A 144179-nucleotide genomic window follows, 5' to 3' on the forward strand; every position below is an offset into this window, starting at 1 on the left:
CCTTACCACTGTTACACCTGGCTATCAGCGGAGCCTTGTCTGGCAGCGAAACAGTTCATTCAGACTGCCTTTAAAAAAAACAGAGCTGATACGGCTGACTTGCTTAAACAAATGTGGCAATTGAGATGTACAAAATATGGCATAAGGGGACGACGAGCGGATAAGAGGCAATCCATCATTTCTATTAAGACATTAATGAGCGAGCTAGGATGGACATCAATGTAACTATTTGTTCTGCACTTTTGAAATATACAGCGACAGAATTCAGAACATGGGCCGTTCTTACATTATTCTCCCTGTACACCAAGTCAGAACCGTAGGATAAATAAATAAAGGGGTCATATAAGCAGACAACGAAAGCTCTTAGACTATTCGATGAGGACATTGCACCACCAAGTCAGAACAATAGGCTAAACTTTGAGGGGAAAACTTACCAAATGATAAGTGTAAGCACATGGGCTACTAACAGTTTACTGCACACCATATACTTAGTTTTACTTTCTTAGCTACAGTATACATATCTCCCTGGCATATAAAATAATTTATACAGCAGCATACAATACATTTTTGGACTCACCTTGTTGTGCTGTGCTCACTTGAACAGGAAGGTGGCGCGGTGGTCCTTCGTGGGCAAATTTTGTCATCAAACTTTGTCTTCAAAGTCTGGCATTCTCTGGATTTATGGTGCTTTTAAGACAACTGGGGGAAAAACTAGGTCGATTCATCTTCTAGGTCGATTCATCGGAACTCTAGAAAGAGGTTTCGACTTGGAATTCCGAGTTGGATGACCGTTCAAAACATATTTTCCCAGTCAGAGCTCGTTTTTTTCATAGTTCCCAGTTGTCTTGAACTCACTGAGATTGAGATTTCCCAGTTCCGCCTTTCCAGTTTTTTTGAAAGCGGCAGAAGTCATGCTGAATTGACAGAATGGCCAATGTTGAATGCTAGAAAGCTAGAAAAAGAGATCCTTAAACACAGACTTGGACCACAAATCCACTCAATTGAATAGTAAGCTAGTGATTGCTTTGTGATGCTTGCAGTTAGCCACTGATTCCTTCCAAACTACTCATTATTGAATTTGCGATTTACAACTTGTCGTGTGATGTTTATGTCCAATGGCTGATGAGCACCGATACGTTTTTTCTATAATTTCTCTTCATAATTTCTCTTCGCATGACAAGGATTGAAAAGGATTTGCCAGTAGATTGTTGACTTGATTCATGATTATGACTGCTAGCTTGCTAGCTAAAATTTTGAAAGTGTGTCCAATCAAAGCTACTGTAGATATAACGGGGCCTTATTGGATGGCCTTATTGGATGGGCACTTTTAATATAACTCTTTGACAGCAACCAAGGGGCTTCAATTTTCGAGCTCTCCCCGTAGATTTTGCGGTGACGTAGTGTCCCCATGAGTGACAGAACACTGAGCAAATCATGGCGCAACTAGAGAACATTACCAACCCCTACGTTACGTATTTTCTGCTGGCTGCCCCAGCACCACAAAAAGCACTGAGCTAGGCTGAAACATCTGCATTTTGGAGCTACCTCACTCTAGAAAGCAAAAAAGAGACCATGTTTGTAAGCGGCTTTATTAACTCAATATATATATATACAGTATATATATTTTTTTTTACATTGTTTGCAAACTGATATGTGACACGTATTAATGCAAAAATAACATGCAACACAGTCAGAAAAATATATAATTCTTATTAAAAAAAAAAGCTAAACAGTTGGGGCTCAAAACATGTGGGGCTCTACATTACCTGCCCTGAATGACGGGTCGCCACTGATTATAAACATACCCATAACATGATGCAGCCACCACTATGCTTGAAAATATGGAGAGTGGTACTCAGTAACGTGTTGTGTTGGATTTGCCCCTAACATAACACTTTATATTCAGGACAAAAAGTAGAATTATTATTTATTTTCCAAATTTCTTTTGGCAGTATTACTTTACTGACTTGTTTGCAAGCAGGATGCTTGTTTTGGAAAAAAAAAAATTCTGTAAAGGCTTTTTTACACCTGTCACGCCCTGACCATAGTTTGCTTTGTATGTTTTATGTTTTGTTTGGTCAGGGTGTGATCTGAGTGGGCATTCTATGTTGTATGTCTGGTTTGTCTATTTCTATGTGTTTGGCCTGATATGGTTCTCAATCAGAGACAGGTATTTTGCGTTGTCTCTGATTGGGAACCATATTTAGGTAGCCTGTTTTGTATTGTGGGTTGTGGGTGATTGTCTATGTGTAGTGTTTAGTGTCAGCACTATTTGTTATTTAGCTTCACGGTCGTCGTTTATTGTTTTTGTATTAGTTTCGTTAAGTGTTCTCTGTCTATTAAAATCAAGATGAACACTAGCTACGGTGCGCTTTGGTCCGCTTCTTACGACGATCGTGACAACACCTGAACTTCTCTACGCTTGCCATAACAAAGGGGTTGAATACTTATTGGCATTTCAGCTTTTCATTTTTGTATTAATTTGTGCAAATTTCGAAAAACATAATTCCATTTTGACATTAAGAGGTATTGTGTGTAGGCCAGTGAAGATCAGCAATTAGAAGAGTAATAGTTTACACACACATGAAGGTGCCCATAAGCAATCATTTCTGATGAAAAGCACAAATGTGAAAAAAATGTGGATATAGCATTTTGGAAATAAAGTCTTCATATGGGGGCGACTCCATAACCACATGAAATACAGGTAACTGACAAAATAAAGGAAACACCAACGTAAAGTGTCATAATCGGGCGTTAGACCACCACGAGCCAGAACAGCTTCAATGCACCTTGGCAAGTGCTTGAAACTCTATTGGAGGGATGCAACACCATTCTTCCAAAAATAAACATAATCATTAGGGGTTTTGTTGATGGTGGTGGAAAAGCTGTCTCAAGCGCTACTCCAAAATCTCCCGTAAGTGTTCAATTGGGTTGAGATCTCGTGACAGATGGCCATGGAATATGGTCTATGCCATTTTCATGCTGATCAAACCATTCAGTAACCACTCGTGCCCTGTGGATGGGGGCATTGTCATCCTATGGGGCATAGCCATGTTAGCCAAAGTAAGGCCTGCCCAGAATTTTTATACATGACTCTAAGCATGATGGAATGTTAGTTGCTTACTTAACTCAGGAACCACGCCTATCTCTCATTTACTCAAATGTTTCCATTATTTTGGCAGTTACCTGTAATTATGCACATCATATATTGAGTGTTATAATATCAATGTTAAAACAATGTTACACAAATACATTTCGGACAATGGTAAGCATCAAAAAAGCAGTACATGCCTATGCCCACACAAAGGCACTATGAAGTCTGTAACATGGCATGGGACATATGGATTTAGAGGTAGAATACAGTACTACTCAATAAGTGTTTCCCCTAGACAAAGTGATCCGTTATGAAAAATAATTAGTTTTCTTCTAGTTGCAGAGGAACTGAACATTCCTGATATTGCAAAAAGTCTATCAGAGGCATGCCTCCCACTGTTGACCTATTGCCCTATGCAGGCAGGGACAGCCAGCCAATACCAGACATCACATGTTGCAGAAGAAATAAGGTGGCCAATCATATTGGACAAAACAAGGGCTTTCTACTCAGTCGTCCAGGGGCATGATCTAACTCTTCCTGATTATTAATGCTAGCAGTGTGTGACTTATTACTTTATATTGGTGATTACACAAGGCATGTCTAAATAATGCCTTGCTTATCTGACTAGAAAGTCTGTGTCTTCTCTCGCTCTGTGGCTCTATGTCTGCCAGCATTGTCTGCAATTTAGCATGGATGTGTATTTGAGGAACTTTTGACGCAAATATGAACTAAAGTATTCTCAAGACTCAAGAGAAGACAATAGACATCCCAATCCTAAACATGCTGCCTGAAAACAAACGTATCTCATACAGTGGTAGTGCTGTACTGTACTTTAATTTCATGTGAAGAATGCAGTCAAGCAGAAATTAAGCCATGCTGAGTGGATGCTTTGTCTGTCTATCTGGGGCTCAGTAGTTCCATTAATTTCTTCAAGACAGTAAACAATTACTCATCTTAATCCTCAATCCAGACAGTGTAAACTATATGGGTAGAAACTGGAATCTCTCGCTAGTATCTACAATACATCAGTGGTAGATATTGTGTCAACTTTCCCTAGGCCTCAATTACTTAACGATCCACAGTTTTACTCTATGTACAATAGTCAGTACCTGTTTCAAAGAAACAATAAACCACATAGTAACTGTAAATGATTTCACACACAGTCCTAACATAATCTGTGTAGAAAAGCAACAGAGAAATGAGTTAAACTCACCATCCCATAACTCATCAGTGGTTCAGCATTTTCTTACACACTAATATCTGAGCCACGCCTCTCTAAAGGCTGTGTCAGTGTTTGTGTCTGATTTATGTCAGCAGCGTCTCCCTCGCTGACCTATGATCCCATTAATGGCTGGACACCTACACAGACAGACAGACAGACAGACAGACAGACAGACAGACAGACAGACAGACAGACAGACAGACAGACAGACAGACAGACAGACAGACAGACAGACAGACAGACAGACAGACAGACAGACAGACAGACAGACAGACACTGCAGAATAGTGACAAACTAAGCCAATGTCTTGTTCTCCCAAGACAATGAGCAATGATGCTATGTTTCTAGTATGACATCAGCAGCTATTTAAGTAAACAAACGTTGTATGTCGCAAATATAATAGATATACTTTAATGGGTGGAAGGAGAATTGGTAGCAGCAGTTTGCCAGAAATAGTGATAAATTCTAGTCCTTGACAGAAGAGGAAAGATGTGGTCATAGCTTTGTCACATGTCCAGGTTGTGGATTAAATCTAATCAAGGCCATAACTAACCACGGTCTTTGAGTTCAGCTCCAAAATTTGGGGAGGCTGAATGTGGGGAAGACTGCCACCTTTTGGTTGTTTAGAGATACTGCCCAACTCTTTCTCAGTTCAGAATAACAACAACTACTACTGAGAAGCACCACGATCATATCAACTGCTTTCAAGACACATCATTGACTTTTTAAGTGAGAACCGGTCATAGAACCGGTCATAGTAGGGGTGCTGCAGCACCCCCTGATAAGTTAAAAAAAACATATATATTAATTTAAACAAATACAAATTAAATACAAATGATTTGCCAAGTCAGTGAAATAGGCCTTTATTACTCCTGTACTAGCGTAGAAAAGCTCTCATCAGCAGCCCCCCCCCCCCCCCCCCAGCCCCAGCCCCCCTGCCACACCATCGACAGCACCCCAACCCAAAACATCTTCGGTATGTGGATTTGTAAGGCTCATAACTATATCTGCTCACAGCTTGTCTGGTATGTGTTATATTTTCTGTGTACAGCAGTGCTACTCACCTTTCCAGTCAGGAGAGAGAGGTCTTCTGCTCCAATGATGTGGAGATCTTCTGTTGACTGGTGATTCTACAAGAAATGGAAAGAAAAACAAACAATCATTTTAATTCATTTGGATTTGGTCAAGTGTGGTGTAAGAGCTTACAGTAATACAACATTAATTACAATAATATTATGGATATTATAAAAAATGTACACCCATTCACCACAAGAGGGAACTCTGCTAGATAGATAATAAAGGGCCACACCACACACACACACGCACGAGTAACCGATGTGAAATGGCTAGCTAGTTAGCGGGGTGCGCGCTAATAGCGTTTCAATCGGTGATGTCACTCACTCTGAGACCTTGAAGTAGTTGTTCCCCTTGCTCTGCAAGGGCCGCGGCTTTTGCGGAGCGATGGGTAACGATGCTTCAAGGGTGGTTGTTGTCGATGTGTGCAGAGGGTCACTGGTTTGAGCCCAGGTAGGGGAGAGGAGAGGGTCGGAAGGTATACTGTTACACACACACACACACACCAAACTGCAGTGCAAACCTCTGCTTAATGGTCCACATGTACCAAACACTATTCTTTCATGATCCCTTTTAAAAATTTCACCATATAAATCCACCTTTCATTTTATCCGTCTTTGTGATTACTCTAATGAGCCAAATTCTAAGATTCCAAGACCCCTCTCCCCTCATGAAACCGTACGGGATCCTTTTTGTTCATTTTGTTTAGCAGCAGGAGATCCGTTGTGGAATAGCTCTGTCGCTCCACATTAGTGGCGTCTGCTGGGAGTTGTTTAGGAGGGTTGGACAAGGTGTCTGGGCCACCCTCCTGCGCCGTGCAGCGCGGAGTGGGCCCATCCACATCCACGGCAGCTGTAATTATTAAACAGTGGTGTAACAACGGCTGGAGAGCCAGATGTCAGAGAGAAACATTTGATTTCTATCAGACAGTTTAGTGTGTCACCTCTAAAGAATGGAGTAATTTAACACTAATCTAATATGGTGTTGCAGCCAGTGTTTCTGAAAATTATTTAAATGATTCAAAGCTTGTAGTCTGTATGAGTTCACTTTTTCTACTTCACAAACATAACACAAAAACAAAACGCCCACTATACAAAACTTTATCTTCAAAATTCTATCAAATGTCTCAGATTTTTATTTAACTTATAATAACATACAGTGCCTTCAGAAATTATTCACACCCCTTGACTTTTTCCACATTGTTGTGTTACAGTCTGAATTGAAAATGTATTAAATTGAGATTTTGTGTCACTGACCTACACACAGTACCCTATAATGTCAAAGTGGAATTATGTTTTTAGACATTTTTACAAATTAATAAAAAATGAAAAGCTGAAATGTCTTGAGTCAATAAGTATTCAACCCCTTTGTTCTGGCAAGCCTAAATAAGTTCAGAAGTAAACATTTGCTTAACAAGTCACATAATTAGGGCCAAGCGTCATCCGGGTTAGGGTTTGGTCGGGGTAGGCCGTCATTGTAAATAAGAATTTATTCTTAACTGACTTGCCTAGTTAAATAAAAGTAAAATAATAAGTTGCATGGACTCACTCTGTGTGTGTCACGGCCGTTTAAAGGAGTGGACCAAGGCGCAGCGTTTTGAGCGTACATACTTGTTTATTTAACGATGTCGCCAACAAAACAATAAACAACCAACCGACACGTGAAGCCAACGTAGTGCTCACAGGCAACTAAACATGGACAACTACCCACAAACCCAACATGGAAAATGGCAACCTAAATAGGCTCCCCAATCAGAGACAACGATAAACAGCTGTCTGATCGGGAACCCATTCAGGCCACCATAAACCTGCATACCCCTAGACAATACCAAATCCCCATAGATAACCAAAAACCTAGACAAGACAAAACCCCTCGACAATACAAAAACTACCTCCTGTCCGGAGCTGCCAGAATCGCCTTCCTATTCGGAGCTGCCAGAGTCGCCCTCCTGTCCGGGACCCTCGCCGCGGGCCCCGGACAGGAGGGCGACTCTGGCAGCTCCGGACAGGAGGGCGACTCTGGCAGCTCCGGACAGGAGGGCGACTCTGGCAGCTCCGGACAGGAGGGCGACTCTGGCAGCTCCGGACAGGAGGGCGACTCTGGCAGCTCCGGACAGGAGGGCGACTCTGGCAGCTCCGGACAGGAGGGAGACTCTGGCAGCTCCGGACAGGAGGGAGACTCTGGCAGCTCCGGACAGGAGGGAGACTCTGGCAGCTCCGGACAGGAGGCAGGCACAGGACTCACCGGGCTGGGGAGACACACAGGAGACCTGGCTCTGGGAGCAGGCACAGGACTCACCAGGCTGGGGAGACATCCAGGAGGCCTCTTCCTTGGCCGAGGCACCGGATACACTGGGCTGTGGGGGAGCACTGGAGATCTGGTGCGTAGCCTTGGCACCACTCTCCCAGGCTGAATGCCCACTGTAGCCCGGCAAGTGCGGGGAGCTGGAACAGGCCGCACTGGGCTGTGCTTGCGAACCGGGGACACCGTGCGTAGAGCTGGCGCAGGATAACCCGAGCCGAGGAGACGCACTGGAGGCCAGATGCGCTGAGCCGGCACCATCCCTCCTGGCTCGATGCCCACTCTAGCCCGGCCGATGCGAGGAGCTGCGATGTAGCGCACCGGGCTATGAGTGCGCACTGGGGACACTGTGCGCTTCACCACATAACACGGTGCCTGCCCGGTCACTCTCTCCCCACGGCAAACACGAGGAGTTGGCTCAGGTCTATGACCTGACTCCGCCAATCTCCCCGTGTGCCCCTTCCCAAAAAATTCTGGGGCTGCCTCTCGTGCACGCCTCCTCGAGCCAACTCCTCGTAGCATCGCCGCTCCGCCTTCCTCTTTAGGACGGCGATACTCTCCCGTCTGTGCCCAGGGTCCCTTGCCGTCCAGGATTTCCTCCCATGTCCAACTCTCCAACAAATGCTGCTCCCTCTTACCACGCTGCTTGGTCCTCTTTTGGTGGGTAGTTCTGTCATGGCCGTTTAAAGGAGTGGACCAAGGTGCAGCGTTTTGAGCGTACATACTTGTTTATTTAACAATGTCGCCAACAAAACAATAAACAACCAACCGACACGTGACGCCAACGTAGTGCTCACAGGCAACTAAACATGGACAACTACCCACTAAACCAACATGGAAAATGGCAACCTAAATAGGCTCCCCAATCAGAGACAACGATAAACAGCTGTCTGATTGGGAACCCATTCAGGCCACCATAAACCGGCATACCCCTAGACAATACAAAATCCCCATAGATAACCAAAAAACCCTAGACAAGACAAAAAACCTAGACAATACAAAAACTAAACAAACCACCCTTGTCACACCCTGACTTAACCAAATAATAAAGAAAGCAAATATAACTAAAGTCAGGGCATGACAGTGTGCAATAATAGTGTTTAACATGATTTCTGAATGACTACCTCATCTCTGTACCCCAAACATACAATTGTCTCTAAGGTTCCTCAGTTGAGCAGTACATTTCAAACACAGATTCAACCACAAAGATGAGGCACCTGGTAGATTAAAATAACAATAACAACAAAAAACAGACATTGAATATCCCTTTGACCAGTGTGGAGCTATTAATTACACTTTGGATGGTGTATCAATACACCCAGTCACTACAAAGATACAGGCGTCCTTCCTAACTCAGTTGCTGGAGAGGAAGGAAACCACTCAGGGATTTCACCATAAGGTCAATGGTGACTTTAAATGGCTGTGATAGCAGAAAACTGGGGATGGATCAGCAACATTGTAGTTACTCCACAATACTAACCTAAATGACAGAGTGAAAAGAAGGAAGCCTGTATAGAAAATAAAAATTCCAAAACATGTATCCTGTTTGCAATAAGGCACTAAAGTAAAACTGCAAAAAATGTGGCAAATAAATTAACTTTATGTCCTGAATACAAAGGTTCTATGTTTGGGGCAAATCCAACACATCACTGAGTACCACTCTTCTTATTTTCAAGCAGGGTGGTGGCTGCATCATGTTATGGGTATGCTTGTCATCGGCAAGGACTAGGGAGTTTTTTTAGGATAAAAATAAATGGAATAGAGCTAAGCACAGGCAAAATCCAAGAGGAAAACCTGGTTCAGTCTGCTTTCCAACGGACACTTGGAAACAAATTCACCTTTCAGGACAAAAACCTAAAACACAAGGCCAAATATACACTGGAGTTGCTTACCAAGATGACATTGAATGTTCCTGAGTGGGTTAGTTACAGTTTGACTTAAATCAGCTTGTAAATATATGGCAAGACTTGAAAATGGCTGTCCAGCAATGATCAGTAACCAACTTTTTATTTTATTTTGCACTTTTTACCCCTTTTTCATGATACCCAATTGGTAGTTACAGTCTTGTCTCATCGCTGCAACTCCCGCACAGACTTGGGAGAGGCGAAGATCGAGAGCCATGCGTCCTTGAAACATGACCCTGCCAAGCCGTGCTGCTTCTTGACACACAGCTCGTTTAACCTGAAAGCCAGCCGCACCACTGTGTCGGAGGAAACACTGTCCAACTGGCGACTATGTCAGCGTGCATGCGCCCGGCCCACCACAGGAGTCGCTAGAGTGCGATGAGACAAGGACATCCCGGCCGGCCAAATCCTCCCCTAACCCAGACGAAGCTGGGCCAATTGTGCACCACCTCATGGGTCTCTCGATCGTGGCCAGCTGCGACACAGCCTGGGATCAAACGCGGATCTGTAGTGATACCTCTAGCATTGTGATGCAGTGCCTTAGACCACTGCACCACTCGGGAGGCCCGATCAGCAACCAACTTGACAGAGCTTTAAGAATTTTCAAAAGAATAAATGTGCAAATATTGTACAATCCAGGTGTGCAAAGCTCTTAGAGACTTACCCAGAAAGACTCACAGCTGTAATCACTGCCAAAGGTGATTCTAACATGTATTGACTCAGGGGTCATTTGCAAACATTTCTAAAAACATGTTTGTACTTTGTCATTATGGGTATTGTGTGTAGATGGGTGAGAAAAATATAACTTCTGAATTCAGGCTGTAACACAACAAAATGTGGAATAAGTCAAGGGGTATGAATACTTTCTGAAGGCACTGCATCTAAAGGGATGTAACTAGACAGCTCAGTCCTCCAGTTTGTTATAGAGGGTGAGTATGATGCTTTCCAATTCATAGCTACACATTTTTCTTGCAGAAATAAAGCCTAGATTACAAAACTTTCTCTGATATTGATCACCAATATTTACACATCCCAACAGACATAATCGTGGAGATGGATGAATCCAAACTCCTAGACACAATGAAATGATAGCGCATAGGCTACATTATCCCAAAGTGGTGTCAGTTTGTCACAGGACAACAGCATATGTAATAGGCTCCTTGTTACTTTTGCATCTCCAACAGAGATGCTACATTTCTGGGTGTGTTACATGTATTCTGGCAGGAGTGTAGTAAGACCTATGAATTATCTTAAATTGTAGTAGTTTATGTCTTAGGTTGTAGGAGCAGGTATGAGCATTTTCACATATCTGTGACCAATGGTTCTCCTCAATTTCTTCCTTTAGATCGGTTTCCCATTATTTCCTTATAGGTTCTGAAACATTAGATAGAGTTTCAATCAACCATTGATATAACTTGGCTGTCACGACTTCCGCCGAAGTTGGTCCCTCTCCTTGTTCGGGCGGTGTTCGGTGGTCGACGTCACCGACCTTCTAGCCATCACTGATCCATTTTTCATTTTTCATTGGTTTTGTCTTGTCTTCCATCAAACCTGGTTTCAATCCCATCAATTACATGTTGTGTATTTAACCCTCTGTTTCCCCTCATGTCCTTGTCGGTGATTGTTTATTGTAAGTGTATGTGTACGTCTGTACTGGTGTGCGTCGGGTTATGTTACCCATTGATTTGTATTATTATGTTTTCTGGTGGGTTTTTGTAAATAAACTGCGCCGTTGGAAACCCAGTTATTTCTCTCCTGCGTCTGACTTCTCTGCCGCCAGTTCACACCCTTACATTGGCAATCAACTTCTTTAGCGTAGCAGCATCTTTCATTATTTTCTCTATGCTAGATGCATTAGGTTAATCCAGATTCTGCTGAAGCGATTTAATTGAATAAGATGAGTTGAAAAAACGTAAAGAAATCGGCCTTGGATAATCCAAATATTTCTTGTAATTGATTGAATGACAGTAGAGATCCATTATAGTACACATGTTTAAAATTCATGTTGCTACTTTGGAACCAGGACTTTAAACATTGGAGGTGAAGTGGGGTTATTCCAAATAGGGGTGCATGATGATCCATCTCATGAATTGATTAACATTTTCCCAAATACAAATGGAATTGAGAATCATTGGATTGTCTGTTTTTTTCTTCAACGCCTTGGACCCGAAGTAGTGAATATAGTGTATTTTGGATCTTAAGGTATTACTTTTGTGGCTTTGATACTTCTCCATGAGTTCATGAGTTCACTTCTTATATCTGGAAGGAATGAGTTGTGACATTCATTGCAGGCCATTGTCATTGAATGACCTAAATGAAATGATAGGGTTGTTGTGAGCCATGACAATTTTGGGAGTGTCAGCAAGCTGTCAAGTACGGTGCTGTGAAATGGACTTCAGACTATGATCATGTCACAAACAGTATACCATAATATGAACATCAAGTGATGGGCAATGCTCTCCTTTTGTTTTCAGCATTTTAATTTTGCCTGAGTTGAGAGGGATCAAGGTTTGGACACTGATCAAGTGTGTTTGGTCAAATCGTTTTGATGCCCTCTCTGCTCTTAGAGAAAGAGTCCTGTTTCCTCTCAGCCCTGGGGCCGGTGAGCAGTCCGGCTCTGGCATTTCACCATCACTCAGCAGTCAAGCCTAGTGTCTATCTATTCTACAGCCCTCTCTGCCTACTGTCCCTTTCTCCCACCATCACACACTATATTTAGGCAATTATGAATATGCAGCAGTTGTGAAAGTAATTCTGCCAGACATGCCACTGTCCAGCCAAATAATGTCTTCATTGGTAGTATAGAGGGTTTTACCCAACAACAACGTGGCCACTCCAGCTCCACTGTCTGTTTCATTCAAGGGTACGAGACAACAAGAGGAAGTGATTGAGTTCCTGGTTGACCTACTTACAGGAGATAACACCCTCCACATGCTAGTAAGCACACACACACGCACACACATGTAGACATACATGCATGCGGGCGCACGTGCACACCCACAAGTCTTAAATGTCCCCTCTATTTATTGGAAAGGGTCTCACAAGATTTGACTTGTGAGATGTTGCAGCCTTCCATCTGCCAGTCCTTATCCAATCAACCATTTGTGGAGAGGAGAAATCCCTCACTATCTTCATAATGTCCACACCATAGTACTGGTATCCATAGCAGCACGGACATCAACATAGCCATGGTTTACTGTTCTATTTTTCAAATTGCCCACATTGGCCAATTCAGATAAACTGTGAAATATCACTGCTTTGGATGACAATGGTCATCTTCCGTCTGTGTGACTCTCTGATGTCCATCGCCTGGCTACAGCTCAAATGACCTTTACCAGGGAAGCTCTCTGAAGAGCACATCCTGTCTGACGCTTTGTACTGTGGGCGGCCCAGTTTATTTCTACGGAAAGAGCTGTGGAAATGTCAGATAACATGTGGCAAAGGGGGACCGGACCATTGGTTGTCTAAACGGTGTGAGGATCTGATTGACACAAAAGCTCTTGGAAGACACTGAAATTGAACGTCCTTCATGTGTAGCGTAACAAAACACTCCAGGGCTTCAACATTTCCATAACCAAAGGGTTATGCTCACATGCATATAAACTGTTAGAGCCAAAACCCTTCACAATGCCCTCGTTGTCAGATGTGACTCCTAAGGTCATATAACAAAGCATGCTGTAGGCCTACACATCAAATAGTAATGAAAATTCCTGAACGATGATTAGATACATGTTTGACTATAAATAAGCGATAGAATGTTAAAAATAGAATATAAATATTTTTCTGATATCCGTAAAGCGGTCTCCTGGCATGTTATTTCATAACTTTGACAGGACCAAGTGAACCAGAATACTATCTGAAACATATATGTAAATGTGTGACAAATGATTCAAAAACACAGCAGTATTTTATTAAAGAACAAATTGCATGCATTATATATGTATATGAACCTCTCCTTTCAGCTATCAAAACAAAAAAGCTATATTATATGGAGTGTGTTATCATATTGCATTTATTGGCAAACAAGCATATTTCTAAATCTGGATCCGGAGCGAATGGGTTGTAGAGCTCAGGGTCCCTGTAGAGTATCAAGTAGTTGAGATTCACTTGTAGTTAATAGGGGAGTTACAGTTTTATTGTGAGTTATTCAAAAATGAATAAATTATGAATACTTCTACTTTGGCACAACAAATCAATTAATTAGAGGGGACATGGCAAGTGAGCTTTTTTGAACTTGTTAGAGTACATTGTTTGGGAAGCTGAATTTACAATCGGTGCATTAAAATCTATATCACATATAAAAAACTATAACATTTTGCAAAACTGGCAAACATCAGTATATTCTTCTTGTTTTCTCGCTCAAATATTCAATAATAAAATGCCATTGTTTTGTCTTGATGTATTATATAGTAGTATAATAAGTTTAATGTTGAAACTGTAGAAATTATGGTTCAACAAAGAAAGTCAAGTACAATGTGGCAATGTTCACAGAATCACATCATGAGAGAGCTAATTGACAAGAAAATGGGAACCATGAAATACAATAGCACACTATAAAAAGTAAATAACAAAATACTAAAGAATAACTATAGTCCACACAACATAAGGACAAGTATATCAAATGTCCAAATATCTTTGTTTGTCTGAAGGAATTTTCACATCTCTAGTTTTGCTCTGGACATTACAGACCTTTTAGCACAACGTTCAAAATGCTCATGAATTCTGAGGACTGATAGAAGTCAATTGAAGAAGTGAAAAGCAAGGACACAGGTGACATTCTTGATACAGTGAAAGAAAGAATGCTGTCATATACTGTAACATTTTGTAAAACAAATTCAAATGGCAAAAAAAAGAGAAACAGAAATCAACTCTGGGTTTAAAGAACAATATAGTTCCATTGCAGGAGAGTGCCTTGGAACAGTGGCTGAACAATGAACACTGAATCACAGGAAAACAATATATCTTCTTAGCTATATCACGGGGTAAAAAGTCATCTCATGCCCTGCGCATCATGGCTACTGTAAGTTCAGTCCTGGTGTTACCTGCATCAGCGGAGCTAGGAGTAACTGAATCATATTAACGTAACGACTTCCATGTTTAACTATATTCTGATTCCATGTAGTCAAAAACAAACTGTTACTACACAGATCATTGACAGAGATTTTCTCCAGAAAGGGTTTCATCTACAATGGCTTTTCAATTAGGCAGCATTGTTCAGTTGGTTATCAATTGAATTTTTCCCCAGTTAGGATTGCTGCACCAGAATTGGGACAGTTGGCAAAAGGTAAAGTGATAAATCTAATATATAAGTATATGAGTGAATGTAGCTAGATGGGTTACGACCTCTAGAAAGTACACATAAAAAAAACAATAGATCAACAAATATAAGAGTTTTGGTTAACAGTAACATTTGGCGACTAAAAAACCAAATGAATTTGAAGTGAGACAGCGAACGAGGAAATGACATTAGACGAGGACAAAATGACTTGATGTTTCCGCCACTTTGCTCATTATGTCTGCTCTTATTGACCCCATAGGCTCCAAAACAATCAGACACAGGAAGTGATTCCAAATGACTTTTAGATTGAGACGATGTGTTCTTTTGTTTAGTTATTCTCACTGGAATGAATGATGTGATTCAAACTCGTCTGGGTTGTTGATGACAGGTGTTTATTTCCTTTTTTTCCCTCTTTTACACATGACATAACTGTAACTTCACACGTTTACCTCTGATGAGACACTGATACTCAATGAGGTGGTTGTTAAAAAGGAAGGCTTTCCTCAGGCCCTCAGACAATCAACAGCACATACTCTGTAGCTTTTTCCCAATATCCACACTAGCATACTTAGAATGAAGCATGTATTGGGCATGCATTCTAAGTGGTGCGTAGCCTGGCCGACGCGACCCACGTGACTACACAGCGAGCTGTGACGTCGAGAGCCTGGTGTTAGCAAGACTAAGTGGTACGCTAGTATGGATATCAGAACAGAGCCCTATGAGTGCTTGTGGGCCCACAGATCTCCTGCGTTCTTATCAAAGGGGTCATGGGGCAGAAGTTTATAAATCAGGAAGACACACATCTACAATGTATATTCAATTGTCTACTCAATTTCCATTAAATTCTTTAGATTTGCCAATGAGCATGTTTTCCTTTTCTAATGCCTTCCACCCAGATTGAAGACCTGCTAGTCAGGGTGAAGGGTCCTCATAGTTCACTAGGCTGACCTGCTTTCCCTAAAAGTCCTCTACGGAGAAACTAATACAAAAACATTTAGTAAATCAAGTTCTAAGTCTTCTTGGTTATTTCCCTGTGGGAGAGGGTAAAGCGAACACAGTTCATCAAGCACACACTGTAAACAGGGGAGCAACATTAAAAGCCTAAATGGCGTACCATCGAATAGGCGACCCACTGGGCACAGATGTTAATTCAACGTCTGTTCCACATTGGTTCAACGTAATTTCCTTGAAATGACGTGGAAACAACGTTGATTCAACCAGTATGGGCCCAGTGAGGAGGGACCGCAAAACAAAGCATGACGAAGTGCTTCTTTCTTACAATGACAAAGTTCATGTTTAAGAAAACAAATAATGTTCTTTCATATTTGTTAACTTTTTAGTCGCTGAGAGGTAGAATTAAACATTTGAATTGAAGTATACAGGTTTGGTTGTCGAAATGTATCTTATCACTTAATATCATCAATATGAGTAAACCCATCACAGGTAATTAAGCAACCCAGCCCTCTGAATATCCTGTGAAATCTGTACAAACATTTGTATTAAGAATTTTTGTATCATTTTGATTTTTTTTTGAAATTCCTATTACTGTATGTATGCATCTCAAATGTCCCGTAGTACTGTAGCTGAGGAAAGGTTGCTATAGTTATGGTTTTCACAGCACCCCTGAAATCTACAGGACACTGTGTAGTATGCCTCTATGTTTAGTACTGTGATTGGCTCTGCCAGTTCATCGTTGGGTTGTGGTGATGGTGTGTGTGGAGGGTAAAATAATCAGTTGGAGGTATCCGAGTGAACACTTCCGGGTCCTTCTATGGGCGAGGTCACTGACGAGGGGGTCGGAGCATCCTGCCACCCACCGTTTGTCTGTGGAGCAAAAAAAAAGAATCACATTTCTAGAGATAAAATTGTGAGACAATTTGTTGTATGCCTCAGGACACATTTCCTCATAGATACAGGAATAATTTCACATACTGTATATTATTTTAGCTGTATCTCTAGCTAACATGAAACTCTTGAACTGACAAACACCCTTTTGCACTTTGCGGGATTATGCATCTTCCAAATATATTATAGTACAATTACTCTATCAAGACACAACAATATAAGACTCCATCTCCCATCTGTCTCAAAATGGCCTCATGTACAGACAATAAAGAGACATGTTATTGAAAACATATAGACAGCTCTTGCACACAACCTCCGAGAGGGTTGATGGGAGAATCAATTATATCAAATTATCACATCCGCAACTGGGATGAAAATATAATGGGTTTGTAAAATAGGAGGCAATTTCAATTCCCAGAAGATAGGTAGGCTAAAGAGCATTTGGGACATTAATGGCAATTTCCATGCCATCGGTGAAAGCTGTTGGAGATGGGCTTTGGCACCCTCTTATTTTCAAAACCTGTTATTTCACATAGAGCCAGTCTTTCATCACATTTGAACCGAGAGGAGAGAAAAGAAAACGTTTAAAATATTCAGCTTTGGTGACACCCTCCGCCTATTTCACAGCCGTAATTACTGTTCAATGATAGAAGAGGAGAGGTCTGCCATGTGAACGCTGCTTCCTGCCTCAGCTCAGTCATTAGAAACGTCAGAATGAGTGGAAATTGTTTAGCTGCACAATGAAAAAGATCCATCCAGGATCGAAAGCTTCTACAGAAAAAATAATAACATGATTTCTACAATTTAAAAGAAGAAGTGTTTTAGAATGACATAATCTTTTTAGTGTTTGGATTTGGCATAGGCCTATTTATTAGGCCTATTTATTCACTGCAAGTTGATGTTTGAATACTTTAAAAAAATTGCATTCAGATTCGGCTCAGATTTTGATGTGTGTTTAAGACTGATGAGCTGCAAATGTGAATGTCCGTACTGTTTGGCCAAAGGCTGCCTCACAGAAACCACCTTCTATGCATCCATTGACTAACATACCGCAACTGACCGTGATCTTATCATCGGCCATTTTCATCAGCCCTCATTTAGCTTAGTTCCAACAGAGTTTACTGAGGAAGCTAATAGAGGGGTTAAATGGAGAACGTCTTCCTTCCACCACTACATCATTTTTTGGCATCTTGTCTAGGACATTATAGGGACCGCTGCTGTCGGTGTCATTGTGGTTGTTGGACGAATGATGCGACCAATGCGCTCAGACTCCTGGCCCAGACCCCCTCTCAGCCTGCTGTGACTGTCTTATTGATTCCCCTCTCTACAACACAGCCTGTCACTGTAGATCTTAACACTACACCCCCCCCCCCCCCCCCAGTGTTCCCAGCCCTGACAAAATACCCCTATCAGAACGTGCTGTTCTTAACATCGGCTTGCCGAGTTATTTTAGGGTGGTAAATAAATTGGACTGGAGCTTGTACTCCAGGGCAACTTTTTATTTATTTGTTTGGCCCCAAATGAGGTCTGTGCTTCTTTTCATTTGGTGCCATATGAGCTGAGTGTTGGACAGGCAGGGGGACACCTGTGGCCTTGCTCCTGTCGGCTGCAGGTGCCTCGTTAACACTAATGTCACCAGACAGACAAGCTCTAAGCGTGTCCGTACGTCCAGCCGACCGGCTTCTCGCTCTGTCTGACTCCTGCCTTGTTGCCTGGCGCCCGGGGCATGACCGGCACAGGGGCCGTTGCCTGGACAACAGCCCAGCCACCAACAGGCTACTGCTAACAAAGTGGCATCCCACACCCGTTGGCATTGAAATAATTGGGCAAAGGGACAAACTGAAACCTAATAAAGGTATTGCATCGGAAACAAAAGAAGAATAGCTACAGAAGTATAGTATAGAAATAGTTAGCTTCTTTTTCTTTCAAAGAGACCAAAGTAAGAATAGAAAGGCAATATTGTCATGAAATGACAAGACGGTTGTTGTTGTTTTTTGGTGGTGGTGTTCTTACGTTGATGCCCTGTGGACTGTACATCTGGCCGGCGGCGAGACTGTCACTGTATCCTCCTGTCTGGCTGATAACATGGCGAAGAGTATCCACCTGGAACACACACACACAGAGAGAAAGAGAAATGTGTGGGTCAGACAGACAAAAGCTATACATGACAAAGACCTTCATGCATAAGGTCAGATAGCAAAAGGGTATCCTGCACTGGGAAAGGTTACAGCGACGGTTTAGAATGATCAGGTTCAACACAAAATATTTCACAAATATTTCACAAATGACCACAAATACCATCACGAGGGAACTTATATGAATATCTGGTTAAAATTCAAAGAGGAACAAAACTGCAACAAATTAACTATTTCCAATTGCTTCTACGACTCAAAACTCATCTTCACTCCTCAGCGGCTGGGAAGACATTTTGAAGTGCGCAGCCAAATTACCTTTTGACAAGGACATTGTTTTTCAATGAAGTATCAACCCAGGAGACCTCTTATTCACCTTAGGGGGTTAATCCTATGCATATTTATGAAACACCTGAGCATTTGGAGAGTTGATTTAAAAAGAAAGGAGGGACGGATGGAGGGATAGGGCTGGGGGGCTAGAGGGGGTTGAATCAAATGAGAATATCACCACGGGTGGTAATCCTCCCACCCAACCTATGGTGAGTGAGACTCCCTCCCAATCCCAACACTCAGAAACTCTGTGTTGGTCATAGTTGTCCAACAGGGCAAGGTCAGAGGACTGTTGTGCACCAGTGGCTACGACAACCGTTGTCAGGAGTGTTGACGAGTCTTGTATTGTTTCCAAAACTGTCTGCAGTCGTCTATTCATTCATGAGCCTGACAATGGCCGCCATATTAGTGTGATGGCTAAAGGCCACATATAACCTCTGTCTCACGGACTAGGTCAAGTGACTCTGCTCTGGGCTTTTGATGATTTCAATGGAACATTTATAGGCCGGACAGTGCCTGAACCACTGAGCAGGGAAATTCAGTCTTATAATATAAGCCCTTATATGGCTGTCCGCCGTGGTTGGTTGACTTTGCCTTCAACGGGCCACAAATAGGCCACTGTATGACTGCTAGCTGGGTTTCTATCTACATGACAACTAGTGTACCAATAATTCATGGATTACGTACTAGTTTCTGCGAGGATCCTACCTGGGACTGAACGTTGGCCCCTACCCCAGCCCCCTGGTATGAGTCCCCATTCAGAGCCTGCACACTCATGAACAAGTCTCCGGAGTTTGACATGTTAAAAGAGCCAGCAGAACCTGGAAGGACAGACAGTGAAAGAGAGAACGAGAGAGAAGTGGGGAAGGACGGTAGAAAGAGAAGAGAGGAAAGAGGAGTTAACACGATCATGCAACCGAAAAAGTGCAGTCAGGTGGGTTAGTGGGAGAGGGTTGAAAGCCAAATGTGGTGTAGTGAACAGGGAACGACATCAGTGACCAATCACCATCTACACTGACTTTATGTACCTCTGGAAATGTATTGGCAAGGGATGTTATAAGCATAATATACTGTACTAATAAAACTATACCAACTATTACTTCTGTGGTAATTATGATGATAATCATATTATCAAGAATATTGAGGTTAGGGGTTAAAACCGGGGTGAAACTAATGTAGAATATATGGATTGTCTTGCAGTTTAAGTTCCTTGCTACCGGACCGGTTGGCTCATTAAGGAAGTGCTAATCGATCGGCAGGAAGAACTGAAAAAATCCTCTTTGTCCTTTAATGGAGCCAAACTCCCCAGATGTTAAAGGAGAACGCAGCCTAACTTGATTTCAAGGCAGAAAAACACAAGACTAGACCATAACCCAACACAGCTGAAGAGTCAACATGATGACAAAGGACTAGGGTAGGACACCCGTCATCAGCTTAATGACACACAAGGTCAACCGGACAAGTCACAGGATAGTTATTTCTCTAACCAAGACTCCAAGAGTTCAATATGTCTACTGTGTTCACCCGACAAACCCCAGAGAGAGAGAGGGACCGGGCCACAGGTTATTGGGTTAGTTTAGGAAGGAGTGGGGGGGGGCAGACATTATTTTGTTATTCAAAAGGAACAGAGCTGAGACTGGATTCTTGAGTTGGGGCCCAGGGTTGGGTAAAGCCAGGTTTTCTAATCAGTGCTCTACACCTCTCTGCTCAACTGTGTCATATTTCTGAAATGAATTGTCCATACTACTGTAGTGTGGATACCTTTCAATGTAGCTTATATAATGATTCAGCACTCTATATGATCTAGCATTGTTCAGTTGGGTTTACTATGCAGCCAAACTAACATTAACAGTACTGACTTGGTACCATACTGGTCAGATCCATTATGGCTGGTATTGATACTGACCTGCAGAGTTGGGGGTGGACGGGGAGTTGGCCTGGCTGCCATGGGCTGATACATTGGTTGCACTGACAGCTGTCTTCGCGGCGTACATGTTGGCTTCCTCTTGGAACTTGCCAATGTTTTTCTTGTATCGGATTCTCTTGTTTCCGAACCAGTTCGATACCTGTAACATAAAGTACATATTATAATTATGTTTTACATGACAACAAATTAAACTAAAGTTTAATTCAACAATTGTTTGAGTAAGGTAATATGTAGAAAACACATCTTTCAAGAAACCAGATTGTCAAGAAACCAGATTCCCATTGAGTGACACGAGCTCTGGTCAAAAGCAGTGCATTACGTAGGGAATAGGGTGCCATTGTCACGTTCCTGACCTGTTTTTCCTTTTTCTTGTGTTTATTTAGTTGGTCAGGGCGTGAGTTGGGGTGGGTTGTCGAGGTGTTATTTTCTATGTTGGGTTGTTTGTGTTCGGCCGGGTATGATTCTCAATCAGAGACAGCTGTCAATCGTTGTCCCTGATTGAGAATCATACTTAGGCAGCCTGTGATTCACGTGGTTTTTGTGGGTGTTTGTATCTCGTGTTAGTGTTAGTACCACACGGGACTGTTTGTGGTTTTGTCACGTTTGTTGTTTTGTATGTTAAGTGTTCAGGCTACGTGAATTAAAAGATGACCACTTTCCACTCTGCATATTGGTCTGATCCTTCTCGCCTCTCCTCCTCGTCCGAGGAGGAGGATTACGACAGCCGTAACAGCCATTTTGGATGCAGTCTCTTCTAGCTGACTTCCTGTGACATAGCAGTGTGAATGCAATTGTCGAACAAATGGCCATGCTAGCTAGATAGCTCATAGGTTTATGTGGGTCAAGAAAGACTATGTGGCGGCATACTGTACCTGTGACACTGTGATGGAGCACTTCTTGCCCAGTTCTTCCTTGGCCTCCTCACTGGGGTAGGGGTTGGACAGGTGGGAGTAGAAATACTCATTTAGGATCTCTGTTGCCTGCTTGTTGAAGTTCCTTCTCTTTCGTCTGCAGAGAGAGAGAGAAACGTATTAAATATCACAATTACAGGTCATTTCCTTCATTACAATATATTAGAGAGAGACAGCTGGACTACGTTATCTCCATCACTGCACTCTACAAAAATCTGTTGTCTTTGGTGTAGAGCGACCCAGGATACACTCTGTTTAAACATTTTTAAAAATCAGCAGACACACGCAGAGAGAGACACACACAGACACGTCACACACACACACACACACACACAGTCCCACACAGACCTGGCGTCGAGGAAGCGTGAGCGTAGGATCATGACGGCCTCGCAGGTGCTCTGTTTGAGCTGCATCTGGATGGAGCTGAACTTGCGGTGGATAATGCCCACCATACGCTCAATCTCTTTGGGTGAGATGGGCCGTGTGCGACTCTGCTCCCTCAGCAGGTTCATCACATGGGTGGTAAACTCGTTACATGCCTAAAGACAGACACACTCATATGAGGCAGATAGCAATCACACGCACTTGGACACAGTAGAGAAGTAAGACACTGCTAGCATTGTTAGTATTACCAGTATCATAAGTGGTAGTAGTAATACTCTCGATGTACAGTAATGTAGCAGTAATGTACTGCAGTGCTGTGGCAGAAACAATAGCAGTGGATGAGGTAGACAAGCAGTGAGAATTTCTTTGTATATTGAGGAGACCTTTCTTCAATCGTGAGGAAAAAAGTAACAAGTGAAGACGTCTAAAATGACAGGAGGCTTTCATTCCTGTTCACGTTCAGCAGGTTTGAACTGTCTTCCTGTCTCTCTCTCGCTCCACTTCCCTCTCTGTCTTTTCACTCAGTGTCTCTCTCATTCTCTTTCTCTGTCAGAATCAGTCACTGGGAAGTGTCTGCTGCGTTTGGGGACAGGGGAGTCTGTTGATTGTCAGCACCAGGGTCGTGTCAGTTGAAACGAGACTCAGTTCATAGCAAACAGCCGTTCCGCCCGTACACTCAGTTGCAGTAGTACACATAGCGGTGACATGAGTATTCTCAGGTGCAAATGTAACACTGTGACAGGAAGTGATGACGGGCCTGCTTTGAGATGATGACAGGCGGTAATATATTTGACATCAATGGGAAGGACGGGATGCTCTCTTGGCATAGGACTTGTGTGTGACTGATAAAATGATTGCCAGCTGGAAAGGGATTTCTGAAAGCGTGGTTGTGTGCACTGACTTGTGTGCAGTCTGAGTGTAGTGAGATTGCAGTGGGGTTGGCTATTGGAAGGGAGAGAGGACATTTACAAGGGTCCTCAATATGTAGTGAGATGGCAGAAATCAGAGTAGGGGGCGCTTAGGCAGAAAGGGGTTACCTATAGGAAGTGCGAGGGGTTGTGAGGGTCTTCTTAGAGCAGAGAGGGCTTATGGGAAGGGAAAGAGCGTTTACGAGGGGTGTGGTCTGTCCTCACCTGTTCATACTTCTCCAGCTCTGTGTGGTAAATCCCGCGGATCTGAGTCAGCTTGGCCCGATAGTCTGAGTGTTCTGTTGAGTTGTCCTGGCCCACCCCTCCTCCCACTGCTGCCGCCGCTGTTGCTGCTGCCGCAGACCCGCCCCCTTTCTCTGGTCCGGACACGCCCTCCGCCAGCAGCATGTTGTCCAATCGCATGAGCTGGGCATCTGGAGCCTCCTCCTCCTGGGTGCCACGGATACTGAGCACTGTAGAGACAATAGTTAGTAAGAAACTTCTCTAGTGATGCAAAAACGAACACAACACTGATGCAATGCAAAGTCTGATGATCAGCACTGAAAAGAAAAGAGGACCAGTTAATATGAATGAACAGTGTTTGGGTGAGAAGTGGAGTGAGTGTACCAGTCACCAACGGTGAGACTGCAGTCTACTACTGTCTTCAACCTGTTCTGTGTGAAATATGACCATATCTTTAATAGCCCATGACTGTGCCATAAAAAACCTGGATGTTAGTGAGCCTGGCAGCACCCAAGATAATAAAACTATCATCTCATCGATTTTGAATATCATTTCATGTAAATAATTAACACAGACTTTCATGAGAGTACTTTTTTTTTTTTTGCACTCCAGGAGAGCAGATTACAATATTTACTCAGTGGCTAAAACAATAACATTGTGTCATAAAAAGATTATAATCTTCCCGGTCAGGCAAACTAATAATATCATCATTCATAACCTAACGGGTTAAAATGGTGTAATAAATGAAACGTCTAATATCAATATGGATAATCTCAGTGATAAGCGACAAAAACAATGTATCAACACCGGAATTAGTCTTATTTATGCATCAAAGTCACATCATGATCATTGTTTTTTAACTTAAAGATGCCCTATGCAGAAATCGTTTCGCCATTTTCTGGTGGCTAAAATTCTAAATTAGTTTGCCTAATTTCAGTTTAGTGTAGAGAATCATTGTACCATCTAAACCGCCGCAAAATATATTTTCCATAAACCAAATTATTGTATTTTCAGCTGTTTGAAGCTGGTGTACAAAACCAAAAGTAAAAAATGCTAAAAATACATTTAAGAACAGGAAGCATAGAAATAGGGCACATAGAACAGATCTACAGCTTCTTAGACTTGCTATCAATTAGAATGACAGATCTATATCTCACATTTCTATGTGAATTTGGCCGAGTTGCCCAAAAAGTTACATATTGCGGCTTTAATAAATAAATACTAAGCTAGATTTTGAGTAACGCTAGAAAACAAGCAGCAAAATTCAAGGACTCCCTATGGCTGAAGAAACGGTGCTAACAAGGTAGTTGTCAGACATATTTAGGCTACTGGCCCTTCAGGCTACTGGCCCACTGCTGTCCGTGTTCACACAGTTTGGGGTGTCCAGTCACTGTGATGGGTGTAGTGGCCATAGTTTGAACCTGCGCCTCACCCCTCACACCCCCACAGGCACTTAGCTTTCTGCTCCCTCCCCCCTCCAGCCAGTACCACAGAGTGCAGAAGGATGTTTCATGGCACATACCCCCCCATGCACACAGATACACATTTATCTACCCACCCCCACGCACACAAAAATGTTCACTTGTGACTGTTTACTTTATGTGACTGTGGTTCACTATGGTACTGGACCAGGGCTGTTTCACTATGGGACTGGACTAACAGGGCTGTGTTTCACTATGGTACTGGACCAGGGCTGTGTTTCACTATGGTACTGGACCAGGGCTGTTTCACTATGGTACTGGACCAGGGCTGTTTCACTATGGTACTGGACCAGGGCTGTGCTTCACTATGGTACTGGACCAACAGGGCTGTTTCACTATGGTACTGGACCAACAGGGCTGTTTCACTATGGTACTGGACCAGGGCTGTGCTTCACTATGGTACTGGACCAACAGGGCTGTTTCACTATGGTACTGGAACAACAGGGCTGTTTCACTATGGTACTGGAACAACAGGGCTGTGCTTCACTATGGTACTGGACCAACAGGGCTGTTTCACTATGGTACTGGACCAACAGGGCTGTGTTTCACTATGGTACTGGACCAGGGCTGTGTTTCACTATGGTACTGGACCAGGGCTGTTTCACTATGGTACTGGACTAACAGGGCTGTGTTTCACTATGGTACTGGACCAGGGCTGTGTTTCACTATGGTACTGGACCAGGGCTGTTTCACTATGGTACTGGACCAACAGGGCTGTGTTTCACTATGGTACTGGACATGGGCTGTGTTTCACTATGGTACTGGACCAACAGGGCTGTTTCACTATGGTACTGGACCAACAGGGCTGTTTCACTATGGTACTGGACCAGGGCTGTGCTTCACTATGGTACTGGACCAGGGCTGTTTCACTATGTTACTGGACCAACAGGGCTGTGTTTCACTATGGTACTGGACCAGGGCTGTGTTTCACTATGGTACTGGACCAGGGCTGTTTCACTATGGTACTGGACCAGGGCTGTTTCACTATGGTACTGGACCAGGGCTGTTTCACTATGGTACTGGACCAACAGGGCTGTGTTTCACTATGGTACTGGACCAACAGGGCTGTTTCACTATGGTACTGGACCAACAGGGCTGTTTCACTATGGTACTGGACCAACAGGGCTGTTTCACTATGGTACTGGACCAACAGGGCTGTGCTTCACTATGGTACTGGACCAACAGGGCTGTGCTTCACTATGGTACTGGACCAACAGGGCTGTTTCACTATGGTACTGGACCAACAGGGCTGTTTCACTATGGTACTGGACCAACAGGGCTGTTTCACTATGGTACTGGACCAACAGGGCTGTGCTTCACTATGGTACTGGACCAACAGGGCTGTTTCACTATGGTACTGGACCAACAGGGCTGTTTCACTATGGTACTGGACCAACAGGGCTGTTTCACTATGGTACTGGACCAGGGCTGTGTTTCACTATGGTACTGGACCAGGGCTGTTTCACTATGGTACTGGACCAGGGCTGTTTCACTATGGTACTGGACCAGGGCTGTGCTTCACTATGGTACTGGACCAACAGGGCTGTTTCACTATGGTACTGGACCAACAGGGCTGTTTCACTATGGTACTGGACCAGGGCTGTGCTTCACTATGGTACTGGACCAGGGCTGTTTCACTATGGTACTGGACCAACAGGGCTGTGTTTCACTATGGTACTGGACCAGGGCTGTGTTTCACTATGGTACTGGACCAGGGCTGTTTCACTATGGTACTGGACCAGGGCTGTTTCACTATGGTACTGGACCAGGGCTGTTTTACTATGGTACTGGACCAACAGGGCTGTGTTTCACTATGGTACTGGACCAACAGGGCTGTTTCACTATGGTACTGGACCAACAGGGCTGTTTCACTATGGTACTGGACCAACAGGGCTGTTTCACTATGGTACTGGAACAACAGGGCTGTTTCACTATGGTACTGGAACAACAGGGCTGTGCTTCACTATGGTACTGGACCAACAGGGCTGTTTCACTATGGTACTGGACCAACAGGGCTGTGTTTCACTATGGTACTGGACCAGGGCTGTGTTTCACTATGGTACTGGACCAGGGCTGTTTCACTATGGTACTGGACTAACAGGGCTGTGTTTCACTATGGTACTGGACCAGGGCTGTGTTTCACTATGGTACTGGACCAGGGCTGTTTCACTATGGTACTGGACCAACAGGGCTGTGTTTCACTATGGTACTGGACATGGGCTGTGTTTCACTATGGTACTGGACATGGGCTGTGTTTCACTATGGTACTGGACCAACAGGGCTGTTTCACTATGGTACTGGACCAACAGGGCTGTTTCACTATGGTACTGGACCAGGGCTGTGCTTCACTATGTTACTGGACCAACAGGGCTGTGTTTCACTATGGTACTGGACCAGGGCTGTGTTTCACTATGGTACTGGACCAGGGCTGTTTCACTATGGTACTGGACCAGGGCTGTTTCACTATGGTACTGGACCAGGGCTGTTTCACTATGGTACTGGACCAACAGGGCTGTGTTTCACTATGGTACTGGACCAACAGGGCTGTTTCACTATGGTACTGGACCAACAGGGCTGTTTCACTATGGTACTGGACCAACAGGGCTGTTTCACTATGGTACTGGAACAACAGGGCTGTTTCACTATGGTACTGGACCAGGGCTGTTTCACTATGGTACTGGACCAGGGCTGTTTCACTATGGTACTGGACCAGGGCTGTGCTTCACTATGGTACTGGACCAACAGGGCTGTTTCACTATGGTACTGGACCAACAGGGCTGTTTCACTATGGTACTGGACCAGGGCTGTGCTTCACTATGGTACTGGACCAGGGCTGTTTCACTATGGTACTGGACCAACAGGGCTGTGTTTCACTATGGTACTGGACCAGGGCTGTGTTTCACTATGGTACTGGACCAGGGCTGTTTCACTATGGTACTGGACCAGGGCTGTTTCACTATGGTACTGGACCAGGGCTGTTTCACTATGGTACTGGACCAACAGGGCTGTGTTTCACTATGGTACTGGAGCAACAGGGCTGTTTCACTATGGTACTGGACCAACAGGGCTGTTTCACTATGGTACTGGACCAACAGGGCTGTTTCACTATGGTACTGGAACAACAGGGCTGTTTCACTATGGTACTGGAACAACAGGGCTGTGCTTCACTATGGTACTGGACCAACAGGGCTGTTTCACTATGGTACTGGACCAACAGGGCTGTGTTTCACTATGGTACTGGACCAGGGCTGTTTCACTATGGTACTGGACTAACAGGGCTGTGTTTCACTATGGTACTGGACCAGGGCTGTGTTTCACTATGGTACTGGACCAGGGCTGTTTCACTATGGTACTGGACCAACAGGGCTGTGTTTCACTATGGTACTGGACATGGGCTGTGTTTCACTATGGTACTGGACATGGGCTGTGTTTCACTATGGTACTGGACCAACAGGGCTGTTTCACTATGGTACTGGACCAGGGCTGTGCTTCACTATGTTACTGGACCAACAGGGCTGTGTTTCACTATGGTACTGGACCAGGGCTGTGTTTCACTATGGTACTGGACCAGGGCTGTTTCACTATGGTACTGGACCAGGGCTGTTTCACTATGGTACTGGACCAGGGCTGTTTCACTATGGTACTGGACCAACAGGGCTGTGTTTCACTATGGTACTGGACCAACAGGGCTGTTTCACTATGGTACTGGACCAACAGGGCTGTTTCACTATGGTACTGGACCAACAGGGCTGTTTCACTATGGTACTGGACCAACAGGGCTGTGCTTCACTATGGTACTGGACCAACAGGGCTGTGCTTCACTATGGTACTGGACCAACAGGGCTGTTTCACTATGGTACTGGACCAACAGGGCTGTTTCACTATGGTACTGGACCAACAGGGCTGTGCTTCACTATGGTACTGGACCAACAGGGCTGTTTCACTATGGTACTGGACCAACAGGGCTGTTTCACTATGGTACTGGACCAACAGGGCTGTTTCACTATGGTACTGGACCAGGGCTGTGTTTCACTATGGTACTGGACCAGGGCTGTTTCACTATGGTACTGGACCAGGGCTGTTTCACTATGGTACTGGACCAGGGCTGTTTCACTATGGTACTGGACCAGGGCTGTGCTTCACTATGGTACTGGACCAACAGGGCTGTTTCACTATGGTACTGGACCAACAGGGCTGTTTCACTATGGTACTGGACCAGGGCTGTGCTTCACTATGGTACTGGACCAGGGCTGTTTCACTATGGTACTGGACCAACAGGGCTGTGTTTCACTATGGTACTGGACCAGGGCTGTGTTTCACTATGGTACTGGACCAGGGCTGTTTCACTATGGTACTGGACTAACAGGGCTGTGTTTCACTATGGTACTGGACCAGGGCTGTGTTTCACTATGGTACTGGACCAGGGCTGTTTCACTATGGTACTGGACCAACAGGGCTGTGTTTCACTATGGTACTGGACATGGGCTGTGTTTCACTATGGTACTGGACCAACAGGGCTGTTTCACTATGGTACTGGACCAGGGCTGTTTCACTATGGTACTGGACCAGGGCTGTTTCACTATGGTACTGGACCAGGGCTGTTTCACTATGGTACTGGACCAACAGGGCTGTGTTTCACTATGGTACTGGACCAACAGTGCTGTTTCACTATGGTACTGGACCAACAGGGCTGTTTCACTATGGTACTGGACCAACAGGGCTGTTTCACTATGGTACTGGAACAACAGGGCTGTTTCACTATGGTACTGGAACAACAGGGCTGTGCTTCACTATGGTACTGGACCAACAGGGCTGTTTCACTATGGTACTGGACCAACAGGGCTGTTTCACTATGGTACTGGACCAACAGGGCTGTTTCACTATGGTACTGGACCAACAGGGCTGTTTCACTATGGTACTGGACCAACAGGGCTGTGTTTCACTATGGTACTGGACCAGGGCTGTGTGTTGTGGACCACCCTGCTCTCCCTCTGTCTGCCACTAGAAGGCTCCCTAAGTAAAGGAGCAGAGCTTTCTGTCTCCTCACAGAGGTGGTGAAAACAACCAGGTGTAGCCTGTTCATTTCATCCACCATCTTTACCAACAAAGACAGGCAGCATACACTACACTATCAGGACAGAGTATACGTCTGCATCAATTCATCTGTATACTAACCAACTATAAGGGCTAAATCATTCCCTGTAAACATGCAGTATTTACAATTGCTAAGAGTGACAATTTGACAGAATCTCGGTAAATGACAGTGGCATGCTGAGAGAGAGATGTGCTGGAGTAGACTGTCTGTCTGGCACAGGTTACAGTATGCTGCTATGCTCTGGTCTGTGGCTTTGTTCATGGGATGAGCTGCCTTCCTGCTGACCTCTCCAGTGAGAGAGACGTCAAGATGGATTCCTAGGCCGTCACGGAGAACCGGTCTCTCCCATGAACCCTCTCCCCTCCTCCTCCCCCTCCCCCTCCCCCTCCCTCACCCCAATCAGCTCCACCATCCGAGCATGCAGACTCAGGAGGCAAATGTCAATGGCTATCAGACGACTGGAAAGGTCAGGGGTTCAGAAAGGAGAATGAGTTTGCATGTGTGTGTGTGTGTGTGTGTGTGTGTGTGTGTGTGTGTGTGTGTGTGTGTGTGTGTGTGTGTGTGTGTGTGTGTGTGTGTGTGTGTGTGTGTGTGTGTGTGTGTGTGTGTGTGTGTGTGTGTTGCGAGCGTTGACTTCTGTCAATATTTCTCCTGCCTGCATTCCTTCAAAACTTAAAAAGCCCTAAAGCTACACATCATTTCCACCTCAGTCAGTCAACTCCTAACTCATCTCTCATTCCTCAGCCATAGAACCCTCCCAACAGACCAACTCTCAGACACTGTCTCTCCAGTCACAGTCACTATCTCTCCGTGTCCCCTCTGAATTTAAAAGACTGAGACGAGAGATAGAGAACAACAATATCACCTTGCTATTCCTCACAGACCAGTAGGACAACTTGACTAGAATACTGTGGGGTTCTTCTGACAACAACATGTTGTCTACTTCCAACTGGAGAGGAAACCTAATGGACCAAACTGATTTTTTCATTCCCCGTATCTTCCAGTACAAGACTAAAAGCATGAAATGGATCAAATAAACACAATTAATAAAAATAATCATACAATTCACTGTGCTGTGACATAATAACTCTAACCATAGCAATCAGCTTTATTTATTCCTGTTCAGTAAGGACAATGAAATCGATTAAAGGCCTTAATGCCAGTCCAGCATCAGTGAACTCTGCCACCCTAAAACTTTACATTATCATAATTATCTGGCAATAGGAGGCAGATTCATAATGCTACACCATAAATAAAATTTGAAAATGGTGCCGGAGAAGAAGGCTGACGTTTTACGTGTTCTCCAACCGATTGTGTTTTTGTTAGTCTATTTGCGTTGTTTGTAACTTATTTTCTACATAGTGTTGCTGCGACCGTCGCTTATGACCGAAAATAACTTCTGGACATCAGGACTGTGATTACTCACCACGGACTGGCAGAATCGTTTTTTTCCTTTAACGAGTCCGACGAGCCCGACGCGAATGATAGACTGCTTTCTCGGGAACAGGCCCAGATCCCCGTCATTTGTATGAAGAGGAGGCGGGGAAAAAGGGGCCAGAGGGAGGGCTGCCTTCTGAGAATTCGTAGGCGATCGAATTAACCGCCACTTCCTTCCATTTTGCTAGCAAACATGAATCTTTGGAGAATAAAAAAGATGACCTACGTGGAAGTAAACTACCAATGGGACATTCCAAACTGTACTATTGTATGCTTCACGGAGTCATGACGACGACACTATCAACATACAGCTTGCTGGTTATACACTATACCGGCAGGAAATAACAGCGGCGTCTGGTAAGACAAGGAGCGGCGGACTATGTATTTTTGTAAATAACAGCTGGTGCACGATATCTAACGAAGTCTCGAGCTATTGCTCGCCTGAGGTAGAGTATCTCATGATAAGCTATAGACCACACTATCTATCTAGAGAGTTTTTTCAAAGCTGTTCGTAACCAACACAGACTGAGGCTGGCACTAAGACAGCATTGAATGAGATGTATTCCGCCATAAGCAAACAAGAAAATGCTTACCCAGAGGCGGCGCTTCTAGTAGCCGGGGACTTTAATGCAGGGAAACTTAAATCCGTTTTAACAAATTTCTATCAGCATGTTAAATGTGCAACCAGAGGGAAAAAAACTCTGGACCACCTTTACTCCACACACAGAGACACATACAAGGCTCTCCCTCGCCCTCCATTTGGCAAGATGACCATAATTATATCCTCCTGATTCCTGCTTACAAGCTAAAATTAAAACAGGAAGCACCAGTGACTAGATCAATAAAAAAGTTGTCAGATGAAGCAGATGCTAAGCTACAGGACTGTTTTGCTAGCACAGACGGGAATATGTTCCGCGATTCCTCCAATGGCATTGAGGAGTACACCACATCAGTCATTGGCTTCATCAATAAGTGCATCGATGACATCGTCCCCATAGTGACCGTACGTGCATACCCCAACCAGAAGCCATGGATAACAGGCAACATCCGCACTGAGCTAAAGGCTAGAGCTGTCGCGTTCAAGGAGCGGGACTCTAACCCGAGAGTTTATAAGAAATTAGAGGTCGACCGATCATGATTTTTCAACGCGGATACCGATACCAATTATTGGAGGACAAAAAAAAGCCAATACCAATTAATCACCCGATTTTTATATATATATTTGTAATAATGACATTTACAACAATACTGAATGAACAATTAACACTTTTATTTTAACTTAATATAATACATAAATCAAGTCCATTTAGTCTCAAATAAATAATGAAACATGCTCAATTTGGTTTAAATAATGCAAAAACACAGTGTTGGAGAAGAAAGTAAAAGTGCAATATGTGCCATGTAAAAAAGCTAACGTTTAAGTTCCTTACTCAGAACATGAGAACATATGAAAGCTGGTGGTTCAATATTCCCAGTTCTTCAATTTTCCCAGTTAAGAAGTTTTAGGTTGTAGTTATTAAAGGAATTATGACGCGTCGACTATTTCTAACTATACCATTTGTATTTCATATACCTTTGACTATTGTATGTTCTTATAGGCACTTTAGTATTGCCAGCCTAATCTCAGCAGTTGATAGGCTTGAAGTCATAAACAGAGCTGCTAGCAAACACAGTAAAGTTTGAATTAATGCTTACGAGCCTGCTGCCGCCTACCACCGCTCAGTCAGACTGCTCTATCAAATCATAGACTTAATTATAATATAATAAACACAGAAATACAAGCCGTTGGTCATTAATATGGTCAAATCCAGAAACTATAATTTCGAAAACAAAACGTATATTCTTTCAGTGAAATACGGTATCGTTCCGTATTTTATCGAACGGGCAGCAACCCTAAGTCTAAATATTGCTGTTACATTGCAGAACCTTCAAAGTTATGTCATAATTATGTAAAATTCTGGCAAATTAGTTCGCAACGAGCCAGGCGGCCCAAACTGTTGCATATACCCTGACTCTGCGTGCAATGAACGCAAGAGAAGTGACACAATTTCCCTAGTTAATATTGCCTACTAACATTCATTTATTTTAACTAAATACGCAGATTTAAAAAAATATATACTTCTGTGTATTGATTTTAAGAAAAGCATTGATGTTAATGGTTAGGTACATTCGTGCAACGATTGTGCTTTTTTCGCAAATGCGCTTTTGTTAAATCATCCCCTGTTTGGCGAAGTAGGCCGTGATTCAATGACAAATTAACAGGCATCTTATTGATTATATGCAAAGCAGGACAAGCTAGTTAACCTAGTAATATCATCAACCATGTGTAGTTAACTAGTGATTATGTGAAGATTGATTGTTTCTTATAAGATAAGTTTAATGCTAGCTAGCAACTTACCTTGGCTCCTTGCTGCACTCGCGTAACAGGTGGTCAGCCTGCCACGCAGTTTCCTTGTGGAATGCAATGTAATAGGCCGTAATCGGCGTCCAAAAATACAGATTACCGATTGTTATGAAAACTTGAAATCAGCCCTAATTAATCGGCCATGCCGATTAAATCGGTCGACCTCTATAAGAAATCCCGTTATGCCCTCCAATGAACCATCAAACAGGCAAAGCATCAATACAGGACTAAGATCAAATCGTACTACACCGGCTCTGACGCTCGTCGGATGTGGCAGGGCTTGCAAACCATTACAGATTACAAAGGGAAGCACAGCCGAGAGCTGCCCAGTGACACGAGCCTACCAGACGAGCGAAACTACTTCTATGCATGCTTCAAGGCAAATAACACTGAAACATGCATGAGAGCACCAGCTGTTCTGTAGCCGACCAGGACGTGTACTGCGAGCATGCGTTGACCAACTGGCAAGTGTCTTCACTGACATGTTCAACCTCTCCCTGTCCGATTCTGTAATACAAACATGTTTCAAGCAGACCATCATAGTGCCTGTGCCCAAGAACACTAAGGTAACCTGCCTAAATGACTACCGACCCGTAGCACTCACATCTGTAGCCATGAAGTGCTTTGAAAGGCTGGTCATGGCTCACATCAACACCATTATCCCAGAAACCCTAGCCCCACTCCAATTTGCATAATGCGCCAACAGATCCAGAGATGATGCAATCTCTATTGCACTCCACACTGCCCTTTCCCATCTGGACAAACTAAACATCTATGTGAGAATGCTATTCATTGACTACAGCTCAGTGTTCAACACCATAGTGCCCTCAAAGCTCATCAATAAGATAAGGTCCCTGGGACTAAACACCTCCCTCTGAAACTGGATCCTGACTTCCTGATGGGCCGCCCCCCAGGTGGTAAGGGTAGGTAACAACACATCTGCCACGCTGATCCTCAACACAGGAGCCCCTCTGGGGTGCGTGTTCAGTCCCCTCCTGAACTCCCTGTTCACTCATGACTGCACAGCCAGGTACGATTCCAACACCATCATTAAGTTTGCTGATGACACAACAGTAGTAGGCCTGATCACCAACAACGACAAGAGAGCCTATAGGGAGGAGGTCAGAGACCTAGCCGTGTGGTGCCAGGACAACAACCTCTCCCTCAACGTGATCAAGACAATGGAGATGATTGTGGACTACAGGAAAAAGAGGACCAAGCACACCCCCATTCTCATCGATGGGGCTGCAGTGGAGCAGGTTGAGAGCTTCAAGTTCCTTGGTGTCCACATCACCAACAAACTAGAATGGTCCAAACACACCAAGACAGTCATAAAGAGGGCACGACAAAACCTATTCCCCTTCAGGAGACTGAAAAGATTTGGCATGGGTCCTAAAGATCCTCAAAAGGTTCTACAGCTGCACCATCGAGAGCATCCTGACTGGTTGCATCACTGCCTGGTATGGCAACTGCTCGGCCACCAACCGCAAGGCACTACAGAGGGTAGTGTGTACGGCCCAGTACATCACTGGGGCCAAGCTTCCTGCCATCCAGGACCTCTATACCAGGCGGTGTCAGAGGAAGATCCTAAAAATTGTCAAAAACTCCAGCCACCCTAGACATAGACTGTTCTCTCTGCTACCGCACGGCAAGCGTTACCGGAGCGCCAAGTCTAGGTCCAAGAGGCATCTAAACAGCTTCTAATCCCAAGCCATAAGACTCCTGAACATCTAATCAAATGGCTACCCAGACTATTTGCATTGCCCCCCCCCCCCCCCCGCCACTCCCCCCCGGACAACTAACTGGTGCCCCCGGACATTGACTCTGTACCGGTACTCCGTGTATATAGTCTCGCTATTGTTATTATACTGCTGCTCTTTAATTACTTGTTACTTGTATTTCTTATTCTTATCCATATTTTTTTTAAACTGCACTGTTGGTTCGGGGCTTGTAAGCAAGCATTTCACTGTAAGGTCCACACCTGTTGTATTCAGCGCATGTAACTAATACAATTTGATTTGATTTGAAATAAATGGCTGTTCTCTTCCACAACATCAAATGAAAAGCTTGGTATTGTTAGAATGGTGTTGTTTCCCATTGGTCCAACTCATTGATAGGTCTCTCAGGCCAGTATTCTCAGACCATCGGTGCTTGGAGGAACATGGTTCGTTTGTGGTCTTATCTCAGACTAACAGTGTGTTTCTATAAAAAGACTGCCATCATTTTATCTTGACTGTTACAGACAGGCTTTAATTGAACAGTGAGATGACTCAGAATCTCCCTCCCTCTGTACTCATGTTTAATTCAACCTGTTTAATATATCTCTCTCTCTCTCTCTGAATTAAGACTATTGTTTTGTTTTCGTTCAAATGACAGCTCATAGTCCTAACTCTTCTGTCTTATTGGGGTGTAAGATGTTTGCATAGCACAAGTCTGAACACAAACACAAACCTACCACGCAGCCACCCATACAAACACACAGAAAATACAAATCCTTAAAACAGCCATCTCTGCATATTGGCAGACTACCTCTCTCTCAGCCCCCAGCCCTGGCTCCCAGTGAGCGCTTTTAAATGAAAGCATGTTTAATTAATGATGTTGAAGTATTCTGTCACAATTAGGAAGATGTACGGCCAAACAAGGCAGCAGTGATTTCCCTGACAGCCATGATGAAAGTTTACCCTCCTCGCCTCTGACTGGCAGCTAGCAGCCAACGCTGGGCCGGTTCCACGTCGATACAGTAACGCAATACACTCCTCTGCAGTTCTGTGTGTACGTGTGTGTGTGCGTATGTCTGTATGTGTGTGTGTATGTGTGTCTTTGTGTGAGTGTGGGTGTGTGCACATATCCGTGTGTATGTGCTTCCTCTGCCTTGGTCTGGACGAAGTCACAGTGCCAGGCATATAAGCAGGGTTTGTATTGATTCTGTGGGCACACGTCATCCAGGGTTTCAGCGATTCATAAATCAGCTGTGTTCCTGACACAGGAGCGCGGCGCCTGTCTGTGTGGGCCTGTCTCTCTCTCTCTGTGCGTGTGTGTGACTGTGTGTCTGTATTTGGGCCACAGTCAGCGGGAGTGGTTGCGACAGCAACATGATAATGGAACATCACTACCATTCATCCCTGCCACACAGCATTCTGGGACAGAAAAAAACAACAATCTGAAATCCTGAAGAAGCAGTTTGATGATTTACAATGGACATGATGAGTATCACAAACAACTAAAACAAATTATCAACAATATCCCTAGACCTTAAAGGGAAAATCACCTCTGTTTCACTGTATATGCCCATTGATATGGAATCATTGCTCAAGGCATTAAACTCATCCACTGCTCTGCATGTGTTGGTATCATGGTATGAGGAATCTGTCAGCATAGAAACAATAAATTATATTCATTTCAGAGCGGTTCATCTGATAGAAGCACAAGCTACTGATGCTAAGCAGCGTAATATTTACTACATGTATGGGTATCTACTGGCATGGGTAGCACAGTGTCTATTACAGTCAGTCTACAAGCATGTTATGTTCCTTATTTTAAATCATCAAGCAGTTTTGTCCTTAGAAATGTTTACTCCCCACTGTGTTCACGGGAAAGTCTCCTTGGCCCAAAATGTCCACTCCATCACCAGATAATGGGGACTAGAACAACTCCAGTACACAAGGGCAAAGCCATAAAGAACCTCTAAAACACTTGCTTTATGCTTTATCAGCCATCTCCAGAGTCATGTTTGAAAGCGGGCAGAACCCAGAGTGTTATAGCTGACAGAGGCCGGGCAGACGACAAGGACAATAAAAAAATTAGGAAACAAGAAAGAGAGAGAGAGGAGGAAGAAGGAAGGTTGGGAAAAGAAGTAGGGAGGGATGGATTTATGGATGGAGGGAGAGAGGAAAGGCGAAAGAAAAAAAAATGGAATATGAAAGCGAGGAGGTGTCAATTAAAAAAATGAACCCCAGTGCATTTGGGAAGTGACAGCTGGTGGGAGACGAGCCGACAGGCGTCACATTAGGCGGATTTGGTGGCCGCTCCCTCCCCTTCCTCCCCTCCTCTCCCCCTCCTCCGCACTGGCGACTGATCGACCGACCGATGGTTCCTCATGCAGTTAGATGCAGTGAAAGAGGCCAGGTGAGGCATGGCAGTGCAGAGCAAGGGAAGCAGGGCAAGACAAGGTCCACACAAGGCACCAACTTGGTGGGTGTTTTTCAGCGAAACTTTCCCCTAAATTTACTCCTAATAACGGTAATGATGGTGCCGGTCATCTGAGGCTTAAGCAGGCCAGGCTGAGTCTTGAGGGGCCGGTCCCGATAGCGAGGCAGCAGCAGCCAAACGCCTCCCTCCCGCCAGAGGAGGAAAGACCATTCAGAACCCCCCCCCCCCCCCCCCCCCACAGTTAAAGGCCCCTCCATTAAAATAATGTATTATTCAAAATAGGCAATACATTAGCCCCCAAGCAATCGTCTGTCAAGCAGTCTGTCCTTTCTTAAGGTGTCTTAAAATATATTGTCTTGATCTAATCAAACCCATTCTCGGGCTCATGCAGTTTTAATCGCCCTGGAGCGTCAATGGAAATCATGATGGCTGAATATCCTCTTCTTGATAAGTTGCGAGTGTTGTTGAGCAGGGAGCTGTATAGTCAGCTAACTATGAGAGAGTTAAAGGCCTCTATATGAAGTATTATAAAGTGCATTCGGAAGTATTCAGACCCCTTCCCTTTTTCCACATTTTGTTATGTTACAGCCTTATTGTAAAATGGATTTAAAAAAAATAAAAACATCAATCTACACACAATACTACATCATGACAAATTGAAAACAGGTTTTTAGACATTGTTGCAAATTTATAAAATATAAAAACAGAAATACCTTATTTATATAAGTATTCAGACCCTTTGATATTAGACTCGACATTGAGCTCAGGTGCATCCTGTTTCCATTGATCATGCTTGAGATGTTTCTACAACTTGATTGGAGTCCACCTGTGGTAAATTCAATTGATTGGACATGATTTGTAAAGGCACACACCTGTCTATATAAAGGTCTCACAGTTGATAGTGCATGTCAAAGCAAAAACCAAGCCATGAGGTCGAAGGAATTGTCCTTACAGCTCCGAGAGAGGATTGTGTCGAGGCACAGATCTGGGGAAGTGTACCAAAAAAAAATTGCAGCACTGAAGGTCCCCAAGAACACAGTGGCCTCCATCATTGTTAAATATAAGAAGTTTGGAACCACCAAGAATTTTCCTAGAGCTGGTCACCTGGCCAAACTGAGCAATGGGGGAAGAGGGCCTTGGTCAGGGCCCTCTTGACCAAGAACCCAATGGTCACTCTGACAGAGCTCCAGAGTTCCACTGTGGAAAAGAGAGAACCTTCCAGAAGGACCGTAATTCTCGGGACCTCAGACTGGGAGCGAAGGTTCACCTTCTAACAGGACAACAACCCTAAGCACACAGCAAAAACAATGCAGGAGTGGCTTCGGGACAAGTCTCTGAATGTCCTTGAGTGGTTCAGCCAGAGCCCGGACTTGAACCCGATCAAACATCTCTGGAAAGACCTGAAAATAGCTGTGCAGTGACGCTCCCCATCCAACCTGGCAGAGCTTGAGAGGATCTGCAGAGGAAAATGGGAGAAACTCCCCAAATACAGGTGTGCCAAGCTTGTAGTGTCATACCCAAGAAGACTCGAGGCTGTAAATGCTGCCAAAGGTGCTTCAACTCAGTACTGAGTAAAGGGTCTGAATACTAATGTAAATGTGATATTTCCGTTTTTTTTGTTGTAAATTTGCTAACATTTCTAAAAATCTGTTTTTGCTTTGTCATTATGGGTTATTGTGTGTAGATTGATGAGGGAAATAAACAATTTAATCCATTTAGAATAAGGCAGTAACGTAACAAAATGTGGAAAAAGTCAAGGGGTCTGAATACTTTCTGAATGCACTGTATACCCTAGGCAGGCTCACTTTTGGTGGGACCATCTTCTGATCACATACAGCACAACAAGTAATACAGTGTCTGGTAGATTTAATTCAGTTTTACCGGTCAGGAAACATATGGTTTCATTCCCAGAACCAATGGGAAACCAAAAATGTATGTTACCACATTTTCCAAGGAACCAAATGTGCTAGCTGGGCTATTAGTAAAAACAAGTTAATAATGCTTAGTTTACTCATGGTCTCTCATCTCAGAGAGATGAAAACAGCTGTGCTCTTGAGTGTAGTGAGTAATGAAGCTGGTGAATTACTACAGGGACTGTTTACCTGTTATTTTTCTATCTTTTTGTGTTGACCTGTGTTGAAATGTTATATATTTGACCTGTTCTGTAACATGGTGTAGGGATGATTCATTTGGGGAAGACCATACATATTTAAATCACATTTAATTATCAACATCCCTCCCAACACTAGATCTCATCAATCAAATAACACTGACCCGAGGAGTCAATATTCTTTTAATGTTGTTAATTGTGTGTGTGTCTGTTCGTCTGTGTGTCACTGATGTACCAAAGGGACCGGGTCATTGTGACTTAATCTCCATTCCTGAGGGTGGAATCAGTTGGGGGTACGTTCATTACCTTTCATTAAAAATGCTGCCTGCCTCCGGCGTTTACCATCTACCCATCCAGGCTCTAACTAATTATAACCAACACACTGACTGACACCCTACTGACTGTCAGCATGGAAATGGGAAAATGTTTTGGGGTTCCCTCATTAGATAAAAAAAGATCGGTGGGTGTTCATAACTAGTAATGTAGTGGCAGGAGTGTTATCCTGGTGAGGTCACGAAAACCTGAAGGCCTTAAAAAAATATGCCCTGAATCGTTTCCCTAACTTTCGGCAAGGACTTGTTAGCCTGAAAGTCATGCAGCAAATGGCAGCAGCCACCAGAGACAGACGCAGTGCTCCAGGAGTTGGTGAAGCGATGGATAGTAGTTAGAACCGCATGGAGCTCAGAGGTGACTGTCCACGAGTAGCTGGAGTCCTGCCCTTTATTGTGCCCCTACTGTGTCTCTACACGGGGCCTCTCCGCAACACACTGATCAGGCATCCAACGAGAGGCCAACAACATGCTCCTTCTGGGGTCCCTGTGGTGTGTGTTCGTGTGTATGGCACGTTTCATAAGACTCCGCTCTTTGACTGGTGATGAGTTTATGCGAGGTAATTAACAGTAATTAATCCTTAATTACAGTAATTAGCCGAGTCGCAGTAAATTAAGTCACATCTGGAGGCAGGCAGGGAACTAGGCTGTACAAGCCAGTGCGGGCAGGTTTATTTTTGGCAAAGGGGAGACGCTGACTCCATCTGACAGCATTTGGTTAGGCCTACCTGGGACGTTCCACAGCTCCCTCTGTAGTTTAGGGGGTGTTTACACCCCTGTGTGGGAGATCCTGGGACAAGACAAGGATGAGTAGAGGGTTCGTTGGTGAGAAACAGATTCATTACAGAACAATATCAGCTGATCTCCGGGGGGAAAGTCTCCCTGCAGCTAGCAGGCAGAGGACATCCACCATATGGCCACTCGTAAACAACCACACTATTGTCACTGTTCACACTCTGCCTTGCCATAGGAACACGTGAGACATGAATGTTACGTAAGGGGATGCGAGAACACAGATTTCCCACTAACCGTTGTTTCATTTTATTTTACAATGCAGCTGGTTGGAAAACAAGTATTTAGCAGATCCGCAGAAAGCAAAGAACAAGAGGAAAGGAAGCTTCACTGAATGTCTGAAGTTGTGATACCATGACTGTAGGTTCTCTGACTCCTGTTTAGATTCAGACTCCCTAAACCTGAACACTACAGAGTATAGAGTGATAGAGTGTGATGACCATTAATATTGTAAATCTTGAGCACTATAGCTGCTCTGGGTGGAAAAATTGCCTCATTGCATTTATCAGGGAGTCTCCAATCCCATCAAGGCTGAAGTCAGTCGGGAGAAAAAGAAACGCAGCAGATTTCTGCCGAGTGTGCGATTTGTTTGGAGGCTGTCACTAGCTGCCTGAGACTCCCAGGAGGGTTACTGTTGTTGCGACTGAGTCCTGCTGTAAAAAACACTGCCTGTGCAGTAAAACAATGTGAGCCATCACACTGGATTACAGGAGGCTATGCTCCACACACTGAGACCAGCATTTAAACCAGGAGAAAAGAGGAAACCATATCATAATGTACAATAATCTCCTTCCTTCAGAGTGTTGTCTGTCTATCTTACACCTTAAAACTACTTTCAGTCCGCTTACATTACATAAAGGAGAAATTTGACACAACCCAACGCGCACTACCCCCTGACCCTTCATTTATTTTTCTGCATTAGTCTACCACCATTGCATTCCATAGAGAGAATTAGCAATCTACCCAATCACAGTAATTAGCTGCATGGATCATCCTCCACAGAGGGAGAGAGACAGGGATTGGGTGAGAGGGGGCTCCTAAAGACTGGAGAGATCAGTGCTGTTGAAGCTGGAGATGGGGCGGTGGATACTGGATATGCCTGCAGGCCCCACACAGTGAGTGTCTCAGTCTATAGCAGACAGTGGCATGGGGCACAGGCCCCTCACACACCCCACACCCTTCCCAAAACTACCACCAACGCAGCGGACCCAGCTAGTCATTAATCGTAGCCACAGGCCTTTGGGGGGGTTGAATTGATGCAAGAATAGTGGGTCACAGGGAGCCCCTGCTGTCAATCATTAGTGTGTGTGTGTGGGGGGGGGGGGGGGGGCAGGGTCATAGGATTAGCCTCCAGCCATGGTGAGGGTATAGCCTAACGGGGGCAAAAAGTGATCATGCAAAACAGAGATATATAATGCAGTGCTAGACATAATTTGTATGAGAGACAGATCAAGTCAACCGTAATTTTTGCACCAAAAGCAAATCGCAAGTCATCCCTTTTGAGAAAAATTGTCCAAATATTTGTCTTTAACTGTCAGGGAAGGTTCAAGTCTCACATCGACAGTACTGCTAGCCCCGGAGAAATCAACAAACTGCAGTAACACCATACAGAGAAGGGCCTGTTATTTCTGCACATTACACAACTAGGGAGGACCTGGCCCTGTAAAAACTCTGTTATCACGCAATACTATACACAGGCCAAGTCTGTTTGTGTTGTCTTACCAACTCGCTGTGACAATGACCATAGGAGTTGGCAAGATCTTGGGAACAGGCTGGGTGGAGACTACAGAAAGAGTACCGACTCCGGCCCTGCTTGCTATGTATTAGAATCTGAGTGAAGATGTATTTAAGACAGTGGGATATAAGCAAGGTTGGGTAGGTTACTTTCTAAATGTAATCTGTTACAGTTACTAGTTACCTGTCTAAAATTGTAATCAGTAATGTAACTTTTGGATTACCCAAACTCAGTAACGTAATCTGATTACATTGTTACTTTGAGATTACTTTCCCCTTAAGCAGCATTAGAAGAGAAAAATGTATGTTCCCAATTGAACATCTATTGCAGGATAAATCAATGTTAAAGTTTACATAGCTGGCAATATATGGATGGTACGCTTTCTACTACATATAATAATACGATTAAATGATATCTTTACATTAAAAACCACATTCTTTCAGAATTCCAGTCATTACAATAAATGTTATACCCCTTGATCTTCAGGAATAGGAAATATGGAAGTATAGATTAGCCAAATTGTTTTACCTGAGCATAACTCCAAAACGAAGGACTTATTAGCCAGACCTACTCTGTTGTTTATGATTTTGTTGTCATAGAGGACTGATTGGGCTCATTGATTCAAGTTGAAAAATAAATGCTGCGCTCATGGAACGGCATGCTTTGAGCACTACTGAAAAGTGCTATTTACATGTGAAAAATGAATTCCATATGCTGCATTTACTATAGGCCTATTGTTTACCTTTTAGTTGGTGACACTTTGATATCTTGATAATATGCAACTGTTTAAAGGGCAAATCCACAAATGAAACAATAACAACACGGTCACCCCACCTCTGTTTTGGTAAAAATCTGAGGTATGGGCCTGGAGAAATGTAACCACTCTCAGGTTAATAGACAGAACTATGGATGCCAGGACTGACCCTCCATGTGTAACGATGTTCGCTGAGAGTCGGGAAGCAAGTTCAGGGAGTGAACACATTTAATAAAGGAACGGAATCCAAAACAAGAAACAGGAACAATGCACAGCCATGAAGCTGAAACAGAAATACTAGCGCCTGGGCAAAGAACCAAAGGGACTGACATATATAGGGAAGGTAATCAAGGAGGTGATGGAGTCCAGGTGAGTGTCATGAGGTGCGTGATGATGGTGACAGGTGTGCGGGATAATGAGCAGCCTGATGACCTAGAGGCTGGAGAGGGAGTACACGTGACACCATGATATCAAAATTAAAATGTCTACAGTGTTGGTTGAACAATCCATCACTAAACCACCAGTCGTACTGTCGTACTGAAAGTACAGTATCTTAAAATACTATTGTACAGAACTATTGTTAGTGCTTTTCTGCCTTGTACAAACTATCATAACAACAGATCAATTTCAATTCTGCCAGTGAAGAAAACACAATCTCAAATGAAGTTCCTCAAAACACATGGAAATTACTTGAAAACACATATACACACACAAAACCTTGGCAACAGCAGAATTAAAAGCATGGTCCATTAAATCAAACTAAAACAAGTACTATGACAATATGGAAAAGGAACAAAATCAGGAACATGTCAGTCAGAGAAATAGTAAGTGAAGAAAAACAGAAACATTACAAAAGACATAGTATACACTAATGGGAAAAAAACGATGTGCAAGGTAAGCTCCCAGTCAATAGCAGAAAGCAATAATGAGAGTTGTAACTGTAAACTGAACAGACGGACAGGAGAGCAGAAATACAACTGCAAGGCCACAATGACTGCCAAGTTCAGTTTAGAAAAGGAAGGGGAAAGGGTAAAACACAACACTACACCTTTAAATGTTTTTTATCATGAAACGACACTTGGCCGCAAGTGGATCTTCCAACAAGACTATAACCCCAAGCGCACATCAAATCCACAAAGAAATGGTTCATTGACCACAAAATCCACATTTTGCAATGGTCATCTCAGTCTCCAGACTTAAACCCCATTGAAAACCTGTGGTTTGAATTGAAGAGGGCAGTCCATAATCACAGACGAAGGATATCAAGGATCTGGAAAGATTCTGTATGGAGGAATGGTCTAAGATCCCTTCCAATGTGTTCTCCAATCTAATAAAACATTTTTGAAAAAAGCTCCATTATCCTCACAAGGTAAGGTGTTGAAAGGTAAACAAAACCTCTTTCTCTGAGCAATTATTAGTATAAACTAATATAATTTTCTAAATGTTTGAGCATACAATATAGCTCAGCATTTTAATAATTTATTTTATAGCCTTTTTTGTGTGTGTTTTTATCAAGGGTGCCAATCATTTTGGACCTGACTGTACATCAGTGGAGGCTGCTGACGGGAGGACGGCTTATAATAATGGTCGGAATGGAGTGAATGGAATGGTAGCATCTTTTTTGGAGGGGTTTTCATGTGTTTGATATCATTCCATTCACTTCATTCCAGCCAACACACTCCATTTCAGCTATTATTATGAGCCGTCCTCCCCTCAGCAGCCTCCACTGCTGTACATAAATATATGGAACATCGGTTCATCTTTACAGACGGGGTGTAGAGGGTGAAGTAGCTGTGTCTATTTGGGTCAAGCCCATCTCCTCTTTGTGACAGAGTCGCCAATGTTCTTTTCTGTGAGAATTTGGGGTGCCTATGTGTGGTGCTAATGGAGAGGGATGAGGGGAGTTGGGGGGGGGGGGGGGGGGGGGGGTGCTCCTGCCAGATTAGGGCTTGGTCTGTGCCAAGGTTATAAACGGGCTGTTATCAGCCTTCCAAACAGAATAACCCTCCCTGTATCAGCACCCAAACATATGGGTCCACACAAAGACCCAGTCGCCCTGACAGACACCCCCATTTAATTACACACAGAGCAAGGCCAGTACCCCTCTCTCTATCTCACCCCCCCCCCCCCCCCCCCCCCCACACACACACACACAACGAGAGAGAAACCTGAGAGAAAGGTGGACATTTTTTAGGTAGGATATTCTCTAATGCCCAAAATAAGTATTATACCACAACATCATGTGTTCAGCACTCCAATTCATGAAGGAGTTTATTAGATCTGAACAGCAGACAGCCACATCAACCAACTTCACAGTCTGTTTCAGTCAGGTCTCAACTTCCTGGGACTGGGACACTCATCCCTTTCCCTCACTTTTTATATACTGCCTACCATATTTTAAAGTCTTGTTCAATAAAGTAGAAAATGTCACAGAGGTGCAATAACCGCAATCACATAAAATCGTGACGGCTTGGACAAGCTATGCAAAAATGACAGTGTCCCCTTCCACTGGTGCAATAAAGTTTTATTTGGATAAATCGGCCATAAAAAAGGGTTTTGAAGGTTGTCAATGGGGAATAATTGGTCTGGTTTATTGGTGTGATCATATTTCTCACAAGCTTTTTTCCCTGTCCGCAGCATGACTAAGTCTTGAATAAGACGTGGAGGATCTGTAAAACAGCTTAAGTCCTGTTGTCTTTAACCCTTTAACCTCTATAACTGAGTGGATAGAAAATAAATATTTAAAAAACCAGAGATGCTATGATATGACAATCAACTGCTTTAGTACTGTAGTTTCCCAAACTCCCATAATCTTAGATATAGAGGACAATGTCAAAATGTCTATCCACCTCATTTTCTAACGTTGCTATGGGCACAAGCAAACAACGGAAGTGATGAAGTCAAGTTGTTTGCAAGTGATTTCAGTTTTTCTAATGGTTGTCAATTCCTTTGGGTCTTCTTTTGCACTGTGCTCATCTCTCTGTCTGTCCTGCGCAACTATTTGCAAGGCATCAGCACAAACAATGTTATCATAACCAGCCAAAAGTGATCACACCAATGCACTTTCTCTCCTCAACTTTCCCTGACAGTTAGAGTGGCCTATGCTGTAGGCCTGTTTTACATTCAGCAATTAGCAAGAGCAAGCCTACTTTTCCCCCTGAATAGGCTATTAGGCCTAGTATAAAGAATTAGCTAAATAAATGTCCTATAGCTTTGCCTTGGATATCACAAGAAGAGGAAGGGCCTATTGTGGGGAGGCTTGTGTAGGCTATAGCCTATTGCGCACGGGAACAGCTGGAAGAGCTGATGTGAAGCCAAAGTCAGAAGGACTTTGCTATAAGCTAGATATTAGGCCATTAATTCGTTAAATATTATGCAACCATTTGGATCAGTTTGGGTCTAGAGTTGAAGTTGGAAGTTTACATACACTCATTGAAAGTCGTTTTCAACCACTCCACAAATGTCTTGTTAACAAACTATAGTTTTAGCAAGTCGGCTTTGTGAATAACACAAGTAATTTTTCCAACAATTGTTTACAGACAGATTATTTCACTTATAATTCATTGTATCACAATTCCAGTGGGTCAGAAGTTTACATACACTAAGTTGACTGTGCCTTTAAACAGCTTGGAAAATTCCAGAAAATGATGTCATGGCTTTAGAAGCTTCTGATAGGCTAATTGACATAATTTGAGTCAGTTGGAGGTGTACCTGTGGATGTATTTCAATGCCTACCTTCAAACTCAGTGCCTCTTTGCTTGACATCATGGGAAAATCTAAAGAAATCAGCCAAGACCTCAGAAAAAAAATTGTAGACCTCCACAAGTCTGGATCATCCTTGGTAGCAATTTCCAAACGCCTGAAAGTACCACGTTCATCTGTACAAACAATAGTACGCAAGTATAAACCACATTGGACCACGCAGCCGTCTTACCGCTCAGGAAGGAGACGTGTTCTCTCTCCTAGAGATGAACGTACTTTGGTGTGAAAAGTGCTAATCAATCCCAGAACAAAAGCAAAGGACCTTGTGAAGATGCTGGAGGAAACAGGTACAAAAGTATCTATATCCACAGTAAAACGAGTCCTATATTGACATAACCTGAAAGGCCGCTCAGCAAGGAAGAAGCCACTGCTCCAAAACCGCCATAAAAAGCAAGACTACATTTTGCAACTGCACATGGGGACAAAGATCGTACATTTTGGAGAAATGTCCTCTGGTCTGATGAAACAAAAATAGAATTGTTTGGCCATAATGACCATCGTTATGTTTGGAGGAAAAAGGGGGAGGCTTGCAAGCCGAAGAACACCATCCCAACCGTGAAGCACGGGGGTGGCAGCATCATGTTATGGGGGTGCTTTGCTGCAGGAGGGACTGGTGCACTTCACAAAATAGATGGCTTCATGAGGAAGGAAAATTATGTGGATATTTTGAAGCAGCATCTCAAGACATCAGTCAGGAAGATAAAGCTTGGTCGCAAATGGGTCTTCCAAATGGACAATGACCCCAAGCATACTTCCAAAGTTGTGGCAAAATGGCTTAAGGACAACAAAGTCAAGGTATTGGAGTGGCCATCACAAAGCCCTGACCTCAATTCTATAGAAAATTTGTGGGCAGAATTGAAAAGGGGTGTGCGAGCAAGGAGGCCTACAAACATGACTCAGTTACACCAGCTCTGTCAGGAGGAATGGACCAGAAACCAGAAACGTTTGACCCAAGTTAAACAATTTAAAGGCAATGCTACCAAATACTGTGTATGTAAACTTCTGACCCACTGGGAATGTGATGAAAGTAATAAAAGCTGAAATAAATAATTATCTCTGCTATTATTCTGACATTCCACATTTTTAAAATAATGTGGTGATCTTAACTGACCTAAGACAAGGAATTTTTACTTTAAAAAAAAAACGAAATGTCAGAAATTGTGAAAAACTGAGTTTAAATGTATTTGGCTAAGGTGTATGAAAACTTCCGATTTCAACTGTATTCTTGACAGTTTATAAGGTCCAGAAAGGTACATTAGCAGGCCAATCATATGGTGTATTTTGTCAGGATGTAGCCTATCAGTGTTAAAGATAGGCTTACTATAGGAAAGTACGGTCTTCTCATTTCCCCGCTTGTTCTTAATGCTGTAGTAGGGATGCGCATTTGACCATTTTGGACTGTCCGAGTACTCGCTTGATTATTATTTTTTTAGTACATGAGCACTTCAATAAAAATTTACATTTAAAACACTTACAACGCCCACACTGAAAAAAAAACATGTGCACATTTATTTATATGCCAACAGAATGCAACAATGCCTAATTTATCATAACCATTACAGATAACAAATCCTAATTGCTAAATTGTCCCATATACACTGAGTGTACAAGGCATTAGTAACACCTTCCTAATATTGAGTTGCACCCCTCTTTGGGCTCACAACAGCCTCAACTCGTTGGGGAATGGACTCTACAAGGTGTCGAAAGCATTCCACAGGGATGCTGTCCCATGTTGACTCCAATGCTTCCCACAGTTGTGTCAAGTTGGCTGGATGTCCTTAGGCTGGTGGACCATTCTTGATACACACAGAAAACTGTTGAGAATGAAAAACCCAGCAGCGGTGCAGTTTTTGACACACTCAAATCGGTGCACATCAAAGGCACTAAAATATTCTGTCCTGCCCATTCAACCTCTGAATGGCACACACATAATCCATATCTCAATTGTCTCAAGGGTTAAAAATCCTTCTTTAACCTGTCTCCTCCCCTTTATCTACACTGATTGAAGTGGATCTAACAGGTTACATCAATAAGGGATCATAGCATTCACCTGGATTCACCTGGTCAGTCAATTTTTTTTGTACGTCATGAAGAGCAGGTGTTCCTAATGTTTTGTACATTCAGTTAATAAAAAAGGAAGTGACATTTAAGATGAATTTATTGAAACCATAATATCAACTGGTTACATTATATTGTGGAACACAATCTTCAGCAGTGGCGCTTGCTTGTAGAAGCCTATGGCTGTGCAATGGCATAGCCTCATTTTTTAATTTAGCAGATAAGACACTCTTTTTCCAGAGCCTTTATCACAGTCAAGATACACCTATTTTATAGTAAAAAAAACAACATTATGTTATATAACAGAATAAAACAGAACAGAATATTTGTCCAAAATAAAAAAGTTGCCAGTGCGAAGTGACGAGCATCTTGTGCCTGGAACAGTTATTCTACAAGAGGGATCATTTGAAATGGGCCTCAATTTGGCGAGTTGAAAAACATTTTTTCAGTGTTACAAACAAAATCGGTCTTCTTTTCAATATACAGACATTCGATTTACACTGAACAGAAATATAAATGCAACATGTAAAGTGTTGGTCCCATGTTTCATGAGCTGAAATAAAAGATCCCAGAAATGTTCCATACGCAGAAAAACCTTATTTCTCTCAAATGTTGGGCACAAATTTGAAAATAATCCATCCACCTGACAGGTGTGGCATATCAAGAAACTGATTAAACAGCATGATTATTACACAGGTGCACATTGTGCTGGGGACAATAACAGGCCACTCTAAAATGTGCAGTTTTGTCACACAACACAAATTTCACTTGCCCATTCAGGCAGCCACAAAGCACATTCCACCAAATAGTTTTACAGTATTTGAAAAAAATGTGATCTCTGGTTCAAGATTGGGCTTTGACGTCCGTTCGAGTACTCGATTACTAATGCCCATTCCGATGCTGTAGCCTATTTTACATTCAGCGAGCAAGAGCAAGAGTGCATCTCTCCTCCAATAGGCTATTAATAATGAAAATAAGTCTACAAGCTTTTGTAGTCTGCCTTTTCCTGGGACTCAACTCAAATTCAACAGTATCACGTTGCACCATGTGTATTGCCAGTAATACGTCTATAGGGAACAGAGAATTATCCTCACTAATACCTGGTTAACATTTTTTGGGGAGGAGCCAAATTAACTGTTGAATCCTACAAAAGAGAATGCGGCTGAGTGCATCAAAATAAAAGGGATGCAGATGGAGACAATAGGTATTTGTGTCTGCCTGTCTATGTGGGAGTCCTACACGCTTAGAAAAATAGGTGCTATCTAACACCTAAAAGGGTTCTTCGGCTGTCCCCATTGGAGAACCCTTTCAAGAACCCTTTTGTGTACCATGAAGAACACTTTACACAGAGGGTTCTACATGGAACCCAAAATAGTTCTACTTGGAACCAAAAAGGGTTATCCTATAGGGACAGCCGAATAACCTTATTGGAACCCTTTTTTTCTAAGAGTGTACTGAAACAAAGTATGTGGGCTATCCATCCTTATGAGGGAGCATACTACGATGAGCCACTCATCAGATCACTATCGCCTCCTTGGAGCGGCACTCTGCCAATTTGCTTCTGCTACGGTGGGCTAGCACCACAGAAACACACTGACATCGTTTGTCTCCCCCTCTCCCTGTTTCACCACACAAACACTGTGTCTCCCACTCCCTGTCCCTCCACACAAACACTGTGTGTCTATCTCCCTGTCTCCCCACCCTGATGGGGGCCTATGGTGAGGTGAGGGGGGTAAATGGCGTCAAGGCACAGCACAGGGATGGTGACGGTGGCTAATGATCTCCCCTCTGTTCCAGTGGGCTGAGAGAAACCATTACCTCTCGCCACATTACCCTGCCATCCCTCACATCCCCCTCTCCCTGTCTCTCTCTCTCCCTGTCTCTCTCTCTCCCTCTCTCTTTGTTATTTCTCTTCTCTACCTTGTCTCTCTTTCCTCTCTCTTTTCTCTACATCGTCTCTCTCTCTCTCTCTAACTCTCCCTCTCTTTATTTCTCTTCTCTACCTCATCTCTCTATCCTCTCTCTTTTCTCTACATCGTCTCTCTCGCCATCTCTCTTCCTTTCTCCATCTCTCTCTCGCTTTGCTTTCTCAGGAGCACCTTGCTGCTGCAGTCACGGCTGCCTGGCGGTGCCATTGCTCACCTCCTTGCCTCCCCCCTCCTCCTCATCCCCTCCACCTGCTCCTCCTCCCTCTGAACCCCCAGCTATATACATCACATTTAACACTTTGACAGTAACAGTCTATAATGTTTCTATTCTACAAAATCACTCTGCCAACTCTGGGATACCAGAGCAGAGACTGAGCAAAATAAATACCCCTCTCAGCCGTTGGCAGTAAATTCTAAGGGAAAAGGAACAAAAAGATACACTTATAGCCTCTTACAGTGGCTCTGTCTGTCTCTGTCCTGGCCTTTAGCGCAAATGCAGGGTAATTCCAATCAATATATTTATCAACCTTCACTGACAACAACAACAGCATCCATCGTGAGGCTTGTGACAGGACACTTTTAAGTGTTACAATGTGTCACAGACTGGAGGGCACTTACAGGTGAAGAAAGAAACATTTCACCACATTCAATTATTCAAAACTAACATGAAAACTAACATGAATAAAATAAAAATTAATTGTGTAAATAAATGATGTGCCTTGATGCATGACCTCTGCACATGTCTTAACATGTCCGTAGCACCAGAGATGGAAAGGGACATATTAACATTAAATATGTAGCATTAAAGTATGAAATGACCATAAATGCAATGAACGGCTAGGACAGGAGACAGAAACAGCTGAAAACAGCTTGTAAAGAAAGGGAGTGATGAAGAATGATCTACACCATGACATTCCACAAGTTAGAAAAGGAACACGATGTTGTACGACATTTTGTTTTTTCCCTCCATGATTTGTGTTCTGAGGCAAAATAGATTTTGGTGAAATACAATCTTTCCATTTGTTTTACGTTCCCGGAGTATTACCTTAAATGTATCGTCAGCAGTATTGGCTTTGAGGGGGCATTCATTTCAATTCGCCGATTTAAACACTTCAGTTTGTTGCCATCCTTCATCGCAGCCCGCCACGAAGTCAACAGACACAATGAGCCTATTTTTCAATCTAATAGCAGAGCTTACTTGCCATTAACAGAAAAAAATTGCATGTGCCTTTGAATGAGCCACTCCAAATTTGACTTGTGTTTCAAAATTTATTTGAATAATTAATAACACCTTAAAACAGACATGAAACCGAGAAACGAGCTCGGGATGGGAGCAGGAAATATATTTGCCCCGGGGCCAGTTGATTTCTCATCCTAGCCGAGCAGCGCAGGGCAGAGCAGGCCCCAGACCAGCCAGGCTCAGTAGGTAAGGAGAGCCAGAGTGTGAATCTAATGAAACCAAGTAAAAGATAATGTCACAATTCATCACGTCAAAACCAGAGTACTGAACTTCCTCTGAGTGACCCTGGAAGTGACAGAAATCCAGAATACTGGGGATATCAGACTTTTCAAAGTAGCAGGCAGTTTTTCAACTAGGCCTACACTGGATTCGGACCTGACTTGCATGGTAATTGGTTGACGAGTAAATCCCGAGCGAACCCCAGCTTTAAACGTTGGCAATTTCAAAAGGCGAAAAGGGGTTGCGCATTCACATAAATGTTACATTTCATCATATTGCATCAGCCAGAATGACACCAGTAGTTTTATATCCATTCTAATACTTGATCATCCTTTTATCATATTAGTTTTGGGTGGATACAGTATTCACCAACACTGAAGGTTAGTCATTAGTCCCCCTGTTTATTTTCTGCCTCATTTTACCGCATATGACTTTTGGCAAAGCTAACTCCTTCCGTGACTTGTCCTTGTCCCATTCCTTTGCAGGGAGGGAGGTTGTCTTTATTATTTAAGTCGCTACGGCCGTTACATTAATAATTGAGTGTGTGAGAGGAGACCCTGAGCAGCCGCGAGCGGGCAGTAGGCTCCGCCAGGCTCCCGCTGCATTGGGCTTCCTGGTGAGGAGTGTATTAAAAATGTGTGTGTTTATGTCCCCAGGGCGTCTGTCCTGGCTGCATAAAATTGAATTGGTTATATCTAATATATCATCCCCTAAGGGGGAGTAGAGAGAGGGAGATGGAGGGGAGGAGGTGGTGGGGGGTTGAGATGGTTGCATCCTGCCATCAGGGGAATGAAAGCCTCGTCCGCCTGGGCTTGAGGATCCAGAGAGAGAGCGAGACAGAGAAACAGAGAGAGAGAAAGACGCATGGGGCCTTGACATTAATGTCCCCGAATCAAATCGATGGATGTCCGAATTCTCAATGTGTATGGCCTTAAGGCTCAGAGAAGAAAACAAGCTCCAGAACCAGATTAAAGCCACTCGTTACAGCTCGCTCTCTTTGTTCAGTACCGGTATCTCTGACTGGGTGAACTATTCTAAAGCATCACTGTATAAAATGAGGATTCCAGGATTTTTCATGGAACCGATTACCACCAACACCACCAGACAAAAATACAACCAGAAGCTTATGACAGCATTCATTTAAATCACTAAGAAGATGAATGTTTGGAACAATGTATGTGGATGTAGTAGATCATTCTAAACTCATGATCCCCCCTTTCATAGACTGAGCCACTGTTGAAAGGCGCTCATACCGCTCTCCTCCTCTGTTGTCTATCCTCTGTGCTCCCACCATCCCCCACTCCTCCACCTACCTATGGCTCCAGCTAGCTCCCCAGCCTCAATTTATTCTGCGCCGCACCTTTAAGGGCCTGAGTCTCCAGACTCCAGACAGATGAGCTTTTTAACACTACCATTAAGGTCAGGGCCTAAATTATTGATCCCCTGCCTCCATCAGCATAGCGGTCACGTAGCCAGTATCACAATCTAACCCCCCCGGCCTCCCTCACCCCCGCCCGCACACCGCACCGCTGCCCGCCCACCGCATCGCTGCCCGCACACCACACATCCACCCGCTCACACAATTAGAGAAGGATTCTCATTAAAGATGAGAGAGAGAGAGAGAGAGAGAGGGATGAGCGAGAGTCCATCTCACAGACAGTGCGGGAGGGTTGACAGGGGCACTTTATACTCTCTCCCTTCCACCCCCTCCACCCCTCCCTTTCTCCTCCAGACCTAAAATAACTCCCCCATCCCTAGGCAGGGCCAAAAAGGACAGGTCTTATCCACGCCTAAATACACCTGATAAGGAGGCTGTAATTTTGTTTTTATAAAATAATAATGCATGGAGAATAAAAGAGGAGAGGCTGAGCCACGCAGGAGGAAGGAGGAGAGGAGAGGGGGAAGCAGCATAAATAAAGATGTGGTGAGGTGGAGGGTGGGTGGGGGCAGTTCCACCAGCAGCTCTCATAATGAATCCAGAGGTCCTGGATCAATAATGTCAGCACGCTGCTGACTACACATCAGAAATGCCAAAGGATCTCTCTTTCCCTTGTGTTTCTGCTCCTGCTTTGATTCTAGCCAGCACTAACATAGGCCTTATTACTCCATGTCTCTTCTACAACTCCTATTTGAAACAATAAACCCTCAGTTGGCTAATTTCTTCATCTAGCTATCTAGCTATCTATGTCGTAAAAGCTCTCGTAATGCAATCCTAAAAAGATATGAACATTGGTTATGAATATTAATAAGAGTTTTGCACAGTTTCATGACAAATGAGTTTGTGTTCATGACAAGACTGATTTTATTCACAACAAAGAAAAGACAAAAGATCCCCACGCTTGGCCAGGTACACTAGGGCTGTAGGTTTATGTAAATGAGTCTACTGGAAAGGTATCAAGCAGCCGCAGCACTGGCATTGACTTGGTCTGTGAAAACGTGCCCTCTCTCCCCAATTGCTCATACAGAATCATGGCCTAATGGCAAGCCATTAACATAATTGCCAACACAACTAGTGTTCCGTGTCTGAGAGTTATTCCCTTTACTCTAGAAAAAAGGAACAGAGGAGATGAAATGAAATGAAGCCAATCAGGGACACCCCCCAACAACACACACTACACACTAGACCCCCCCCCCCCCCCCCCTCAAAGCTAGCATGCTGTTATGTGGAGACCCCCTGGGAAGGCCTTGGAGGCTCAAGGAGTGTGTGTGTGTGTGTGTGTGTGTGTGTGTGTGTGTGTGTGTGTGTGTGTGTGTGTGTGTGTGTGTGTGTGTGTGTGTGTGTGTGTGTGTGTGTGTGTGTGTGTGTGTGTGTGTGTGTGTGTGTGTGTGCGAGAGAGGGAGGGAGGGAGAGAGCGAGCAAAAGAGAGAGATGCTTCCTTCATGTTTTGGTATAGCTTGGTTCAGCAGTCAGACACTGGGCGAGACGTGCGCTTCACACCTAACATAACCTGCCAGGCGAAATGAAATTCCCATTCTATTTAATGAATCCCTAATTAAAATATATTACGCCACAGATTCCAGAAATCTCTGTTAATATGCAAATGCAGTTAATTCAAAAGGATATTTACATATCATTAATTAAGGCGGCGGATTCTCTTAGTCTAATGAGCTGTGGCCTGAGCCTGCCAAGGAAAACTAAACACAGTGCTCAGGAAGAGTGCATAAGCGTCGGATCACACACCTCTGTTGAGTCAGGAATGTCAGCCATCAAACCATTATTGAACTAAATAACAACAACAGGTAGCCCATATATAATACTGTGATCAGCGTTGGTTAGGCTAGTCGAGTATGCTAGCTTTCTAGTTTCAGGAGATAATACTGATACCATGACAATACTGTACAGTCGCGGCCAAAGGTTTTGAAAATGACACAAATATACATTTTCACAAAGTTTGCTGCCTCAGTTTGTATGATGGCAATTTGCATATACTCCAGAATGTTATGAAGAGTGATCAGATGAATTGCAATTAATTGCAAAGTCCCTCTTTGCCATGCAAATGAACTGAAGCCCCAAAAAACATTTCCACTGCATCTCAGCCCTGCCACAAAATGACCAGCTGACATCATGTCAGTGATTCTCTCGTTAATCAACCATTTATCGGATTATCAAGAACTTCAAGGAGAGCGGTTCAATTGTTGTGAAGAAGGCTTCAGGGCACCCAAGAAAGTCCAGCAAGCACCAGGACCGTCTCCTAAAGTTGATTCAGCTGCGGGATCGGGGCACCACCAGTACAGAGCTTGCTCAGGAATGGCAGCAGGCAGGTGTGAGTGCATCTGCATGCACAGTGAGGCGAAGACTTTTGGAGGATGGCCTGGTGTCAAGAAGGGCAGCAAAGAAGCCACTTCTCTCCAGGAAAGACATCAGGGACAGACTGATATTCTGCAAAAGGTACAGGGATTGGACTGCTGAGGACTGGGGTAAAGTCATTTTCTCTGATGAATCCCCTTTCCGATTGTTTGGGGCATCCGGAAAAAAGCTTGTCTGGAGAAGACAAGGTGAGCACTACCATCAGTCCTGTGTCATGCCAACAGTAAAGCATCCTGAGACCATTCATGTGTGGGGTTGCTTCTCAGCCAAGGGAGTGGGCTCACTCACAATTTTGCCTAAGAACACAGCCATGAATAAAGAATGGTACCAACACATCCTGCGAGAGCAACTTCTCCCAAACATCCAGGAACCGTTTGGTGACGAACAATGCCCTTTTCAGCATGATGGAGCACCTTGCCATAAGGCAAAAGTGATAACTAAGTGGCTCGGGGAACAAAACATCGATATTTTGGGTCCATGGCCAGGAAACTCCCCAGACCTTAATCCCATTGAGAACTTGTGGTCAATTCTCAAGAGGCAGGTGGACAAACAAAAACCCACAAATTCTGACAAACTCCAAGCATTGATTATGCAAGAATGGGCTGCCATCAGTCAGGATGTGGCCCAGAAGTTAATTTACAGCATGCCAGGGAGGATTGCAGAGGTCTTGAAAAAGAAGGGTCAACACTGCAAATATTGACTCTTTGCATCAACTTCATGTAATTGTCAATAAAAGCCTTTGACACTAATGAAATGCTTGTAATTATACTTCAATATTCCATAGTAACATCTGACAAAAATATTTAGACACTGAAGCAGCAAACTTTGTGAAAATTAATATTTGTGTCATTCTCAAAACGTTTGGCCACGACTGTACTTGTACAGTAGTAGGTATACTAAGCTGTGCAGCTCCCCCAGGACTGCCACGCAGAAAAAACACCTGTTAGTTTACACTATCAACGTTTCCCTCTAAGGTGGGAATTGTGATGGAATCAACATAATATTAGCCCATTTCAATGCAACATACCAAAACAATTCTAACTATGCAAGACTTAGTCTGTGATGTTGTTTTAGCAGAGCGAATCGGAGTTGGATTTATTGCATTGACAGGAATGAGCGCTAGCGAGTAGATGTGTTTGCTTTCAGATCTTAACTCGTGTGTAGCCGCATGTGCACATTTGTTAATATTCTTTGTTAGTTAATGAGTTACTAGCCCAGTTATAGATAATTTCTGGTCAACAATGGGGGATTGATTGCTTCCTACAACAGCAAAAAGCATGTACATTTCTAGCCATCTTTGTAAAGCGAGTCAGGTAAATAACTTTTTTTTATGTGGTAAAGGGGCAGTGTTGTATTTTGAGACAGACCTGAATACCGTAAAACTCCAATTAAACGCCAAGTCTCAAATAGCTGCCTGTCCCTTCTTATGGCTGGGGGGCAGTATTGAGTAGCTTGGATGAATAAGGTGCCCAGAGTAAACTGCCTGCTACTCAGGCCCAGAAGCTAAGCTATGCATATAATTAGTAGATTTGGATAGAAAACCCTCTGACGTTTCTAAAACTGTTTGAATGACGTCTGTGAGTATAACAGAACTCATATGGCATGCAAAAACCTTTAAAAAACCCAACCAGGAAGTGGGAAATCTGAGGTTTGTAGTTTTTCAACTCTTTGCCTATCCGATTGCACTTCCTAAGGCTTCCACTACATGTCAACAGTCTTTAGAACCTTGTTTGAGGCTTCTACTGTGAAGGGGGAGGGAATGAGAGCTGTTTCAACCAGAGGTCTGGCAGAGTGCCATGAGCTCAGTCTCGTGCGCTCCCGTGAGAGTTAGCTGCGTTCCATTGCATTTCTAAAGACAAAGGAATTCTCCGGTTGAAACATTATTGAAGATTTATGTTAAAAACATCCTAAAGATTGATTCTATACATCGTTTGACATGTTTCTACGAACTGTAACGGAACTTTTTGCGCGAACAAAAAGGAGGTATTTGGACATAAATGATGGACTTTATCGAACAAAACAAACATTTATTGTGGAACTGGGATTCCTGGGAGTGCATTCTAATGAAGATCATCAAAAGTAAGTGAATATTTATAATGCTATTTCTGACTTCTGTTGTCTCCACAACATGGCGGGTACCTGTATGGCTTGTTTTTGTGTCTGAGCGCCGTACTCATATTATTGCATGGTGTGCTTTTTCCGTAATTTTTTGGGAAATCTGACACAGCAGTTGCATTAAGGAGAAGTGGATCTATAATTCCATCTATAACACTTGTATTTTCATCAACATTTATGATGAGTATTTCTGTAAATTGATGTGGCTCTCTGCAAAATCACTGGATGTTTTGGAAGCAAAACATTACTGACCATAACGCGCCAATGTAAACTGAGATTTTTGGATAATAATATGAACTTTATTGAACAAAACATACATGTATTGTGTAACATGAAGTCCTATGAGTGTCATCTGATGAAGATCATCAAAGGTTAGTGATTCATTTTATTTCTATTTCTGCTTTTTGTGACTGGAAAAATGGCTGTGTTTTTCTGTGACTAGTTGCTGACCTAACATAATCGTTCGGTGTGCTTTCGTCGTATTTGTAAGTCGTTCTGGATAAGAGCGTCTGCTAAATGACTTAAATGTAAATGTAAATGTAAAGCCTTTTTGAAATCGGACACTGTGGTGGGATTAAGAACAAGTTTATCTTTAAAATGTTTGAGGAATTTTAATTATGAGATTTCTGTTGTTTGAATTTGGCGCCCTGCACTTCCACTGGCTGTTGTCATATCGATCGATTAGTGGGATTTCAGCCGTAAGAAGTTAAATAGCCTGGCAATGGCGCAGATTTCAGCAAATAAACACCTGTTTCAAATAAACGCCGGGTCGAAATGAATTACCATGAATTGATTGCGGGGTTTAATGTTTGATTTGTCACATTAAATAATTCAGTAATGACTCTGATTATGATAATCATCAGTATTTCGACAGTAGGAACTGCTAGCCATTGGCTGCTAACAGCTGAGAACTGCTAGCCATTGGCTGCTAACAGCTGAGAACTGCTAGCCATTGGCTGCTAACAGCTGAGAACTGCTAGCTAACTGGCAAGAATAAAAACAGTCAACAGCTTCAGGAGTACAGACACACAGATGGCCAACGGAGATGGCAGCATTGCAACTAGCTCTTAAGGAACTCTGCATTATTTTGTTGTGTATGTACTATTTTTTACGTTATTAGCTCAGGAATTGTTTTGCGTCATTACATACAGCCGGGAAGAACTATTGGATATTAGAGCGGCAGTTACTCACCAGAACTTCCAGCATTACGACCAGGATTACGACCTCCCTGGAGCGGATCCTTTGTTTGCTCTCCCCAGAGCAATTTAACTTATTCCAGAGGCTGACCCAGAACAACGCCGGTGGAGGAGAGGTACTCGAGGCGGTCTTCTGGTCAAAAATAGGAAGGGTGCACACCACCCACTCCCGAGTGTTTTACTCACTAACGTCCAATCTCTGGATAATAAAATAGATGAACTCAAGGCGAGAGTTGCTTTTCAGAGAGACACCAGGGATTGTAACATACTCTGCTTCACCGAAACATGGCTCTCTCGAGATATACTGTCTGACTCTGTAAAGCCAGTTGGGTTCTCAGTACATCATGCGGACAGGAACAAACATCTCTCCGGGTAGCAGTAGGGTGGAGGTATATGTTTTATGATTAACAACTTATGGTGTATTTGTGATAACATACAGGAACGCAAGTCCTTCTGTTCACCTGACCTAGAATATCTCACAATCAAATGTCGACCGTACTATCTCCCGAGAGAATTTTCGTCAATAATAGCCACTGTCGTGGTATTCCCCCCAAGCGGATACCACGACAGCCCTCAAAGAACTTCACTAGACTTTATGCAAACTGGAAACCACATATCCTGAGGCTGCATTTATTGTAGCTGGGAATTTTAACAAAGCAAATTTGAGGAAAAGGCTCCCGAAATTCTATCAACATATTGATTGTTGTACTCGCGCTGCTAAAACTCTCAAACATTGTTATACTACCTTCCAGAATGCATATAAGGCCCTCCCCGCCCTCCATTTGGCAAATCGGACCACGAATCCATCTTGCTTCTCTCCTCATATAGGCAGAAACTCAAACAGGAAGCACTCGTGGTGAGGACTATTCAATGCTGGTCTGACCAATTGGAATCCACGCTTCAAGATTGTTTTGATCCCGCAGACTGGGATATGTTCAGAGTAGCTTCAGAAAATAATATCGACACATATACCGATACGGTGAATGAGTTTATCAGGAAGTTCATATGAGATGTTGTACCCACTGTGACTATTAAAACCTACCCCAACCAAAAACCGTGGATAGATGTGAGAATTCGCGCAAAACGGAAAGCACAAACCACCGCATTTAACCAGGGCAAGAAGACTGGGAATATGGAAGAATACAAACAGTGTAGTTATTCCCCCTGCAAAGCAATCAAGCAGGCTAAACGTCGGTATAGGGACAAAGTCCCAGTTCAACGGCTCAGACACGAGACGTATGTGACAGGGTCTACAGACAATCACGGATCATAAAAGGAAAACCAGCTACGTCGCGGACACCGACCTCTTGCTTCTGCACAGGCTGAACCCCTTCTTCACTCGCTTTGAAGATAATACAGTGCCACCGACACGGCCCGCTATCAAGGAGCAAGGGCTCTCCTTCTCTGTGGCCGAAGTAAGTAAGACATTTAAGCGTGTTAACCCTCGCAAGGCTGCCAGCCCAGATGGTATCCCTAGCCGCATCCTCGGAGCATGCGCAGACCAGGTGGCTGGTGTGTTTACAGATATATTCAATATCTCCCTATCCCAGTCTGTTGTCCCCACATGCTTCAAGATGGCCACCGTTGTCCCTGTACCTAAGAAAGCAAAGGTAAATTAACTAAATGACTAGCACTCACCTCTGTCATCATGAAGTGTTTTGAGAGACTAGTCAAGGATCATATCACCTCCACCTTACCTACCACCCTAGACCCACTTCAATTTGCTTACCGCCCCAATAGATCCACAGACGACGCAATCGCCATAACACTGCACACTGCCCTGTCCCATCTGGACAAGAGGCATACCTATGTAAGAATGATGTTCATTGACTATAGCGCAGCATTCAACACCATAGTACCCTCCAAGCTTGAGGCCCTGGGTCTGAACCCCGCCCTGTGCAACTGGGTCCTGGACTTCCTGACGGGTCGCCCGCAGGTGGTGAAGGTCGGAAAACAACACCTCCTCTTCGCTGATCCTCAACAATGGGGCCCCACAAGGGTACGTGCTCAGCCCCCTCCTGTACTCCCTGTTCACCCATGACTGCGTGGCCAAGCACGCCTCCAACTCAATCATCAAGTTTGCAGATGACACAACAGTAGTAGGTTTGATTACCAACAATGATGAAACAGCCTACAGGGAGGAGGTGATGGCTCTGGGAGTGTGGTGCCAGGAAATGTTGTGAAACTGCTAGATATTACTTGTTAGATAGTACTGTCGGAGCTAGAAGCATTTTGCTACACCCGCAATAACATCTGCTAAACACGTGTATGTGACCAATACAATTTGATTTGATTTGATTTAGAAATCGGCTGATCACCTTCTAGTGGTGAAAGTAATAACTGCCGAAAAAGCACAGTCAAAAAGGATAAGAAATTATTTTTAAGACAAAACAAATGTGACTCAGTGTATAAATTATAACACATTAGTGCCAAAAATGAAGAAATTTATTAAAATGCTCGAAGTGAATGCTGGAATTAAACAATAAATTATGCAAATGAGCAAAATCGGTGTTTATTAGGGAAATAGATGCCTGGCTCAAATAGAAGCCTGTCTCTAATAAGCGCCTATTGTGTTCAGAGATTTGAGGAAATAAATGGGCTACTCATTTAAGTTTTACGGTAAGTAGCCACTAAGTAGGTAGAGGGTACCATCGATTTGTGTCGGATTTTCTGTAATAATAATGGTATGGGAATAATATGTCATTAAAATTGTATAATGTGGTTTCTTACGTCATACAACACAAAACAACAACAATTTCAGTCACCTACTTGCCTGAAGGTCAAGTGGCATTTCTTTTTTATGTCAAGCCCTGCATGTAAGCCTACATTGAACACCACACATTGACTGCTACTGTAGGCTGTATCATAGAATGGCTATTTCAATACCTATTTCCATGTGATGATGTGTTATGATAGTAGTCCACTCTGATAGACCTACATTATGATCAAATAGCCACAGTAGCCTCCTAGGCCACTGTTAAAACTGTAACTTGAAGCAGGTAAAGCCTTAGTGTTCACAGTAAACTCGCACCGGAAGCTGCACAGAATGTTCACAAAGTTCCGCTCAACAGACCGAAAATTTTCTCAGTGACCCCACCCCCCTAAAATGGAAGGAACATTATGACTTGGCGTGAATGGTAATGAAATCAGTTTTACTGTAGCTCTGTAGGTATTCTTTATGAATTTCATGTTCCATTAGGTGATTTGAAGGTGATTCAGAGGCCTGGATGAGAGAGGAGACGCTCCATCCCCATGCTCTCTCCTTTCCAGGCTGTTCTAATTTGACACCCTTAGCATCGGAGAGGGTCGGGTTATCTAGGTGGGGGAATGGGAGGACACATCAGAATTCATTAAGACTAGAACCCTCTCCCCTCATCCAACGCTAATGGCATCAGAGGTTAGCAGAGAGGAGGCGAGCAGAGAGAGAGGGAAGACAGAGAGATAGTAAGAGAAAGAGAGGGAAGAGAGAGAGAGATAGTAAGAGAAAGAGAGGGAAGAGATAGAAAGAGACACGGTTCACGGTCTTGATACTATTCCTTACGACTACGTAATATAACAGACCACTGTTTGCTCAGTACAAATATATTTCTGAATGTCCCTTTAAAATGCAAATTCTGAGTAGGTTGCAGTGTGAAAGAAGACCACTCTGCCTTTGACAGTCGTAATGCACTATGACAACCCGAGCACTTTCCTGCAGTAGGCTATACGATGGTGAACTGCACGTCTGAAAAGCAGAATCAAGTTGCTTGTGTTGCTTGTGCAATCAGACCTGTTGAGTGTTTAATTACCCTACGCAGCTCCAGTAATCTACGGCCTCCAAGACCACTGAGAGGAGTAGTGCTGCCGTGTGTCAACGGCAGCCTCACGTCACATATCTAAAAAGGACCTGTCAGCCAGGTAAAGTGGCAGCTGGAGTGTATTGAAATTGCCTTGGTATGTTCACCACCAGGACCTGAGCAGTTACCTGCCGCAACAATTAAGAAAGGCTGTTAAATAACAGCAGGGACAAAAGTGAATATCACTATTAGAATAACAGCACAGAGTGGCAGCTTTATTTTTGCGATCACTTAAAACATCACACACTTTCTTGTTTCTCCATTGAGCCACTGAGGAGACTGTGGAAATATTTTACAGCTTGATGACAGAAGGAAAAGGACTGAAAGAGGCAAAATGATAAGGAAGCGTGTTCTATCTACACTGAGTGTACAAAACATTAGGAACTCCTAATATTGAGTTGCACCCCGTTTTGCCCTCAGAACAGCCTCAATTCGTGTAGGCCTGGACTACTAGGTGTAGAAAGTGTTCCACAGGGATGCTGGTCCATGTTGACTCCAATACTTCGCACAGTTGTGTCATGTGGCTGGATGTCCTTTGTGTGGTGGACCATTCTTTATACACACAGGAAACTGTTGAGCGTGGAAAAACCCAGCAGCCTTGCAGTTTTTGACACACTCAAACCGGTGCACTCTTTTGTCTTGCTCATTCACCCTCTGAATGGCACACGTACACAATCCATGTCTCAATTGTCTCAAGGCTTAAACATCCTTCTTTAACCCATCTCCTCCCATTCATCTACATTGATTGAAGTGGATTTAACAAGTAACATCAATAAGCAATCATAGTTTTCACCTGGATTCAGCTGGTCAGTCTATGTCATGGAAAGAGCAGGTGTTCCTGCTTCAAATCGATGTTTCAGGGGGTTAAATGCCTCTTTCCCATCCATCCACCACAACCATTAATCACAACGTCTCTCCGGCCAACCGTCTGACTCATAAATTTAATTCCAGCCTATTACTAGTGAACTTTTAAAGCCATCCTTCATTAATGTTAATGTTTTTTTTAGTGGAGGCCAATGGTGGTTAGAACTACATGGCCGCTTTCCCAAGCTTGTTTAACAGGCTCCAGACAGAGATGGATGCTCTGTGCCACCTGATAGGCTCTGGGAGCCATCCATCACCCTGAGGACCCACCCACACAGCCAGCAAGCCATAACAGGGCCAGGCGGTAGTGTGGTTGATTGACAGCTTTATATGTGTGGTGGCTGGAGTGATGGAGGCGAGACTAGATGTGTGGTTTGTGTTCCAGAACTCTCCGCTGGCCTACTTTCTGAAATTAGTTGTAAAGTGGAGAACAAAATCAAATCAAATCAAAATCAAGAGCGAGAGAGAGGAAATCAATCATAATGCTGCCATGTGAGCATACATGAGTGATATCAAACACACAAACAAAACACTTACACAACTTAATAGGCAAATGAAGCTAAAACAAATTAATTAAACATATTAAAAGCTGGCGAGTGGCGCAGCGGTCCAAGGCACTGCATCTCAGTCACTACAGTCCCTGGTTCGAATCCAGGCTGTATCACATCCGGCTGTGATAGGGCAGCGCACAATCGGCCGGGGGAGGCCGTCATTGTAAATAAGAATTTGTTCTTAATCTTAACTGACTTGCCTAGTTAAATAAAGGTTGAATGAAAAATATATATTTAACTATGTAGCATTTTCATAAGATAAGAAAAAAGAGAAAACCCATTTCTGTCTATTGCTTCTAATGACGAATGAATTCAACGGCAACCCGAATATTTCCGCAGTTCCAGTGGTTGTAACACTAAACAGTACAAGCAAATATATATCAAACAACCATAAATCATTAAACATGATTGATTGGTGATATTTATTATGTTTTATGTGTTTTTAATGGTGTCCAGAAGCTCATTGTACTGCATTTAGTTTTAAAACATCAACAGTTATTATCATAAACATTATTATTACACTCCCATACTCCCCAATTAACTCTATAAATAGACATATTCCTGAAATGGCTCAATAAAACAGACCAAACTGAACACGCACACACACACACACACACGCACACACACATATTCTGTATTCTCTCACACACATAAACACAAATGTCAGCGCACAAAACATTAAAAAGCTATAACATGAACAAGTACGTGGGAAGTGTAAAATTCTTTACATGGTAGTAATGTTTTATGAGAGGTCCTATATCTACCCAGGGGCTGTATATTCTGGATGTGGAGCCGTCAAGGAACAGAAAGGGGGGTTCAGTTCGTTCACAGAAGACATAGTAAATTTGGACAGAAAGTAGTATCACCCCAGCGGCGCGGTACACCGCACATTCGCAACGCCCCATTTAACCGCACAGGGCGCTCCCCTCTGCTGGCTTCATTTGCATACTTCAGCAGGGCCTTGTCGGATGAAGACGGATGGAAGAAAATCAGGCTCACTGAAACAACTGTTTTATCAAGGTTAAACTATCCACAGAGCTCTTAGACCCCTTCCTTTATCCCGCAGAAGCTCTCCCAATATCAATATGATGGAATTGGTGGAGAGAGGGAAGGAGAGGAGGGAAACGCTCTATAAAAGGAAGTAATGGGGACATAAAGGGACTTTATGTATTTGTGGGAGGAGACTGCTAAACATGTTGTCGAAGGCCATCTCCTATAAAACTAGGGGGCTAGGAGCGGGTCTGAAAAGGGCAAAGGTCAAATATCACAATAGAAGAGTTATCTTCAGATCAACAGTGACACAATATTGCCCACAATAACTTTCGATGTTAGTGTTGACATTTGAAAGGCTAGAGGTCTGGAAAATGTATTATCATTTTGTGCTACAGGACAACTGTACTTGTAAGTCAAAATCTTTATGGTTACATTTGAGCCTCCCAAAATGTATTTTGATGAGTGTTGGCTACACCCACCAAAAAAAAAATGAATTTCTTTTAATGGACGGTGTTCACTTTCATATGGTTTAAATTAATTGACGTTCCCTTCAGTCTAAATTTACTTCCTAGCCACCGTGGTGTGTGTGCAGTAGTTAGCAAGCCGTCAATATGATCACAACATCTATTTACGTCCCTGTGTCATAAAACAGCCGTGTTTACCATGGAGCAGCGCAGTGACGACGAGAGAGGAAAGGAAACCAAGGAGAAATGACACACAGGCAAATGAAGAACAACATGGGATGATCAATCATCAACATTGAAACGTATACAGAGAGTCAGCTAGAGAAGCAGGACCTGCAAAATGTCAGCTTAACACTTGACGGGGACATAGTCATGTGAAGTCTCGTTAAATTCGCAACACATGCCTCTCGACTCACTTTCCATTTTGTTATGCAATGCATGATCTTGCCCCCTCCTCAAATAGTACATGACACACACACACATAAACCTGCCACCTGTGCCTTTCCCAACTGTGCTCCAAGGGTAAGGGGTACATGTGATGGGGATGTGGTCTAATAATACTGTTCGAGAAGTCTATAATTTGCTGATTATGCTCAAGCTAAAAAGGAAAATGACAGCAATTAACATCATATCAGTGGGAGTTAACTGTCCAGAACTAACACTGCCAAAGGCAAGCTGGTAGACAGCAGGGGCAGGGAAACCAACAGCTCTACATCTTTGGGGTATATGGAGTACAGCTAGGGAGAATCATAGTGAGAATAAGCTGCATGATCCAAAGTGTATTTAATCACTTTCATCCTATAGGTCATTGTCATGGTCAACAGGTATGGGTTGGTGCATACCACACACACCACCATTTTTTACATTTGACCTTTATTTAACTAGGCAAGTCAGTTAAGAACAAATTCTTATTTTCAATGACAGCCCAGGAACAGTGGGTTAACTGCCTTGTTCAGGGACAGAATGACAGTTTTAACCTTGTCAGCTCAGGGATTCGATCTTGCAACCTTTCAGTTACTAGTCCAACGCTCTAACCACTAGTCTACCTGCCCCCCTGAAACATGTCAGATTATACATTCATATCATTCCTTCTAACAATGGAACTGTGGAAATTGGTATAAGTCACAACACACTTAAACTACACCAAATATTATTTGTCCTCCTGATCCACCATCTGAAACGGTTTTCTTACTATAAAGTATACGTCACAGGACACTCTTCAAATTCAGGTCATTGGGTTTCCATCCCCCTTTGAAGAACCCTCCCTGGGTATTTTAAGGGGACTTCAGAGGACCCCTACTATCTGGCTCCCAGAGATGGCCTTTACTATGATCTGTAGCCAAGGAGCCAAGCCAAGTGCTGACCTGTGCTAACACTGCTGCTCTCACCCCGCTGTGCTAAACACAACCTGGGATGTCACTCTTGTCCGCCCTGGGAAGTGATCCAAAACCACAGCTCTACTTCCTCCCCCACCTCATCCACGTCACCAGCTAGCTAGCTATCACAAGAGACTGGGAGCTGAGCTTATTTCAATTCCCCAGCCACACACACACACAGACTGAGTACAGAGACACACACACACACACACCGGGGATTGTGGATGTGAGGCGGTTTGATTCTGCAGACCCCAAACGATTCAGAATGGATACTAAATGTATCATCTCTCTCTCTTTTCCCTACCTTCCATACTCTCTCTCTCTCTCTTTCTTTCTCTCTCTCTCTACATTATTCTTTGTATGTTCCTATCCTCCTGCTGAAGGTGGTGCGGTGACAGACTCATCTGGGGGCCTTTTGTCTCTCACAGCAACGGCGAGGTTTATTAACATGAATTAGAATAGCTCACAGAGACTACCTCGTCGTTATGCGTTACCCACGGCAACCTCTCCCCCACTCTCAATCCACCTGAACATGTGTGTGAGTGTGTGTGTGTGTGTTTGTGTGGGCATGCGTGCCTGTATGTGTGTGTGTGCATGTGTGTGCTAGTTGCGGTCGGTGCTGTTTAAGATTAGGAAGGACTTTTTCTTCATGAGCAAGGCCTTATTTCTATTACAGCATATTGGATGACTGTCATTCATATTCCATTCACCCAGTTCAATGTAACATCGATAGGTTTAGGCTACTACATGATACTTGAATTTTCCCTGTACCCATCATGAGGTTGCTACAACCTAGTCTACGAATGAAAGATTATAACGTAGGTGCACAGGTCGAGAGACAAATTGGAATAATCAAGGTGACAGATGGTGACACATTCAACACCACCTTGCACACTCTTGACTGCATCTAGCTGATCTAGGGTGTAATCATTAGTCCAAACAGTTGGACTCACCTTTTCCCTTCGCTTGTGGACTTCAGAGCACAACACAACAGCAGTCGGTAACTAGGCAAAAAAAAACTTTCCAAGCCAAACCTTAACCGCTACACAGCCTACATCGTTGTCACCATATTAGCTAACACAGAAGAACTAACGCGTTAGTAAACCCGCTTCAATCTCGCAGTACAGTGTACAGCAATGAGTTTAACAGTTACACCGGCGGGCTGCATTGCCAATAAATTAATAAAACCGCAAGCTTACCTTGACTTGGAAGAGTTCCAGTGTTGGATAGTCTTAGCCAGCTAGCTAACATAAATAGCATTCCTCTCTGTTTGAGCAGGGTGTTTGAGTGGGCTAAATTAGCTAGCTGGATTAGCTAGCTAAGTAAGTGAAAAAAATACAACGATATATAGATAGCTCTCTCTCGCTTCGCCTCTCTCTGCTGCTTCTCCTTAATTTTTAAGAAATACATTTGTTCAAAACTGTTCAACTATTGTCTTGCTCTCTCTTTGAATCAACTACTCACAACATTTTACGCACTGCAGTGCTAGCTATCTGCAGTTTATGCTTTCAGTGATCCTTTGATTGAGTGGACAACATGTCATTTCATGCTGCACGAGCTTTGATAGGTTGGAGGATGTCCTCCGGAAGTCATCATAATTACTGTGTAAGTCTATGGAAGGTGGTGAGAACCACGAGCCTCCTAGGTTTTGTATTGAAGTCAATGTACCCAGAGGAGGATGGAAATTAGCTGTCCTCTGGCTACACCATGGCAGTGGTGGGAAAAGTACCCAATTCTCATACTTGAGTAAAAGTAAAGATACCTTAATAGAAAGTGACTCAAGTAAAAGTGAAAGTCACCCAGTAAAATACTATTTGAGTAAAAGTCTAAAAGTAGTTTTAAATATACTTAAGTATCAAAAGTAAATGTAATTGCTAAAATATACTTAAGTATCAAAAGTAAAAGTACAAGTATAAATAATTTCAAATTCCTTATATTAAGAATTTTCTTTTCTTTTTTCTGATAGTCAGGGGCACACTCCAACACTCAGACATAATTTACAAATGAAGCATGTGTTTAGTGAGTCATCCAGATCAGAGGCAGTAGATGACCAGGGATGTTGTCTTGATAAGTGCGTGAATTGGACCATTTTCCTGTCCTGCTAAGCATAACGAGTACTTTTGGGTGTCAGGGAAAATGTTTGGAGTATAACGTACATAATATTCTTTAGGAATGTAGTGGAGTAAAAGTAAAAAGTACTTAAATAGTACTTTAAAGTGTTTTTACTTAACTACTTTATATCACTGCACCATGATGCTAACCGAGAGAGTGCTGTTAAAACTACTGTAGACCATCATTACAAAACATTATGTTTTAGTCAGTTATTTTGCGACATTAATATATTTTGTATAGTTGTATATATATAAAAAAAATGAAAATTCACTGAGTAGGATGGTCCTCTCCTTCCTCCTCTGAGGAGTCTCCACCGGTGTGTGCGCATGTATCTCTGTGTGTAAGTTTGTGTTTGTGTGTATGTGTGCGTGTGTTCGTATGTGCTCGTATGTGTAGGCCCTAAAAATTGCCAAAGACTCCAGCCACCCTAGTCATAGACTGTTCCTTCTACTACCACACGGCAAGCGGTACCGGAGCGCCAAGTCTAGGTCCAAAAGGCTTCTCAACAGCTTCACCCCCAAGCCATAAGACTTCTGAACAGCTAATCAAAGGGCTACCCAGACCCCTCTATTACGCTGCTGCTACTCTCTGTTTACAATCTATGCAGTCACTTTACCTCTACCTACATGTACATATTACCTCAATTACCTCGACTAACCTGTGCCCCGCACATTGACTCTGTACCGGTACCCCCCTCACTCCTATTATTTTATTGTTGCTCTTTAATTTTTTTCTCTATTTTCTTATTTTTTTAATTTGCATTTTTATATATTTATTGTTTACTTCAGTTTACTTAGTAAATACTTTCTTAAAACTGGTTAAGGTCTTGTAAGTAAGCATTTCACTGTAAGGTCTGTTGAATTCGGTGCATGTGGCAAATAACATTTGATTTGATTTTTGCATTTGAAGTGTGTGTGTGCATGGCACGCGCACCTGTATGTGTGAATGTGTGAACACCTGACAGCATTTAAATGGAAAACTACTCTGCGATGAGGGAGACATATCCACACCCATCTAACCCCCCTGTCCTGATTAAAATGAATGGTGCTATCTGCACTGCATGAGTCACTACACCAAGGCATTACTATGAGTAACTGAAACATCCAATCACTGCTCTTCTCCATCTGATATGTAGCAACTGATTAATAATACAGAATACACTGTCTAGCTTACATCTGTGGTGAACACCGCACTACAGTACATAAGAAATATATGATACCTACGCAGACACAAACATTGATTTAACACTTTTACATCCTTCTTCATAGTATAGCTATTTCTTGTTCTGTGCACTGGGATTTGTGTGTGTGTGTGTGTGTGTGTGTGTATATATATATATATATATATATATATATATATATATATATATATGTATGTCTGTGTGTGCATTTTTGTGTGCACGCACACTTACTGCAGTCCTGTTACCATCCTAACCAGCTCCAGTGAGAGTAGAGCCGGAGAGGGAGCAGCAACATCGATTGGTGTTGATTCCGTCTGGGCAGTGAGCAGTGACTGACAGTGCTCCTAAATCGCAGCGAAAGGCAACCATTAATCTTGGTCTGGTTTAAGTAGCGTGTATTAATTTGTGTCATTTTTACTAAGTTGGGCAGGGAAGGGCCTCTCGCCATTTCATGTTTGACTGTTCACCGCAGCCGAGGGGGTTTCTTTATACAGCATGCTGCTGGCTGACGCACTCGTCAAATTTGAGCAGCGGGGCGCGAGAGAAACGTGATCCAAGACCCTTGAATTAAACGATATCAAGTCCCAGGGTGTTTAAATGGCAACCAAGCAAGATATTGAAGAAAAATCTGAATGGATAAGTAACATTTCAGGTTGAAATGCATGGTGGTACAGTACAGAGGCCTACATTACTACATTTTAGTAGCCTACAAACTACAGAAACAAATCATAAAAACTGACTTGTTCCACAGCTGTGAATAAGAACCCTCATTCACCCTCAACAACTAATTTACTGACCAATTATTTGAATTCCATTTCGTTCTGTTTTTTTCTGTGAGCGCAATGTGCAGTTTCTCTAGAGTTAAATCAGATCAAGCCCGAACTGTGCGATGTAGTAGGGAGTTGTAGTTTCAAACAGGCCAATATTCTACATAGTTTAGAGCAGAAAATGTGGTAATTAACTACAAAGACCATAATTCACTGTGCGCCTACTTGTCTCATCGGTGCAGACACAGAGACAGAGAGAATGGACAGAATGATGCACCAATCGAGAGGGATAGAGAGCAGCTGCTTCGTGAGGTATCTCTACCTGAAAATACATGATCTAATTGAGTGATAGCTGGTATTCAGCAGTCATAAAAGTATGCCTTATTTACTTTGAAGAACCACTAAAATAGTGGTTTTGTCAGACAGCAGCTCTATAGAGATGAGATGATGACTTGGAATGAAATAATAAAGTTATCAAATAGGCCTAAAACAAATGTAATATAAACATCAACTGAAATATTTTATTAAAGTAAAGAAATGTAAATAACTGATTGTCAACAAGATATAAGCAGTAATGGGCAATTACTACCATCATGGGACTTTTATTCATTGTTTTATTCTTGTTGTTACAGAATTCAACCCACATAATGCATTTAATGTCCCCCAAAAATAATCAAAAACTTGATTCTTTTTTAACAATCAAACCGAAATCGAACTGACCTCAAAAAGCACTAATCGCTCACCACTATTAGTTACTGTGTAGTGACACTACACCTACTACCAATGACATTTTCATTCCACATATTAACTCCACGTTATCGCAGAAACTGAGTGTGATTTGAACCTCTTTTCATAGAGAAATAAAGCGGATGGAATTTTCAGACAGCTTGAAGGAACATTACATCTACTGTAAGAAAACCACTACACATTGCTCCCAAAAAAGAACAATAGTGGAGGAGGCTCTCCACTGCAATTATGTTGTTATTGTTTCCTAGGACTGAAAACTGCACTAGAAACAAACATCAGATAAAACAGAAAACTCCACTGCGCTGTGGAACAAATTTCCTCTATAAAGCAATTTAGTGTCAGATAAGTGGGAAGGCATTCTTACCGTAATGGATCTGAATATGATATATGTCAGACAAGTAAGAACAAAGCCTTTTATAAATGCCGCATTTGCAGAATGGCCGATACGATACTGCTGTATCAGATAACCAAATTGAGAGGAGTGCAGTAAACATAGACTGTAAATAGAAATACAATACATTCATACTTTTTGTTGAATAAGTGCAATGAAATCTCTGTCTCTCGCGCTCTCTCTAGCTCTCTCTCCCAATTGCCGCAGGAAGTAGGGATGCTGAGGGTGCTGCAGCACCCCCTGAAAAATCGTAATATTTTGTATTTTTATTAAATAATATATATATATATATACGTAAATATATAATACATTTATTTCATTAGTGGACTGGACCTTTATTAGTAATGTACTATTGGACCAATATATGTGTCTCCAGCGCGGACAAAAACAATTATTCTGAACAGTAGGCTACATGTAGATGCAGAGATAATGGAGTATTTCAAGAGGCAAGATCAATCGGAAACCACTTCACATTCACCTTTATGAAATACTCCCAATATCTAGGTGATTTATGCACACTTACATTCACCTGAGGAATCGATACTGAAAAATATTCCTCCCAAAGGGAAATTATTCGTACTGGTTGATGACCCAGAGGAGGTACAGTACACACCACCTCCTACACACACACACACACACACACACACACACACACACACACACACACACACACACACACACACACACACACACACACACACACACACACACACACACTTTATGTTCTTCTATCCTTGTAGGGAACTAAAATTATACTGAACAAAAATATAAACCCAACATGCAACAATTTCCACAATTTTACTGTTACAGATCATATGAGGAAATCAGTCAATTGAAATAAATAAATTAGGCCCTAATCTATGGATTTCACATGACTGTGCAGACACAGCCATGGGTGGGCCTGGGAGGGCATAGGCCCACCCACTTGGGAGCCAGGCCCACCCATTGGGTAGCCAGGCCCAGCCAATCAGAATATGTTTTTGCCCCACAAAAGGGATTTATTACAGACAGAAATACTCCTCAGTTTCTGGGTGGCTGGTCTCAGACGATCCCGCAGGTGAAGAAGCCGGATGTGTTGGTCCTGGGCTGGCATCGTTACACGTGGTCTGCGGTTGTGAGGCCGGTTGGACGTAAATGTCATAAACGACATTGGAGGCGGCTTATGGTAGAGAAATTAACATGAAATTCTCTGGCAACAGCTCTGGTGGACATTCCTGCAGTCAGCATGCCAATTGCGCACTCCCTCAAAACTTGAGACATCTGTGGCATTGTGTTGTTTGACAAAACTGCACATTTTAGAGTGGCCTTATATTTTTCCCAGCACATGGTGCACCTGTGTAATGATCATGCTGTTTAATCAGCTTCTTGATATGCCACACCTGTCAGGTGGATAGATTATCTTGGCAAAGAGAAAAGCTCACTAATAGGGTTGTAAACAAATTTGTTCACAAAATTTAAGAGGAATAAGCTTTTTGTGCTAATGAAAAATGTCTGTGATCTTTTATTTCAGCTCACGAAACATGGGACCATAACTTTCATGTTGCGTTTATATTTTTGTTCAGTATAATTTCCATTCAAAATTATATGTTCCCTAACCCCTAACTCTAACTCAAAGCCTAACCCTAACTCCTAACTCCTAACTCCTAATTCAAATTCTAACCCTAATCCTAAACCTAACACTCATAGGGACATTTCTCTCATGGGGATGTGTGAAATGTCCCCAAGAGGGAGACTTTTCCTTGTTTTACTATGCTTGTGGGGACATTTGGGGAACCAATGCACGCACGCACGCACGCACGCACACACACACAAACACACACGAACGCGCACACGAACACGCACACTATTCCACCATATGACCATTCCAACAGCCAGACCTGTTATCATAGCAAATTAACAACTCCCACCTCAGATATACAGGTTGTAATTAGCCTCTTTAAACATGATTAGCATGTCTCAATTACCACACTCACCATTTGCATAATTTAGAAGCTGTCCTAATTGCAAGTGTGGGTTCATATGATGGGAAAATAGGGAACAGAGGAAACACTGGACATGTCTTGTCGGTTCTGAACAACTGAAGTGATTCTGAAGTGTGTCTGTCTGTTTGCACTGTCAAAGTGCTACAATGTAGATAGGAAGAGAATCTTCTTCAGGACCCAGTTGGGAAAGACACTGTATTCATTTTCCCACCAGTAAAGGGGTCTAGGCTATTTCTGTAGAACATTTTATGAAAGTTAACGTCTTTTGTCAGGAGAATGAGCGCAGCCAATTATCGACCATTTACATTTCTAGGAAGCAGTGTCATGAGGTTTGTTAAAACTACTAATCAATTGAGAAACTTCAAAGAACGTTTGGGAAACGTTGTTATTTATGAAAGAACAGAGAGTCGTGGTCACTCGTATTTCTATGGAAACTAAAATCCTGGCTAGAATAAAATGCTGCTTCTGCACTTCCAACCAGCCAGGCCAGATATACTGTCTGCCTGCTAACACCAACAGGCCAGGCCGGGGCCAGATATACTGTCTGCCTGCTAACACCAACAGGCCAGGCCGGGGACAGATATACTGTCTGCCTGCTAACACCAACAGGCCAGGCCGGGGCCAGATATACTGTCTGCCTGCTAACACCAACAGGCCAGGCCGGGGCCAGATATACTGTCTGCCTGCTAACACCAACAGGCCAGGCCGGGGCCAGATATACTGTCTGCCTGCTAACACCAACAGGCCAGGCCGGGGCCAGATATACTGTCTGCCTGCTAACACCAACAGGCCAGGCCGGGGCCAGATATACTGTCTGCCTGCTAACACCAACAGGCCAGGCCGGGGGCCAGATATACTGTCTGCCTGCTAACACCAACAGGCCAGGCCGGGGCCAGATATACTGTCTGCCTGCTAACACCAACAGGCCAGGCCGGGGGACAGATATACTGTCTGCCTGCTAACACCAACAGGCCAGGCCGGGGACAGATATACTGTCTGCCTGCTAACACCAACAGGCCAGGCCGGGGGACAGATATACTGTCTGCCTGCTAACACCAACAGGCCAGGCCGGGGGACAGATATACTGTCTGCCTGCTAACACCAACAGGCCAGGCCGAGGGACAGATATGCTGTCTGCCTGCTAACACCAACAGGCCAGGCCGGGGACAGATCTACTGTCTGCCTGCTAACACCAACAGGCCAGGCCGGGGGACAGATATACTGTCTGCCTGCTAACACCAACAGGCCAGGCCGGGGGACAGATCTACTGTCTGCCTGCTAACACCAACAGGCCAGGCCGGGGGACAGATATACTGTCTGCCTGCTAACACCAACACGCCAGGCCGGGGGACAGATATACTGTCTGCCTGCTAACACCAACAGGCCAGGCCGGGGGACAGATATACTGTCTGCCTGCTAACACCAACAGGCCAGGCCGGGGGACAGATATACTGTCTGCCTGCTAACACCAACAGGCCAGGCCGGGGGACAGATATACTGTCTGCCTGCTAACACCAACAGGCCAGGCCGAGGGACAGATATGCTGTCTGCCTGCTAACACCAACAGGCCAGGCCGGGGACAGATCTACTGTCTGCCTGCTAACACCAACAGGCCAGGCCGGGGGACAGATATACTGTCTGCCTGCTAACACCAACAGGCCAGGCCGGGGGACAGATCTACTGTCTGCCTGCTAACACCAACAGGCCAGGCCGGGGACAGATATACTGTCTGCCTGCTAACACCAACAGGCCAGGCCGGGGCCAGATATACTGTCTGCCTGCTAACACCAACAGGCCAGGCCGGGGGACAGATATACTGTCTGCCTGCTAACACCAACAGGCCAGGCCGGGGACAGATATACTGTCTGCCTGCTAACACCAACAGGCCAGGCCGGGGGACAGATATACTGTCTGCCTGCTAACACCAACAGGCCAGGCCGGGGGACAGATATACTGTCTGCCTGCTAACACCAACAGGCCAGGCCGGGGACAGATATACTGTCTGCCTGCTAACACCAACAGGCCAGGCCGGGGCCAGATATACTGTCTGCCTGCTAACACCAACAGGCCAGGCCGGGGACAGATATACTGTCTGCCTGCTAACACCAACAGGCCAGGCCGGGGACAGATATACTGTCTGCCTGCTAACACCAACACGCCAGGCCGGGGGACAGATATACTGTCTGCCTGCTAACACCAACAGGCCAGGCCGGGGACAGATATACTGTCTGCCTGCTAACACCAACAGGCCAGGCCGGGGACAGATATACTGTCTGCCTGCTAACACCAACAGGCCAGGCCGAGGACAGATATACTGTCTGCCTGCTAACACCAACAGGCCAGGCCGGGGGACAGATATACTGTCTGCCTGCTAACACCAACAGGCCAGGCCGAGGACAGATATACTGTCTGCCTGCTAACATGGTGGGGAAACCAAGGACATAGCCATTAGTTTCAGGACAGAACACGGCACATCGCAGACAAATGACTCCATCTGTCAGCGGAGATGAGTGAGGAGTAACAAAAAGACTGAAAACTAACCTCTGAACTCATCATGGACAGCCATGTCAATTAAATAGTGAAAAACAGCAGCAGCAACAACACAACACGAGTGTCCAGTCCAGTCTCTCTCCATGGCTAAAACAAGCAGACCATCATTCACAATACTGATGTAATTGATGTGTTTATTAGCTTACTGGGCTATAAAACCAACTGAATAGTTATCTGACATTCCATTATCACTAAATTTACTCCAAGTCCACCACAAAATCATTAACTTGCAAATACATAGCCATCAAAGCAAATTTTGTCAAAGAAAATATGTGCAGGTTTGCTCTATTCTAATGAAAGGATACCAGTGTTCTTCAGATGTGTGCTACAGTATATAAGAACCACACCAGACTTCAACTTCGATCACAGGTACAATCTGCAATGCTGCAATATGCTCAACATCGAAAGCACAGCGGTTCTATTATCTAGTATGTGAAAATTAGTGGCTTGGTGACATGGGTCACTGAGTTCACCAGGTCCTTAGGTCTGACAACTACCAGTGGTATAATATAGTCTACATCTGATCATATTTGACATGCAGGAGCTATCCATTTGACCTGAGTCTGGAGTAATGAGCGGCTGTCGACATACACTGGCCTGGTGAACAGTGAGAGAAAGAGAGAGAGAGAGAGATTGAAAGTGTTTTTGTAAGAGAGAGAGAGAGAGAGAGAGAGAGAAAGAGAGAGAGAGTTTGAAAGGGTTTTTGTGAGAGAGAGAGAGAGAGAGAGAGAGAGAGAGAGAGAGAGAGAGAGAGAGAGAGAGAGAGAGAGAGAGAGAGAGAGAGAGAGAGAGAGAGAGAGAGAGAAAGAGCTCTGGCCTGTAATCTGACACCTAGAAACGTTGACTTGGTGTCTGGCTTTTCTTGCTCTGTCAACCTGTACGTGCCAGCTCCACTATCCGTAATGGTTCCACACAGACACACACTAACGCTCTTTCACATGCAAAAACACACACACACACAGGATGTATGACAAATGAAACACAGTGCTAAGCACTTACATTAACTTTACAAATAAAGACACGCTTTCCTGAAATAGCTGGAGACACTGAGGAAAACCAAACAAACAATACTGAACAATTATATGTACTCTATACCACAAAGTATTTCTAATGAGAAAAGTTGTAGTTCATCTATGGTAATCCTCTGTAAAACAGTAAGATAGACTTGCTGGAGGCAAAAAATGAATGAGAGAACACAAATGTGCACACACACACACACACACACACACACACACACACACACACACACACACACACACACACACACAGACACACACACACACACACACACACACACACACACACACACACACACACACACACACACACACACACACACACACACGATACAGTGTACCCAGGTGATTTTACCTTAAAAACATAACTTTTCCTTTAAACATTAAATCAGATCTAGAAAAGGAAAGCCAACCTACAGTGCCATATCTATGACCTCTTAGTGCTGTCACAGAAGGGGACACAACAGTCGCATAAACCAGGCTGCCTGCCGATTTAATAGTCTCTCCTTTGCAATCCTCCAGAGACTCTGGCTGCAACAATGTAAAACTGAGGAGAGGCTGAGTCTTTATAAAATAATATAAAAAAGACCTGACAAATTACGGGCTTGTTCTCTTTTTGCACACTCTGCTCTCAGCACATTTGGCTGTAAATGTCATGGTGAAGGTTTGAGTAATTTTTTGCTGTTGCTGCAGTGGATTTCTGGGCTTCTGTCTGCTCTTCAGAGGGGGGAAATTATCTATGCCCACAAGATGAACAGCAACTAGATACATAGAAAGAAGGAATGGTATGATACCATGTGATTTTAGGTCTTTGTGTTCTATAAATCTCATCCAAACTACAATTTGTATACTGCCCAAACAGATCCACGGCCAAAGCAATCACTGTTGCACTGCACACTGCCCTATCCCACCTGGACAAGAGGAATAGCTATTTAAGAAAGCTGTTCACCAAATACAGCTCTGCTTTTAACACCTTAGTGCCCTCTAAGCCCATCACTAAGCTCAGGGCCCTGGGTCTGAACCCCTCCTTGTGCAACTGGGTCCTGGACTTCCTGATGGGCCAACCCCAGGTGGTGAGGGTTGGCAACAGCACCTCCGCCGCACTGCTCCTCAACCAGGGGTGTGTGCTCAGCCCCCTCCTGTATCCCCTGTTCACCCATAACTGCGTGGTTACGCACGACTCCAACTCAATCACCAAGTTTCCTGACAACACGACAGTAATAGGCCTGATTACCAACAACAACTAGACAGCCTACAGGGAGGAGGTGAGGACCCTGGCGGATTGATGCCAGGAAAATAACCTCTCCCTCAATGTAAAAAAACAAAGGAGCTAATTGTGGACTACAGGAGACAGAAGTGGGAGAGGTTAAAAGCCTCAAGTTCCTTGGTGTGCACATCACTAAGGTGTCACGGTCTGTTCACTCTGCTATCATCTAGCAGACAGAGACAGTACAGGTGCATCAAAGCCAGGACCGAAAGATTGAAAAACAGTTTCTATCTCCAGGCAATCATACTGTTGAACAGCCATCGCACCATCTCCTGTAGTAAGAGACAAAAATACTCACTCACACAAGCTCACACACACAAGCTCACACACACACACACTTCTGTACTCACATATACACTCAGACACGCATACGTCCATACTCACTCACTCACACACACACACGCACACACACACGCACACACACACGCACACACACAGCCAACGCTGCTGTCCCATGTTGAGTGCATTCAGAAAGTATTCACACCACTTAACTTTTTCCACATTTTGTTGTGTTACAGCCAGAATTGAAAATTGATTAAGTTCAGATTTTGTGTCACTGGCCTATACACAATAACCCATACTGTCAAAGTGGAATTATGTTTTTATAAAGTTTAACAAATTAATTCAACCCCATTGTTATGGCAAGCCTAAATAAATTCAGGAGTAAAAATGTGCTTAACAAGTCACATAATAAGTTGCATGGACTCAATCTGTGTGCAATAATAGTGTTTAACATTATTTTTGAATGACTACCTCATCTATGTACCCCACCCATACAATAATCTGTAAATTCCTTCAATCTAGCACTGAATTTCAAACACAGATTCAACCACAAAGACCAGGGAAGATTTCCAATGCCTCGCAAAGATTGGCACCTATTGGCAAACTGGGTTGGGGAGTAAAGTATAAAACCGGTAACTGTAATCCGTTACGTTACCAGCAAAAATATTGTAATCAGATTACAGATACTTTTGAAAAACTAGATGATTACTTCGAGGATTACTTTTAAATTCAGAAAGGATGTTTGCGGAAAAAAATATTATTGACACTTCTGTTTTCTCAATAACATTGAAATCAGCATTGAAAAAGGCGCAAGTTTAAGTTTGTTCCACCAGAGCGAGTCTGATCGCAAGTCAGAGACCACTTTTGCGGGAAAAGAGCAGGAAGAGGATTTTGTAGGCTACAGTCCAAGCTATGTCTTCCAATGGTGCGACTGTTGTCGGAATTCAAAGATTATCCAACTTGAATAAACGCTTGGAGGTAAGGACGAAAGCAGTGGTGTAGTCTACGGCGATACGGATATCACTTATTCTTGATATCAACATAGCGCATTGATGTGAATCACACTGCTGCTCTCTCATTAAGCCATTTGCGCCTTACGGATTGTGGTTGTTGTGAATGGCTGTTCACAAATCTAAATGTGTATTTGAACCCAATAATGGTTGAATTCAAGAAGTTTAAGCTGCCTATCAATCATTGTTTGGCGCCCCCACAAACCAAGGGGGGGGGGCGCCAAACCAGAGGACATTTCTCTAAGAAGTATGATCTTTGTCCGCATGTGCAGTTGCAAACCATAGTCTGGCTTTTTTATGGCGGTTTTGGAGCAGTGGCTTCTTCCTTGCTGACCGGCCTTTCAGGTTATGTCGATATAGGACTCATTTTACTGTGGATACACATACTTTTGTACTGGTGTCCTCCTTCACAAGGTCCTTTGCTGTTGTTCTGGGATTGATTCACACCAAGGTACGTTCATCTCTAGGAGACAGAATGTGTCTCCTTCCTGAGCGGTATGACGGCTGAGTGGTCCCATGGTGTTCATACTTGCGTATTATTGTTTGTACAGATGAACGTGGTACCTTCAGGCGTTTGGAAATTGCTCCCAAGGATGAACCAGACTTGTGGAGGTCTACAATTTTTTTCTGGGGTCTTGGCTGATTTCTTTAGATTTTTCCATGATGTCAAGCAAAGAGGCACTGAGTTGGAAGGTAGGCCTTGAAATACATACACAGGTACACCTCCAATTGACTTAAATTATGTAATTTAGCCTATCAGAAGCTTCTAAACCCATGACATCATTTTCTGGAATTTTCCAAGCTGTTTAAAACCTGTTATGGCTGCAAGGGGCAGTATTGAGTAGCCAGTTAAATCGTGCCCATTTCAAACGGCCTCGTACTCAATTCTTGCTCGTACAATATGCATATTATTATTACTATTGGATAGAAAACACTCTCTAGTTTCTAAAACCGTTTGAATTATTTCTCTGAGTGAAACAGAAGTTATTCTGCAGCACACTTCCTGACAAGGAAGTGGAATGTCAGAAATCGATGCTCTGTTCAACTTCCTGCCTATACATGGGCATGATACGTAAGAGTCTACATACACTTCATACATCTTCCCCTGGTTGTCAAGAGGCGGTGAGAGAAAAAATGTCGTGTTTATCTTGGTCTGAGGTGGAATTAAAGCTCTTTGTTTGACGTGACCGTCCACTTCCTGTTTCTGGAGCGCGCGAAAGAGGACATGGATTTGCCTTCTGTTTTGCTCTCGTTATGGACGACTAACATCTCCGTCTTAGATTTTATTTGATACATGTGACCATATCATCGTAAAGTATGTTTTTTCAATATAGTTTAATCAGATTATTTAAATTTTTTCGGGAGTTTTGCCGTGTTCCGTTCTCTGACTTTGTTGACGTTGGAGAGATCCGTAGCACTTGGCAAGTGCCCATGCTAAATGAAGAGGGAAATTTGCCGTTCCAGATCCAAACAACGACTGTTCTGGACAAAGGACACCTTGTCCAACATTCTGACGGAAGATCACCAAAAGTAAGAAACATTTTATGATGCTATTTCTAATATCTGTCGTGCATGTGAACTGGTCGTCGGCGCCCAAGTGTTTCTGGCTATTGTGGCTATGCTAATATAACGCTACATTTTGTTTTCGCTGTAAAACATTTAATAAATCGGAAATATTGTCTGGAATCACAAGATGCCTGTCTTTCAATTGCTGTACACTATGTATTTTTCAGAAATGTTTTATGATGAGTAATTAGGTATTTGACGTTGGTGTCTGTAAATATTATGGCTGCTTTCGGTGCAATTTCTGATTGTAGCTGAAATGTAAACTATGATTTATACCTGAAATATGCAAATTTTTCGAACAAAACATATGCTATACAATAAATATGTTATCAGACTGTCATCTGATGAAGTTGTTTCTTGGTTAGTGGCTATTTATATCTTTATTTGGTCGAATTTGTGATAGCTACTGATGGAGTAAAAAACTGATGGAGTAAGAAAAGTGGTGTCTTTTGCTAACGTGGTTAGCTAATAGATTTACATATTTTGTCTTCCCTGTAAAACATTTTAAAAATCGGACATGTTGGCTTGATTCACAAGGTGTGTACCTTTCATATGCTGTATTGGACTTGTTAATGTGTGAAAGTTAAATATTTAAAAAAAATATCTTTTGAGCTGGATGTTGTCATAAGTGTACCGGTGTCGGGCTGCACCCCAAACAGGTTAAAGACACAGTCAACTTAGTGTATGTAAACTTCTGACCCACTGGAATTGTGATACAGTGAATTATAAGTGAAATAATCTGTCTGTAAACAATTGTTGGAAAATTACTTGTGTCATCCACAAAGTAGATGTCCTAACCGACTTGCCAAAACTATAGTTTGTTAACAAGAAATTTGTGGAGTGGTTGAAAAACGAGTTTTAATGACACCAACCTAAGTGTATGTAAACTTCCAACTTCAACTGTATGTACAATTTAGATGTACAAAAATGGATGTAGCATCTACAGATTGCCCCTTTAAGTTTATTGAAAGTGTGCGAGTTTGAGCATGTGTCCATTAGGCCTATGGATTTTTTTTTATCAGTATGAATTAGATTGAGCAATAATAGCCCCACTTTTATTCTGTAGGCTGGGATCCACACTATGCAGCTGTTGCAAGAACGCATTTTCACTGGTTTCAAAAACAATGATTGATAGGCAACCCCCCCTTGGGTTTCGCCGTGGCGGAGATCTTTGTGTGCTATACTCGGCCTTGTCTCAGGATGGTAAGTTGGTGGTTGGAGATATCCCTCTAGTGGTGTGGGGGCTGTGCTTTGGCAAAGTGGGTGGGGTTATATCCTGCCTGTTTGGCCCTGTCAGGGGGTATCATCGGATGGGGCCACAGTGTCTCCTGACCCCTCCTGTCTCAGCCTCCAGTATTTATGCTGCAGTAGTTTATGTGTCGGGGGGCTAGGGTCAGTCTGTTATATCTGGAGTATTTCTCCTGTCTTATCCGGTGTCCTGTGTGAATTTAAGTATGCTCTCTCTAATTCTCTCTTTCTCTCTTTCTCTCTTTCTCTCTCTCGGAGGACCTGAGCCCTAGGACCATGCCTCAGGACTACCTGGCATGATGACTCCTTGCTGTCCCCAGTCAACCTGGCCGTGCTGCTGCTCCAGTTTCAACTGTTCTGCCTGCGGCTATGGAACCCTGACCTGTTCACCAGACGTGCTACCTGTCCCAGACCTGCTGTTTTCAACTCTCTAGAGACAGCAGGAGCGGTAGAGATACTCTCAATGATCGGCTATGAAAAGCCAACTGACATTTACTCCTGAGGTGCTGACTTGTTGCACCCTCGACAACTACTGTGATTATTATTATTTGACCATGCTGGTCATTTATAAACATTTGAACATCTTGGCCATGTTCTGTTATAATCTCCACCCGGCACAGCCAGAAGAAGACTGGCCACCCCTCATAGCCTGGTTCCTCTCTAGGTTTCTTCTTAGGTTTTGGCCTTTCTAGGGAGTTTTTCCTAGCCACCGTGCTTCTACACCTGCATTGCTTGCTGTTTGAGGTTTTAGGCTGGGTTTCTGTACAGCACTTTGATATATCAGCTGATGTAAGAAGGGCTATATATATCAATTTGATTTGATTTGATTTGGTCTAATGAAACAAAAATATAACTGTTTTGGCCATAATGACCATCATTATGTTTAGAGGAAAAAGGGGGAGGCTTGCAAGCCGAAGAACACCATCCCAACCGTGAAGAACGGGGGTGGCAGCATCGTGTTGTGGGGGTGCTTTTCTGCACGAGGGACTGGTGCACTTCACAAAATAGATGGCATCATGCGGGAGGAAAATGATGTGGATATATTGAAGCAACATCTCAAGACATCAGTCAGGAAGTTAAAGCATGGTCGCAAATGTGTCTTCCAAATGGACAATGACCCCAAGCAAATTGGTAAAATAGCTTAAAGACAACAAAGTCAAGGTATTGGAGTGGCCATCACAAAGCCCTGACCTCAATGCAATAGAAAATGTGTGGGCAGAACTGAAAAAGCATGTGCGAGCAAGGAGGCCTACAAACCTGACTCAGTTACACCAGCTCTGTTAGGAGGAATGGGCCAAAATTCACCCAACTTATTGTGGGAAGCTTGTGGAAGGCTACCCGAAACGTTTGACCCAAGTTAAACAATTTAAAGGCAATGCTACCAAATACTATTTGAGTGTATGTAAACTTCTGACCCACTGGGAATGTGATGAAAGAAATAAAAGCTGAAATAAATCATTCTCTCTACTATTCTTCTGACATTTCATATTCTTAAAATAAAGTGGTGATCCTAACTGACCTAAGACAGGGCATTTTTACTAGGATTAAATGTCAGGAATTGTGAAAAACTGAGTTTAAATGTATTTGGCTAAGGTGTATGTAAACTTCTGACTTAAACTGTATACATATCCATTGATTGTTGAAGAATATAACTTATAAATGCCTCATGAGTTTAGTTCAACTGTCACACTCCATGAGAACCCAGAATATGAAGTTGTTTTTCTCCAATGTTTGTAAACATTGTAATTGTAAACAAACTGTATAACTGTAACTGTATAGCCTCATAACATGTTTAAAACAATAATGTTGATATCATGGATGGTCAGTCCTTGCATCCATAGCCCTGAATATTATTAATCTGAGTGGTTACATTTCTCCAGGCCCATACCTCAGCTTTTTATCAAAACAGAGGTGGGGCGACCGTGTTGTTATTGTTTCATTTGTGGATTTGCCCTTTAAACAGTTGCATATTATCAAGATATCAAAGTGTCACCAACTAAAAGGTAAACAATAGGCCTATAGTAAATGCAGCATATGGAATTCATGTTTCACATGTAAATAGCACTTTTCAGTAGTTCTCAAAGCATGTCATTCCATGAGCGCGACATTTATTTTTCAACTCGAATCAATGAGCCCAATCAGTCCTCTATGACAACAAAATCATAATCAACAGAGTAGGGCTGGCCAATAACATGGAACCCAAACCGGTTGCGCGCGTGCGCTATCGTGCATACATTTATTTTGCCCCCCCACACCAAACGCAATCACGACACGCAGGTTAAAATATCAAAACAAACTCTGAACCAATAACATTAATTTGGGGACAGGTCGAAAAGCATTAAACATGTATGGCAATTTAGCTAGTTAGCTTGCACTTGCTAGCTAACGTTAATTTGTCCTATTTAGCTAGCTTGCTGTTGCTAGCTAATTTGTCCTGGGATATAAACATTGAGTTGTTATTTTACCTGAAATGCACAAGGACCTCTACTCCGACAATTAATCCACACATAAAACGGCCAACCGAATCGTTTCTAGTCATCTCTCCTACTTCCAGGCTTTTTCATTGTTTAACTTATATGGTGATCGCATCTAAACTTTCATTGTATTACCACGACTACTGGCAAAACAGTTAGTCTTTCAATCACCCACGTGGGTATAACCAATGAGGAGATGGCACGTGGGTATCTGCTTCTATAAACCAATGAGGAGATGGGAGAGGCAGGACTTGCAGCGCGATCTGCATCAGAAATAGGAATGAGTTCTATTTTAGCCCTTGGCGTCGCAGACGCTCGTTGGCGCGCGCGAGCAGTGTGGGTGCAATAATTGAATAACATGGATTTCCACATTTATTTTGCGACGCTCGTGCACGCGACGTGTCCGGTCTGGTCAGCATGTAAGTCCTTAGTTTTGAGGTTATGCCCAGGTAAAACAATTTGGCTAATCTATACTTCCATATTTCCAAGTCCTATTCTTGAAGATCAAGGAGTATAACATTTATTGGAATGACTGGAATTCTGATAGAATTGGGTTTTTAATGTAAAGATATAATTTAATCGTATGATTATATGTAGTAGAAAGCGATGGGTTTGAAAAAGCCAACACAACCAACCCATAAAGTAAAATGTAACATCCGTATATGGCCAGCTATGTAAACTTTAACATTGATTTATCCTGCAATAGATGTTCAATTGGGAACATTATTTTTTCTTCTTCTTCTTATGTCTCTTAAGGGGAAAGTAATCTAAAAGTAACTGAATGTAATCAGATTACGTTACTGAGTTTGGGTAATCAAAAAGTTACGTTACTGATTACAATTTTGGACAGGTAACCAGTAACTGTAACAGATTACATTTAAAAAGTAACCTACCCAACCATGTTGGTAAATGGGTAAAAATAAAAAAGCAGACATTGAAAATCCCTTTGAGCATGGTAAAGTTAATAATTACACTTTGGATGGTGTATCAATACACCCAGTCACTACAAAGATATGTCCTTCCTAACTCAGTTGCCGGAAACCGCTCAGGGATTTCACCATGAGGCCAATGGTGACTTTAAAACAGTTACAGAGTTTAATGGCTGTGTTATTGTAGTTACTCCACAATAACTAACCTAATTGACAGAGTGAAAAGAAGGAAGCCTATACAGAATAAAAAGTAAAATAAGGCACAAAAGTAAAAATGCTAAAGATTTCGCAAAGAAATTCCCTTTATGTCCTTAATACAAAGCATTATGTTGGGGCAAATCCAACACAACACATCACTGAGTACTATTCTTCATATTTTCAAGCATGGTGGGGGCTGCATCATGTTATGAGTATGCTTGTCATCTGCAATGACTAGGGAGTTTTTTGGGGATAAAAAGAAACAGAATAGAGCTAAGCACAGGCAAAATCCTAGAGGAAAACCTGGTTCAATATGGGAAACAAACTCACCTTTCAGCAGGACAATAACCTAAAACACATGGCCAAATATACACTGGAGTTGCTTACCAGGTGACATTGAATTTTCCTGAGTGGCCTAGTTACAGTATTGACTTAAATCGGCTTTAAAAATCTATGGCAAGACTTGAAAATGGCTGTCTAGCAATGATCAACAACCAACTTGACAGAGCTTGAATAATGTGGAAATATTGTACAATCCAGGTGTGCAAAGCTCTTAGAGACTTACCCCGAAAGAATCACAGCTGTAATCACTGCCAAAGGTGATTCTAACATGTATTGAATCAGAGGTGTGAATACTTATGTAAATTAGATATGTCTGTATTTAATTTTCAACACATTTGCAAAAAATTCTAAATACAGATTTTCACTTTGTCATTATGGGGTATTGTGTGTAGATGGGTGAGAAAATAATTACTTTGGATTTCAGGCTGTAACACAACGAAATGTGTAATAAGTCAAGGGGTATGAAAACTTTCTGAAGGCCCTGTATATTAGAGACATTAAACACTGGATACTTCCCGTTTCTTTTATACCGTTTTTTACACTGTGCATTGATATACTGTATTCTCACATAGCTCATTCAAATATATCTTTTTTTTTACACTGTTTATACACACTGCGTATTTATATACAGGATTCTTGACATAGCTCTCTGTAATATATCTATGGCTGTACATATCATTCTTAGTATATCTTTTTGGTGTATATGCAAAGATTGCATTTGGATTACTAACACAGCGTTGGATTCATCCTGACATTCTTGATTTCTCGTTTCTCGTTTTTTGATTATTTATTATTTGTGTACATGTTTGACATTTTACTGCACTGTTAGGAGCTTGTAACACAAGCAGTTCGCTTCACCCGCTATAACATCTGCTAAACTGGGTTCTCGACCAATAACATTTTATTTTTTGCACTAAAATACATTTGCCACATGCTGATGTTGATGCTGATAACACATCTACATTTATAGAGTGAAACATCTCATAGCTTGGACTTGATGACTATAACGTGACAAAGCATCAGGATAAAATGTAACAACAGTATACCGAGAATTTAGTATGACTTCCCCCAGCAACACAAGGCATGCAGCGCTTGAGTAACAACAACACCTCAATGGACATTGTGTGCTTGCGTGCATGTGTGAGTTTGCGTGTGCGAACCAGTAAACTCTTCAAAAGGGATTCCCCCATGGTGCTTTTATCTTGAGGGGCCAAGTACATTGAATTCAGCCCACCCAACTGAAACCCTGTCAAAGGAAGCTAATACTGGATAGAGGCCAAAACATTAGCAGAACTAAATCCACTCAAGAGATAGGAGTAGAAACCTACAAAAACAACATGGCAAATCTATGTTGAAATGTTACCTTCAACAGCATTTTTTACCTCTAAATTAAGACGGAGAGTTTAAGTAGGCAAAGAGAGCCATTATAGTCAGAATCCCTTATGTTCCTGCCAGGAACAGTGGGAAGAGAAGAGAAGCAAGGGGGGGGCATGAAAAGGTCCAAGTCACTTTGTTCTTCTTCATTTTGGAAACGAACTCTGGTTGAACCCAGAACGACGCCAGGCAGTTTGAAAAAAAACAGGCATAACTCTCTCCCTACTCTAAGCATACTCCTCTGAGAAGGAAGGGGGCCGGGGCCAAACCTCACTGGCTTCTCACAAACTGGACTTAATTTCTTCTCCCTCCTTTTTTCTAAAATGAAAACCACACAGGGTTCGCTGTTAATAACCCGTCTTTTTTTGAAGCACTGTACCAGAGTGACTCACAGTAATGAAATGTCCGTAAATTAACCTTTAGAGGCAAATTAGGAAGACGATATAACACGGCCTCCTTTACTGAATCCATTTGTTTTCTTATTTCTTTGGCTGGCTACAGACAGTCATGATAGTCGCTGGAAACATTTTTCCACGTTAAAGTCAGAGTGAGTGATAACATCCTCTAACAATTTCAAAAGAGTATCCCGTTAAAAGGCATGTTCTGAGATATGTCTTCAGAGATATGTCTTCAGAGATATGTCTTCAGAGATATGTCTTCAGAGATATGTCTTCAGAGATATGTCTTCAGAGATATGTCTTCAGAGATATGTATTAGATTGCGGTTTGACTTCCATTTTCTACATATCTCTTTAGTAGGCTAGAACTTGGACTTTTTCCAAGAATAGTCACATACTTTCTTTTATAAACAGAGACAAGTGCTTCTTCTTTTTAATATTGTGTTAAGTGCCTATATTTCACAGATTCTTATACATGACTTTGACCCTCGCTTCAAACCCAAACAGAGAAAATCCCTCTGGCCAGCATCAGCATGTAGAAACACTCACAGCGTGTCACAAACAAACAGCATCACACTTGGCAAGGAAAAATATGATGACACAGAACGAAGTGAATTAGTGCAGCCCTAATACATGTCTCAGTGACACCACCTTGGTTGTACAGTAAAGACCTTTCTTCTCTGCTGTCTGTTCCGAATGTGTGTGTCTGCTTTTGGCTCACTGACTGACACACATAAGGATGTTTGGTTGTGTGGTAATACACATAGATACAGTAGGATGCCACAAAGCACCATGTTGCATTGTAGAACCATATTGTTAAGAATATGGGTTAACTTCCTGAACACATACAGTATGTTTAGAAATGTAATATAAATATTATAATGTTCAAAATATGGTTGCTATAAATAATAAGTAGTTTTGGCCATAATAACTTCATAAAAATGCCACATAAGAAAAAAGGTTTGAGAAAAAAAGATTGATACAAGTTATTCTTTCAATGTGGTAGAATTTCACCTTACCTGTTTTCTCTTTTATATCACACAAGACGTTGAAGAGAGCCGGTTTCATCCTGTGACAGTTCAGTGCATGTTTCCTATAAAAAAGGGGAAACACACACAACTTTATAACCAAATTCAATAAGATGAGGAAATAGTAATAACTGCAAAAGTGTTCTGCATGGAATTGTATCATATCTAAAATGAGGAGACTTGTTTGATCACTGTCAATTTGATAAGGAAGAATAAAGCCCATCCTTGCTATTGATATTAACAATGCATATTATTCTGAATGTAGTATTGAACAACCCTTCAATCACAGTGATCTAAACTAAAGAACTAATGTATAGCATAGTCTTATTCTTTAATAGAGAAAACACTTTGGTGTAAAATGTACTTTTATAGTGTCTCCATTGTCTCAACAAACCACACTTGGAACACTTGTCGTCCCACTACACTTGATCTATAACCACTAAGATTAATCAACATGAATAGCACGGGTCATTTCAATTTTAATTCACGGTGGGATGTCAATAATGAATATGATCCAATCTATCCTATGTAATCTATTCTTGCACAGGAACACGAATAGATGTGATCGTTGTCTGAATTTCGAGGCGCAGCACTGGTGCTGCGATAACCTTTATTGCCGTTGGCTAAAAAGAAACAAAGTATCCAAAAGGAATGCACCCCCAACATGTAACACAGCGGGGAATTACTGTGTAATCTCATATGTAACAATATACAAGGCGATTGGAAATTGGGAGAGGATGCACCCCGCTCAGTTGTAGTTGCAGTAGTTTAATATCGTCATACATTTTTTTACATTTTTGATGACACTGTTCATTTAAAAGTTAACTTTCACAAAATAAAAACTGGTCGGTTGAAGGTAGATTAACGTTACGCACTTTATTTCCTACGAGCAGTTGTTGCGTTCGGGTGGGCGTAATTGTTTTCGTTGGATAGCATGAATGCACATCATATTATTACAATGTAGGCCTACAGTAGTTATTTCTTAATTCATAAATATGCTATCTTGGTATTACTTTGAAAATAATATAATTTTCTATGCCACCGTACCTGGCCTGCGCTTCGTCCAGGCTTTGGTCTGTGATTGTCATTATTTGCTGTAATATGTCTCCAATGTCCTGCTTTCTTCCATCTCCGTCCGTCCCTCCTGTGCCATCCTGCATATTTTGCGCCAGGCCGGGGTGTCGGGCCATTCCCACGCCGTGTGAGTGCATCAACCGAGGCTGCTCGTCCATCCTTGACCGCGCTCTTCGCCTCGCCCCCAACTGACCAGCACTTTTTTTTCACGGCAACAGAAGAAATATCCTTAGAAATTCCTTTGGATCCCTCTCTCTTTCCTCCTCTCTCACCCTCTCTCTCTCTCTCTCTCTATTTTCTCTCTCCCTGGTAAGCTTTCCTGTATCGGAAAGGGAAAGATAATGACAAACGCTCGCTCTATCCGCTCTCTCCGCTCTCTCTCTCTCCCAGCTGGTTTGGTTGAAATGTGATATGAATAGCTGCTTTAGGCTCTGGCCACTCCTGCACAGCTACTGTAGAAACAAAGTAGATTCAACTTTAAAGGGTTTCAAATCGTGTCAAAACTGACGTGCACAGAGCACGTTATATGCCTTTCCCAATTTCCTTAAAAGCTTGATGGACGGAACATGTAACAGTCACAATCTCAGAGGGTTAGTGAAAGTAACACCAATTGTTATTGTTTCGCTTATGTCTGTAGCAACTGACACACAACCAGAGTATGGAATAAAAGCCTCCGCCCCCTGAGCCACGATTGGAGAAGAAGGGGGCATAAGTCCCACCTCCGTCTCCTCAAGAAAAGTCAATCATCTTTTTCGGGACGCGGCAATAAACATAAAATGTGAGCGTTAACACTGGGTCTGGACCTTCTTTAACAGCTCAGTGGTCTGGACGTGGTGGCAATACAATGATGGATAGAGACTGAATATGTAATAAATATTTGGGCTTGGCACCAAAGCTCTGTACCTGATGTCACAAGGAACAGGCACCCCATCTAAAATAAATGAATTGTCTTCTTTCATTTCAGATTCACCTGACTATTGCTTATTAAAACAAGGCAACTGTAAATATGTCTTCCCCCACAAATTATACAGCACCCCCCCATGGGCCAATCAGTGCAATTTTGTAAACAACAGATCTCTATGGCACCACATATCATTCACCCAAGTTTTGTCAAATTCGGGCAAGTGAAGTCTGAGATATCGCGTGGGTTAGCTAGACTCATATCCCTGAGCATGTGTACCAAATTGCATCACTCTGAGTCAAACAGATCGAGAGATATGAACATGTTCCCATTATAGCTCCACTGTTAGGTCGATATGAATGTTCTTGTATATGTTAAGTCTTGACAGTATTTGCAACATGTGTACCAAATGATGTTACAATAGAAATATCTTTGACTGATTTATATGCATTTATGTGCCAGACCACACCCACTTGAATGTTTATTGGTCAAGCTGTTTTAGGTACTAGTCTGTAAAATATTGCGTTGAGACACCTTTGTCTTTAATAACGTTGATTTGGCTTTAACGTTGATCATTTATCTACAGATATTCACTACAAATCTATTTATTTAAGTCTATATAGATATAGACTGAGCTGTTATGATGTTATTACCATGTTATAAAGACTACTGAAAGAACATGGTTATAATCTTGGAAACAGTATTTGTTTCAACACAGGTTGCTGGTGTTTTAGATGTCTTGGATACCTCACAGCAGCACAATTGATCTATGCTATCACCGTGCTGGCCTCCTCTCGTGTTATGGCTGGAGTTAAATCGATCAGTCCGTTTTCTCATTAAGTCCTGAATAGAAGGTGAGGCAGTAATTGTCCCAGGGGGCAGGGGGAAGTGGTGTGTGTGTGTGTAACTGTGTGTGTATGTGTGTATATATATATATATATGTGTGTGTGTGTGTGTGTGTGTGTGTGTGTGTGTGTGTGTGTGTGTGTGTGTGTGTGTGTGTGTGTGTGTGTGTGTGTGTGTGTGTGTGTGGGTCTGGTCTCTATACTGCAGGACCACACACCCAGTTTAGGCTCATGCTCTAACCTTGCACCCTGACACTACACTCAGGAGTTTGCCCTCTCTTTACACATATGCCCCTTTATGTGAACAAAACTGTGATGGATTTCTGCCATATGAACATAACGTACCTTTGACGTACCTATAACGTACCTCTTCCTAAAGAGCCTTGAGGTGGAGTAATAGTGTTGCATAAATCTATTGTGTAATATTGTGCATAATAGCCTTTCAATTTAAATGGAATTTGATCCCATAATGGTGAACCACGTATGTCACTCAGTCACTCACAGGTTCCACTCAAATTTATACAACGGGTGTGTCTAATCCTGAATGCTGATTGGTTAAAAGCGCATTCCAGCCGGTGTCTATTCCACAAATTACCACCGGCTAAATCTATGACGTTAAAATACCTATTTACTCTTTTCCATCTGACTGCAGAATCCACTGTCTCATCAGCAGAGGCAGAGAAGTTATAAACTTGATCTTCACTATAAAAAGCATCTAGACATTATCTCACATTTCTTTTAGACTAACATTTAGTTTTCAACAGTGGAGATTTGTATAAACCTTGCTGTCTGTTTCTTTGACATTTGCAAGATTGTTTCAATATTCAAATTCGATCTCCAACTGTCCAATAGTAATGAACGTGTAGGGGCTGGGAGTCGGGATGAGAGAGAGGCAGGCAGAATTTCTCAGCCAGTCAAAATCAAATCAAATCAAATGTTATTAGTCACATGTGCTGAATACAACAGGTTCCTTACAGTGAAATGCTTACCTACAAGCCCCTAACCAACAATACAGTTTAAAAAAAATAAATGAATAAGAATAAAAGTAACAAAGTAATGAAGAGCAGCAGTAAAATAACAATAGCTACAATAACAGTCAAAATTATGAATCAGCTGGCATCATTTTTATGGATATCTACAAAGAAATGTCCATTGACAAAAAGCTAGTTTGCAGTCTTTCCAGCTTCAGTTTGAAGTTATTGTGTTCGCTGTGTTGATGGCTAGCTCCTCTGAACAACAGTGTCCTGACGAGTGAGCACATTTTCTATGCCAGGCGAAATCGTGCCTCATTAGCTCATTGTTATGGATGTATCCAAATAAATATCACTAGAAAACAACTTAAACAAATGCAGCTACTGTTGTTATTCTGTCTGTGCTGTTTGATGTGACTGTAAGTTAGCCGTAGTTGGCTAGCTAGCAAGCAAGGGATAAGAATGTTGCCAGCCAGTATGGCAATGGAACATTTAGAACGAACAACTGGGTCACGTCCATAGATACAGAACAAAAAGACTGAACGACTAGGTCACTTCTCTGGCAACCGAACCAATAGAACAAACGACCAGCCGGCTTGGGTAGCAACTATAGATTTTGTTTCGGGACTATATCTTGTGGATTAAATTAAAGGATTAAATAGTATGAATAAACTCGTCAAAATAATGTTTTTAATGAAATTATGTCAATCATTATTTAAATATGTTGGTAAGTGATAATGCCCTCAAAGCCGGTGTTTGTAGGATATATTGGCACGGTTTGCCGGCCCTCTACGAACCTGTGCCAATATATCCTCCAAACCTTGGCTTTGAGGGCATTCTCATTTCATCAGAATTCTCAATTGACCCAGACTTTTGGGCAACCAATCGAAGCGCTCCAATTGATAGCAAATGTCATTGAGTCCGACACCTCTGTTAAGCTCAGTTTGAAACACATGAAAGCCAGTGAGACCATGGGAAAAACTGCGTTTTCTTCAGAAAATACATTGTTTAAATGGCTAAATAATTTAACAGTGCACCAGGGGTACTTGCTACTGTGATTATTGAAATACAGAGCCTGTTGGAGTATTTTTCAAATCCGAAATTATACTTTTGTTACATTATTTGATAGCTCAGCTGGTTAGCTAGCTCCTAGTCTTATTGACCACCAAACGTTGCCAATGCTAGCTATCTAGCTAGCAACTTAATATAACTTGTTTTCTCAAAAAGTATGTTAGCTAGCAAAGTTATCCATGTTATTAATACAACTCCCATCTGCTGTCAACATCAGGATAGGATTTGAGTGCACTAGTTTGCTCCAAAAGTGGTTGTAGCTTTGACTGCACGCTGACAGTGAATTCAGAGCCATACCGTGGTTAGCCACACTACAAACAGAATTTTACCAGGTTACCATGAAGCAATTGTAATGAGAGTCCACCACAACATACCTGATAGTTTCCTGATTAGGAAAGGCTTTTCTGTGTTTAATTTCATTGTGTATTAAAAACACTGTTTCCTATCATTGTGAGGGGATTTTGCCAGTGGTTAGAAGGGGGAATTGGGCTTCCCGGGAAAATGTTGTCCGAGGTTGCAACAGTAATCTGGAGGGGTAGTGCTTATTGAAGGGTCTATTCTCAGAATTTACTAATGTACAACAGAAAATAATGCCTTTCAGATATGTGTATCATCTCCCTCCTGTCAGGTCTCCTTCGTAAAAGAGGTCTCCTGACATCAATGGCACTTCCAGGATAAACAAAGGTTAAAAAATTATGTTTTAAGTAAGTCAGTGGGATACATTTTAAAACGTTAATAACTTCAATGTTTTCAGAATAAATCAGACAGAATGACTGGAGCTATAGGCTAGTTGTAGAGTTAGTTAGCTACAATACATATCTCTCAGAAAAGCATCTTATCCACATACAGTATACTGTAACAATGATCTTAAAACAGGAACTGAATAAACAAGACCTTGTTTGTGGCACTACCCTACTTACAAATTCAGGAAAACAGCAGTGGAGCCGTAATTATTTTTTTTACTGACATTGCGCATTCCCCTCTATTAAAACCTAATGTGCTGCTGCAGCGTTCATAAGCTCACCAAAAATATTCAGCCGGATTTGATTAGAATTGCAAATGAAGCTCACTGAAAATAACATTCTTATAAATATTAGATATTTCCTTCAAACATAAATGGGGAGAGTTGTTTTTGTAATACAACTTTTTTTCCCATATTCAAGCAGTTCTATATTCCCAACAGTAATAGGATCTAGTTTAATATACTATTAGTATACAAAATCATCTCCAGCCAAATAATTTGATTATGTTCGGAAAAAAAGACCATAAAGATTCTGATAGAGCTCAGGTTGGTATTGAATCATCCTGAACAAAATCCCTATGATTTTGAGCTACACAACCAAATGGATGCTGACTCTACATATACCCACCTAACATTACCAAGGTCAAACAACTCACTGCACAGAACTGCAGGTCAGGACAGTACTAGACAAGTTATAAGCAGGATTATGTAGAAAGCCATGACTGTAAAGTACATAACAATACATCTCTCCAGGAAGTAACCTTGATGAAAAAATCTGTTGTTTGCAGCTACCAGCATTCCTCAGGCATGAATAAAGTGGGGCCCATACAGGGAGAGAGAGAGAAAGAGAGAGAGAGAGACCTGGGCTCAGCTTGAAACTACTCACCGACCCAGCAATGAAGAACACAGCCACACCTTAATGTACACAAGACACAAATTCCCTGCTTTAATTACATCCCATCGCAGAAAATAAAAGATAGTTGTTTTCAAATGGAATTACAAAAAGGTTAAATACACTACATAACCAAAAGTATTCTCATCGAACATCTAATTTCAAAATCATGTCCATTAATATGGAGTTGGTTCCCCCTTTGCTGCTATAACAGCCTCCACTCTTCTGCGAAGGCTTTCCACTAGATGTTGAAACATTGTTGCAGGGACTTGCTTCCATTCAGCCACATGAGCAGTAGTGAGGTTGGGCACTGATGTTGACCGATTAGGCTTGGCTCGCAGTCGGCGTTCCAATTCATCCCTAAGGCATTCGATGGAGTTGAGGTCAGGGTTTCTTGCAGGCCAGTCAAGTTCTTCCACACCGACAAACAATTTCTGTATTGACCTTGCTTTGTGCATGGGGGCACTGTCATGCTGAAACAGTAAAGGGCCTTACCCAAAGTATTGCCACAAAGTTGAAAGCACAGAATCGTCTAGAATGTCATTATTCTGTAGCATTAAGATTTCCCTTCACTGGAACTAGCCCGAACCATGAAAAACAATCACAGACCATTATTCCCCCTCCACCAAACTTTACAGTTGGCACTATGCATTGGGGCAGGTAGAGTTCTCCTGGCATCCGCCAATCCCAGATTAGTCCGTCAGACTGCCAGATGGTGAAGCGTGATTCATCACACCAGAGAATGCATTTCCACTGCTCCAGAGTCCAATGGCGGCGAGCTTTACACCACTCCAGCCGACGCTTGGCATTGCGCATGGTGATCTTAGGCTTGTATGTGGCTGCTTGGCCATGGAAACCCATTTCATGAAGCTCCCGACGAACAGTTCTTGTGGTGATGTTGCTTCCAGAGGCAGTTTGGAACTCAGTAATGAGTGTTGCAACCGAAGAAAGACGCACTCAGCACTCGGTGGTCCCGTTCTGTGAGCTTGTGTGGCCTACCCCTTCGCAGCTGAGCTGTTGTTGCTCCTAGATGTTTCCACTTCACAATAACAGCACTTACAGTTGACCGGGGCAGCTCTAGCAGGGCAGGAATTTGATGAACTGACTTGTTGGAAAGGTGGAATCCTATTATGGTGCCACGTTGAAAGTCACAAAGCTTTTCAGTAAAGCAATTTTACTGCCAATGTCTATGGAGATTGCATGGCTGTGTGCTCGATTTTATATACCTGTCAGCAACGGGTGTGGTTGAAATAGCTAAATCCACGAATTTGAAGGGGTGTTCACATACTTTTGTATATATTGTGTATCTAGGGGTAAACCTAACAAAGGATATTTCAAAGCTATATAAATATATAAACCAATTATCCTACATATTCATGAAGATATACAGAGATGGTCCATTCTCCCTTTAGATTTCAGCTCTAAAATAGAGAGTGTTAAAATGAATATTTTCCCCAGATTGCTTTACCTATTCCAGTCTCTACCAGTTGAGGTCCCCCTGAAACAATTCAATCTGTTGGACAAGTCAATATCATGGTTAATTTGTAATGGCAGGAAACAAAGAATTAGATATTCAACTCTAGTTACCTAAAGACAAACGGGGGATGGCACTACCTAATCATCCATCGGAGTGGCGCAGCGGTCTAAGGCACTGCATCTCAGTGCAAGAGGCGTGACTACAGTTCCTGGTTTGAATCCAGGCTGTATCACATCCGGTCGTGACTGGGAGTCCCATAGGGTGGTGCACAATTGGCCCAGCGTCGTCCGGGGTAGGCAGTCATTGTAAATAAGAATTTGTTCTTAACTGACTTGCCTAGTTAATAAAAAATCTTAGGGAATATTACTTAGCTGCACAATTTAGGTCACTAGAGTATTGGTGTGACTCACAATACAGTGCTACATGGAAAGATATTGAGGCTGCAGTTCAAGGTCACCCAATCCAGTCTGTACTGTAGCTGGGGATAAAGACACATCTGGGACATTAACAGGAATACTTAATCCTATATCATTATTTACATTAGACCTCTGGTTTCAGATGGTGAACCAACACAAGCTGGAAGAAGAAATCTGAATGTTGAAATGGTTTGTGTTTGATCCAACATTTTAACCAGGTATCTATGATAAAGCATGTAAGGAATGGGCTAAGAGAGGCATGACAGCATTTTGTACCATTGTAGAGGATGCAGCTGTCTTAAGTTTTCAGAATTTAAAGGATAAATATGGTATGAAAAACCAAGATCTCTTAAGATACTTAGAGTTAAGGGACTATTTTGAAAAATAGATCAAAATTACAGAACCTTCTTCAATACCAATGACTATCCATGTGAAACGAAATGCATATAAACAGGCAATGTCCAAGACAATCTCTTCACTCTGTCATAGCCTGATAGCCCCTAGACAAGACTTAACTCTTTATATTAAAATGGGAAAAGAAACTGAATATAGACATTTCAGAGGAAGACTGTGACAATATATATGCAGTACTCAACATACTTCTACAAACTCAAGAACATGGAGAGTTTTGTTGGAAAAATATAACCAGTTTTTTTTTATCACTCCTAGAATGAAAAGTCAAAAGCTAGGCATACAACAGCAGATCCTGGCGGCTGTGTGGCCATGTAGATGCCAAACACACTGTAACGGCGTTCCTCCTCCTCTTCATCCGAAGAGGAGGAGCAGGGATTAAACCAAAATGCAGCGTCTTGATATGACATGATTTATTTAAGTAAAGACGAAAACACGAACTTCACTTGAAACTAAACAAAACAACAAACGGAGTAGACGAACCTGAACATAAGAACTTAATTAACACGAAGAACTCACGAACAGGAAAATGACTACACAAAACGACGAACGAACGAAACAGTCCCGTATGGTGCAAACAAACACAGACACAGGAGACAACCACCCACGACAAACAAAGTGAAAACACCTACCTTAATATGATTCTCAATCAGAGGAGATGATAACCACCTGCCTCTAATTGAGAACCATATCAGGTACCCAAAACCAACATAGAAACAGAAAACATAGACTGCCCACCCAAACTCACGTCCTGACCAACTAACACATACAAAAACTAACAGAAAACAGGTCAGGAACGTGACATAACCCCCCCCTTAAGGTGCGAACTCCGGGCGCACCAGCACAAAGTTTAGGGGAGGGTCTGGGTGGGCATCTGACCACGGTGGTGGCTCAGGCTCTGGGCGAGGTCCCCACCCCACCATAGTCAATCCCAGCTTACGTTTCCCCCTACGACTGACCACCCTCCTATTCCACCCACTTAATTTTTTGGGTAACATCGAGACAAGGGGCAGCACCGGGACAAGGGACAGCACCGGGATAGAGAGATCGCTCAAAACAAAGAGGTAGGTCAGGATAGAGAGGTAGCTCAGGATAGAGGGGCAACTCCGGACTGAAGGGCAGCACCGGACTGAATGGCGGATCCTGGCTGGCTGGCTCTGGCGGATCCTGGCTGGCTGGCGGATCCTGGCTGGCTGGCTCTGGCGGATCCTGGCTGGACGGCTCTGGCGGATCCTGGCTGGACGGCTCTGGCGGATCCTGGCTGGACGGCTCATGGCTGGCTGACGGATCTGGCTGCTCATGGCTGGCTGACGGATCTGGCTGCTCATGGCTGGCTGACGGATCTGGCTGCTCATGGCTGGCTGACGGATCTGGCTGCTCATGGCTGGCTGACGGATCTGGCTGCTCATGGCTGGCTGACGGATCTGGCTGCTCATGGCTGGCTGACGGATCTGGCAGATCCTGTCTGGTTGGCGGCTCTGGCAGATCCTGTCTGGTTGGCGGCTCTGGCGGATCCTGTCTGGTTGGCGGCTCTGGCAGATCCTGTCTGGTTGGCGGCTCTGGTAGATCCTGTCTGGTTGGCGGCTCTGGCAGATCCTGTCTGGTTGGCGGCTCTGGCAGATCCTGTCTGGTTGGCGGCTCTGGCAGATCCTGACTGACGAATGGCTCTAGCGGCTCCTGACTGACTAACGGCTCTGACGGCTCGGGACAGACGGGCGGCTCTAATGGCTCGGGACAGACGGATGGCTCAGACGGCACTGGGCAGACGGATGGCTCAGATGGCGCTGGGGAGACGGATGGCTCAGATGGCGCTGGGGAGACGGATGGCTCAGATGGCGCTGGGGAGACGGATGGCTCAGATGGCACTGGGCAGACGGATGGCTCAGATGGCACTGGGCAGACGGATGGCTCTGGCCGGATGAGGCGCACTGTAGGCCTGGTGCGTGGTGCCGGAACTGGAGTCACCGGGCTAAGGACACGCACCTTCAGGCTAGTGCGGGGAGAAGGAACAGGGCATACTGGACCCTGGGAGCGCACATTAGGCCTAGTGCGTGGTGCCGGAACTGGTGGTACCGGACTGGGGACACGCATCTCAGGGCTAGTGCGGGGAGGAGGAACAGGGCTCTGGAAACGCACTGGAAGCCTGGTGCGTGGAGTAGGCACTGGTAGTACTGGGCTGGGGCGGGAAAGTGGCGCCGGAAATACCGGACCGTGCAGGCGTACTGGTTCCCTTGAACACCGAGCCTGCCCAACCTTACCTGGTTGAATGCTCCCCGTCGCCCGACCAGTGTGGGGAGGTGGAATAACCCGCACCGGGCTATGTAGGCGAACCGGGGACACCATGCGTAAGGCTGGTGCCATGTATGCCGGCCCGAGGAGACGCACTGGAGACCAGACGCGTTGAGCCGGCATCATGGCACCTGGCTCAATGCCCAATCTAGCCCTACCAGTGCGGGGAGGTGGAATAACCCGCACCGGGCTATGAACACGTACAGGAGACACCGTGCGCTCTACTGCGTAACACGGTGTTCGCCCGTACTCCCACTCTCCACGGTTAGCCTGTGAAGTGGGCGCAGGTCTCCTACCTGCCCTCGGCCCACTACCTCTAAGCCCCCCCCCAAGAAATTTTTGGGGTTTCTTCTCGGGCTTCCTTGCTAGCCGCGTACCTTCATATCTCCGGTCTTGAGCTTGATTCTCCGGCTTCCAGCCTTGCTTCCTTGCTGCCTCCTCATATCGCCGCCTCTCTGCTTTCGCTGCCTCCAGCTCAGCTTTGGGACGGCGATATTCTCCCGGCTGTGCCCATGGACCTTTTCCGTCCAATATTTCCTCCCAACTCCAATAATCCTGTGTAGCAGGCCACTGCTCGAATTCACGCTGCTTGGTTCTGGTTCGGTGGGTGGTTCTGTAACGGCGTTCCTCCTCCTCTTCATCCGAAGAGGAGGAGCAGGGATTAAACCAAAATGCAGCGTCTTGATATGACATGATTTATTTAAGTAAAGACGAAAACACGAACTTCACTTGAAACTAAACAAAACAACAAACGGAGTAGACGAACCTGAACATAAGAACTTAATTAACACGAAGAACTCACGAACAGGAAAATGACTACACAAAACGACGAACGAACGAAACAGTCCCGTATGGTGCAAACAAACACAGACACAGGAGACAACCACCCACGACAAACAAAGTGAAAACACCTACCTTAATATGATTCTCAATCAGAGGAGATGATAACCACCTGCCTCTAATTGAGAACCATATCAGGTACCCAAAACCAACATAGAAACAGAAAACATAGACTGCCCACCCAAACTCACGTCCTGACCAACTAACACATACAAAAACTAACAGAAAACAGGTCAGGAACGTGACACACACCAATGTTTTTTGAAACGTCAGAAGATGTAATTGTTTTGGGATAATGTATGTTCGGTGTTAAAAGATGTCCTAGGATATGAAATCCCTAGAACTTGTCCTGTAATGTGCCTTGGTAATGTTCCAGAGAATGTGAGGGGCAGTGGCAGATACCCGATAAACGTTCTCCTTGCTGCAAGTAAAAAAGCCATTACCAGGAACTGGTATAAAGTAGAAGTTCCAAAATTGGAAGAATGAAAAAGTATAATCCAATAAAACTTTAATATGGAAAGCTTGACATATGCCTAAAGACTCCAAAAACCTGAATTTGAAAGTAACTGGGAGAAATGGATATCATTCACAAACCAGGAAGACTTGATTAACTAATATCTTGTTAACAAAACAACATCACCACTCTATGTATTATTGTGTACCTATTGAATGGCAACTTCTGTTTGCTTTTATTTATTCTTTAATTTCATTGTTTCTGTTGTTGCTTTTTACTGTTTTTGTTGTATTTTTTTGAAAAAGACTAAACACACACGGTCATTGACATTAGGTCAAGATGGGCAGGAATTCAACTTTAATCAAGCCTCAAATAGATTAGAAGATTAGAGGGCAGGAGTTGACTCAGCATTGCATAGGGTCTAAACAGCATTGACCCTCTCCTCCAGTACAAGAGAAGAAAAATACAGAATACCGATATGGCAATGTTATATGGCTGCTAATGCCATATACAAAGCCAGTCATGGCCATTTACTTCCCATGTTAAAAGTAGAAGGGGATTAATATCATTTTGTGAAACAGTCCAGAGAAGCAGACACCAGTGATATATACACAGTAAGTGTCAGCCAACCAGCCACCAGACTTCCATGCCTGTTTACATTAGCTATAGGCTCTTTAGCTGCAAGGCTGTAAGCACCCCGACCTCATAGAGCTCTGTGCTTTCATTTTGCCTGCTGGAGAGAGGGAGACTGATGAGCCCTCTAGCTGCTCCTTGATTTTTCACAGATTAATTTGTATTCATAAAAAGACAACTCCTCTCCTTGTCACGAGATTGTTTTCCTTTTTTTCATGTCTGCCTCCCTCCAAAAATCCCTGGGTGGGAGTGCGCTGGGAAAATCTGACTGTCAGGGACGACAAGACAAATGAATGCCGGAGTCAGACGTGTGTGGCTTCAACAATGACAGATGGAGAAGAGCTGTCCCTCTGTCAACAGGATTGCTTCATTTTTGAATTAATACATCTGAATCTTCCCCTTCATAACAAGTGGTGCCTTATTTGACAGATTTACTTCATGTGTTTGTGAGTGGGTGTGTGTGATGGTTGGGTGACTAGCAGGGTGGACAAGGGGTACAGCTTGTTCCAATTCCACCTGGGTGTATCTCAGCTGCTTAGCATGTGTGTGTCTGTGTGTCTGTGTGTGTCTGTGTGTGTATCCTTCCCCTTTATCATGCCAATACTAATCTACACAAGGTCCACCTGTGATTGTTTAACCAATGAGGGCCAGAGCACAGTAAAAAATGCTACCACAGTAATGTGGTTGGTAACCCGTTGTACCTTGTCATTGCACACAGAAAGACCACGTCAAATAAAGAATATTATAGGACGAGATACTGTAGGCAGGCCTCACATGAAACGTAGGCTGATTAAAACAGGAATAGTCAGATATATTTATTTGACCTATTTTTACCATGACATTGTCAATTACTATTATTCCATATAAAAAAAAATGTTTTATCACAAATGTAAACTGCTCTATGGGTCCACATTATAAAATGACAAAAATGAAGTCTCTTATGAATTGTTGGCGATAGCAATTTATTTTTCTACAAAGCAAGACTACAATGAAAAGAAAAAGCGCAGGTTGTATATGAGCAGCCAGCGGGATGCTCTTAACACAGCACAACTGTCCCCTGAAACATGTAGCGCTGGAGGAGCATGATAAAACAGGGGAACATCTGGTGAGCCGAGCATGGTGCCAGGACAAGACAAAGCCATGTGTCTAGGCATGGATGAGCACGTACCACCTAGCTGCACACACACACACACACACACAAGTGCGTACCACCTAGCTGCACGCACGCACACACACACCCGCACACACATTCATTGTACAAAAGGGTGCACACAAAAGCACACACGCAAACAAAAACCAGCGGGACACGGTAAGAGAGTCCACTTTGGAGACATGACTAATCTGCAAGCTCAGAGGCTTATGTTAATAAGTGAATATGCAATGATCTGCCTTGGAGCAGGCAACCAGTTCTTTTAGGATTACTTTCCCTCCAAGCATTCTATCTGTTGGCAGTTAGCAGGCAACACGACACAAGCAGGCTGATTTCTATAGGCTGATGAGATACAGTAATGCTAATGAATATTAATCTGTAAAAAAAAAAATTGGTCAAAAAGTCTGTTCAAATCATGGTACAGACAGACATGCAGTACGATGCAGTAGGATGGATGTCAGTCATGAGCAGTTCCTTGAAGTTCTCTTTAGAAGGATATTCTAAGTTGACCATGTACACTTTACCCAACCCACAGACAGTATTTTGTTACTGAGGCGGTTTATATCTTCTGAAGCTAAGCGGGGTTGGTCCTGGTCAGTCCCTGGATGGGAGACCAGATGCTGCTGGAAGTGGTGTTGGAGGGCCAGTAGGAGGCACTGTTTCCTTTGGTCTAAAAAATATCCCAATGCCCCAGGGCAGTGATTGGGGACACTGCCCTGTGTAGGGTGCCGTCTTTCGGATGGGACGTTAAACGGGTGTCCTGACTCTCTGAGGTCATTAAAGATCCCATGACACTTATCATAAGAGTAGGGGTGTTAACCCCGGTGTCCTGGCTAAATTCCCAATCTGTCCCTCAAACCATCACGGTCACCTAAGAATCCCCAGTTTACAATTGGCTCATTCATCCCCCTCCTTTCCCCTGTAACTATTCCCCAGATCGTTGCTGTAAATGAGAATGTGTTCTCAGTCAACTTACCTGGTAAAATAATGGATAAATAAAAATAAATAATAAATAAATGTAAGGTGTTGCTTTGTGCACTTAGATTGAAAATACTCAGACATAGAGGTCTTCATGGGTCCAGCCGAACGTGATTATCCAGTGCCCGACCTAGGATCCGAGTGGGTGGGTTGGGTCCAAAATTCTGTAGTGTACCTTCAGATCCGGGTCGGATCTGATTTGATTGTCACGGGTCTCCGGTATGTGTAATTATAACGGTTTGGCCCCGAGAAAGAGAGAAAATTGTCTCCTTTATGCTCAGGCTTTTCACGAGATAGGCACGTCTGTGTAGCTTGTTGTAAGCAGCGAAAGGTTCTGGCTCTATGTGTGCAATGGCAAGCAAGTTAGGAGCTCAATGGAGGACGGAATTAAAATGACGGGCCAAGAGCCAACAGGTAGGCTGCTACTTCATACTCTGAATAGAGTTTTTGTTGTAATTGTATAGGATGGGGGAAAGTGCAGCTTATATAGCCTTAATTAGCATACCCAGACTAGCTATTCTTCTCAGTTTGAAGTCAAGGTACTATGTAATCAGATTGGATGATAAATAACCTAGCTTTGGCAGCTAAAAGTTAGTAACTAGTCCTTCCTAACTGGCAGGGATAAGACAGAAGTGTTGGGTGCTGCTGACTCATAACCATAAGGCACACTCATAAAGCAGAAGCTAGATTACCAAGAACAGGGGTGGTGTTACGTAACGAGCCCCGTACCTTTATCCCTTCTCCACCACTGCAGTATTTTCTCTCCACTAAGCAGGGAATCACAGAGACAGAATAGAGAGACAGAATAGAGAGAGAGAGAGATTTTTTAGATGTATTTGGTGGGGAAACAGTTAAAGCCATAAAGACATACAGTGCCTCAGCCCTGACCTCTTGGCCTCCTAGGTATCCCCTTGCACAGAATTTTTATTCCCCACCAAACTGACAAAGTGTTTTTAATCTTTTCTTTCCCTCTCTACTGGAGGTTGGGGAAACAAAAATCAATAGCTGCTGGCAGGCGATTTAGCAGCAGGGTGAATTACAGGCTGCAGCCATAGCATCGGTGCATCAGAAAGGCCTTGGAACCAGGAACCTTGGGAGAGGCGTTGGAGACACGGAGGTTGCAGGGTCACATCGGGTCCGTGGTCTGAGGAGCATGGTATTTACTGCCCAGCCTCGCCGAGACGAAAAATAACTACTGCACAACACACACAGAGAGAGAGTGGAAGACAGGGAGAGAGGGAGAGAGAGGGGAAGAGGGGGAGAAGAGGGGGGAGGGAGATAGGTAGGAGGTGGAGGAGAGTGGCTCTTATCTCATATATCTTTTCTCTGTGTCACAGTCCATTGGTTTAGTCTTTTCTCTCTTATTCCAGAGGCTGAAAGTGAACAAGAAGGCATCTAGACTAAAAAACCTGTGGAGAGAACACTACTGTAAGCAATCATTATAGTGTATACAAACCATACATGTAATGAAAATTACATTGTCACAAAATATACATATGGTACGTCAAAACTAGTCTGGCGTGAGATTTGGTTCTGGATTCCAAGAAAATTCTAAACAAACACAAACAGGAACAGGAGGACTAAGTTCAGCTGTTTAGATGCTTAGTTGTCACTTTATGAAACATCATCACTGTATGTACAGCCAGATATGGTGTCAAACAAAATAAAATGTAATTCTCCCAACAGGAAAATGATTCATTAGTGTTTGGTGATTTAGAACCTGGCAGTGCTTGGCTCTGCAATCAATATGTCACCTTTCAATACTCGATTTCTTGTATAATTAGCTTATGTGCACCAGCGGTTCTGTTGTGAGCAGGGCCTGGTTACGGAGAGTCCTTCTATTTCTGACATCACTGTTAGACTGTTAAATTAAAAAGAAAGATTCAAACAGTAGGCAATTAAAAAAGTAATGTTACAATACATGAAAGTGCAAAATCAATATGATAGTTTCAGCTTCATAGTCAAAGAATCTAGGATTGAAACATTCACCTTTAGTGATATCATGCAGCACACAAGGCTGTTTCTCTCCCTCCACCAGCTAGACTCAAACTGAAATGATAACAGTGAATGGCAGATTTGAGTAAATGTCTTAAAAACCAACTATGTGAATCACAGCTTTCTAAATTGTGCCTTTCTGTAAATAAGAGCTCACTGGTGATGGGGAGTTTGTTTCGGGAAAGCTGTTGTAAAAATGTGTTAAATCACTCAATTATCACAACTCTAGACAGCTGGCAGGCAAACAATTTGGAAAGTGAGGATGATAATGAACAAAATTCTTAATTGCTTTGTTTTTAAATTCTGACTAGGGCACAGCCAGACATACCTTTGTTGACTCTTCTGATGCTCTTCTCACTCTCCTGAGTTGGTCAGAATCAGTTAGTATGTTGAGGATATTTTCCCAGACACCCGTGACCCTTTCCTCAAACTGAACCCACTGCAATCAATTTAAATGTCCATCACCCTTCCTTATGTTATCTTTCTTCTTTTATGATGCACCTCTGTGCTAAGCTCAATTAAACCCAAAACACAACAAATTATCGGAAACTGCTCCAAAACCCCTGCAGAAGGGCACTTATCCGTTTCTTCTCTGGTTTGTATTTGCATTTTAAAGTATTTTCTGGGGGAAAATGAGCTGTAGAAATTAATTCAGGATTAATTGGTGCCTTCATCTCATTAGGACAATCTAATTTAGGGGATGATGGAATTGTTTAGACTCCTTTTGCATAATTGGATTGCGTTGAATGGCTTGTCATTAGCGTCTTTTTAGCGTCGTCTGAGGGCCCTCTCTCTCTTCCTGGCCCCAGAGTCATAAAGAGCGATCATGTGTTACGCCACTGTTTTGCTAACCTCTGGAACACATCGCCGTGATGATGTAGCAATAGACGAGCATGTGGCAAACAGCGCAACAGTGATTAACTATTTTTTAAGTTCATTAGCATAAAGCTAACAGCATGCCATTGAGGAGCTCTCATATAATATAAACACATTAGCATGTGGCTAACAACACAGCAATGATCGACCGTTAGGGGAAGCCATTAGCATGTAGTCAAAGCTGCATTCATGCACTCTGTTGTTTCGTAATGACAGACTGACAGTTTTATACGACTTTCAGTGGATGAGATGACACCTTGTCATTCTGCCAATCCTAAATTCAACAACAAGTCAAGTGCAGTATGCTTCTTTATGAAATTATGTATTTGAATTTGTTTAAAAACACAATACAACTACACATGTGGGTACAATATGTTTAAAAACCATTTAGGAAAGTGTAAAAAAAAGTTTAGAAATGCATTTCAATTATGGTCCTCTTGTTAACAAAATACATCATTCTTCAATGAACAAGAAATGAAAGATGGAAAACTAATGGTGTTGAGGCAGTTTGGAAAAGTCAGTATGGTGTTAGCGGAGGGCGCATCAATGATACAGTACAGCCAGGGAGAAAGACAGTCTGCCAGACAAGCCAGGAGCTCTTCATCAGGGCCCATCGCTTTGTCCGACGTTCCCAGGTCCTCCATAGTATCCACACCTCCGTAGGTAACGGATCCTCCATTACCGACAGTGTAGCACCCACCTGGGTGATGCTTCAGCTGCAGTAAAGCACCAGAAAATCATCCACACATCAGCAGTGGTCAGGAACAGTCCCTCTGCCTCTCTGACATCTCAGACACCGCAGGTTCCACCCTCCAACCGGCAAGTGAAACAAAAAAGCTGGAGCTGCTGCTATATTATTTAAATGTAAACATTAGCCATCCAGCTAGCTAGCTAGCCAGCCAAGGTAAACAAATGGATTAAAAAAGTTAATTTTATTTACAAAAAATACATTTAAAAATGATTCAATATTTACAAAATGTTCAGGAGCTCTCTGCCTAGGCGACCTCACGGCACCATGACACTTTGACTTGCAACCCTAGCAAAATACCTAAAAGTATTTATGACGTTTGGGTTTGTCTTTCTGTATGCTGATTGAAAATCAAAAGAGGAAGTGACATGTAGAAGTCCATGTAACTCTCACATAACACTTATTTTAAAGTCCCTGCATTGGTTGCCTGTTAGTTTTAGAATTGATTATAAAATCACTTTATTGATCTTTAAAGCACTCTTTGGCCTTGCACCTAAATACATGTCTGATTTGCTTTGAAGATATGTACCCTCAGCTGTCCCTCAGATGCTCTGGCACTGGTATTTTAGTTGTTTTAAAGGTCAGAACCAAAACGTTTGCTGAGGCTGCCTTCAGCCACAATGGTACTGGCCGTTGGAACAGCCTGCAGGAGGATCTGAGGGCGTCAGAAACTGTAGACATTTTTAAGAAAAATCTTAAGACACACCTTTTTAGCTGTGTTTTACTTAGGGTGCTTTTAATCATACTATCTATTTGATTATTTTATTCCATTCTATATACAGTACCAGTCAAAGTTTGGACACACCTGCTCATTCAAGGGTTTTTCTTTATTTTTACTATTTTCTACATTGTAGAATAATAGTGAAGAAATCAAAACTATGAAATAACACATATGGAATCACGTAGTAACCAAAAAAGTGTCAAACAAATCAAAATACATTTTATATTTGAGATTCTTCAAAGTAGCCACCCTTTGCCTTGACAGCTTTGCACACTCTTGGAATTCTCTCAACCAGCTTCATGAGGTTGTCACCTGGAATGCATTTGAATTAACAGGTGTGCCTTGTTAAAAATTAATTTGTGGAATTTCTTTCCTTCTTAATACGTTTGAGCCAATCAGTTGTGTTGTGGCAAGGTAGGGGTGGTATACAGAAGATAGCCTTATTTGGTAAAATACCAAGTCCATATTATGGCAAGAACAGTTCAAATAAGCAAAGAGAAACGACAGCCCATCATTACTTTAAGACATGAAGATCAATACGGAACATTTCAAGAACTTTTAAAGTTTCTTCAATTGAAGTCGCAAAAACCATCAAGCGCTATGATGAAACTGGCTCTAATGAGGACCGCCACAAGAAAGGAAGACCCAGAGTTTCCTCTGCTGCAGAGGATAAATTCATTAGCGTTAACTGCACCTCAAATTGCAGCCCAAATAAATGCTTCAGAGTTCAAGTAACAGACACATCTTAACATCAACTGTTCAGAGGAGACCGCATGAATCAGGCCTTCATGGTCCAATTGCTGCAAAGAAACCACTACTAAAGGACATCAATAAGAAGAATAGACTTGATTGGGGCAATAAACATGAGCAATGGACATTAGAGCGGTGGAAATCTGTCCTTTGGTCCGATGAGTCCAAATTTGAGAATTTTGGTTCCAACCGCTGTGTCTTTGTGAGAGACGCAGAGTAGGTGAACAGATGATATCCGCATGTGTGGTTCCCACTGTGAAGCATGAAGGAAGAGGTGTGATGGTGTGGGGATGCTTTGCTGGTGACACTGTCTGTGATTTATTTAGAATTCAAGGCACACTAAATCAGCATGGCTACTACAGCATTCTGCAGCGATACGCCATCCCGTCTGGTTTGGGTTTAGTGGGACTATCATTTGTTTTTCAACAGGACAATGACTCAACACACCTCCAGGCCTTGTAAGGGCTATTTGACCAAGAAGGAGAGTGATGGAGTGCTGCATCAGATGACCTGGCCTCCACAATCACCCGACCTCAACCCAATTGAGATGGTTTGGGATGAGTTGCACGGCAGAGTGAGGGAAAAGCAGCCAACAAGTGCTCACCATATGTGAGTGTGTCTCCCGGGTGGCGCAGTGGTCTAGGGCACTGCATCGCAGTGCTAGCTGCGCCACCAGAGTCTCTGGGTTCGCGCCCAGGCTGGGCTGGGTTCGCGCCCAGGCTCTGTCGCAGCCGGCCGCAACCGGGAGGTCCGTGGGGCGACGCACAATTGGCATAGCGTCGTCCGGGTTAGGGAGGGTTTGGCCGGTAGGGATATCCTTGTCTCAGTATGTAAAAAAAAATGTAATAAAATGTATGCACTCTACTGTAAGTCGCTCTGGATAAGAGCGTCTGCTAAATGACTAAAATGTAAAAATGTAAATGTGTGAACTCCTTCAAGACTGTTGGAAAAGCATTCCAGGTGAAGCTGGTTGAGAGAATGCCAAGAGTGTGCAAAGCTGTCATCAAGGCAATCTCAAATATAAAATACATGTTGATTTGTTTGACACTTTTTTGGTTACTACATGATTCCATATGTGTCATTTCATAGTTTTGATGTCTTCACGACTATTCTACAACATAGAAAATAGTAAAAATAAAGAAAACCCTTGAATGAGTAGGTGTGTTCAAACTTTTGACTGGTACTGTATATTATTTTATTTATTAGTCTCTCATGTCCACAGTTTCTTTACATTTTTTATTATTATTTAAATTAATCTAATTTAGAAAACCTATTGTTCTTATCTTTCTCTCCTTTTATTATTTTATTTGTTAAGCACTTTGAAATCCTTCCAGTGTAACAAATGTGCTTTATAAAAAAAAGTTTGATTTGAAAAGTCCATCAGCCACATGATTTGGTTCCTACCAGTTCAAAAGCACTTATGTAACCATGGAGACAAGATCACAACTTTCCCCAGTGTACAGTAGAGGAATGTAGGTATAAACCCTAACACGACAAAAGGTCGACTTTCTATTTCTACAAGCCCCTACAGACATTATCACTTAGCCAGACGCAGGAGCAAGTCTTTTTTTGTGTGGCATTTTACAAAAATCAGACAGGCATACTTCACATATAGAAATAACATTTATTTCAATAAACAGACTGAGCAAACTTGTACAAACAAAGAAGAAATAAAATAACATAATAATAATAAAACAATTAAAGCAGGAGTAGGTCTATCTTTATTGTTCTGCACTACAATAACATCATCATTTTTCTCTAACACAAATTGTAAAGATATTATTCTACGAACCACTCTTCTCCGGTAAACAACGCACACTGAAATCTAATCTATGATGGTAATACTCAGGCTGTGCCCAGTTAATTGAGTTGATGTAGGCTTTGTGTGTCCCTAGAGGACCTCTGAATACAGTAAAGAGAGGGAGGAGATCAGTTAAGTCATATACAGTACATATAGGCTACTGTATGGGTCAGTTTTCTGGACACGTTTAAGCCTATAGACTAAGTAAAAAGCATGTTCAATGCAAAACCGGGAAACAGGCCCGAGATGTTATAGATACAGTACAGGACCAGGAGTTTTTCCTCAGCACGTGACCGGACCAGAATAAAACGTTATTAATAAAACTAGAGATAGTTCACGGCTTGTGTTAAGATGATAATATAATGCCAATATGGGCATGACATGATGACACCAAATTCCCAGGTATGAAGAATAGGGCTCTTTGTAAAACGACCTTCTCTCCTTGCTCCTACATATTATATTTATAGTGCTTACTTATTGATCCAGTCAACAAGCCTTCTCTTGATGCAGTAAGTTCTCAGTTTCTTACTGTTTCACATACAATACATTTTCAATGCACTTGTTTTCAGTGCATTTCAAACCACCCTGCTCCACATCAAATGCCATTTCCATTATTTGCATACTTGCAGTATTAAAACATTAACTATTCATGACTTTTGGTAAGGGAGGAAGGGACAGGTTGTCCTTAAGGGTGAGTGTCAGCCAGCGTTCGCTGCAGAGAGAATGCTCCTGGGAGAAGAACATTAGGAACCATCAGGCTGACAGACAAATCATTCTCTCATGTAAACATAAATATGAGAGTATGTTTCCAACAGCCATCACGGTATCTGTTGCTAGGCTACGTTGCATTAAGCAGTGTAGCTGTCCCTGTTCATTTGGCTCCTGGGATTTCAGGCTGTACCATATAACCTGCTGACTCTTAATATGACTCCCCTGATTATATGGCTGCTGGTTATAAGTATGGTGGCACCTCTGCTTCTAACATAAAGGTACCTACAGGATAATGACCCCTAAATATGAATAATTGTTTCACAAGAAAATGGGTTTTTCAAAGGTTATTTGACTCTAATGTCTTCACACCTGGTACTGAGGAGGACTGTATTTTCCTAGGTAGGATTGCGCACACACGCACACACACACACACACACACACACACACACACACACACACACACACACACACACACACACACACACACACACACACACACACACACACACACACACACAAAACAATATGATGCACAGAGCTCCATAAAGGTCATTCATTGCTGACAGAACAGTGATCCCAAAACGCCTCAACAAAAAAGTCAATTATCTATTTTCACAAAGGAAGAAAGAAACCCATCTCGAACAAAAAAAGAGCCCAAATGATGTCCAAAACCAACACAATTGCAACAAGCAGTCTTCCCTAGATAATTATTTGAGGCATGGATGAGGAGAGAAAGATGGTGGAAGGTGGTGGTCACTGAGAAGAAAAGAGAGAGGTAAATTAGGAGAGGGAGAGAGGAGAGCCGCCAACAGCTGGTTTCAATAGATTGCGTGTGGGATGAATTAAAAAGTTGAACCTTTCCCGGACCGTATTCAGATGTCTGCCGCTGGGTGATTAATCATGGCCGTCAGGATCTGTAATCCTTTTCAATGGGAAACAAATGCTGCGGCCAGCTAGTGACTATCTGTCTGTTCCCTCAGCACCCAGGGCCTATGGGCTGCAAGGCAAGCCAGTTACCTTTTTCACACTACTCAGCCGAACCAAGCAGAGTCTAACTGTATTGTGCAGCCTGGTTACGCAACCACCATAGTTGCTGGAACTGTGCTGGAATGGAACTGTGCTGTGAAAGGAAAATAACCAAGCCAGCACAGTACAGTTTGGGCTGGCATGATAGTGTGAAAAGGGTATGTTTGCCTGCCTGGCCAGAACACAATACCTGAACCACAGAGAAGACAGAGCCAGGGGAGGAGGGGCTGTGGACAGATACACTGTAATCTGCTCCAAACATGATGGGACATACACACAATACAAACAGGCTGAATATCAACAAAACTGTTTAGCTCTGTGTCAGTGGTGTAGGCAGATATTGCCATGTGACTGGACCTAAATAAAAGTGACCAGGCCAACATTTTTCAGCAGAAATACAGCAGAAATACCTCAACATATTTAAGTGAAAATTTGTTCAATCACATTGGATCATGTAGCATATAACCCATGATAAATGTGACCAAGAAACCACACAAATTCCCCTTGGAAAACAAGCCCGTTATTAGGCTTAGTGCTAAATAGGCAGCGCAACTACACAAGTTACAACCGCTTACAACAACACCGCTGACAAAACAGTCCGACTGTCCGAGTCCGACAGTAAACAAACAATGAAATACACAACTTCATAGGCGGCATGTGAGGTTCATGTTTGAGGGATTAGCTCAGCCCCATCTAGAATATATTTTTTTATAAACACATTATGTAAAGTGTCGTAGAAATGTGTCGGAGACATTATCAGAATCTTTGATAGGCTACTACAAAAATGACAGGGTGGGCCTAGGCTACTCTACTGACACTGACAGACTGAGATCAATAAAAGCGACCTCGTTTTGAATGTAACCATCTAATCTAGGCCTGCACAAAGGGGAGGCTCGTTGTACATTATGACGTCCATCTTGACTGGAGGAGGAAATTACTGTCCTAAACTTTCCAGTGGCACCGACTCACCCAATAATAAAGACAGTGAATACGTGCACTCACCGAGGATATGGCCGACGCTCTCCGATAGTGCCAAGAGATTAGTCCTGGTGTAGCCTAGGGCTACAAAAAAAATCAACTACACTACACTTCACGCTTAAATAATTATACCGCAATTGAATTTTGAAATATTGCAATAGGTCGGCTTTCTCAGCTGTAGGCTATCCGCTTGCATTTTGCCATATGATTGAGATATAGCCAATTAGGTCCCATGATCTTCCTACTGCATTTTCTAAATGTCTAATTAGTCAGGAGACAATACAACCAATAATTTATTTCAATTTTTTATATATTTTAAACCAGCCTGATTGGGTAGGCCGTGACTTCGATTCTGATCTGTGTTTTGGTTTTGTGTATCCTTTGTGTCATTGATCAATAGGGCTAATCAAGCCACACACAGGACTATAAAGAGTCAAATCAATAGGGCTAATCAAGCCACACACAGAACTATAAGGAGTCAAATCAATAGGGCTAATCATCCACACACAGGACTATAAGGAGTCAAATCAATAGGGCTAATCAAGCCACACACAGGACTATAAGGAGTCAAATCAATAGGGCTAATCAAGCCCCACACAGGACTATAAGGAGTCAAATCAATAGGGCTAATCATCCACACACAGAACTATAAGGAGTCAAATCAATAGGGCTAATCAAGCCACACACAGGACTATAAGGAGTCAAATCAATAGGGCTAATGAACCACACACAGGACTATAAGGAGTCAAATCAATAGGGCTAATGATCCACACACAGGACTATAAGGAGTCAAATCAATAGGGCTAATCAAGCCACACACAGGACTATAAGGAGTCAAATCAATAGGGCTAATGAACCACACACAGGACTATAAGGAGTCAAATCAATAGGGCTAATCAAGCCACACACAGGACTATAAGGAGTCAAATCAATAGGGCTAATGATCCACACACAGGACTATAAGGAGTCAAATCAATAGGGCTAATGATCCACACACAGGACTATAAAGAGTCAAATCTAAATTCTATCTGTATGTGGTTTGTAGCTGTTTCTTATTTTAAAAATTCAAGCTCATGAATGAAGTCAACATGTGTGACCAGACTAGATGAAAGAAAGTGCCTTTTTTCCTCTCCTTTCCCCATTTCCTCAGTTCTACTGGTATCACTCTGCACCTCTGGGTACTTTGAGTCAGTGAACTTCATGTCACGTTTCAACATTGTGGTAAAGAGCTGATCTAGTTTTAGAAAGACGGTGAGAAAGTCAAGAGCCAGCAACATCAGGAGCCCGGGAGGAGAAAGTGTGTCATCAGCATAAAAATAGAAGCCTGCTAACGAATTCCTAATCATATCTCCCATTTCCTCAAGGGGCTGCTCTAAGGAGGTTAGAACACCGGGTCTTAGATGAGAATTTGTGGCACATTAGCCTCAGATATTATTTCTTGCTATTTTAAAGGGCTTTCAGTATTATTGATTGTTAAATCCATGCACCATCGTCTCCCTAAACTACAATACATGGCTTTTCTCAGCAAGAATTAGATTCGCATTTCTTTGCAGGAAAATGGTAAAAGCATATAATAGAGGAGAAGCATTCTCCATTATTTTTGACGGAAAACGTGTAGAGCTACATGACAGGAATACTTTGATCTGGCACTGTCAATCAAACAATTGAAAATAATCTTAAATCATTACAATTACATTTATCTACATTCACAAATATAGGCCTATAGTGTTTACCACTGACACAGATAAAAACAAATAGCTATTTCTTATGGGAAGTAAATTGCTTAATTAAAATGTTGACATTTTGTTGTCATTTGAAGGAAAGTGTCACAAATAATCCGATAGTATGAAATACTTATTTTTAATGGTTTTCCTTTTATTCAGTGAATAACTTAATTCAGTTGTACAGATTTTGTGGACACCTGCTCTTTGAACATCTCATTCCAAAATCATGGGCGTTAATATGGAGTTGGTCCCCCCTTTTCTGCTATAACAGACTCCACTCTTCTGGTAAAGCGTTCAACTAGATGTTGGAACATTGCTGCGGGGACTTGCTTCCATTCAGCCACAAGAGCATTAGTGAGGTCGGGCACTGATGTTGGGCAATTAGGCCTGGCTCGCAGTCGGCGTTCCAATTTATCCCAAAGGTGTTCGATGCGGTTGAGGTCAGGGCTCTGTGCAAGCCAAACAAGTTCTTCCACACTGATCTCGGCAAACTATTTCTATATAGACCTTACTTTGTGCACGGGGGCATTGTCATGCTGAAACAGTAAAGGGCCTTCCCCAAACTGTTGCCACAAAGTTGGAATCACAGAATCGTCTAGAATGTCATTGTATGCTGTAGCGTTAAGATTTCCCTTCACTGGAACTAAGGGACCAAGCCCGAACCATGAAAAACAGCCCCAGAAACGTATTTCTCCTCCACCAAACTTTACAGTTGACACTATGCATTGGGACAGGTAGCATTCTCCTGGCATCTGCCAAACCCAGATTCGTCCTTGTGCTGAAGTTGCTTCCCGTGGCAGTTTGGAACTTGGTAGTGAGTGTCGCTACGTGCTTCAGCACTCGGTGGTCCCGTTCTGGGAGTTTGTGTGGCCTACCACTTCGGAACTGAGCCGTTGTTGCTCCTAGACATCTCCAGTTCACAATAAACAGCACTTACAGTTGACCGGGGCAGCTCTAGCAGGGCAGAAATTTGACGAACTGACTTGTTGGAAAGGTGGCATCCTATGACGGTGCCATTTCGAAAGTCACTGAGCTCTTCTGTCAGGCCATTCTACTGCCAATATTTGTCTATGGAGATTGCATGGCTGTATGCTCGATTTTATACACCTTTCAGCAACGGGTGTGGCTGAAATAGCTGAATCCACTAATTTGAAGGGGTGTCCACATACTTATGTATATAGTGTATGTTTTCACACTGTTGTCATGCAGTGTGATCACCTACAAAATGTATTCCAAATGCTTTCTATTCAGCACTAGGCAAATGTCACTGTGCCCGCTGCCTGCTGAGTGAAAGGACACTTTGATACATGGGTAAAGGTTGGGAGGGCAGTACTTTAGCTTGGGCACAGAACGTACTGTATGGCATGGTGGTAGACTGTGGGAAATGGGCAATGCAGATGCAGAGAGGTTCCCAAAGCTTTTGTGTTGCTGTGGCTTCTGTTTGACCATACGTCTCCAAAATGTTCCCAATTGGCTGTCCCACAGACAGGAATACATCGAACAGAGTCACAAAGCAAACAAGCACCTTAGAAATAAACAGAATGGCAGGCACTGCTCTTTCCCCATCTGACCCCCACCCTGATATTCCCCCACCCTATATAGTGCCTTACTTTTAACCAGAGCCCTATGAATTAAATGGCAAACAGTGTAATTAAAAGGCTTTAGAGGCTAAGATGGGGCCTCAAAGACAAAGCTGCGCTGGGGGTGATCAAACACGAAGGCAACACCTTAGCAGTGGACAAACTAATACCAACACAATGGCATGCACTGGTGGTTGCCTTGGAGATGGAGAAAAACTGAGCATAGCACCAGTAAGGACAAAAGAGAACAGGGTCAGAAACTGTGGGTTGCTGGCAACATAACAGGCTCTGTAAACTAGCCTGAGTTTACCATCTGAGCCCAGTACAAACATACTCTGCCTATACAAGTGAAAATAACTGAAGACATTGAAATTCGTAGGGAGCAAATTACACCTAAAGTTATTCCCTCAAGGACATAACTACTGTCCTTCAATTACCAACAAGATAACCATGTCATAATTTAGGATGTTGAGATGTAATACACAAAAAAGGCTATTTGATGCTTGATAGTGATTTGTTTGATTTACAAACCTGCACTGAAGAACCCTTTAAGAAGCGCTGCTCTGTTGCCTAATTGTTTGGCATAGCACCTCAGAGATCCTATAAATCGCTGTTCATTGTTCTATATGTAATTCTAGGCATAGCACTGACTGAATTGATGTCTCAACTGAGTATTTACAGTACCATCCCTTACAGTACAACACATGCTGGACAAAGACAGAGTAATGCATACCAGGTTCTTATCTCATATAGTGAAGAAATGAAACATTGTTTTTATCTCAATATTAAATCATTTCTGGGTTAGTGTTATTGTTTTCAATTAAAATGTTCAAAAAGAAACAAAAATAGTTTCTTATCAAAGAGAAATTTCTCAAGCAAGAAATTTGCTTGGACTGTCTGGGAGGGGTCTGAGTGGGGAGGGGAAAACTGAAAATTAGCTGTTATTGGCAGAGAAGTTTGGAACCGCCTTTCTAATTGGTCAATTAACCCTGATGATGTCACCAGGGGGTCCAAAATTCCATCCCACCAAAACAGCCTGAAATGTCAAGCAGTCTTTTCAAACAACTCTTACACTAAAAGGGCATTATCATAATTTTCACAACTTCTTTTTAAAACGTACACTACCGGTCGAAACCTTTAGAACACCTACTCATTCTAGGGTTTTTCTTTATTTTGACTATTTTCTACATTGTAGAATAATAGTGAAGAAATCAAAACTATGAAATAACACATATGGAATCACGTAGTAACCAAAAAAGTGTAAACAAATCAAAATATATTTTATATTTGAGATCCTTCTATGTGGCCACCCTTTGCCTTGATGACAGCTTTGCTGAGAATGCCAAGAGTGTGCAAAGCTGTGAAGGCAAAGGGTGGCTACTTTGAAGAATCTCAAATATAAAATATATGTTCGTTTGTTTAACACTTTTTTGGTTACTACATGATTCCGTATGTGTTATAGTTTTGATGTCTTCACTATTATTCTACAATGTAGAAAAAAGTAAAAATACAGAAAAACCCTTGGATGAGTAGGTGTTCTAAAACTTTTGAGCGGTAGTGTATATATAAAACACAGGAAATCACGTTTTCGACTGCACCTGGCCTTTAAATGATCCAGTGGATGTATTTGAGTTAGCAATGACCAAGAGGTTAGACCAAAACCATTATGTGAAGTTCACGTCTTGCAAATCGTAAAAATCCAAGATAATTATAGTGTATCTACAAATGTATCTATTTCACATTTGTCTAACTGTCTAATTAGAGCAGAAATAGCAAGCGGGGACGTTGATAATTAGATACTGATCCATATGGATGTGTGACGTGAGGAAGGAGAATCTCTGGTGTCGTAGTCTTGAACCAGCCGTTTCTCCCCCTCAGAGAAAGCTAACACGCTCTGAACTGATAGGCTACGGGTGTACTAGGACCTCAAGTTCTTCTCTACTACAAAATGTCCAACAGAGCGGGGAATATGACCCTTTGAGGACAAGGAAAAGAAGCATGCAATGTGCACTGATCATAACTAACATACAGATAAGGCGCATACAGTACATTGTGTATCAGATGAGAGCAAAGCATAACGTAATTCGTTGTACATGATACTAAGCGTTATATCAATGTCAGGATCCTATTAAATTAATATGGCTTGTCACACGGCCTAATTAACTAAGCAGAGAGTTACAGGGGTTCAGAATATCACATTTCATAAATTCTCTAATTATCTTAATACTAGGAGAGAACACTTTATGTATTGCATTTTTAGCAATCACAAAATGTACAAGAGAAAAAATGCATGGTAAGACTTGATTTGGAATTAGAATTTATCAAGGCTGTTTTTTCGCCTGTTTTTTGTATACTTGCTGGTATAAATCATATTAAAATGTAATTGAAACTGTGGGGAATTAATTAAATTGAGTAAGCTAGCTGAGAGAGCAGAAATATTTTGGAATTTATCGAGTGTACGTGTTTGATGGGTTGGTAGCTGCATGGCCTTTTAATTTATTTTTCTCTCCCTTTCCTATTTGTGTTTATGTTATTCAGTGGGTATACTGTAGTGCTACAATAGTCTTTCCAGACTCGTGTTGTTCTTTTATTCACTAGCTGTCTCTTTTTCACTATTTATTCATGATGCAATACCGAAAACACAAAGGAGGTATTGGTTTTGTTCAGTCTTGGAGACATCTCCCTCTTTCCCTCTCCCTCTCACTCTCTCCTGCCTGCACAGCACTCCTCTCCACCTACCCAAGCTGCTGTGGCCTTGTCTGAATGCTGTGAATTCCCAGTCCACTGCAGCGTATCCACATGGAAACACCACAGATGCCAGCATTCACAAAGGTGCAGAAACAAGGAAAGTGATAGGATGAAGATGTCAGTTATGGCAAATAGAACTCTGCCTCTCTGTCACTTCATTGGAACATCTCTGTCTGTGATTGTTGTTAGGCGCTACTCACACTGTTTAAAAAATAGCAAGAAAAACAGATAGGGTGTAGGCAAATACACAATCATAAAATTTGAAAAGATGGATGTTGAAGACATGATGCATAGGAGGTCCTAAATCCAGCATAAAGAAAGCATATAAAGCATTACCTCACAGCATGTGATGTTTTTTTGTCCCCCCATCGATTGTTCACTGACCTAGGGCCTTAAGATATCAAATCCTCTCCACATCCAATTGAATTCCTAGCAGAGAGGAGACGGGGAGTTTGGAAGTGACTAAAGCGTTTTAGTAGTTGGAAGGTGATTAGGAGAAGGCTAGAGATGTTGATAGGCGAGCTGCTCTCTGGTTGTTTTCTCTTGGTCCTCTGGGGCCGGAGAGAAGGATCAGGGGGTGAGAAGTCAAAGGGAGGACAAGGTGACTGATTGGGCCGAGGCAGCAGGTCAGCACTGGGCAGCTGTATCAAACTCAGTCAAGGATTTTCCCCTCAACTACTATCAGATATATAATCTGGCTCTGTCAACACTTCTGTCCAGCTGGATGCAGTACACTTATTATTTACAAATGTGCACATGAAGAGGGACATACACAGTCACAGAAGTACACTCTCACACATGAACACATATGGAACCTAGTCGTGGAAAATGAACAATAAACCTAGGCAATCAACGGTTCATTTGAAAACGAAAGGGTACAAATCTGTATTAGTTGAAGTACAATGCCAGTTGTATAACCCTGACAATTCTAGAAAATGAAATCATTTGCACAGGGACAAAATTATAATTGAACACCACCTTTAACATTTGAAATGTGACAAGCGATTAATTTTTTTTGCTTTTAATAAACTATGCTCCTCTAACATCAAATAAGGACGGTGATAATCAAAATGAAAACCCATGGGGAATACGAACTACCATCAATTAAAGTGGACTCACACAAATAGACCAATTCCACTACGGACTTTTGAAAAAAATAATTATATTCCACATGATTATGTAAAATACATTAGCCAGACAATTAGGCGACTATAATTGCATCTAAATTACACATTGATTGAAGATAGAAATGAATCCACCAATCTAGAGAGGTTTGATTGGTCCCTTTCTAAGAAACCTCAGATACACGATTTTTCCTTTTAATAATCCTTTAGCCATTTTATTCACTGGATTGTCATTACAAAATTCAATTACATGGAACACCTGAACTAACAATATCTCCTAGCCAATTATGCAGTGTCTGGGAAACCGTTAGCAAACAAATTACCAACGTTAATGTGAGAGATTGACTTGATATTCTTGGCGTTGTATGCACAGTTTGCACACAAAGGCAGCCCAGCCTCACACCTCCCCTGTTATTGCCTATTGTTGACTTATGAATGAAACAGCTTGGCCTTGATTTGAGAATAAAATGGAAATCTAGTCTGTGAGGCTGTTCAGTAGAAATAGATTAGTAATTCTATAGAATAGTTTTTTCCATTTCTATGGGCCGAACAAGGAAGACAGCCACAATTTCAGTTTAACCTTCTCTTTCTCCTCTTCTACTCTCTCATCTCTCTTTACCATTTTAGCCTGACTTTAAAATATTTAACAATGAAAAGTAATCATAAGAGATCTTGGCAGTACTATAGCCCTGAGTATTGATTGGGCAGTGGCCCAACATCCCCTCACTAAAGAAAGATTAAAATAACAGACTCATCAAATACATTTATGGAGTCAGTGACCTCAGCCAATCCTGGAGTGGGGAGTCCATAAATCATAGTCCATCTCTGTTACACACAGTGAGTCTGTCTCAGGCTCAGTACAGGGAGTCCTGTAGAGGACGGGAGACACTACCGTTACAGTACATAAATCTACAGCAACCCCATGTGGCAATGTTAGGGGAATTAAGGATCCACTAGCTACATGATGGGTGTGGGACGACGAGATGTCATTACATATTAAGACCAAATTTAAATACTGGAATACAGGTTTTAAAAAGGTATTGTGAAGCATACAAGGTACACAACACATTTGTGTCCCATCTCCTGGAAATGTGTGTTTGTATGGGTCTGTGTGTGGATATGTACTTGAATGTGTGTGTGTGTGCATTTGTGTGTGTGTGCATTTGCGTGTGTGAAACACACAGAGAGAGATGTATGTGTTCAGTCACAGCTCTGGCTGTCCCTCTTTTTCAAACCAAAGCACCACCTGTCAACATATTTTCATTACATTTTCCCATACTCCAAGACCTAGCCTATCCACCTGTGGTGGATGGAGCTCCGTCGCTCCCCCCATCAGATTGAGGCGCTCTCAATGCCGGGAAAGACGTTCCTATCTCTCTGATCCTGCTCTCTACGCCTGACTCCAGCCTGTGAGGCGAGGAAAGGAAAGGCGGAAGAGGCCAGGCAGAAAGGAAGGGAATCTTGGTTTGCTATCAACAGCTCAGGAGAGTAGCGTTGGCAGCAAGATTGATGACACCCTCCCCGCAAAGTAACAAAGGAACTCCTGCGCATAAGAGCCTGCTTATGGGGTCTGATAGACTTGTCATCCTCTTAATAAACATAGCAGATATGTCAGCAGCAGCAGGAGGGACTGAACCAGACCCAGCAGACCCACCCACCCACAGGCAGGACCACCGGCTGGCCTGGCACACCCAGCCCTGGGCAGCTCGTTCCATAAGGGGGTCCCTGAAGGAACTGGAGGGTCGCGCCAGAAGATGATCAAAACATAAACAGACAGGATATGAAGTATAAATCAATATTTCACAGACACTAAAACCTATACCTGTCTGTTGTCAGAATGGTTTTGCCTGGCAATTGTTCAATGCAACCAAGCTAAGGCAGTAGTTCCAGTATGCTACAGTCGGTATCTCTGCTAAGATGGGGATGTTATTAATGTTGGAACTAGGGCCAACGCGTTTGGTGGAGAATATTTATTTCAGGGTTGGTGTGGTTGTAAGAGGTTTGGTTTGGTGATGTGCTTTGTGAAAACAGCACAAACACTCACACGTATAAACATTTCCAAAACCTTCAGTTGAGAAGTAGTTGATAACTTTTATTTCAGTATGTCAGCTCTTTAACCATGTCATGTTTGTGTCCCCAAGAGGACAACAGCTGTGTCCCTAGCCAAAGCAACTCCAAAACTCTAGCAGTCCCTTTCCAAAACTCCCTAATCACAGTCATGCTTAGGGGACATTAGTCTCATTATTCACTAAGGCACTGGAAGATGCAGAATATGTCAGTATATCATTTGACTTTGGCCAGTGGCTGGGTTTTTATTGAAGGACAGACTAATATCAGACAACATTAAAGGGAAATGGACACACCGGAGAGGATTAAGAAGCTGAATTTAAAATCTTAATAAAATAAATGTTTAGTTAACTGTGCATTTCTAATATTATAAATAAGAAAAAGTAATCCAATCGACAAACATCACATCAGCCCTTCTGATTTTAGCTTCAGTGGTTAAAAAAAATAAAAATAAACAAATATCACAAGCTTGAGATTCAAAAACAAACATTGTGTTTATTGTTTTCTACTACTTTTGAGATCACCAAAATGTACAGTGTATGCTAAAATCCAACAATAACGGCAGACAAAATGAGGGGCAAGAAATATTTTATCAAGTCTTGACAGCCAACAAGGATATAAGAGACGAACAGAAAACACCCCAAAAATTATGGGGAGAATTTTTTTTTTTTTGATATAGTCTGCCATTTACAACATTTACTTATTTTTCACAGGAAGAGACACTGTCTCTGTCACGATTCAATCTACAGCCCTCTCCCCAAACGCTGTATAATACCTAGCGAAAGCCAGCAGGGTGTGAAATGGTGTTTTGAAATAAATGAAACCGACTATGAAACAGTGCAGTTGGGAGATATTGCTATGTCAAGCTGACAGGCAAGGCCCGGAATGAAGCAAAAAAGTTATTATCCCAAAGAAGAGCAAAGCTGGATTAAATATAACCCATGATGCCTATAGCACTGAGTCTCTTTCTCCGTCAGCAGCTCCATTATTGACAGAAGAGGAGGGCAAAGCATCATGGGAAATCAATCTCAGTGTCTTCATTCAAAACTCACATCGTAAACTCAGTTCCGAGTATGTACCATACAAATTATATGTTTTATATTGAGTGTACCACAATATAAAACAAATGTTATGCTGAAAATCTTCTACTTTGTGATCTGAGTCACGGCACTGAATGAAGTACAATTTATAGTATTTAATGATGCCATATTAATTAATGTATGTAGTCTTTGGTTATTGATGATCCAAATAAAGTGTTTAAGGAAGCAGAATCCCAAAAGACTCCTTTAGCTTTACAGCTCTAGTGGTGACATGTCACAGGAGAAGACTTTGGGTCATTGGCATAGTGATATAATGCATAGGACATTTAAAGCTAAGAGACACATTGTAAGCCTTGTACGTTTTTAAGGTGGACTCCTATCCTGGGGTTAAACAGGTCCTGAGGACCGCCAGACAATGATATGTGAGAGACACGGGACAACGGGTGTTGAGGTGGTAGAGGTAGAGAGAGGTGGATGGAGGGTTGATAGAAGAGAGGGGATAGGTTTTTTGAGAGGAAGGAGAGGACCTAGTCTGTGCAGTTGGCGAGGTTGGGGGAAGGGTGAGTGTCATGGATGAAAGACCTGTATGGAAAGTGAACCTCTCTTAATGCTTTGTCCCTACTCATCTTAGCCTCAGACAAACCTCTGGATCTCCTGAGACAAAGAGGACTGAGCTCCGTAGAGCGATTATTGTCCTGGATGAGACAACACACAGTCGGCCAAAAACGTTTGACTAAAGTTGATGTATTTTCTTACTAATGGAATGGGAGGCATTACTACCAAAACAATTTTGCGACTTTTTCGTAACATGCTAAAAATCTATATGGCAAATAATCTATGTCATCGCCATAATAGATCTGATAGCAGTGTTCGGTATTGGTCAGTGGTTCCCCCTTCTGGTGAATGATCAGACATGTTTAAAAAGGCTTTCCACATTCACATCTGTAATGTGGCTGTTTGTGCTGACTTGTCCTGACTATCCATTTGAAGGAAATAAACTTGATGCAACTTTTACATAGAAAATATATGGTGTTTATTTGTATTATCAAAAGATTGACTAGTCCTCCTTGATTTTTGAGAGCAAGGATCCCGAAGATGAGTGGGTAAGGTCAGAATGAGGCAGAGATGTTTGAGGACTACAACGACATAAAACAAAATGGATTTAGTTCTTAGATCTTGCAATACTGTAATATATATGTACCACTAAGGTCTATGAGGTGCATTAATAGGCTTACCTGAGAAAGGGACCAATAGACCTTCTGCGTTGGTTGGACACCTCCAGTTGTGGAAATCTAAGAGAATTTATTAGAGATGCACAGTAAGTACAGGTAAGTACTTCAGACAATAAAAACCCAGAGAGACAACTGACCTGTAAACAGCATGGGTCAACACTACCTTATGACAGTTGGTCGGGAACTTAGAACTTACTCGGAGTAGGCAGGCGTAGAGACAGATCTCCGCCTAGCCATGGGGCTCTTGGCAGGGCTGAGAACACTGGCACACACTGCAGAATAAACATAACAGACAGGTCAGTGTACTGTATGACACTTAAGGCTGGCTCCAAGCATTAGCGGTCGCTTAGGGCGCCTGGCCGCTAGGGAGAGCACGACCCCAAAAATGTATAAATACATTTAAAAAACACTATGTTTTTTGGAACTCAGTCGGGGTCTCAACTTACTGTTGAGAGTTAGAATAGCAGAATACGCAAGTTTGAAATTTGGTTGTGTACGAGCAGTTTTTCTCTTATTTTGTCAGCCACTGACAGTCACTCAATTAGCCGTGTCAGCTAACAATTTTGGATTGGTAAGTTAGTCTAGCCAGTTATCTAAAATTGTAGTAACCATGGCCGGATACCGACAGGGCACGCAGGGCACGTACCCAGGGGCCCTGACCTCCAGGGGGCCCCCATTGATTTTGTTAGTCACTCTCACTCAGATATAATGAACATGGTATAAGTCATGGCAAAATGGAATTGCAGGAAATAAACTATTTTTCTTAGGGCCCTCAAAAGGCTAGAACCGCCCCTCACAATGCAACACATAACCCACAGTATTGCACAATTATGGGCGAGGAAAATTTCTTACATTCTAGTCTGGTTTGAGGGAGGACCAGATTGAGACCATCATGCACAGTAAACCTAAGGGTGGTGTAATCGTCTGTGGACAGAGATAGAGGAACATCTCATTGAACTTTGAAAAACAGATTATACCACACACACCACTGCATACTTTCCACTGCGTTACGTAAGCCTAGCTCTATAAGGGTTCATCATTTTATATGAGGAACTGTGTTGAAATAACATCCCTCAGGACTCACCCGTCATGGACATGGTAGTTTGTACCTTCCGGTACCAGTCAGAGTTGAAGGGATGGAGGTAGTCATGAAGCTCTGTGGAGTCTTCTTTCTTAGAATTATCTCCGACTACACCTTTTTTTACCTTTTGGCTACAGAATCTGCAAGGCAAGCACAGTCATCATCGGATAGTACAAGATCCCTTGGTAAGGAAAGACTTTTGACTTTAGTCATAATTTATCAGTCCTGTGGGCAAAAGGTTGGGAGAGTTTTAGAAGGTGCTGGGCACACTTGGGATGAGGTGTTGCCCACGCACTCACTTTTTCCAGCAGAAGATGAGGTTAGGGAAGACAGCCATGATGGCTTCATGGAAGAGCCCTCGGTCCACCTTGCCCATGGCAAAGGCCTGCTGGATGGAATCCCTGGCACTTTCTGCTATGTTAACCTGTAAAATAAGACAATGAGGACACACTATCAGATACCGGTAGATCAGAATCATGAGATGGATAAAGTATTTAAAATGATGAAATTATAAAAATATCCAACTGGAGTCTATGTTCTCATGAGTTTTGAATTTAATATCAGCCACCTTGAATTGTAATGTAAAGAGCAAGCTTAATATCTCACACATGTTATCACTCAGCTCTAATATGTTAAGACTGTTCTTGTGGGAGGTCAGGGGGGCCGGGAGGGGTGAGATACAGTCAGTGGATGAGTTAGTTAGAAACCATACCCTCAGTCTGGGAGAGATCTCTGACTTGAGAAAGAGCTTGATGATCATCTCTGCTTTCTGGTGTAGCAGAGCATTGTCATTCTCCCCATACATGCCCGCGGACGCCATCATAGTGCCCGAGTCTGCCATGTTCCTGAAACTAATACAGCACCACAGCAGACACACAAATATAGTTCCTTTGTTAGTTAATGATGCATTTCAGGTGAGTAGGCAAACCAGAAAAACATCCCATCCAGTAACTAAATCACAAATGCTCTCAATATTCAGTTTAGGAAATTATAATAGATTAATCAAAAGTCACCTCTCTGTCTCCAGGTAGAACGACAGATCGTTGACAAGGAACTCCACTGTTATCAGTTTGTGGTTGATGACTCGCCTCTTCAAGTGGGACGAGTCTACCTCCTCCGAGCACAGGTCAACGGATTCAATTTGCCGGCTCCCCATTGATGGCATGTACTCTGAGAAACGTAAAGTTATGAATGAATATAACTACTGTATCCTGAAGGAACCAGTACCATCGGCTGAGAACCCAATGGGGGGCAGCTGTAAACTGGGTTCTTGAGAGCTAACTGTGAACTGCAGAGTAAATAGTGGCATCCAAGCTATAAAACCTCACCAAAGTGTGGGGTAATGCCCAGCTCACCTCCACACAGATATCACTAACAGTCAATCCCTTAAATGACGCCCACTACACCGCATAGTATACCACTAGAAAACTCCTGCTTCTTGCTGCTATATGCCAGCGAGAGCCTCCATACTCCTGTGGAAGAGATGTTGCTAAAAAAGCTTTCCCGCGGACTGGACAGACAAAAAATCTGGTCACACTAGCGCAGGAGCGTCATGCAGCCCAATAATCTGAGGGAGTACAAACTACGTGAGGATGGCTGGTAGGTGGTCCGGAGGGGGGCGAGTAAGTTGGAGAATTTAGAATTTTTTAAACACCTGAAACAGCTTTTTGCTGCAATCTATAGCCATAATCATTATGCTTAATTATATGTAAAAAATATGTCGATTTTTCTGCATATCTAAGCATACATCTTGAACTGTCTGTAACCTCCAGACCACTGTTTGTTTTTTAAGAAACTAAATATGCTTCTCCGCATCTCTGCTAAAATCTGGGTAAACAATTGAAAAGAATGCGAGTCTTATTCAGTACATTTAGGTATTGCTTGCTATTCTAAAGTCTACCAACCTTGCCAGCAGGCATGCCAGCTGAGATAGTTAGACAAGCTAGTTACTCTAACTTGATTGACAGCCTGAAATGTCTTCTTGGTAGCTAGTTATGAGGTTGGGAGATTGGGAACCTACTGTATCTGGGCTAGCTAAAGCCAACTTCATACAAATGTGGCTAGTAGTATTACAAAAATAAATAAATAAAAATGAACAAGACAGATCTGAGGGGGCACGTGCCCCTGTGCCCCTTATAGGCATGACGCCACCGCACTAGGACAGTGTTTCCAAACTAGATTTTTTGTATTTATTTTTTATGTTATTTTTTTATTTAACCTTTATTTAACTAGGCATCAGGAACCTATGTGGGGTCACCTGATTTGAAAATGGAGTAGCACGAGAGAAACTCTGAAATAAAATTAAAACAAAAGTACTCAGGCTGATCAGGCTGATAGACTACCATAGCCCCAATCATTTTTTTAAACAATGGCCATTGATTAAATCACTTTTTTAACATGGTGGCATCGCGGTCCAAATAAGTTTGGGGAAAAGGGAGAAGCTAGAAGGGGATAGCTAGCTGAGTACGTAAAGAGTCACGGATCATGCATGGGAAAACGCAATGCGCTTAGCCGAAGCTAAAGCCATGAGCAGGGAAGCATCTATACTTTCAGAGTGGAGAATGAACGACCCTGAACAAAAAAGTTCCTGTGGAAACATAAAAAATGCCCACAATAGAACAGAGTTCAAATGCACACCATTTAAATGCACACAATCCTTCCATGGAGCATGCCTGGGCAGAGGAAGAAAGTAAAATGAATGGGGGCAAGAAAAGTGAATTGTTTCACAAAGAAGTGATAACTGGGGTAGCAATAGATATAAACATTGACCAGCTGAGGGCAAAGATTCCCGGTGTATGTGATGCTTGTCGTTTGATGCGACGCAGACAGGGTGGCGAGAGCGGGGAAACAGAAGAGTCATTGTCTGTTCTTTTGAGTTTTGAAGTTGAGTGTTTGACTGACAAAGTGAAGTTAGGATATATAAGTTATCCTGTACGAGCGTATGTGCCGAATACATTACGATGTTACAGGTGTCAAACTTATGGACATGTGGCAGCAGTATGTAGGAGGGGGGGTCCAAGGTGTGAGAAGTGTGCAGAAGGGCATGAGACAAAGGAATGTGTAGTATTGGGGAAAGTAGTGGAATGTGTTAATTGTAGGGGTGTCCATGGAGCTGGGGATCAGAAATGTCCCGTGCGAGATAGGCAGGTTGAGGTTTCCAGGGTTAGAGTAGTGCAGAAGTTGTCATATGCTGAGGCAGTGAAGAAAGTAGAGGATGGTGGGTTAAGGGGGAGGAGTGGTAAGAGTAGTAGAGATATACCAGTACAGAAGGATAGGCCAAAAAGTGAATTAAGTTTCAGTAAATTTGGATTTTTAGCATTTATAGCAATGGTTATCAATTGTACTGCAGGGATGGATCGGAAGTCTCAGAAAATTGAGGTTGTGGTGGCAGCTGCAGAGAGGCATTTGGGTGTGCGAGACTTGACAGCAGAAGAGTTACTGGATGTGTTAAGTGGTGATGTCCCATCCTTTCAGGGTGATGGGATGAGGTAGGAAAAAATTAATTTAATTAGTGGAGTAGGGGGGTGTTAATTGTATTTTATATAATTTTGAAATTAGTGAGTGTAGTGTTAGATGGTAGGGTATTTATTTCGTATTTTTTTCTTTTTCAAGTAAAGTATAAGGGAGTTGTACTCCAGTCTAGTAGGTGGCGATAATGCAACAAATTGGATGCCAACCGCCTTTAAACCTCATAGAAGACGCCTCATGCTGAATAATAGCAATACATTTGGAGGTAAAGCTCCGGCCATCCAGACCCCAACTCTCTCAACCCGGTCTCAGAGAATTTTGTAATATTCTGTATCTAAATACGAGACACTCCATTTAGTATGATGTTACATTTGGTATGGTTGGGGTGAGCATATAACGCGAATGTCTAACAACCCAAAGGTTGCGAGTTTGAATCTCATCACGGACAATTTTATCTAATTTGCTACTTTTCACCTACTTACTACTTTTGATCTACTCTGCGTGTTAACCTTTCCTCAAACCGTACCCCTTTTAGCTAACCCTCACCCCTTGCCTAGCTGACGTTAGCGAGCAAGCTAACATTAGCCACCTAGCTAGAATTTGTAACATAAAATACGCATTGGGTGATGGACATTCACAAATTAATACATACCATACGAAAGATATACTAAATGGATTGTCTCTGATTTACATACAGAATAATACGAAATGCCCTGAGACCAACAGAACACCCCTTCCCCTCCCCCCCCCTCCCCTCCCCTTCCCTTCCCCCCCCTCCCCTCCCCTCCCCTTCCCCCCCTCCCCTCCCCTTCCCCCCCCTCCCCTCCCCTTCCCCCCCTCCCCTCCCCTTCCCCCCCTCCCCTCCCCTTCCCCCCTTCCCCTCCCCCTCCCCTCCCCTTCCCCTCCCCCTCCCCTCCCCCACTGTGCCCGAGACGATAAGCGTGTAGTGGGGGTGCCCACGGATCTCCGCCCAACAAGCGAATGATATCCGAGAACCATGGCTTCTTGGGCCATTGGGGAACAAGAACCAACGACTACAGGAGGAAATGCGTAGAGTTTGTGCATGGCCACTGATGCACTCGTTTATCCACTATGAGCCAATGTTAGGAGGGAGAGACCCTCCTTGTCGTTAGAGTGCCAGAACACCATCACCATGTTACTAACGTTACGTGGGCGACGGAGGATAAAATGCTGTTGAAAGACACCCAGAGTCTAGCCCTAATAACATCAGCTACATCACGAGTAAAATACTGGAATGGTTAAGCTAAACAGGGGAACTTACTTAGAGAGAAGTCTTGCCAGTTGTGTCTGAGGTAGCCCTCAAACTTGCTTCTGGTCAGAATGTCCTTCATGGCATGTCGGAATTTACAGATGCTTTTGATGAACCTGGAGAAGACGCTCCACACATGTTTCTATAAGAAAAGGAGGAACGAATTTTGTGATAACAGAATAGTTAACCTTATAGAAATATAGACGATACGTGCCACATTAGGAATTGAGGGCAGTAGTAGATTCTAAGTTTGAACATATGTCCCAGCTAGCACAGATTCATCTAACTCTGTCGGTATTCGGCTATGGTAAAGTGGTGACCACTCACTAGTTTGTTTGTAAGGACGACGGTTCTTGTGCTGGTGTCAGTAATATTGGTACAAGGAGGAAAGGTCTCTTGATACTTTTTGAACCTGCAGGAGTATAAGGTCCACAATAAATACACATTTTTAAAAAATGATTCATATTTTTTGGCGGTACATTCTAGAATGAATCCATATTTGGAGTAATAGTTTAGAAAAACATTGTTGTATAGAACATCCTACTGTTTTGCTACACTGCTGCTGCACCATACATAATAAATTATACAACATTTTTACTTTGTACAAAAGAGCACACCACAATTTTGTCCAACAAAATAACATCTGTGTCCATTAAACCTTAATGCTTTGAAGCCGTGCAGTAAAACATCTGTTGGAAAATATGCATGTTTTATGGACATGTTATGATCCAACTACACATTGTAAAAGGCAGGTGTCCTACACACTGCAGATAGAGTCTAAAGATAGCAAATATTCCCAGACATACATGTGGTGAGTAGTATTAATAAGAAGAGGTATTTAAAATGAACTCATAATATAATAAACTGCTGTAATAAATAAGTCGGGATCACTTATCAAGGTTCAGTACCAGGTTGCCTCCAGAGATTTGATAACCAGATCCTGAGCTGCAAAAATGATGTCGGGAGAAACATATCTCATCTTGGGGATCTGAGAGATGAGGTTGGCGCTGCACTGAAGATAATCCTCTACAATGACAGACAGACAGACGGGGATTTAAATTATGTTTGTTAATAATATGCTGGGTTTAGTGTGTGGAAAGGCAGACGTGATTTACGGTCTCAAGCAGTCGCAAGGGCCACCAGAGGGTGCTATTAGAGGTCAAACGACGGCAGGATTAATAGCGCCCTCTGGCTGACCTTGGGACTGGGTCTCAAGGGGAAGGTACTGTAGGCAGGCAGCTGATGGGATTAAAAGGCTTTCTTCATTAGCTGTGATAGCAGTTGATAAAAGGCTGCTATTTAGCCGTAAGCAGCAGATTTGTGATATATAGGCAATAGGGCTTACTTTCTTCATTCTTGACTTGGAGTTCATAAAAGACACCGGGGACTTCCAAGCCGAGAATTAAGAAAGTATTGTCAAGTAAGGGTTGGTCGAAAATCTGCTTCTTAGGCTATGGCTAAATAGCATCCTGTTATAAACGGCTATCATGGCTAAAGATGAAAGACGTTTGACTTTAGTCCCATCAGCTAGTAGGCAGACAGGAGGCAAAGGATAAGGTGTAAAAGTGTGGGTTTTATTAACAAAATGGTAGAAGTGGTAGCAGAGGTAGACCTACATAATAATGTCCCCAAAAATATGCACAAGCACTTAGCCTACAAAAACAAACAATGTGGACAGTCATATGCTTTCCCCTTACAAACTCAATATAGGCCTACTAAATGAGGATTTGGTTGGTAGGAAACAGGCTATGGGCACTGTCAAGACAAAATGCAGCCTAACAACATACAGATATTCTCCCCTTCAGAGCATACAGATCACTGGTAAAGCCAGGTAGAAATACCTTGAGCCCAATCCCTGTGCAAAACCATTGCATCAACAAGCAGGGGTGCACATAACAAATTAACTGGTTGAAACCTAATTTACAAGCTGAAGACGACACAAATGTGCAGAAGTAGACTAGCATAACACCACATCATATTCACAGGCCTTTTTCAATCTAACCTGTATACATTTTTAATATGAGAGATCTCATTAAACAAATAATAAATTGACAAAATGACAGAGCCCTTGGGAAAAGGGGTTGCATGCTTCTGAATCAAATGAGGATGTGTAAGAGTGGAGCTCAGTGAAGCAGCAACAACCACGTGACAAACACAAAAATAAATGCACAAACTGAAAGAAAATAATTTCACTGGAGCTACACAGATAACTGGAAAACTTGTTGGCAATAAAGAGTATTTAGCTGTTGTTGGCTACACTTGTTTAAAAACAGTGGGTTAACTGTTTTTGGCAATGAAGAGTATTGAGCAGTTGTAGGCTACACTAACCTGGACTTAGGGGAAGGCGTAACATAGTTAACATAAATGCTGGACACTCCAATTAGTATATTTTACGAATTGCAATTCGTACAATATGTTACGAATTTGCAAAACTTGTATATGCGTCACAAATTCCAATTTGTTGTGGCTAACGTTAGCTAAGTGGCTTACGCTAGCTAGGGTTAAGGTTAGGAGTTAGGTTAAATGGTTAAGCAAAGGTTAGCTAACATGCTAAGTTGTTGCAAAGTGGCTAAAAAGTAGTTGCAAAATTTGTAATTAGCTAAAATGGTAAAGTTGTCTGTGATGAGATTCGAACACGCAACCTTAGTTTTTGCCTTAAGTAACCTTCTGTCTTATGTAACCATACCAAACATAACAAATCATACTAATTTGAGTGTCACGGATTTACATTTACTTTGTTACATCTAATCTAGTAGACCAGGCTGGCTACACATGTTTCAAAAGAGTAGGCTAACTACTGTGGTATGCGCATATCATAACTAGGCTAACTCGAGCGCACATACTGTACAGGAGAGTGTGGCTTTGATTTAAGTTGAGCGCCGAGTGTGATGCATATAGTGACTTAACATTGCCTACTGTATATCTGAAACAAAGTCAATCTGATTATTCATGAACCTATAAGGCAGGGAAATAGTTTCCGTTTTAGAGGACAAATTAGTCTATTATAATCTATTCAGTGTAGTTACTAGCGTCTGCTCGTCTGAGGAAGCGGGACACGATGCTGTTGATCTTGGTCTTCTGGAGGAGGCTGTCGACGTGCCGCAGTTTGTCCACCTCGTGGTAGAAGTTCAGAGCTCCGTGAGCATCATAGGCCCTTAGGTAACGCTTGAAGAAGTCCAGGTTGGTGGGACTTCTCATCACCTCCTCTAAAAACCTTGGTCTCATGGATGGTTTTTCGGCAAAGCTGTGGTCCTTGTCCTTCATCAGGTGGAATGACTTCTTAGGACTGGATGTCACCACTGGCTTCTTTGTCTCCTCTGAAGGACACATTTTATTGTTATGTTTCATTGACTTATTAATCATTGAAGCTGATAGGAAAAGTTTGAATGTAATTTGTATCATACCTTGTACTGGCTTCCAGTCATAGTAGAGTCTGTGAGTTTTACTGATTGCCTCCACAGCCACCTTGGGGTACTTCTCAGCCAGGGTTTCAAACGGAAGGTCATAAAGATCTGAGACGTGAGGATAAAAATACATGCCTCTATTTTACACCAAATGGTGAGAGGAGGACAACTCTTGTCTGTAGAGTACAGTACTTATTCTACAACCAGTTAGTTCTTACTGGTCTTTCTGTAGTGCAGGTGAACAGAGCCTCCTGTCCTGACGTCCTCTAGGGGCAGCAGGGCCCAGGTCTCCTCAGTGAGAGGCTCAGCGCAGGCCTGACAGAGGGCCAAAGCCTCCCTCATCCTCCTCACCTGCTGCTCTGGCGCAGTGAAAGCACTGGAGGGCGCTGTAGCTCTATGACTCACTTTCCCCTTGACCTCATTCTGAGTGAACTGAGAGAAAACGATGGAGCGAGGAGTAAAACTACAGTTCCACTATCCTAATAATCAGATTAGAAATTAGTTGGTTACCAGATGGAAGAGAAGGACTTTGTCTTCTTCATCCAGAAATGCATTGTAGGTGGGACCCAGAATCTGTTCAAATGGAAAGAGGGAAAACTGTACTGACACTGAATACATGACTTTGTAATCAAGGAGTGAGAAGTATAAATAATAAACCGGCTTTCCATGTTCTCACTTTGCTGTCCACCACATACTGCAGTCAAAAAAGGTTTAACACCCACCTGGCATAATTCCTGCTTGGCCGTGTAGATCCAGGGCATCACATTGCCAGAGGGGAGGAGGTTTATGAGGTGGCAGACGGTGGATTTGGTCAGGTAGGTGGTGCACCACTCACCCTCAGGGCGACTAACACACTGCCACGCATCACTCAAGTACACAGCCATGATCTTTCTAGCCAGCACCTGTCTCAGAGCCTTGGAGGGGCCATCTTCCATCTTGAGCAGGAGGTTGAGGAAGCCATCCAGCTCCTGCCACAGTCCCAGGTGGTGCAGCATGACCCCCTGGCCACTGACCCTCAGGAAATTCTCATAGGGACCCCCAGAAAGAGCATCAGCGGACAGGGCCAGGGAGAGGTGCTCATCGTAGTGTAGTGTTCCCCAGACCGGTCTGGAAGGAGGAGCGGGAGTAGGGGTGACAGGGGTGGTGGTGATGGAGGGAAGGTGGCAGATGGGGGTCTCCATACAGGCGTGAGGGGGGATGATGGGGTCAGTGCTGCTGCTGTCCAGACTGGACAGGCTCTTGGATGGGAGTATGGGCACGACAGGGAGGGGGCCAGTTCTGGGCCCAAGACTAGCAGAGCTCACCTTTCTGAGGAGAGGAGTACTGGTACTTCTCTTTGAGCTCCCACTTCCTCCTCTCTTGCTTCTGCCCTCCCTTTTGCCATTGCCCCCATGTGTCTTGTCACCACCAACCACAATCTCCTCCCCATGCCTGCTCATGTAGTGCACTATATTGGTACACTCTCCCTGGTCTCCGTCCCCGGCCATGGGCAACCACTGCTGCATGGCCGGCCCATCAGGCATCCCTGCTGCCCCAACCCTAAGTCCTGTCCCAGGCCTCTGATGGGCCCTCCACAGCAGCCTCTTCCTGACTTTGGAGCAGTAGGTCCGGGTCACTGTAGGGCCCTCTGATGGTGGCGAGCCCAAACTCCACCCCAGTGGGTCAAGCAGAGCCGGGTTCTCTACCAGGGTGAGGTTAGAGGCAATGTCCTCGTACTCTTTGACGATGGAGGCACACTCTTTCAGTTTGGTGATGGAGAGCTTACAGGAGCAGAGGTACTGGGGCAGCCAGTAGGACTGAAGACGGCATAAGGCTTTGGACCTCATCTCATACAGAATCTGATCCATCCCACCAGGGTCACTCCCTGAGAAGATCTTCAACAAACCCTCTGAGGAGAACCATGGTATCAAAAGAGGTAACATGGTGGTTAATAGTGTGTCATGGTGGTACAGATGGTGACATGGCATGACATAATGGTGCTTACATACCGTGAAACACGTTTAAACTATGTACTGTATAGTATCCATGTTTACTTTGTTGGTATACATTCCACAAGCCTACTATAATATCGCCATACATATATCATCAATCAATTTGTATGTATTCAGTACATTTAACAACAATATGTCACAAAATGCAATATACAGCTGAAGTCGGAAGTTTACATACACTTAGGTTGGAGTCCTTAAAACTAGTTTTTCAACCACTCCACAAATGTCTTGTTAAACAAACTATAGTTTTGGCAAGTCGGTTAGGACATCTACTTTGTGCATGACACAAGTCATTTTCCAACAATTGTTTACAGACAGATTATTTCACGTATCATTCACCGTATCACAATTCCAGTGGGTCAGAAGTTTACATACACTAAGTTGACTGTGCCTTTAAACTGCTTGGAAAATTCCAGAAAATTATGTCATGGCTTTAGAAGCTTCTGATAGGCTAATTGACATCATTTGAGTCAATTGGAGGTGTACCTGTGGATGTATTTCAAGGCCTAACTTCCAACTCAGTGCCTCTTTTCTTGACATCATGGGAAAATCTAAAGAAATCAGCCAAGACCTCAGAAAAACTTGTAGACCTCCACAAGTCTGGTTCATCCTTGGGAGCAATTTCCAAACGCCTGAAGGTACCACGTTCATCTGTACAAACAATAGTACGCGAGTATAAACACCATGGGACCACGCAGCCGTCATACTGCTCAGGAAGAAGACGCGTTCTGTCTCCTAGAGATGAATGTACTTTGGTGTGAAAATTGCAAATCTATCCCAGAACAACAGCAAAGGACCTTGTGAAGATGCTGGAGGAAACCGGTACAAAAGTATCTATATCCACAGTAAAACGAGTCCTATATCGACATAACCTGAAAGGCCGCTCAGCAAGGAAGAAGCCACTGCTCCCACACCGTCATAAAAAAGCCAGACTACGGTTTGCAACTGCACATGGGGACAAAGATTGTACTTTTTGGAGAAATGTCCTCTGGTCTGATGAAACAAAAATAGAACTGTTTGGCCATAATTACCATCGTTATGTTTGGAGGAAAAAGGGGGAGGCTTGCAAGCCGAAGAACACCATCCCAACCGTGAAGCACAGGGATGGCAGAATCATGTTGTGGGGGTGCTTGGCTGCAGGAGGGACTGGTGCACTATACAAAATAGATGGCATCATGAGGTAGGAAAATTATGTGGATATATTGAAGCAACATCTCAAGACATCAGTCAGGAAGATAAAGCTTGGTCGCAAATGGGTCTTCCAAATGAACAATGACCCCAAGCATACTTCCAAAGTTGTGGCAAAATGGCGTAAGGACAACAAAGTCAAGGTATTGGAGTGGCCATCACAAAGCCCTGACCTCAATCCTATAGAAAATTTGTGGGCAGAACTGAAAAATTGTGTGTGAGCAAGGAGGCCTACAAACCTGACTCAGTTACACCAGCTCTGCCAGGAATGGGCCAAAATTCACCCAACTTATTGTGGGAAGCTTGTGGAAGGCTGCCCAAAACGTTTGACCCAAGTTAAACAATTTAAAGGCAATGCTACCAAATACTAATTGAGTGTATGTAAACTTCTGACCCACTGGGAATGTGATGAAAGAAATAAAAGCTGAAATAAATCATTCTATTATTCTGAGATTTAACATTCTTAAAAGAAAGTGTTGGCTAAGGTGTATATGAACTTCTGACTTCAACTGTACATAAACAGTAGGCTAACCCCTGTATACGTCCCAAATGGCACCCTATTCCCTATAGTGTACTACTTTTGGCAAGTGCTCATAGGGCTCTGGTCAAAAGTCATATACAGTAAAGGGAATAGGGTGATATTTTGAACGAAGGCCCTCCTGTGTTACCAGAGGGGATGCGACAGGTGGTCATGATGCTGGAGCCCTCAGTGAGGTGGACAGCTTTGATGACAGTAAGCAGGGCCTGGTAGCGGTTCCTCTGGCTCCCATCCTGCTGCCAGTGTATCTGCAGGAGACGCTCCACTTTCACAAAGAACGTCACCAACTCCTCTCCTTAAGGTAGACAAGACGCACACGCACACACACACACACACTGAGGACGGAGGAGTAACATTCGTTGAGGGCGGAGACTAATTGATTGTAGGGGGATTTTGGGGGCCAACCCAGATAACCAAGCTCGACGACGACCCAGATGTCATATCCTCACACATATTTGCTTACAATAATATCATGAGTAACCTGCTTAATTGGTCACACATAACTTAAAATGGTATACTCTAAAGTATACAAGTGTTTTTCAGATTTATCTGTGCCTCAGATCACACAGGAAACGGATTTCTCAGAGGGCTCAACTCATGACAATCCAATCTTAAACTGTCTGAACATCTCTCACTCTGTTCCCAAAGTAGCAAATGTCTCATTGTTCTCATTGTTCAATTGAAAGTTGTATCAGTTTCATAGCAACCAACATATGTACTGATGCATATACATAACTCAGAATGACTATATAATCTTGAGACTCAGAAGAATAATTTTAATTTGCGCCATTTGCCTTTTAGCCATGCTTTACCATCATACTATTGGCCTTGGCTTTTTCAGCCTCTGGCGCTATTAGCCTTTGCATTTTTACCTGTACCCTGAAAGCTCTGTATTAAAATGTTTACTTTTCCTCTTTAACCTTTTCAAAGTAAACTTGCTACTGCAAAATTCAGTCCACAACTCACACAAAACCAAATGCCACACTTTGTGGTTGAAACAAACAAAGGCCACTGATTACATAGCTTACATTTCAGTAACTTCCTATCTCAGGGGTATTATGAAATTACATTTCTCATTTTCAAGGCCATAAAATATATTTAAGTAGTTTCTTAAATCTAAATAATCTCAGAGACAATAAAAAGACGTACCACGAGTGCCTTTGACAAAAGAACAGAAGCGCCTCATCCCTCTCACACTGCCCAGGCATCTCTTCAGCAGCCACTGGTCTGCAAATGTCCACTTCAGCACCTCTGAGAAGGGAATAGCACAATGGACAGATGAGAAGAAGACTAGAATAAAACAGAATTACATAGCATCCTGCCCCTCCCTTGTCCCTCCCTCTCATATACTGCACACTGGTCACAACACATACTCTCATCAATACATTTGGTCTATGCCTATATATTATCTCAATGCTTCAAATGGTTTGCTAATACTTAATACAGCCTGGCCTACTATTACGGGGTGTACCATTGTCTAAGGCTTTATTGACAGCTGTATAGTCTTTCTCTGGATGGAAACAAATATTAAAGAGTATTAACCTCCATCATCCCTGTATTGATTTTGCCTAACATTCTTTTAACCAGAAAAAAAGCACACTCTTGCACAACAATCCATTCAACCGATCTACTTCAAACACTGAAATTGCTGTTTGATGTATTTAAGTCTTGACCTTTAGCTTGGCATGACGAAAACTGCAGGAACTCTTTACACAAGGAGTAGTAGTTATACAGCTCTGTCTGTTTGAAGTAAACAAACCGATGCACGTTCAGCCATACAAGGAATCCGCCTCTTCTCACATCCTACAATGGCAATGAATGACAAGCTAGTCAGTAGCAATTTGACTTATCAGCTTGAATGTGGTAATCTTGTTGAACATTTGATTGTTTTGTATACCAAAATTAGTGTGAGTAATTCACTAACTTTTCTAATATGGCTTGGTTACCTGGATGCGTGGAATTTCAGGACAAAGGTACCACTTGTTTTCGGATAGAACACATAACGGAGTCTGACCAAACACCTAGGCCAAGATAAACATTACAGAAATTAGTGTATCCAAGATATAAAGAATCTACAAAAGTGTTGATTAACAAGAAATCCGTACATACTGGCAAATTCAGAAATGTATTGAAGAAATCCACAAAAACGTCATCATTGAAAAAGTCTGCAAGCGCTTTATCACATTGTCCTCCTAGAAATAGACCATAGACAAAAGTCTGTTCATAAATTATGAACTTTCATTTGAAATTCAAATGTTGTTTCTTATCCAAATGAGCATTCATAGAGTAAAGCCATACATCAGTCATAGCCACCTACCTGTTCTTGGTGTCATTTGAGTTGTGTACCCTCGCATCTTAAACTTCCAAAAGACATCCCTTTTGTCTGATCAATGGCGTTCTGATAAAATGATGTAGTTGTCTATATATAGATGGCAACAGGCCTATAGGGACACCATGACATTTTTTTTAAAGTCTTGCATTCTTGAAGTGATGTCATAGATGTCAAAAGTTCCAAATGTATCATTGTTGGGTGAAATTGGAATGTTTTGTCTTGACACCAACTCACACTTTGTACTCACCTTCCACTCTCTCTCTCTCCTCATGGAAAACCAATACCTCAATGCCAAAGAGATTATGTAGCTTGTCCTGCTACTCTACAGTGAACATATGATATATCATATGATATGATATACTGCATACCACAGGTGGTGGGTGGCACCTTAATTAGGGAGGAGGGGCTCGTGGTAATGGCTGGAGCGGAATTAGTGGAATGATATTAACAAAATGAAACACTTGGTTTCCATGTGTTTGATGCCATTCCATTCGCTATGTTCCAGACATTATTATGAGCTGTTCTCCCTTCAGCAGCCTCCTGTGATATATACCATTATATATTGCACCCTTTCTCTAATCCCCATCACTATTATTATTATTTATTAGAATAATTATAATCATTTTTACTGTTATTGTTGTCATTATCTCACGTCACTTTAGCAACGGTGGCTTTGTCATTCTTGCTAATAAAGCTTATCTCAATCTAAATCTGAATCTGATATGGGCTACTCCCGAACAATACTGTACATAAATGAACATCCTGTAGTATGTCATTGTGCGGAACTCTGATTTGATCAATTTTCCAGAAACGATAAATGTGTACCTACAAATATTAATGTGAATAATTTCTATAGCATACCAAGGTTCTTCATCAAGTGTATTATTTTCTAAGATGAAGAACTAGTTCAACAATATGTAAATGGTATTTAATTGTAGGAAATTATAGGCCTTGACTTCTAGTTCATCTGAGTACATCAATACACAATATAATTTTTTTTACCACGGGGCGGCGTTTGGAATATAGCTGCCGCCAGCCAGCGCATCTTTTCTGATGAGAGGCTTTTTGACTGGGTTTTATTTTCCCTGAGATGGAATTTAGTGCTATGTTTTTTAAATTGTACCCATTAAATCTAGATTGCCTTTAAATATGCATATATTTCCAGACATTTTAGTAATTACTGTAAAGTTAAAGCTTTCTGCTCTTTGTAATTGTGTAGGAAGGGCATTAGATACAATGGGTTCCGTACTTGATACATTGTAGCGGTCTCACAAAATGTCACGCAGTGCTTTTTAACTATAGTAGAGGGCGTTGCGCCTCGAACCCCGTCCAATGTTCGAGCTTCGTGTGCTTCAACCGCCTTGGAATACACACATATTTTTTCTCTGACCAATCATAGACGCCGAGCTACAGCTCTCACGTTATAAATTAAACCGAAACATGAGTTAGAGTCTAAAGAATGAGAGAACAACTATCGGAAAATTTTTCAACATTACATTGGACCTGCCAGTCCTTTCGTTTTTATTTCTATTT

At 42.7% G+C, this 144179-nt stretch overlaps 2 protein-coding genes across 3 annotated transcripts in view; one reads left to right on the plus strand and one right to left on the minus strand.

Annotated features, from left to right (window-relative positions):
- Positions 1-13618: 13618 nt before the first annotated feature.
- On the minus strand, positions 13619-92659 carry LOC120020404 (pre-B-cell leukemia transcription factor 1-like). Of its 2 annotated transcripts, XM_038964036.1 has the most exons (9): positions 92157-92659; positions 91101-91174; positions 23536-23783; positions 22367-22557; positions 21980-22115; positions 21087-21246; positions 19889-20001; positions 18732-18821; positions 13619-16697 (listed from the first exon to the last, which is right to left on the minus strand). In XM_038964036.1, exons 1-9 carry the CDS (start codon positions 92339-92341, stop codon positions 16605-16607), a joined length of 1290 nt encoding a protein of 429 aa, XP_038819964.1. In that variant the 5' UTR covers positions 92342-92659; the 3' UTR covers positions 13619-16604. The 2 variants fall into 2 exon arrangements, with proteins under 2 accessions (XP_038819964.1, XP_038819963.1); XM_038964035.1 differs by lacking the exon at positions 19889-20001 and having other exon boundaries at positions 92157-92653.
- Positions 92660-144052: 51393 nt separating this feature from the next.
- LOC120019984 (glutamine synthetase-like) overlaps positions 144053-144179 on the plus strand; it is a 3330-nt gene continuing 3203 nt past the window's right edge. The window contains exon 1 of the mRNA XM_038963402.1: positions 144053-144179. This exon is cut by the window's right edge and continues 7 nt beyond it. The gene's annotated coding sequence lies outside the window, so the exon portion shown is untranslated.

Source organism: Salvelinus namaycush, chromosome 25, assembly GCF_016432855.1.
Source record: "Salvelinus namaycush isolate Seneca chromosome 25, SaNama_1.0, whole genome shotgun sequence".
In the NCBI taxonomy this organism is placed as follows: domain Eukaryota; kingdom Metazoa; phylum Chordata; class Actinopteri; order Salmoniformes; family Salmonidae; genus Salvelinus; species Salvelinus namaycush.

What these genes read in the sequence shown, in the direction of transcription:
- LOC120020404 (XM_038964036.1), bottom strand. Translation starts at nt 92,341, where the DNA reads ATGGACGAGCAGCCTCGGTTGATGCACTCACACGGCGTGGGAATGGCC. An exon ending in AGCTGGAGAAGTATGAACAG is followed by an intron (nt 22,558 to 23,535) that starts GTGAGGACAGAC and finishes GTCTGTCTTTAG; the next exon opens with GCATGTAACGAGTTTACCAC. An exon ending in GTCCACCCCCAACTCTGCAG is followed by an intron (nt 20,002 to 21,086) that starts GTCAGTATCAAT and finishes CTGTCCTTCCAG; the next exon opens with GTTCTGCTGGCTCTTTTAAC.